This window comes from Toxotes jaculatrix, chromosome 8 (assembly GCF_017976425.1).
Source record: "Toxotes jaculatrix isolate fToxJac2 chromosome 8, fToxJac2.pri, whole genome shotgun sequence".
NCBI classification, from domain to species: Eukaryota; Metazoa; Chordata; class Actinopteri; family Toxotidae; genus Toxotes; species Toxotes jaculatrix.
The window spans coordinates 7,196,550-7,325,693 of NC_054401.1; the positions used below are offsets into that span (position 1 = coordinate 7,196,550).

General features: G+C 38.1%; 5 protein-coding genes across 11 annotated transcripts; 4 read left to right on the forward strand and 1 right to left on the reverse strand.

Moving 5' to 3' along the window:
• The first annotated feature begins 4,740 nt into the window (after positions 1-4,740).
• gnl2 (guanine nucleotide binding protein-like 2 (nucleolar)) lies at positions 4,741-14,342 on the forward strand. The gene is made up of 16 exons (XM_041045034.1): positions 4,741-4,955; positions 5,718-5,802; positions 5,919-6,013; positions 6,403-6,542; positions 7,995-8,179; positions 8,318-8,384; positions 8,506-8,664; positions 8,779-8,892; positions 9,838-9,966; positions 11,252-11,356; positions 11,768-11,926; positions 12,163-12,270; positions 12,384-12,871; positions 13,251-13,333; positions 13,588-13,667; positions 13,847-14,342. Exons 1-16 carry the CDS (start codon positions 4,892-4,894, stop codon positions 13,988-13,990), a joined length of 2,205 nt encoding a protein of 734 aa, XP_040900968.1. The 5' UTR covers positions 4,741-4,891; the 3' UTR covers positions 13,991-14,342.
• Positions 14,343-14,426: 84 nt separating this feature from the next.
• Positions 14,427-16,365, reverse strand: dnali1 (dynein, axonemal, light intermediate chain 1). Its single transcript, XM_041045035.1, has 6 exons — positions 16,285-16,365; positions 15,673-15,809; positions 15,428-15,597; positions 15,038-15,216; positions 14,576-14,740; positions 14,427-14,462 (listed from the first exon to the last, which is right to left on the reverse strand). Exons 1-6 carry the CDS (start codon positions 16,363-16,365, stop codon positions 14,427-14,429), a joined length of 768 nt encoding a protein of 255 aa, XP_040900969.1.
• A 339-nt stretch (positions 16,366-16,704) lies between these two features.
• On the forward strand, positions 16,705-19,813 carry snip1 (Smad nuclear interacting protein). The gene is made up of 4 exons (XM_041045349.1): positions 16,705-16,995; positions 17,217-17,346; positions 18,221-18,762; positions 18,943-19,813. The coding sequence occupies exons 1-4, from the start codon at positions 16,835-16,837 to the stop codon at positions 19,193-19,195; spliced, it is 1,086 nt and encodes a 361-aa protein (XP_040901283.1). The 5' UTR covers positions 16,705-16,834; the 3' UTR covers positions 19,196-19,813.
• A 474-nt stretch (positions 19,814-20,287) lies between these two features.
• On the forward strand, positions 20,288-37,661 carry si:ch211-1i11.3 (mitogen-activated protein kinase kinase kinase 5). The gene is made up of 28 exons (XM_041044459.1): positions 20,288-20,734; positions 20,837-20,979; positions 21,699-21,886; positions 22,042-22,210; positions 22,791-22,897; positions 23,107-23,277; positions 23,463-23,575; positions 23,869-24,028; positions 24,238-24,388; positions 24,638-24,742; positions 25,081-25,130; positions 25,757-25,852; positions 26,270-26,354; positions 26,694-26,827; positions 27,638-27,765; positions 28,666-28,802; positions 28,914-29,019; positions 29,148-29,305; positions 29,917-30,100; positions 30,397-30,565; positions 30,863-31,028; positions 31,543-31,728; positions 31,829-31,934; positions 32,193-32,439; positions 32,746-32,858; positions 33,870-33,967; positions 34,074-34,150; positions 34,340-37,661. Exons 1-28 carry the CDS (start codon positions 20,398-20,400, stop codon positions 34,434-34,436), a joined length of 3,981 nt encoding a protein of 1,326 aa, XP_040900393.1. The 5' UTR covers positions 20,288-20,397; the 3' UTR covers positions 34,437-37,661.
• A 7,106-nt stretch (positions 37,662-44,767) lies between these two features.
• Positions 44,768-105,986, forward strand: map7d1a (MAP7 domain containing 1a). 7 transcript variants are annotated; one of them, XM_041044643.1, is made up of 19 exons: positions 44,768-45,155; positions 58,116-58,316; positions 61,563-61,631; positions 62,378-62,398; positions 65,728-65,891; positions 66,127-66,238; positions 92,838-92,942; positions 94,285-94,407; positions 94,508-94,653; positions 95,125-95,255; positions 96,190-96,428; positions 97,449-97,713; positions 98,494-98,674; positions 99,489-99,593; positions 101,207-101,257; positions 101,342-101,402; positions 102,655-102,733; positions 103,123-103,361; positions 105,002-105,986. In XM_041044643.1, exons 1-19 carry the CDS (start codon positions 45,086-45,088, stop codon positions 105,010-105,012), a joined length of 2,373 nt encoding a protein of 790 aa, XP_040900577.1. In that variant the 5' UTR covers positions 44,768-45,085; the 3' UTR covers positions 105,013-105,986. The 7 variants fall into 7 exon arrangements, with proteins under 7 accessions (XP_040900577.1, XP_040900573.1, XP_040900574.1 ...); XM_041044639.1 differs by lacking the exon at positions 44,768-45,155 and having other exon boundaries at positions 58,019-58,316; XM_041044640.1 differs by lacking the exon at positions 44,768-45,155 and having other exon boundaries at positions 58,019-58,316; positions 103,126-103,361.
• Positions 105,987-129,144: the final 23,158 nt, after the last annotated feature.

The window sequence follows — 129,144 nt, forward strand, 5'->3', positions numbered from 1 at the left end:
CTCTATATATAAATGAGGTGTGGGAGCTATCTGAAGACAGGATCTTCTAACTGAAGTGCTTTGCTCTCTTCAGTGCTTTGAGATGGGAGAAAGTGGCGTAATGGAGTCCAAATTTTGTAACCAAGACCTTAATATTTCCAAATTTCTTCAGAACCTAAATTTAGAGCATTTAATGTCTGGGAAGTTACACTGGGAAGCTACAATATCAAACGTTTATGTCAGCTAAATAGTATCTCTTAGATAGTGTTTGCCATGATTTAATTTTTAATCTTTAAAAGCCTAATCTCTAGAGATGGCAGGGTTGGTCTGTCTGTTGGTTGGTCCACCACTGTGGTCCAACTATTCTAAACAACTATTAGATGGATTGCCTTGAAGTTTTGTACATTTTTGTTTTCAAGAGGATGATTCCTTGACTTTTCTTCTAGCTCAATAATCATACTTTTTTTTTTAATTTTAGCAACATGTACTGATGACCATTGGATGTATTTCCATGAAATTTGGTACAGACATTCATGTCCCTCTCAAGATAAACTGGGTTTGTCTAATACTGTGGTTGATGACTAAATACCTGCTAAACTAATTAGCCTCTGACTAAACTTAACAAAACTTAACATGCTAACACACTGAACTGAGATGGTAAACATGCTAAACATAATACCTGCTTTACATCAGCTGGTTAGCACTGACATTATGAGCATGTTAATGTGCTGATGTTAGCATTTATTGCTGTGGCCTACAGACTCACAGAGCCACTAGTGTGACTGTAAACTGTCTTGTTTCCACCTACAGTAAAATGGGACTCAGGCTGTGATGTGTTTCTGCATTATTGCAGTCTCATTGCAATTAGTGCCCCCTGTCTAAATACAAAACTTGATGAGATGGCTCATGGCACAACAGTGGCTAGCAGCCTTTTACACACCAGTACCCCTCCAGTTAAAGTATGAAGCACTCTCAACAGAAATGTAGGATTTCTAGGGCAAACCCTCTCAGCAGTGAGGCCATAAGTAGGACTGACTTTCAGGCCTTCGTCAATTTTTCTCTCTTTGTTTAGTCAGGCACACCGGAGGCTGCGCTTTGTCACCTAGCTGGTGTTCCAATTTTGACTCAAAGCAGAAGTGAGCCAGGCTGAAATATTATCCACAAACGCACACATTCACATGCACAGTTATGTGGCGCTTCGGTGCAAAACTGCTGCGTTGTAAAGCAGCATCCGTCACACTAACCTCATTTAACTTGTTCTCACCTTCCTATGGATTGTAGATTTTTTAAAAACCTCGGGTACCTTTACCCACTAAAATCCTCTGCATCTGGTATTTCTCACTAAACTAACGGGGGGTGGAAATGTTTATAATTCCTGCCACAGCATATTAAAGTTTCACTAAGCAACAGTGAGGAAGTAATAGCTTAACTGTATTGTTTCTGATGAAACTGTGTACCCTTGGGTGTTATGGTTTTATGACCCACTGTTAATTTGTTTTTGTTGTAGCCTAAGCTTTTTGGATTTTCAATGTTTTCCATTAAACAAAAAATACCCTTTTAAACAGAGTTTACTGATTTTTTTGTGTGTGTTTTATTCTCTTCTCCTGATTCTCATGGAACTTTTTGGAAGAATTGTTGTATTTCAACAGAACAGGATCAAAACAACAGATATTCAGGGGATTAACAGTTTGTCAAGAAAATCATTCAATAAATGTAATGCTTTTTTAATAACAACCTGCTCAAGCAGGTGTTATCCAGGTCTGTGGCCTTTTCCTTTACAAGTTAAAACATCTCTCTTTTTGATGCTTTTTACACTATTAATCATTTTTGAAAGAATGTGTATTTATTTTTCCTTTTGATTTTTTTCTTTTTTTTTCAAACACTGGACATCTCATCCTTTACTTCATTTTGGAATGAACCTCTTTGAGGCTCAATACATGAAATCTGTAAGACACATGCTGGGACCGAGTTACCAATCTGTGCGAGGTTCTGTCGTAACCTTATTAAACACAGGTGTTTTAATGCTAACTCTCTACTTTTACTCCTGAGCTGTCAGTCACAAACCACAGAGACTGAGCTGAATGGAGATCTGCCTGAAAGATGAATGCCGTCACCTCAGTGGCTGGCACTCCATATAGTTAGACAGACATAAACAAGCTCTACCTGCCATGCTCCCCAACTAGAAGGCCAAAAAGCAGAGGCAAATGGGGGAAATTTTCAGATCATCTGTCAAATGTTCCCACTCTAGCACCCTTAAGAGAGACCAGAGAACATCAAGCTCCTTTGTTTTCAACCTTTTTCCAGTTATGGATCTATAAAATATAGTGTATTACAAAATTGTATGTTGTAACATAATGTAACCCTGCTCCCTAAATCTGCTATTTGTTGTAGCTGTTTAATTTAGCTGCTCTTTATGTGATTTTATGTCTGCATGAAAAAAGAACAGGGTAATCAACGGCTGATGCCCAGTGTTTCAAACAGAAGTAACACTGTTCAAGCATACAACATAATGTTAAATTTATTGGATTTTCTACTTCCTGGCAAGCAAATTAGTTCATTTTTCTTTTTGTGCAGCATATGTACCCTGTCATAAGTTTTATTGGTTTAAAATTATTTATAAGCTTTGCACAAATCTGGTATTTCTCCTGTTGCTGAGGGCATCAATCATAAATTGTGGTCAGTCTGTCACAGATGGTGTATGGGTGGTCAGTCTCTGTCCTTTTGCATTCCTGAGAGCAAATTCTTATTAATGATTGCACAATCAATTAGCTTTCTCAGTTGTGTCAGCACCTTGCCTAAATACACGCTTTCATGCAAATCGAGGTCACATGAAGTTCAGCCAACCTGTTGGTTCAGCGGCTGTAAAATGCACAACCGCTGAATACAGATGTGAGGACAGACAAAATACACCCTACATTCATTCTGATGACAGAATGACTGAGACTACACACTGTAAACTATGTTTAGTGCCTCTTCTAATTGAAGAGGTTAACTGGTGGTGGCTTTTATGAGAGGAAACTAAATTCCCCCAGGATAATAAAAAAAAAAAAATCATCTTCATTGCAGTCTTATGCTACGGAGTGATTCAACCACTGCTGAGAACAAGGATTCTTGTAAATTCCCATAAAATTTTGTTGGACTTGAAGACCCAACATACAAGGATGATAATTTATTTATTGCTAAAGGCATTCAACAAGGTGCATCAAGTGCAAAAAGACAGAAAGGCAACTACTACATGCAAAAATGGCTGTATATTTTGCTCTTCAAGGCAGAGCAAGGGATCTTATCACTCAAATTCTGTAACTGGCTTGCCAAACCAGAAGGTACATGATTGATATTTAAAGGTAGAGATGGGAAAGAAACTGGAAGACAACACACTGTCTATCTGCAACTATAACCATAACAGTTTGAATTTAAATGAAGTTGGCTTGAAATAGAAGAGATTTTGTTTCTCTCCTGTTTGCATCATGAATATGGTTTGTATGAAGGACTTTCACATTGTAAATGTAGATTTTAAAACTGATAAAAATGCTTATATTGAACCCTGATAGACTTGATGCACTGACTGGAGAGCACTTTAAATTTCGTTGTACCTGTGACAATGACAATAAAGATCTATTCTATTCTATTCTATTCTTTCTCCTGCGTGGATTTCAGCCTAAAAATGGAAAAAAATGCTACTTTCTAATTGAAAAATCATTTATTGCAGTGGATTGCTGATGCAGTCAGTTCCAATTTCATCTGTATGAAAATGAACAGAGAACATTCTTTGGTCTCCCTGCTGTATAAACTGAATACTGGATGGCGCCTCTCCAGACCGGAGTCTCTACAAACTTGCCTACCTTGGCACTGAGCCACACTTAACATACCATACACACGGTGAAGGCAGCATCATCACAACCAAACTTTCCTCATCATACATTCTGGTGTCAAATAGGCCTATTGAAGGCCTGTATCAGTTCCATGTTAATGATAATTATTTATTTATAATTAATGTTAAGGTGAATTTGATTCAGTTATTTTTGCATTTCATAAGCAGTGTCGTAGCCACGACAGAGGACACTGAGGTCATGTCCGTCAAACTTTTTAACAGTGTTATTCCTTGTTGTGTTTAGCAGGCTTTGAATCAGCAAATAAAATATGAAAGGTCCTAGCAATTAAAAGTTTTCTGGAAACTTTTTTGGTGAACCAAAGAAACTCATGACCTAGTGTTTCAAACCTCCCTGTCTGTTCATTTAACCCAAACGCACCACGACTCTTTTATCATGCAAAACATATTTTACCCTTATTAATCACTTCAAATTGCAGACAGCAGCCACTCAGGTAATGAAGGGCTAAAGGAAGCATGGTAGATCATGAATGTTCAGCAGGGCACGTTGGCATTCGACAGTTTCCTAATAGAAACTGTGTTGCACCCTCTCCTGGGATGAAAAGAGCATAGCAATGCAACATTCACGCAGAGTTGTTCTTGAGCTCTAGATTTTACTGGAATATTTCTTTCAACTCGTCGGGATTTCAAAGTGACAGTTGCTTGATTTGCTGGGAGTTTTTTGTGATTATTTTAATATTTCTAATTTATGAATTCATACAGTTGTAGATACAGTTAATTTCAGAATCCTACGTTTTTCATGCTTTCATTTTATCATTTTACATGAATTACTGTTCATACACCTATAATGACTGAAACACACCGACGGTCTATGGTACGGTGGCACCCACAGGAGCTCTCTGATTGGTTCTTGTCGCTGTCGTTCCCTCGGTGACGTTCTTCCTGTTTCACCGTACAACACGTGTACGGTGTACAGTTTCGAGCTGAAGGGAATAACAGCAACTAAACTTCAGCTTTCAGACACCTTCGAGTGGTCTGTAGTGTTTTTTGTCTGTACAAGGCTTTGCCGACTAAGCGGTCAAAATGGTGAAACCTCGGTTTAAGGGGAAAAGCTCGATAAACCCCTCCTCGTCCAGCACCAACCCTGGTGAGCTAAAGCCTTACTAGCCACACCGTTTGTTTACAGCTAATGCTAATTTTTGCTAGCCGGGTCATATTATGCTCTGAAAACGGCTTTTGTGGCTTGTTTTCCTTTGTCAAATTAAACTAGTCACTAACATTGCATGGTCATTGGGCATTGGAATTGGTCAAAATGAATCACACAACATGGGGCGACTACACTGAGTTCACTTCATAGCTACTCCTACAACACGCGTTGGTAGCGTTAAGCCTTTAAAATTTGTGTTTAGGCTCATTATTGCTTAGAGTGGAAAACAGCTGCTACTATAAATTGGTAGTAAGATGTCTCCTAAAGTAGCTCTGATGTTCCATGAAATGTGAATGTACCCGCAATGTCCAGTTTCACCAAGCTGAAACTAGCGTAGTCCGTTGCCACAGTCCTTAAATAAACCCAACCCCAATAAGATTTATAATGTTTAGTGATTCTGGAAACAATTTTAGAGACAAAATGTTAGAAACACTGCTCAGTATGAATCAATACAATTCAATAGCACCACATAATACAGCCTCTAAAATGACCATAACATTCAATCAAAGTGTCTCTGAAACAGTTTCTAAACTAAAGAATCTTTATGATGGTTGCATTTATTGCAAGGCAGTTGTATTAGACTGGGTTGACATTAGCTAGGTGTACCTATTAAATAGACAACTGAGCATATAGTGAACATACTTTTTATTTTTGGTTTTTTAACAGATGAAACATTAAAATAACGGTATGTGTATTTCTCAGATCGACCCAAAGGTGCTGGTGGGAACAACATGAGGGACCGAGCCACTGTCAAACGTCTGAATATGTACAGACAAAAACAGAGATGGTAAGTGATGATAAAAATTCGCATTATTCTCATAAGCTGCTGACTGGCAGATTTTCTAAGTGGAAGCGAAATATAACAGTGTTATTTTCACACTGACTCTGATCTTGTGTTCCCAGTAATAACCGTGGAAAAGTCATCAAACCTTTACAATACCAGTCCACTGTGGCTCCAGGGACTGTAGCCAGAGTTGAGCCTAACATCAAATGGTTTGGTAAGTGTACTTCTTTACTGTTGTATATGCTTGTAAATACTGTTTTATTTTCTCTCTGTCTTTGTGGAGGCAATCCACATTGGCTACTACACTCACTTAATGAATTGTGCTTCTCTGTGATCGTGTTAAAATTTATACCGCCACTCTCACCAAAATATGATTATGTTGACAATGTTCAAATCCATTTGAAGAGCATTGTGCTAAATGCATGAGTGCTAATTACTGCTCTTAGGTTAATTTAGCAAGATGACATTTAACTGAATGTATTGCTTTAATGGCAAATGTTTAAAGAAGGAGCCGTATAACATGTAACACGTAAAATTCATATGTGGAAAGTTTCAGTACCCCTGTTATAATTGTTTATTTCATATACATGAACTGCATTTCAGCAAATACCCGTGTGATCAAACAGTCGTCTCTCCAGAAGTTCCAGGAAGAGATGGGAGCAATACAGAAGGATCCATATCGTGTGGTGATGAGACAAAGCAAACTTCCCATGTCCCTTTTGCACGATAGAGTCAAAGCCCATGTGAGTATAAAGGGTACAAACTTCATTTCACGGTACATTAAAGGAAGAGCAATTTCTATTTTTTTGTCCTGTGCAGTCTCTGTGGTGGTCCTATTAGCTCTAGGAAGGCTCCCCAGGGTATGAATTAACAGCTATAAATTTTATTATGAGTGTTCTGGCATATAAAGCTGTTGATGTTTTTACCTGGCTTATATCACGCAATGAGAATTATGCCTCTGTTTCCTCAGTAGCGTGTTTCAAGGGATTTTATGAGATGAAATAAACATGAAACCTCACTTTAATCCTCATTCAATTCTCACCCTGCCCCTCTGTGACCCTGAGTGTACTGGCACTGTGTTTGGAATGAGAGAGAGTTGCCTTCGGCCAGACTTTAACTTTTCCACCCCAAAACCAACACGATTCCAAATAACATCCAGTTCTTCTTGTTCTCTTCCAACATGTCATTGGGTCTGTTTCAGTCTTTTTTTTTTTTTTTTCTCTACACCACAGTGCCTCGTGGAAGAGAAGCATGTAGCTTGAAGCATCTCAAGATAATAATGTTTTCTCTTAATTTTGTGTCTAATTAATTATTGACAGAAGTTGCCAGAAACGCATTTCCTGTGTATATTTGATGTACTGTGAAATATATTTTCTTTTCTTTCATTTGCTGTTTCTAGTTGTGCTCGTAGCATTGAAATTGTGAGTAAATTGTGAGTATGAAATAATGAGTGTATGTGATCAGCCTGTCAGATCAGGGCATTCATGCATTAGCACAGCATTGTTTTTCCCATCATCATCTTCATCTACTTACGGTGTCACAACCAATTCATGACACTTTTGGTAAAACACTGTAATTGATCATTGTGATTGATTAGTGGAATGATCTTGTTCCAAAAAGGCAGATGAATTAAACCAGAGCTTGTGGTTTAGTTGAGGAAATGTTTTTTGTTTTTGTTTTTTTGTTGGCTTGTGGTTGGCCCTGTAGAAGATCTTGGCACATAGTCGAAGCAACCTGAAGCCCTAAACAGGATTGTTTGTGCCAAAGATGTCAACTGTTTGTCACCCGCCCCTCATGGCAGTGTTGCAGTAGATGTTTGCCTTGTTTTTTAAGATAATTGGAACACTTTATCAGCATCAGTGCAGACTGAGCTGTTTCTTTGCATTTGTTTTGTGTTCAGCTTACTGTGGTCATTTGTTCTGTGATTCTGTCCCTGTGAAGACTGTGTCAAAATTTGTTTGTAACATAGACAAAAACCTTTCCCCCTGTTGTCCCATGTGTTTCAATATAACATTACTGTACTACTGTACTTTGAGTCCCATGAGTTACCACTTTTGCAATCAAACTTTTATTCATCGTATTTTATTCATCTTTTGGAACAGGAGAGGCTGTCCAGTCCTTCATGGCACAATAGATCCACACTAATTTAGCAGAAGTCTAATCTGATAATTTTCTCTCTTATTCTACAACTACAGAACTCCAAAGTGCACATTCTAGACACGGAGGGTTTTGAGACCACATTTGGACCTAAGGCTCAGAGGAAAAGGCCCAGTCTCATGGTAGGAGATGTGAAAGACCTTGTAGAGCAGGCTGAGGCCTCTGCCCTGAGCTACAGTGCAGACAAGGACAGAGACCTGGTGACTGAGGACACGGGGGTCCGGTAAGTCTCCCCAAAATACTATAGCAATACACATGACATCTAACTGGTCAGGAGCAAAGTTGCTGAATTTTCATATTTAAAGGGAGGAATGTAATGTTGGTTTGTTTTCTTTTTTTTTTAATTCTCATTTTGCAACAGGGAGGAAGCACGTGAGGAAATCTTCAAGAAGGGTCAGTCCAAGAGGATCTGGGGCGAACTTTACAAGGTATCTTTTACATCCTCTATTTCTTCCCCTTAGTACTGTACTTAGCATCATGTTAATGTAGAGTTCATGCACTAAAGAGTTTTGGGGACATTCTGTATTCCTGACTGTGTTATTATAACAGGTGATTGACTCATCTGATGTCATCATCCAAGTGCTGGATGCCCGTGATCCCATGGGAACACGCTCCAAAAGCATAGAGTCATATCTGAAGAAGGAGAAACCCTGGAAGCATCTCATCTTTGTGCTAAACAAGTGTGATCTCATCCCCACCTGGGTCACGGTAATATATTTATATCATATTTATCTTTGTTACCCCCGTTTTGATAAGAGGGATTGTGTCTGTCTTTACGTAGTATTAATTCACATGCCTGTATTTTTGTCTTCCCTCGACCAGAAACGGTGGGTCGCTGTTTTGTCTAAAGAGTACCCCACTCTGGCTTTCCATGCTAGCCTCACCAACTCTTTTGGTAAAGGCTCCCTCATCCAGCTACTCAGGCAGTTTGGCAAGGTAAGTACATGCCTGAAATTCAAAATGCCAAAATATGTTTGATTTGTCATGAGCCTAAACAATTTGCTGATCCAATAACAAACCAGTGTGTGGAACCATTATATCTGCAGCAGAGCTATTTCTTTAGTTTACAGTTCATGGCCTTGATTTCTTAGTGTGCTACTTACACTTGTAAAACATGGACACATCTACTTATGATAAAGAAAAGTATTATAATTTGGTGCTTTATACAGTGTTATACTTCATTCTGATTTTAACAAATTCATTTGTTCAAATATACTTTATAAAATTTGCAGCATAAGAGTAATCACATCTCCTCAGTAAAGGACATGTTTGCATCAAAATGGTTCCAAAACATTTCCTACATTAAAACATACATCTCTAACCAGAACTAATATTACATTCACCAAGATAAAAGGTTTTGTCTGAACCAACCTGAACATGCAATGTGACATAGTGGGTATGGAATGAAGAATGTTTATGAAAGCGTGGAACTAAAAGGTCAAGAAATCAAAAGGGTTTGATCTTCAAATGGAATGTTCTTGTTAGATTTAATATTGTGATTTAAAGAGGCTTTTATGAGAAAGACACAGAAAAACTTGCATGTTCCTTTCCCTGTAAAAGTTTGTTGGACCACATTCACCAAAAAGTCAGGAGATAACAAGGCGAAAAACCTTTTCCAAAACAAAAGAGATAAACGATAGTTGTACCTCTTGTTTTTAAAAGGTCTTAGATCCTTGTGATTGTCTTGTTTCATAAAAAAATCCTTTTTAGGATATTCTTTGGTATGTGTTTTGAACAAACTACATTGTAGTTCTGGAGCGATGACAAGTCCGCTTGTTTTATTGCTAATGGCAACAGAGCCCCATCTAAAATTACCTCCATGAACTGAGACTGTTGTTTAGGAAACACAACACACTGACTTTATTTTTTTGTCTCCCACAGCTCCACACAGACAAGAAACAGATAAGCGTGGGTTTCATTGGCTACCCTAATGTGGGAAAGAGCTCGGTCATCAACACACTGCGGTCTAAGAAGGTCTGCAATGTGGCACCCCTGGCCGGAGAAACAAAGGTGACGTGTCATGATGACCTGCAAAACAGACCACAAGAAACCACAGTTTCTAAATTTCTTAAAATGATTATTAATATGAACTCTACAGGTTTGCATATATCATCGCTTATATTAACACTGGAGACATTTGGCACTAGATTGAGATGACAAAAACTGCACAATCAAACACAACATAATGGAAATTTGTCTGACGTGGTTCAAGAAGTCTAGACAGTAGAATACGGAAAGAAATGATCAGAGTAATAGTACATAAGCTCTTTGGTCTCTGGTGTTTGGATCGTTGTCTGGGTCGTCCACTAAGCGGAAGGCCAGTGGTTCAGTCCCCTCCTCCTCCAATCCTCCTTGGGCATACTGAACCCCAAATTAGCCCAATGTATCATTGGTATGTGAGTGTGAGTGTCAAATTGCTGTATGAATGTGTTTGGGAGAGTGGGGCTTGTTGTGTGAAGCGCTTTGAGTTGTCATTAAGACTAGAAAGGTGCTATATGAATTTATCATTTCATATATGGAGCAACAAGAAGGTTTCAGTGGGAGGGTGACGTGAGGTGAAAGGATGCATGTTTCTTTGCTAAACTCAGTCGTTGTTGATAGCTGCAATAACAGAAATACTCAGCTCTGTGTCCTAAACTATATGACTGAAAATCTAAGTAGCAACTGGGCCAAGAGAAAGAACAACAACCATTTTTATCCTTAATTTCCTCTCTCTTGGGCTGCTTATCCTGTTTGGAAACGAACAAGGGTCTGAAAACCCAAATGTTCAAAGAAGGGTCAAGGGAAAAGAAAGGAGAAAATCTTCACTTTTCCATGCTTGCGAAAGCTGTAAACTTGGACCATAACAGAGGGGAGATTTATTTGCGCACCTATCCAGTGAATCTGATGGGCCTGTGGCCAGTACTCCTTTATTTCCCACCTTGTCTTTGATTCTCACCACATACTTGATTCTCTTTACAGACAGCCAAACAAGCTCGTGATCTGCAGCACTGCTGTGACTCTTACTCCTCTAATTGTTTTTAGAATCAATGTGTTTATGCGTATAATTACTTTAAAATCCCTCTACCTGATGAACCAGTTGTTGAAGGGAGTTTTTCAATAAAAGAGAGAAAAATAAGAAGCAGTGATTATGATTCAATAGATTTTGCTTTGCTTTTCCCAAAGATAAATTTGTGTTACTTTTAGTTATCTTTTCATATCAATAAAGAGCAACAAGTTAAATACATATCATACCATGTGAAACTGAAATGATTTTACATTATACCCAACATTTGTCTTTTTTTTTTTTTTTTAGGTGTGGCAGTACATCACTTTGATGAGGCGCATCTTCCTCATTGACTGTCCCGGTGTTGTCTATCCTTCAGAAGACAGTGAATCTGATATTGTCTTGAAAGGAGTGGTAAGTCTTTTATTTTTATGCCTTCACATTGCCACAAGAGTTGTATGCTGCCTCCTCCAAAACTGTGGAAGTTTTTTGTTATCTGCCTCATTTATTTCTGCCACCACACCTATACAATAGTGTCTCAGTTACTCACACAATACATAATTCACCAACTGCTAATGTGGTATTTTGACAGCTCCTGAATAACTGGATAGTTATGAACAAAGGCTTTAAAGTGGATTGGTGGATTGGTCTTCATAATGCTAATACCCAGCTGTTAAAAAAAATGCCTTGATCAGCTCTGATTCTGATCCCCCGGATCCTTTTTCTGGATCATAGGCTTAACATGTAGGCCATGCAGTCTCTGTAACTGAAAGGATACAGGTTCACATCTTAAATTACCTTTTTTTTCCCCTCTACTTAACAAAGGTTCAAGTGGAGAAGATCAGGAACCCAGAGGAGCACATTGGGGCAGTACTGGAGCGGGCCAAGCCTGAATACATTCAAAAGACCTACCGCATCCCTACTTGGGACTCTGCTGAAGACTTTCTCGAGAAGCTGGCATTTCGCACTGGGAAACTTCTAAAGGTTTGAATGCTCCTCTTTCATTTTCTTGCTTGCAGGACCTTAACCAGCAATACTTAGCACTGCTTTGCCTCACAGCTTTATTATGTGTAGTTATTTATGTATTTTTTTCATAGAAATCCTCCCATTAAGGTTCTAACAAAAGTGACTCTTGACGGCTTTCTGTTAAATAGCAAAGTGCATGTGAACCACTAGTTTTTAATCTTAATCTTGAACAATGTACTCCTGGTATTGTCCAGGGTGGTGAGCCAGATCTTGCAACGGTCTCCAAAATGGTGTTGAATGACTGGCAGAGAGGCCGTATCCCCTTCTTTGTGAAACCCCCTGGACCAGAGGGAGACCAAGAGGTAAGAGTTTACTGAATTTTCCACCTGTGTCTGTTTGTATTTATTTTTCCTACACCAACCTGTGTCTCAATGCATCAACTTGTGTTTTGATACTGTTATTTTTCTAATAAAAGGAGCTATTGCCAGTTGAGGGACCCTCAGAGGTACCTGAAAATGTGCAAGAGGAACAACCAGACAATCCTGATGCCAAGTCAGAGGAACAAGAGGAACACCAGCAGCGGCAGCAGAGACAGAAGGAGCAGGTGCAGCAGATTGTGGCTAATGTGCGGCAGAACTTTGGCAAGATTAATGTGGCACCTGAGTTCAGCGAGGAGGACTTGGTTCCCGTGGAGATGCCTGACCTAGACATGTCCGAGTTCTCTGGCTCTGATGACGAGGAAGATGGTGAGGAAGAAGAGGAAGAAGAGGATGGAGAGGAAGACAGGACCAGTGTTGAGGCAGCCAATGGAGAAACTGAGGTCTCAGAGCCCACAGCCGCTCAAGCTGGAAAAGCAAACAGCAACAAGAGTTCACGCGAGGTAATCCGTGAGCTGGATGAGAAGATCGCTAAGTACAAGCAGTTCCTGGACCGGGCCAAATCCAAGCGTTTCTCTTCAATAAGGTCAGTCTGCTCTCGCCCAGACCTCACTTACATATTTTCTCATCCCTCAAGTCTTTTATCAAGTAATGTAACATGAAGTTGTCAGACAGAGAGATGCCATGCATTTTAGCTGGTTGTGCCTTTTATCCCCTGAGGACTAACAGTGATCGGTTTGACTGTCTGATCAGTGGCCTGTTTCCATAACTTTTGCACGCCATGGTGTACTTTAATCTACATCTCCTTGTGTTGAATTTCAGCCGACGCACTGAAGAACAAAGTCAAATAACAGTTGTGTAGTTAGCCTGAGCTTAATTTAATTACTGTTCATTTCAGCAGATCCCAACAGGAGTGATTTGTTTGCTTTTGTTGGGTAATCATTTACCCCCCCCCCCTTTGACAGGATACCCAAAGCACTGTCTGAGAAAGTGTTCACAGACATCAAGACTAAACAAGCGGCCACAGCAAAGGAAGCACAAACAAAAGGTAGTCAATCAACATCTTTGTCATGATTTTGTATGATCCTGAATGTAGAAATTATTTTAGAAGATATATTAGATTTGGTTAGGCACGCATGCATGTTACCTTACTGGTATGATGATGTATTGACGATGATGATACTGGTTTGTATAGTTTTTACCTGCATCTATGCATATTAAATTTGTATGGTTGGGGTCAGATTAACATTGAGATCCAGTTAGGCACCGACATCAGATTTATTTATCTTTGTTGGAATTCAGCCTCTAACCAGAGGAGCAAGAAGAGGAAAGCTGAGGAGGACGAGGAGTCCACCCAGCCGCACAGACTGACCTCTAAACAGGTACGCAGTGTTTGTTCTTTCTGATGTCCAACAGGCCAATCTCTCTGAGTAGATGTGTTAGATGAATGTCTGTTCTTATTAATGATGAAACAGGAATGAAGATTAAAGTTCAGGTATTTTGTAGCAGAGAATTTCATCAGTTGTTTTCTCCCCCTCTGTTCGTCTGTCTGTCTCTACAGAGAAGAGCGATGGACCGTGCTAAGAGGACGAAAAAAGTTGGAGTACGCTATTACGAAACACACAATGTGAAAAACAAGAATAAGAACAGAAAGGCCCCAACTCCAGCCACAGAAAGCCAGAAGGCCAAAAGATCAAAGCACTAGATTGGAAATATGACAACCACAATATGTAATAAATCTTTATTAAAATTAGCCAAAAAGGCCATGTTCTTACTGAAAATGCAGAGTTGAAAAAGGTGGAATGCTAACTGAGTGTTAAATGGTCTTTATTAAGTGGCCACTTAACTTATCCTGACCTTGACTGTCCCTTAGGAAAATAACTATCTTGCCTTTCCAACTTTCTTTTCCCTTCAACTGCTTTCAGTTTTTGAATGACTTTTCATTCATCCTTTACAAGTGTATTGTTCTCTTAACGTTCAAGAGAAATGTACAGTAATTGTTTGAACTGTACTTGTCATGTCATGCAGATAAAGAAGAATAAAATATTTGCTAATTACACTTAGTGAAGTTTATGGGAATTGAAATTAAAAAAAAAACATTCTGTGCCGGTAAATGGCAACTCAGTGTTTTCTTGCTGAAGTTATTTCTTTGGTGTAATGATTCCTTCCAGTTGGGTCTGAAAAGAAAGATAACGAAGCCAAGAGAAATCTTAAGACAGGTAACATAGCTACAGTTGATGCTTGATGTTAAGAAGACATCTTTCTTTTGTATGTAAATTTGAAAATTCACCTTGAGTTGCTGATTGGCTCTCTTGAGGAACTGTATCTCCTCTGTGTGATTCTTTTCCTCCAACTGTCGCCTTTCATTTTCTCTCTTTTCAATCGCATCACATTTAGCTTTCTGTTCGTTCAGTTGATTCTTCAGGTCTTGTTTCTCATTCTCCAGATCAGAAATCTAGATATGTAATAAGACACGCTGGTAAGTTAGTTCCAGACACAGGATCAGTTCTGTTAAGTGCATTGCCAGCATCCTTATTTTACAGTAACTCTTAAAGAGAAATGGTGCTCTCTGCTGGACACGTAACTGAAAAGCAGTTGATACTTATAATTCCATAGCTTTAAGGGAGCAGCAAATTAAACCTATCATATATAAATAGCAAAGTGTTGCAACATTTCAGATTTTAGGGTCATCGTACCCCTGTATGTGAAATTTTTAAAAATAATAAAAATAACTCAGTGCCAGTGCCCTTACTCTTTTCTTCACGTCAGCCTTGCCCTGCTCAGCCTGAAATGCTTTTCTAATGCCGAACGTCACGCTGCTTTCATACAGTGTCTGGTAGGCAGCAATAGTCATTTGAATCTCATCTCTAACCCGCAGAAGCAGCAGACCCCTCTCAGCACAGTTGATGGTCACCTGTCGGATTAGCTCATCTTGGAGAAATAGAAAGTTAAGAGGATAACAATAGTTGAGTTTATGTTGCTGTGGGTGAAAATGTGCCTCAAAAATAAATAAATAAATAAATAAAAATCTAGCTCTATGCATCTCAAAACTAGCTATAATCCTTTGTTAGTCCTTTAGCTATATAAGTATCTTCATCTACAGAGACCTCAGTGATCACCAGCATATCAGCCTCCTCTTTACCAAAGCACTGCGAATAGAGCTCCCTGCGAATAGGGCAGATGCCTGTATCTCTGGCCTGCCTTTGTTGCAGCTTCGTGTCCAGGAGTTCCTCTAGGTGCATAACATCTGTTCTTGTACAAGGTGCACTGGACACACTCTGCACCCACAGTTGGTTCCCCTCCGTCCATTCCCTGCAATAGCAGACGTTCAGATAAATGGTGGTTTAAACCTGTTGGACAATATGCTGCAGATGGGGAAAACTATACCTGGGTGGAAGGATGGCATTCAGGATCTCCTCATTTTCCTGCTTGGTGGCCTCAAGGGAGGCTGATTTGGGTTTAGGAGGTGGTGGAACAGGGCTGGAGTCAACAGGCTGCTGAGGGCTCACTCTCAAAGGGCGGCCCTGTAGTGAAAAGTATTTGACGTTACAAGTCTTACAGATGTTGTCATGTTGGTGTTGCCACACAGACAGAAAAGTAGCTGCTGCAATTTCAGTGCTTGAACCATTTGCAGACGGAAAGAGTTACACCATACAGTATATGCGGTGATACTAAGTGGTGCGAACTCTTCTACTGAAAATATACAGTACTGTGCAAAATGTTTTGGGCACTTTAGATGTTTCGATTCTTATCCATCACGCAATACCATGAGGGAGGTAAGTGATCAGGCCCAAATTCATACTGCATCAAGACAGCAACCCCAAACATGACAAGAAGAACAAGGAGAGCTGCTCCCACAGGGTCCTGTGAGGGCCAGACCATTATTTTGTAATAGTTTAATGTTTTTTCTTCTCCTCTGCCTGCCACCACTTCAATCCCCCATGAAACGTTACTTTATCCAGGTAACGTGAACTACAATCGGCTGGTTGGTAAACTCACCTTTGGTGATTTTCTGTCTGTGGTTTTGCTGACCAAAACCGGATTGTTGAATTTCAGGAGTGACTCGGCTGGTGGAATCATTGTGTTTTACTATGAAAAATTGAAAACAAAGCAGTTCACTGAGACCAGAAGCTTCTTGGTGTGGGCTTCAGTTACTGTAGTGTTTGCGTTGTCATGGCAACAGTTTCACACACGTAAATGAGTGTGTGTGTGTGTGTGCTGATGGCTTTGCCCACGGTGTGTGTGATTTTAATTATTTAGAAATATATATATGTCCTTCCTATCTTTTCTTCACCCCGGCTTTATGATTTATTCAAGATGAAAAAAAAGAAAGACGCGGTCATGTCGGAACCAAAGTGAAACGTGGACAGAGACCATGCCGAGATAAATTCTCGGCGTACCACTTAAACCGGAAGTGCGTGATCTGATTACAACAGTCGAAGTTTGAAATCGCTACATTTTTTGTTTTCAGTTGATTTTCATCAACTTTTGTGCGGGGGCGATGTGTGTTTGATTCTATAAAGGGTTCAATCGGTATAATTATTACACAATGGCCAAAGAAAAGCGACACAAGAGACGGGAATCTCCGGAGCGGGAGCCTAAAGTTAGGATAAAGCAGGAGAAAGTGAGCCCTGTTAGGCCACAGAGATCACGCCGCTCCAGGTCGAGATCCGGTGGCAACTCAAGTCCACAAAGGAGAAGAACAAGCAGGTATATACCATATTGTCATCGTGTCGCTTCGCTATTGCGACGTGTTGTATGTTATTTAACTTGACAAACGTTCGCCAGTGAGTCCTTATTAGCCAAAATAGTTGTTTTGTCCGTTAGCATTTAACCTACATAGCTACAGCCCATACTAGTTGTATCTTAACGGAAACAGTTTTTGTTTTTACGACAGGTATAATGTAAGAGTCTTCGTGTTTTCCACGCAGGTCCCCTGCCAGGACAAAGGACCGCTCACCGGGCAGAAACGAGACATCTCCCGCCAGACGAGGAAGCAGATCTCCCAGAAACAGGAGAAGTCGCAGTCCCCATCGTGGTACCGATGTCAAAATAAAGCGGGTGATTACGTTTTAAATTAGGTGTAAGAGAGCGTATAAAAATCAGCGACGGTCAAAAAGTGGAAAATGGTATTTAAGTGTTTTTGCTGACGTATGTCATCAAAAAAGTGGAGACCAGTATTACACATTTTTACAGGCACATTAGATTGTTGATATTTGGCACCTTTCTCTGCTGCTGCTGCTGCCTCAGCACTGGCGTATGGTACTTTATTATCTCAGTATACTTGTGTTCCACTGGCATAAACCCATCCATCCATTGTCTATACCACTTGATCTGTCGGGGGAGCGGGGTACACCCTGGACTGGTCTCCAGCCAATAGCAGGGCCGACACATTCACAGGCAACCACACAGGCATGCACTCACACCTAGAGACAATGTAGAGAATCCGGTTAACCTAATGTGCATGTTTTGGGGATTGTCGGAGTAAGTACCTGGAGAAAACCCACGCAGGCAAAGGGAGAACAAGCATACTCCGCAAAGAAGAGCTCAGACTGGGCTTCGAACCTGGAACCCTCTTGCTGTGAGACAGTGCTGCACCACCGTGCTGCCCTTTGGAATAAACCCATTTGAACACAAGTAATACAGTGGTTTTTGGTATCTAATGCTCAAACCAGTGACATGTTGGTGTATCATGACTTGCCAGTTAGCAACTGTGTAAAACTAAATAAATAAACAGAAAACAATTTAATGGTTTTATCATTCAGACATCGTCTGAGAAAGTTGTTACTGTCAATACAAGTACAGTAACTTTAGTCTTATCAGTTTGAATGTAATAGAATTTGGCCTAGTGATGCATAGAACTGTAAATGAACAAGTTTACCCTGGTCTTGTAATCTTTCTTTCTTTAACTGCCTTCTTTCCAAACATGTCACAGGATCGGGATGAGCACCGGGCTAGTGGTGATGAGCGGAGGAGAAGAAACGACCAGCCAGAGGAGAGGCGGAGCAGGTGGGAATCAGACAGACCACGGGAGAGAGACTATGGTGGAGACAGACACAGAGAACGAGACGCTCTTGCCTCCCAACAAGCTGAGCGTCAGCGACACAATGAGCGGCGCAGGGAAAACCACCGGCAGCGCGAAGAGAACCAAGAACGTGATTTTGGACAGTCTGAAGGAGGGAGCAGTGACAGAAACACTCCTCCCGTTGAGAAGGAGAAGCCCAACTTTGAACTGTCAGGGGCGCTCACAGAAGATACCAACACATTCCGTGGGGTGGTGATCAAATACAACGAGCCACCTGAGGCTCGCATTCCCAAACGCAGATGGCGACTCTATCCTTTCAAGAATGATGAACCTCTTCCTGTCATGTACATTCACAGACAGAGTGCCTATTTGTTGGGGCGGCAGAGGAAAATTGCTGATATCCCCATTGACCATCCATCCTGCTCCAAGCAACATGCGGTATTCCAGTATAGGTAAGCATGACAATCATCAGCTAAGGTGTTGTACTTTGGTATGTTTTAGAAATATTGATTATCAGTATAATTTAGACAGTCTATTCAACCTGTAGTGTTTTTTTAACAGTATGTTTCATAATATGTGGATGAGTTTCTGCATAAGTTAACATGTCTGCCATTATGTCTGTATTTCTTCAGACTGGTGGAGTTTACGCGTGCAGACGGAACTTCTGGCCGCAGGGTAAGGCCTTACATCATTGACTTGGGTTCTGGAAATGGCACCTACTTGAACAACCAGCGTATCGAACCCCAGCGCTATTATGAGCTCAAAGAAAAAGATGTTCTGAAGTTTGGCTTCAGCAGCCGTGAGTACGTTCTCCTGCACGAGTTCTCAGACACAAGTGAGGTGGACACCAAACAGGAAGAGGAAGATGAGGGCCTCGATGAGTAAATCGTTCCCATAAACTGTGTTGCCTAAGTTCATTCAGGTTAGATAACATCATTATCAATGTTCAACAAATAGTGGTTTTCTGCAGGGAACAGAACAATTAAACTGGTAAATGTGGGACAAGGCTGGTTTGTGTTTTCTGTAATTGCTAAACTTTTGCTTAAACCTGCCACAACTGTCTCAAAGAAGACTTCCTATTCTCAGGTTGTTTGTGCAATGTCTGTGTGATGCATGACTGATCTTTCATCTGACAGTGCTCACAAAAAAAAAGTGCTCAGTGCAAAGTAAGGATATCTTGCTAAATACAATAGTTAATTTTATATTTTTGGATCACAGCACTGAGTACAAAGTATACCTGAAGACTAATCTCTTGTCTAAGTCCAGGCTCTATCTGTCAATGTACATGATAATGTGGAATGTGAACTTTAGATTCATGTTTAATAAGCATTGCTTTTTGTCAGAGTAAACATACATACATATGACATTTTTGCTTTGTAGTGCAGGGAAAATAGGTGATGCTGGTGTATTTAAAGACTCCCTCTTTTATTTTTGTCTGTTCTGAGGCCCACAGCATTCATAGTAAATTTCCATTTTTGTACTGTAAATAAAGAAGAAAATTTCTATTGTCTCAAGAGCTTTATTGTAGTCACATCAAACCTGTGCATTTTTTGTGCCATTCATTCTATTAGTCTCCTTTTTTATACAGATGATCAGATATCAAGATTCAGAAGCATTATATGCAACATCATTGTTTGTTCTACACTTGCATTTGTGCATCTACTTTTTTGCATATCTGCTTTTTGTTTCCCTTTATTTAGAGTGACTATTAATTCTGTGCCACTGTCGAAAAGAAATAATTTGACGACCTTCGAGGTAGGAGACCAACCGTGTCTGACTTTGAGCAACAACAACATCAGTTTTCTTCGGAACTGTGATCTAACAGCAGAGGTCATGGCAGAGTTAGGTCTGTGTGGCATACAGTTTCAGTCTGAAAATGTCAGCGGGCGGAGCAGGAGAGCAGGGCGGGTCGTGTGGAGAGGAGTAGCAGGAATGTGAGTAAGTGCGTGGTGTCAGCGGAGGCGGTGTCGCACCTGGGGAATTACAAGATCAGGCAACCGAGCCGTTGCGGGCTTTTTTTTTTTTTTAATGAAAGTTGTCCCGACGGAAGACATGCATTGAGTTTCAGTTGCGGAATAAGGCTGAAAATGTTCTCTACAGAGCGCAGGCGAATGAGCCTGCACGAGCTGAAGAGGAAAGATCCGGTTTGGGTGTCTGCTGGAAGTTTGTGGCAGGACTCTCTGGCGATAGAGCTGAGCGCCAGCAGCTCATGTAAACAGGTCGTTTCTCCTCGGAGTCGGACCCGGGCAATATCCGTAGCATATATTGTGAACGAGGACGCGTCAATGCCGCAGACTGAGGAGAACTTGTCCCTGAAATGTCTGAAGGAAGCTTGCGCGGACGTACATGCCGTGTTCAAAACCATTTCATTTGAGAGAATATCACTCGGGACCACTGACATCTTGGATAGTTTCTACAATGCAGGCAAGTGCAGGCATGCTCACTGTAGGGTAGTTTGGGTAATACGTACAGGCAGTATGACTCCAATTACGCAACCTGACCCGATCTTTTAAATTTGCCCCACAGATGTAGCAGTGGTTGAGATGAGTGACACTTTCTGCCAGCCTTCCCTCTTTTATCACCTCGGAGTGAGAGAAAGTTTCAGCATGACCAATAACGTAATTCTGTACTGTTACAAGCAAGATACGAGTGATCTACAGGCAGTTAAGGTAACTACAAAGCAATGCATATCGGTCCATTGTTTAGTATTTGAAATCAATATGATATATAAACATCTGCAGCCCCAGTTGAATGACCAGAATGAACACCACCATTTTATGTGAAATGAAATGAAAAGGATCTTGAGTCCTGCATTAGTATTTAATCTGCAGAACCTATTTTCTAAAGGGCCCATAAGTATTGGCCCCTCTTTCAAGTGTCTTCTATTGTGTACACTGGACTTAAGTGGGAGGTGATGGGGCCAATATTGGCACACTACAGGTTTATTTTTGCCCCAGGGGTTCCTGGCATATTATTTCAGCCATGGCTGTAACTAACAGTTTTCATTATTGATTCATATATTTTCATTATTCATCAGTCTGTGTATTATTTAATCTGTTTATTATTTTCACCACTAATCAGCTAATGGTTTACATCTACAAAATATATAAATAAAGTTTTGAAAAATACCCATCACTGTTTCCCAGACCCAAAGGTGACATTTTCAGATGCCTTACAAAATCTAAAGATATTCAATTTAAAATAATATAGAGAACAAGCCAAAGAGGCCAAAGATCATTTGAAATCAGGATCCAATCAGTTGTATATATCCATGAATGTAACTGAAATGAAGCATTAAGTATTACCAGCAAAACAACTGGCAACTGATGCTTCAGCCTCATCGAGTATGAATTTGTCCGTGTATGATACTTGCATTATCTTCCTTCAGGAGCAGTGTGGAAGTTACACGTTCATCCCTTATGTAGTGTCACCTCAAGGTAAAGTGTTTGCCTGTGATGCTACAATGATGACTGGTATCAAAGAGTTGATGCAGCCTAGTTTCCAGCTGGAGCCCCTGCTTACCCCGCTGGTGGAAAGACTTGTGCATGTGCTGAACAGCGTACACATTCAGTCAAGGTCAGGCATAAACTGCAGGGCTCTGTTCACCATCATGTGCTCTGCCAAAAAATATTATCATCTCAGATTACGCCTACATTTTCTCATGTTTTATCTCACAGCTTCCATTATGTTTGAGCTCACTGTTATGACCCTGCTGCTCTTTATGCTGACAGTGAGTACTTCCGGGAGTCAATCAGGCATGAGATTCGCATGGCACGGGAGCGGTTCAGCGGCCAGGCCCTGAGTGAAGAGTTGAACCACATTCAGAAACGCCTGGACAGTGTAGATTTGCTCACCCCTGATATAGTTATGAACCTGCTGCTGTCCTACAGGGACATCCAGGTATGTATGTGGACATTTATATGTATGTGGACATTTATGTGTGCTCTCATCTGTGTGTCTGTAAATGAAATCTACAAGGAGTGTGTAATCAGTAAACATTGACTCTTTCTTTATTGATTAAACTTTAAATACTTTTTGGAATATTGTGGAGTTATGGTTATTTCTTTTATTTAAACAAACCATTTATAATGATACAAGACAGAGAAAAAAAACTTGCAAATCTTTTAATTCTTACTTGTTAAACTATGTAAATGAATTGTTGTTGATTACATGTTAGATCACTTAACTGATTCATCAACTAAACATTTTAGTACAAAATAGGGGCCTATCTTTGTTGAACGATGAGGATGTCTGTGTTTCCATATTAAAGAATCACTGAGGATTTAAAGCAGTCAAATTTAGAAACCAGCAAGAGACCTGGTTTGCAGTGTTCTATATGGATATAAATAGAGTACAGAGTTACCATTGAGGTTTCTAATGATTACTAGTAGTAAATTTTGCAATAATGTTAAGTATGACATGTTATTAAATGTGACCATTGTAAATAATACATTGTAATTTTACACCTTCTTTTCTCTAGAACTATGATGCCATAATCAAACTGGTGGAGACTCTGAACCATCTGCCCATGTGCTCAGTAACAAGACATCAGAATATCCAGTTTCACTACATATTTGCTCTAAACAGGTACCAGCATGACTCCTGTTGGATCCCAGTGTTTTTTTTTTCAAAGTAAACATAATTCAACCCTTGAAATCTCTTTTTCTTTGGTTTCAGCTCAGTGTTTTAGTGCAGTTGTCATCCTGTAGCCTAGATTTGTCTTGTTTGTATACAGGATGGAAAGGGCTTTGTCAAAGCTGCATCACTGCTGATATTATCAAATTTTTCCATGCCAGGAGGAATGACCCTGGAGATCGCGCCAAGGCTTTGGATGCAATTTTGCCCATTGTGGAATCAGGTGGCAAAGTGGCATCAGATGTCTACTGCCTGTGTGGACGGATCTACAAAGACATGTTCATGAGCTCTGGGTTCACTGATCAGCGCAGCAGAGACCAGGCATGCTACTGGTATGGCCAATTTGTCTTTTGTATGTTGTCTCTATAGACCCAATTTGATAGCTGACTACTTTTATGATTGGTGTTGCTCATATGTGTTGGCAGTTTTTTGCATCATTGTTCTGTTCTTATTTTTGTCCCCCGTCTGTTGGACCTGTGGTGTATGCCATCATTATTGTCTTCATATTATTTCTCAGGTATGGAAAAGCCTTTGAGACAGAGCCAACTCTTCACTCGGCCATCAATAATGTGGTCCTCCTGATGGCAGCTGGCCATGAATTTGAGACTTCAATTGAGCTGCGCAAAATAGGTGCTTTGTGTTTTCTGCTTTGTTTATCAGAGAGGATCAATGACGAATACATGACGTTGGTCATCTGGAGACAATATAACTTTATGGTTTGCAGATGCAAGTATATGATAATCTTTAGAATTGATTTTTTAATTAGAATCAATGTAATGTTACACCACCACTGGCTACTTAATGCATATAGTGTGTATGTAAAGAGTGATGATATCACTGCAATATTCATAATGAAATATTCATACTGTGACTCAGCATCCTGCAAGATGAATGGTTAATTTGATCAATGTGTTGCTGTTTAGGTGTGACTTTAAGCACCCTGCTTGGTAGGAAGGGTAGTTTGGAGAAGATGAAGGACTACTGGGATGTTGGTTTCTACCTTGGAGCAAACATTTTAGCTAACGAACCCAGGAAAGTCATCGAGGCCTCTGAGAAACTCTACAGGCTGAAGGCTCCTATCTGGTGAGGCTTAACCTCCAGTTCTTAATGATTAGTAGTAATCATGCAGATCAAGGTGTTCAATCATCATCAGGATTCAGTTGCTAGAGCATGTTATTTTAATTTGAGTTTTTAAAAAAAGCCCCTATGGATTAGAAAGCATTTAGAGGGAACCCTGCTTTATTTCCATATTCATTTTCTGTGGATTAATGAGATTAGTGTGTTTCTTTCAGGTATGTGGCATCCATTATGGAGACGTACATCCTGTATCGTCAGTTTGCCAAGCTGCCTGAGGTGAGATCTCCTAAACAGGACTCCATGGATTTCTGGATGGAGCTGCTATTGCAAACCTGTAAACCCACCGTCTCCACAGACCGTTGCCTAGTAAGACAACACAGTTACCTTAACAGTGACCATAACAATAAACAGAAAACCTAAATCTTCTCTCTAGGTTGGACCTATTTTGATCTTAAGGTTAACACACATTACTATAATACTGTCACAGTATGGAGTGATATGGTCAGAAAATAATGGAGAAAAGCAAGAGAGTTTTGATCTCTGATGAGAAATGTATGAAAGTCATGTTACAAAATATGGGTAATAGAATTTTAATTTTGAATTACTGCTTTTCAGGTGCTCATTCTGGAGCCCAGTAAAGTCTTTCAACCAGCTATTGTGTGTGTGAGTGAGGAGGATGAAAGTCGCACTGTCCAGCTGAAACACGTCACACCCTTAAAGGTATGTAGACCCTCTGTCCCTCAACCCCAGAGCCATTCTCTTATCTTATGATGTTTCAGAGTACCTGCCATACAGAATACAGACCATATTGCATAATAAAAGGAAGAACTGTTGTTTTTCTACACTGATGAATGATCCAGTGAATGTTTCATCAAGGTAGTGTGTAGGTGTGTCACAGTGTGTGAAAAAATTATTTACCTCATACCTCAGGATTGTTTTCTTTCTCTCTCTTACATGTGAACGGAAATGCCATACCTGCTCTGTCATGTGCAGAACATTATGTTTTTATAGTCAAACTGTTTTTAGCCTTTGCTTTAATGTCATCTTTGATTCTACAGAAAGGCTTAAACCAGTGGACTTTCCCAGCCTCTGCAATTCGTGGAGTGAGGTAAAGTGGAGAAGAAAATGTTCTGATGTCTTTAAAATATTTGCTCTCAGTTCTGGGTGTGTCCAAGCCGGCAGCAAAGCTGGACTACCCAAAACCTAGGGGTTGTCCGGCAAACCTTGGCTGTCAGTCAGATTTCTGCTCTGTCAATATGATTTCAGGCTGTTGTTTGTAGGCTTTTTGTTAATTCCACTTTGGCTACTGATAAGTGTCATTCTGTACTTTGGCCTTGTCTTCCGATTTGCCACTTGGGCACTTCTCAGCAAATGCCCAAAACAGTCAGCTGCTGGGCCATTTAAAAAAGCAAACAAACAACTGTATTAGATTGTTAAATCATTGGAGGAAAAGAGAAACACTTCATTCACTGAAGCAGGGCCTTTCTTTTCACCCCCTCCCCCCCCCATTTGTTTACCCAAAGCTGATACTGAAATTCAAACACTAGCCATTGCTCCCCGGGAGCAGAAAAGACAGAATAGATTGTGTTTTAATAAATGTCAGTTTCTTTTATGTTCAGCCGAATTTCATTTGAATACAGTTTTCATCGCAGGGCATGTATTTCCTAAACAAATAAAGTAGGAATCCTGACTGTTAAATATGAATAGCTAAATCTTGCTTCTTTCCCTTTAAAGTGCCTCAAAGATTGATGAGCGGAGCTGCTTCCTGTATGTCCACTACAATTCAGATGACTTCCAGCTTTGCTTCCCCTCTGAGCTTCACTGTAAAGGGTGAGAGACTGATAAATATGCGAAGATACAGCAAGGTGGATTGTGTGTAATTGTGTGTGTGTGTATTGTGAGGAACGATTTGCTTACTGACCAACTGATTTGCTAGATAAAGATGAGATCATTGGTGTGCAGGAAGATAATCAGAAGTCGACAGAATAATGGGAGAGATAGCTTTGCACACTTTATAGTCAATGGCCTGGTGAACTGAGTGTGATGTAATCACACTGTATGAGTCACATTTCCTTTATTGCCCTCTCGAAAAATCCCCCTAAAACAGATTTTTTTTTCAGTGTCACTTCAAGAGTTGACCCAAATCACAAAACATATAATAGTATAAAAAAATACATAATGGCACTTAACCATATCCTTCACTACAAGAATATTTTCATCTACATTAATGTCTTCACACTGTTCCAGTTTCTGCGAGCTGGTGAACTCTCTGATTCAGCTAGCTGAAGACTCTGCTCAGGACCTGGACCATCTAAGTGAAGGAATACTAGAGGTCAGTCAGAGTCCCACATTCCTGTGACACAGAGTCTGCTGTATTTTAGGTCTCACTTGCTTCAACAAGTAAAAGAACAACTGCAGTTACTGGAAAAAATCGAATTCTCAAGAGCAGAAACATTCTGTGAACACAATAACAGATTTTCAGCAGAATTTGGCATTGTGTATAGAGTTTGTGTAAAATTGTTCTATTTTCTTGTCGGAAGTCTCTGAATGAAACATCTGTTGTCTCACTCTTAACTTTTCGTTTTACTGCTTGTGGTTGCTTGTGAAATTCCTTCCCATTCTGCAAACACTTCTGCATCCTCATTCATGCTATCTTCATCTTGTTCTGCAGTACATCTATGAGACTAATGAGAATGGCGACAAGGTGGTTCTGGGTAAGGGCACATACGGTGTAGTCTACGCTGGAAGGGACCTTAGCAACCAAGTACGCATCGCCATCAAAGAGATCCCAGAGAAGGACAGCACGTATGAGAAACAAACCTTGTTTTTTGTTTTTTTTTTCATTTAGAGTCATCTCTCACTGGGAGTCACTAAGCTGCAGCGTTTCTCACATGAATGTTTTTTCCATAATACCCTTAATGGGAAAAGATTTGGCAGATGTCACAGTCACTGGCATGCTCTGGATCAGTGAGCCATTGCACTTTAGGAATCTTGTGGGAGATGGATGAGTGTTTAGTTTTCTCATTCTTTGTTTACTTCTCCACAATATGCACAAAGAACTTAGGCCCGTACTGCAGTCATGTATGGAAATAAAGGATTCAGTGGATGGAAATGTGATATTTAAATCGCTATAAAAGCATTTGACAAACCTCTCTGTGTCCAAGATCCTATTAACGGCAGTGAGACAGAGAAAGAGAGGAAAAAGGATTTTGATGTGGTGTTACAGCAGCTGTCATGTGACGTAATATATATAGCTTTTTCAGTTTCTTCAGGGTAGGAGTACTAAATTAGTTTTTAAATGGTCAAGTCCCGTTACCTTGTTTACATAAAACAGATAATTTTGCAACACTATGAAAATGCAAATGTTGAGAAGTACGATAAGTTATTACATCATTATCTGCATGTATCAGCAATTTACTTATTTAATGGTCACAGTATTTGACCAATAATAAACAAGTTTAGGTGGTCTTAGATAGACATGGTTTGACTTAAACTGTTTACACCCTGAAATTACAGTGTGTGTGTTTTTTTGTGTGTGTTTTTAAAAAAGATAAATTTTGTTGACCTTGAAAAATTAAAAAAAGCCTCAAATTCTTATCCTTGTGTGCCTTCCAGGTATTCCCAGCCTCTTCACGAGGAGATAGCTCTGCACAAGAGACTAAAACACAGGAATATTGTCCAGTACCTTGGCTCTGTCAGTCAGGATGGTTTCATCAAGATCTTCATGGAGGAAGTACCAGGAGGTACAGATCCCAAGATTTAAATTTTTAATACTTTAAGCTGCAAATAGCAAGAGAGAGCAAATATTATACCTCATAAAAACATTTCATAGAAAATTACACACCTTCCTGTGTGAAACTATAAAAAACATTGTTGTCAAAAACAGGAAACAGCATGAAAGTCTGTCTGTCTAGAAATGGCCAATGGAGTCAAAAAGTAGTTATTAGCTATGATATATAAGTAAGCCTGAGTAAAGAAATTTTATTGTAATGTAATAATTTCTCTCAGTTTAGTTTTATTCTTGAGTACTCACATCTGCTTATACAATTACTCATGCCTTTTCAGTTTTATTTGACACAGTAATCTAACTGGTAGACCACTCAGTTTCCATGTCATCTTCAAATGACTATGAATAATAACTAACTAATAATATTAGGTCAAGATTTGTGTCTATCTTCCATGGAAATTCCAACAAATAAGGAAGCCCTGCCCCTGCTAATTACCGTGGAACTTTTTACAGGACATCTATCTTGTGTGTTCAGATTTGTAAGTGCATGTGTAATTGCGTAACATCTACTGGAAGCCAGTTTTAGGGAAGTGGGTGGGTCCAAAGACATCCTGCTCATTGGAAAAAATCTCTTAAGACAGTGGCATGATTGTCAGAACAACTGATTTATGAACAAGATTTTGTGAGCAATTCAAGTCCATTGCTTTGTCTGATATTATCAGATGTAGTTAAGAAACCCGAGAAATAACCCCCATTTTCAACAAAAACAGAAAATTATTTATCTTCCAGTGTGACACTAAAAGTGGAAATTGTGATTGTTTTCACCTCTGCCTTCATGAACAAGTGAGAAAAATATTTTTGCTGCAAGTTTCTGTTGTTTAAAATGGCATAATACATTTTACATTCTTGCATTTAGGAAGCTTGTCATCTCTCCTTCGCTCCAAATGGGGACCTCTGAAAGACAATGAAGCCACCATCATCTTCTACACCAAACAGATCCTTGAGGGGCTCAAATACCTTCATGAAAATCAGATAGTGCACAGAGACATTAAGGTGAGCAAAGCATGTAAAATGGCAAATAATTATCTTATTTTGCAGAATAATTTGATAACAGTATCAGAAAACATAAACATGTTAATGTGGGTAAATGTGTCTTTGCTGCAGGGTGACAATGTATTGATCAACACATATAGTGGAGTACTGAAGATCTCTGACTTTGGAACCTCCAAACGGTTAGCAGGGATCAACCCTTGCACTGAGACATTTACTGGTAAGATGGTGTATATGGTGTAAATGGTGATCCCATATACAAAGTTAACTATATTATAAGCATATACTGTAGTTTTTATCTTTGTACTGATTGCAGTGGCTGCATTTTATCATGTTTTTTTTCCATAGGAACTCTCCAGTATATGGCCCCAGAGATTATAGACCAAGGGCCTCGGGGTTATGGGAAACCGGCTGATATCTGGTCCCTTGGGTGCACGATCATAGAAATGGCAACAGGCAAAACACCCTTCCATGAGCTGGGAAGTCCTCAGGCAGCCATGTTCAAGGTAAAGAAGGGAAAGTCCTAAATTAGGCAATTATTTTTTATTTTTTTTAATAACAATAGTGAACACAAGTGGGGCTTTGAGGAAAAATCATAAAAGTTACTCTTCAGATGATGAACCCCTGTGAGCTGATGATACCCTAGCTTTTCTTCAAGTGCCACTATCAGGTTGACATTTGTGGTCTGGAGTGAAATGTCTCAACAACTATTGGATGGATTGCTTTGTGATTCCCTGCATGGATTAATTGTACTGACTCTGGTCTTCCCCTGACTTTTAATCTACTGCCATCATGAGGTCAAAACATTATTCAATACTTTTTAAACCAAATAACCAAACACCTGCCAACATAAACGAATTGTGAAGTGAATATAGTCAACATTACACCTGCCTGATAAGCATCAGAATGTTACAATTGTCCATGTGACCATGGTGATTGACATTCAACAACACTACATGACTGTAGTCTTGTTTAATAAATTTTAGCAACTTCCACTGTTTCTCTTTTAAAACACGCAATCTACAAGTTGTTTGAATGAATGAAAATAATTTCCTTTTAATGATAAATGATGTAATCTTCTCCAAACTGTCAGTGACCTTTAAACAATCCTGTCAAGGTGGGCATGTTTAAGATCCACCCCAAGGTTCCTGAGTGCATGTCAGACGAGGCAAAGGGCTTCATCATGAACTGTTTCGTGCCAAACCCAGACGACAGATCTACAGCTGCAGAGCTGCTGATGGATGCCTTCCTCAGGTCGTCCCCCAAGAAGAAGACCAAGGCTCCGCAGGAATCAGAACCTAGTGAGACCTCAGTGCACTTCAAATTCACATTATGCTCTTTGTCATATATGATATCAGTCTACATCAGCTAGTTTATCAAAATTGAATTTTATTTCCATTACAAAAACTTATCAAATGCAGTTACCTTTCTCCTTTGCATCTCTCACATTTTTGTTACTGTTTGTTATTTCCTATAAATCATTGTTATTGCACCTGCACTGTTTGGTAAGTGTTTTTATGAAACCTGGTAAATGCCAGTGAGATGTTGAACAGTGATATACAGTATCTAACCACAATCTTGCTGTTTTTTTTTTCAGCTGACTATCAGCGCAGCCTGTCTGTACCTATCTCCATCCTTGTGGAGGACACTGATTTATATGCGGGTTCAATTGACCTTTCCTGTTCCCTGGACCTCAGGAGGCCCCAGTCCACCATCAGAGCAGATGAAGTCTCAGAGAGTCCACCCAGCACCAACAGCTTCCTGCTGTGAGTTAGATTTTTGCTCAACAGAAGATAGAAGCCTTACAGTATCTGCATAGGCCATAGCTGTTCAGGATCTCACAACAGTGGTAAACCACAATGAGGCTTCAGTCATGAAAACTGCAAATGCTGCATCTTCTGTTGGCACAAAAAGGGTATAATGCACTTGTATCAAATGTCACAGTTAACCATGCACTACTTTTGAAATTACCTGTAACATACTCCACTTTTTTGTTTTTTTGTTTTGTTTATCTATATCTGTTGAGCTAGTGATTGATCTCTTTACTGCCCCCTGCTGTCCAGAATACCAGAAGACTCTCTATCAGACATGAGCAGTCCAGCATCAACAGAGGAGAATATGGGTCTGTTTATGCTGAGAAAGGACAGTGAGAGAAGAGCCACACTGCACAGAATTCTCACTGACTATATCAGCCATGTCATCTCTAATATACAGGAATCTGTGCCTCAGGTGGGTGAAGAAAATTTACAACAACATAGGTTAAAATGTTGTGTTGACATCTGTTAACTGCATGACGTCCTGCATAACACCTATAGGGTCTTCTCCAGAGTTCTTAAGAGTCAGACTGATTATTGGTTCACCAATAATTATTGGCTACTAAACAGCATCTATGAACGAGATTCTGTTTATCAGTATTGACAAGGCGTAAGCTAACAGGCAAAGACGCGTTGCTTCAAATGAGCTCTGAATGTGTCTCAGGTTGATATTACTGAGATTGTCCAAGACATCCAAGACATGTTGTTGCACTGTTGATTGAGTGGAAAGTTAATATTAACATTGGCTTGCAAGTTAATATTAAGTTAATAACCTAGAGCCTAAAGGCACTGTCTGCTGTTATGTCTTACGCATGGCAGTATTTTTCCACAGAACAGATACTACAGCTGTATTTGTTATGTTGTCTTTAATTATTTCCAGACACTTGCCTCATTTTCCAGTCTTTCTATTTTTTTTTTTCTCTTAAAAGTGTGGCAAGGGACCAACACTCACTCCAGACCACATTACCCAGCTCATTGGTTGCTTGCGAGACAACATCCGCTCCCCGGATAGGAAGCAACTGACTAGTGGTCTGCTGGACCTCCGAGCCACCCTGCTTGCTGCCAGAGTACCTCTGAGCAACCTGCAGGCAGTGCTGTTCAGCTTCCAAGATGCAGTAAGTTTTTTACTGAGTCAATACAGAGATTTTCCTGGTGATTAAACAGCTGTCATTTTTTTTTCTCACAATCATATTAATCTACCTGCTCTGTATGAAGGTGAAGAAGGTGTTAAAGCAACAACAAGTGAAACCTCACTGGATGTTTGCACTGGACAATCTGCTGAGACAGGCTGTACAGGATGCCATCACTGTGCTCCTACCAGGTAGAGCTTCATCTTTTTCTATGTAAGTTCTATAATTTGGTTAAATTCTCAGAGAGACAAGCAGACACTAGAGGATGAGTGTGGTTTCGGGAGTAACATTGTCAACCGGCTCTCTTTTTATATGTTTCTCTCCTTGTGTATTCATTCATTTAATTGTTTAATTACTTTTGGGGAGTCCTGTTGGTTATTTATTCCTTGTCACTGTTTCTTGCATTCATCTCCCCCCGCCTCACCCCACCCCACCCCTTTGCTTGTCAGAGCTGAAGCTCCAGCTGCAGTGCTCATTTGAGATTGACGACAGCATTCCTGAGGAGCAGTCTGCTGATCCAGACACTCCTGTAGTTTTTGAGGCTGACCAGCTGGGGGCACCCATAGACCTGCAAAATACAGCACCCATCAATGAGAACATGCCTCTAGCTGACCCCCAACCTCCTACAGACCTTGTCTTCTGTACCAGCTGTCCCCTCAGCGAGAAACTGAGAGATCTACGACTAGAGACCAGAAGGTAGTATTCAGCTGTCTTTTTTTTTTTTTTAAATCATGATGCTTTTTGTTGTGCTACATTTATTTTTTGATGCATTTATTGAACAAACTACCAATAATTATCAGTTCTGAGGTCATGTTATGCTTGTAAAATATTTCATTTTGAAGGTTCATGATTTGACATTTATAATTTAAATGTGACTTCTTTGCTGGAAAACAATGTGAACAAGCATAACACTGGCATCTCCATTAGGCTCTGCACAGTAATAAGTAAGAATCGTGAGTTGTACTGGTTTCTGCTGAGTGATGATGGTTTCTTGTGTTCCAGACTGCTGAGTCAGCTGAATGAGAAGGAGAGAGAGTACCATGAGCTTCTGAGGACCTTTGTCCAGAGGAAAGAGGAACAGTTGGATGTACTTAGGAAAGCAGCCATCACTGAAGGTCATTTTTTCCCTTTTAACCACACAATTTGTTACAGCTATCTAGATTGCACTATAACTATGGTGTTACACAGGTGAGTCTGGTAATATGAGTAAGTATGTATTTACAGGTTATTTTGAGCACAATTTGTGCTGAATCAAGAAAATTCAGCTGCAGCACTTTTAGATAAATTGTTAAAGTCTGTTTCAGTACAACATCCGCATACCACATACTGAGAAGATACTGAAAAGACAGTAAGATTGGAATATATATTTATATTAAAATACACTTGAAAAAATCCACACCTATCCTTTAAATTGTTGGCATATGGTCTTTTCAAATAATCTGTCTTCCAGTAGCTTTAACTTTGGTCTGCCAGAACCTACCTATCCAGTACATGGAGAAGGTTAAAACAAACATTCAGGAATATTTGCATATTTCATTTGATCTGGGTCAGGTGTCACCATCAAGCATCAGGTAAAGTAGCTCTCTATGTTAAATGATTCCCCCTTTTTGTAATTCTTGACAAAAAATATACCAAATTAAAATGGAGTATATCCACAACAAGTTGATAAGTTATATTGCTAATTTGTTTCTACATTGTTTGCTTACGAGTGAGTCATTTCCTAAGAGTTAGTAAGAACTCTGCCTATAATCTGATGCTTAGCCAAACAAGCTGCAGCATGATCAGTATTACATCAAGGGACCAAGCCCTCTTGAATTTATCAATGCACTCTGTCATGTGCATTACTGTTTCTTAAGACTTGCACCAGTCAGTCCCTGCCACACCTCAGCTTCAGGCTCTGGATTTCTGCCTGACTAGTTTCTGTCAGAGGCGTACACCACTGGATCATCAAATAATGTGCTCAAACTTGACATGTCAGTTTGGATAATGATTATGCAGTCTGGCTGCGGAAACACAATAACTTTTTGCTGCGTGTAACATTAATACCATAAAATATTTTATGCCTGTAATTTGCATACAGTGTCAGTACAGACACACTGACTGGTTCTAATCTCTTTACATTCTAGATGGTGAGTTAGCCTCACATAACAGCTTTGATCCAGAGGTGAAGGCTCTGGTGAGCTGGCTCAAGTCTGTTCCTGTGGATCAAGACACCATTGATAAGGTAAACTCAAATGAAGCTCTGCCTTGTTTTCTTGGTAAGTCTGAGGCACTTTGGAATTACTCATCCACCCACGGTTAATCCACACATGTGTGATCCTGTTTTGTAGTTGCTCTCTCATAAGTTCACCTTGGACTGTCTCCTCTACATGGCCTCCAGGGATGATTTGACATATTGTGGAATAAGGTGAGCTATCTCCACATATGGCCCTCACACAATCTCTCCTTGCAGAAACATAGGAAGGGATTACCTCAGAGATGGTGATGGAGAAAAGATGCAGTCTACCTCCTTTAGTTTAAGTTGGTCTCTGAGATACTTTATTTGTAACTTGGAATCTGTAAATCTCTTTTAATCGGTCCAGTATTGTTGTTTCAGAGGTGGCATGCTGTGTCGAATCTGGGCAGCCATCACAGTTCGCAGGAAGACCCAGCTCAGCACGCACAATGAGGACAGTGAAGACACTCTTCTTTAATGGCTGATGTTGTACATCTAGGGACAGATTTATTGACAGGCAGGTCCTGTGTTACCTGGGGGAAGTTGGGCAGTGGTGAACATAACTGACTTGCAGGGAACCGATGTAAAGCAGAATATATTTTGAACCTTGTTGAACTGTGAATGTGTTTTTTTTTTATAAAGATACTGACAATTTCTGCCAGTTTATGTACATATATGGTAGAATGCAAAACTCTTCTCTTCAAAGTTAGGTCTTGCCAGCATTTTTTGTTTCTTTGTTTGTTTACATTTTCTCAGGGCTTTGACAAGTGGGACTGTAGTTATGCCTTCATAAAAAAGCTGCCTTGTGGGGTATAGATTTCTCTGCAGACAAAGTAGTTTAATGTTATTTGAATGATTCCTTCTGATGATGCTGTTTAACTGTGTTTTACAGAAAACTTGGCAGGACTTAAGTTATAGGGTGCACTGTATTAAACCTGAATGTCTCTGCATTCTTGGGAGAATTATTTGTACTAAACATCCTGTTAAAAGCCACTCAAGTAATAAAGAGGAACCCTGAATCTTTCAGAATGGCTTGTTACCTGCATGTAGCCATTGTTTGTAATAGGGAGAGAGGGATTTGTGAGGGAGTGACGTAGGCTGGAAGAAGTGATGAAATGGTGAACAGTCTTTAAATTCCACATGTGTTTCCTCATGTGTTTTCACAATGTTGACATCTCCTTAGAAACAGTGGCATGGACTCTGTGTGTATGTCAGAGTCCATGTCTGCTGTATGTGTGTGTTTTGTTGTTTAGCTACTCTTCTGAGTAGGTCTGCTGTTTTAGACATTCTAAGTGAGGACTCTTTTTGTGATAAACTATTTTGTCTGGTCCTCATTTCTTGGGTGGGTTGAGGATTTAGGCTTTAAAAATTGGGTTTGGGTAATAAGAGGAATGGAAATAAGAGGAAGGCAAAGGTTAGGATCATAATATTAGGGAATTAATGTCGTAAGTGAGAACTCTTTACAAGGTAAGAAGATATTTGAGCACACATCTGATTTGTTTTTTCCAGTGTGTCATTGTTGCCTTGTTGCCATTCTCAGGAACCATGTCTAATCAGAGGATGTTCATTATTTTTATAAGCTGCATAGAGATTTGTTAAATGCCATATGCATGCTCCAGTGTTCTGTCAACAGGGATACGATTTCATTGAGAAACTGGGCTTGGCTCCTAATAACTATGGCACTCACTGATATGAGTAATACGTTATTCAGTATTTGATTTTGAACAATTGGCTGTAATTGTAATGGCAAAGGATGTGTTCACATTGCTTTTATGGCCTTGTGTGACCTGGCATACTTATTGGAGTGCAATGATGTCCTAATCAAATAGGAGAAAACAAGTGCCTGAATTATTAGAAAGAGCCCACCATAACAGCATAGACATTGTCAAGCAAGTAATTAAATTAAGCTTCAATGTGTTGCAGCCCATATACAATGGCACCCCCTACTATAATGTAAACAGGCATTTCCCTTTCCCATGTTCACAGATTTATGACATCCATTCTTCATTCAGGATCATAAAATCCAAAAAAAACTTAACCCTAAACCCTTTAGCCAAACTACTGATGAGGCCTCATACAGTGAAGATACCTCTGAAATAAAGATTACTGAATAAAGGGTAGAATGCCCATAAATAAAGCTCTACATCTTCCTTGTCTGTCCTTGGAAGGTGTCAGAAAGAAACTTAATACTCAGATTTATCAACCAAATTCAATTTGGCATCATCCTTTTGTCTCATTCCAGTGCCCTGCTTCTTTATTATTTGTGTAATAATGTGATAAATCCACAAAGAAACATCCTCTTGATACAAAAATGTGATGACATGATATAAAAAAAATCAGATTTGTTCCAATGTGAGATTTCTATGTGCTAATGATTAGTATGTTTTAAAAAATTATACAATTTAGTGTGCTAATATTCATACTGGATTTAAACCTTTCAGGGGTGAACTGGAGGATTTTCTTTCCAAAATAAATAGAAAGCTGTTTTGTCTACCCATGTGCCACCAAGTGCTACAGTCTTGCAGGTTTTCTGTCAAACCTACAGCAGGTAATGTCATTGAATACTTCCTCCCCTGCTTAAAACGGCTAATAAATGAGATTGCAATACTGTTTGGCTGGATTGAAAACCCATATCCACCTGGCTCTCTGCTGCACATGGTTGGACCAAACACTAATTTCATTCATGTGAACTGATGTAACGTGGCTGTTGTTATGTTTGACAAACTAATGCTAATGTGCTACGTTTACTGTGAGTCACAGTACCTAATAGCTACAACGCAGGCAGCAGCTGTCACCTCAAACAAACTCATTTCTTATTACAGATAATTGAATGTAATGTGAGTGCAACCCCCTGAGTCTCCCTTATTCTAATAAGCTTTGAAACACAATAGCATTAGGATTGTCCGGCTAATTGGATGCAAACTGTTAACTTTGATCGGACATAATGGTGCACAGAGTCATTGTCAACTGGCTTATGGAAGAATTTATCTATTTACAATGTAGAGGGGCTACCAGTCAAGGTTACAGGGTTTTCTTATCATGCACACTGACAATGTAGCTTTTGTCTTAAAGCTTGAATCAACTGTATCCTCTTGTCATCATCATGCTAGATTTTTCATTTCTAGTCACATTCTCTTGTTTTCCACATATTTTTAATGGCACCATGATATATAGGAAATCAATCATCTCTGCTGTGTGTGGAGGTGGAGCTAAGTCACTGATAGGCAAAAAATAAGGACTGCTGTCAGGGGGATTTTGGCAAGATCTTGGGGGGATTGAGGATGCCACGCTGGGAGGCCCAGAACCTCTGGGATTACTGAGCTCACCCTCCTCCTTGCCGGTTCCCATGGGACAGCCCCTCCGCTGTCCTGGATTAAACTCCTGCCCACATGCACAAGGAAAGCAAAATGTGTCCATTTCTTGCAGGTTTTGATTAAAAATACAGCAGTAGTGCTGCAGCATGACTCAGACTTTTGCTTCTCCTTTGACAAGCAAATTGTGTCTCTGGTCTTGAGTACACCATCACTTCAAGTGCTTGTTAATTACCAGTTCATCGTTTGTTTTGTAACATGTCACTAAGTGCAGATCTCACTAACAACCTGGCTGCTGCTTATACAGTATTACACTCACATGCCTGCAGGTGCTCACACATGTACTGCATGCATGCACAGATCAGATCAGGGCCATCCTCCTCATGATTTCTTTGCTAATTTGGTACATCCATCTCCACACCAGAGCGTTTTTGCAGTCGATCAGGAATGGGCAGCATGATCACATGACACATTATGAGAACATGTTCTGCATTGCTGTCACTCCCCTGGGTGCTGATGACACTTTGCTGTGTAGGAATTTTGGCCTGTACATCATTTAGTCCCGGGTTACCTCACAGAAATGTAAGACATGTCAGTATTTGTTTAAATACCATTATTGTCATTCACAGATTTGATTTTTTAAATACTTTGCCTTGCATGCGCCTGTAATACTACTGTTGTATTTGTCCTCTATGGAAGCTTTTGGTAGGAATTCTGTTATCTTTATGACTGTTGGGAGGACAAAAGAATAATCTTACAAGCAATTAACTGGAAGATGTTGTTACATTATCTCCTCTGTTCCACCCTGCCACATTTTGGAATACAATAGCTTGTAAGTTGCAGCTAGCATTAGATTAGGCCAGACTTCACTCTGTCAAACAAAGGATGGGTGACTATGGTGGTCACAGCTGGGCAGAAATATTCCCTCACCAGTTCTGGGGGGTATGATTAGAGTTAATCCTGGCTGTAATCCAGGGATCTGAATTAAAACATTAATCTCGAGTGCGTGCATGTGTGCAAATGTACACATGTGTAAGAGCATGGGTGTTTGTGTGTGTATAACAGATCTTCACTGGGGGTTGACCTCTAGACTGTCTCTCACCATTTGTTTATCTCTGTTGTGTGTGTGTCACTCTAAAGGCAATTGTACTTTCCTTAGTGCAAATATTAACATCATGAATGTGCTAAGCATTATACATGCTAAACATTAGCATGCTAGCATTGTCATTGTGAACATTTTAACACGCTGACAAATCTCATGTGTTTTTTTCTCTGCCTCTTTTTCATTTCTTTTTCCTGCAATCTGTAGCTTCTGTTTTGATGTTTGCTACTCAAGGGGCACCCAGTGTGATGACTGAGCTATTTTGCTGCTGGTGCTCTCTTGATTGGTCAGTTTAACCTCACTGAAACTCAGACTGTTGTAGTGAAGGTTTCCCTCCTTACAAACCGAACCAGGGGTCAAGGGAAAGCACTCCCACCCTCTCATTCACGTTTTTTTCCTGCCTCTGCTATTTCCCCCCTCTCCTCATTGTAGGTTGTCATGGAAATGAAAGCACAGGGAGGGGGGGTGGGGTTCTATTATTGAAGCGGTTGCAGGATTGGTAGTGGGCTGGGAGCTGGGTATAGTGAAATGGAGCGATTCAGGCACTCATAAACAGAGAGTGCGGTGGAGCAGAAGGGAGGTGGAAGGGCTGAGGGTGAGAGAGAGAGAGACAAGGGAAAGAAGAATAGAAAGGGGCCCTGGGGGCGAGGGGAGAGAGGAGCCAACTCCACGTGTTTTGGCCCTGCTTCTTACTGATAGCACGTTTTAGGCCATTACGTCATAGTCTGCCAGGCTCTCTGGTGTTTGAGACATACTGCTGTAGAATCACATTCCTCATGGAAGACTGTGAACTGAGCCCATGGCAATGCCACCTGTTGTAAGGTCAGGAAAGCTGTGCAAGGAAGAGCAGTGCAAGAGGTGTTTATAAGCAGTGGTGGGGTGTGTTAAGTGCCATCTTTTATTGTATGCCATATGGAGAACAGTTTAAAGAAACTGAGCTTAAAATTGACTTGACAAATCCATGAACAAAGAATGATTCTGTTATTTATTAGTGGACCTTGGGCACAGCAAGTGCTGGCTGTTGTGTTGGCATAATGTACACGTTGAAACGTGTACATTATGCCAGAATTTTATTCGGGTTAACAGGGAAAATCTAAAAATCTTAAATAGGTGATGTAGAAAGCCCTTCTTTGTAATCTCACTTGATTTTGAATGATGAGCCTGGAGGGGTTTTTTAAAGGGGGATTAAACAGATTTTACTTTTTCACATAAAGGCCAGTTTAATAGTCACTAGAAGTATTATTCAGTTTTCTGTGGCTCAGGAGGAAGCTTTCCAGTGTTTGAAAAATGCAGAAACCAGTATTTTTGGAGCAAGATACACACTACAAGCTAAAGGACATCTTAACCTATGCTGCTATGGTTTTGACCATTATTTTTTAAATGGGTCTCTTTTTGTTGTATTCTTGGATCGTGTGTATTGTACCGGTTTTCAGTACACTGATGTTTTGTCCAGCTCAGTTGCAATACAATGAAGTTGCAGGTCCAAACAAACTGTATCCAAAACATGCAAATTACAAGACTCTTGGATTTGAAACTTACAATAGAGCAAGACCTCACAACTCCAGTCAAAACTCTATTCCACAGTGATAGGCAGACTAAAATTCAGATGATTCAGACCAAGCAGTGTTCTTTTTCATTGCACCCTAGAGAGAAACACAAAGAAACAGGCAACTCTCCCACACTCTATCTCTCCTTACCTCTCTGCCTGCGTTTACACACACGTTTTTCCAGTGTGACATGTGATGTAGTGCCTGATTAAATCACACTACAGGAAACAAAAGACACCAAAGTCATAAGTTATTTGAAACTACAGGCCCCCTACAGGTGATGGTGACCTTTGACCCTGCTGAGTTTTGCCCCTGATGTGGTAACAAAAATAGTGATACTTTCTGAAACCAGACGGCAGATTGAATCAGCGAATGTTCAAAAACCTCAGCTCTGGTGATGACATTGCTAAAATGTTGAAACTGTCTTGGCTAAACGTCTTTGTGCAAACACATTTCAGTACTAAATTAATCACAGTTAATGAGCCTTATATCCACCCCTCCCTTAAGCTACCCCACCCCTGCTGCTTAAAATGCTACCATTTGCTAAAGACAGAGATAGTACATTCAGTAGTCTATAACATAGACTAGGCCTATGTTCTCTGGGGACATTCTGAACATTCCTGCTATTGTTATTTCATTACTAGGCTGAGGGTTACCCTTGCCATTCACCATAGCTGACCTCTAGACTCACTGGCAGTGGTGATGGTGATGACCATGTTCCTTAGAATAGAAAAAAATATGTGAGATAGTAAATCTTTCATTTGTAAAAGTAATGGTGCAAAAATTCTGGTAGCTGATAAACTATTTAGGTCTTACGGGACGTAATTTATTTCAACTACTGCTGTAACTGTTGGTTGTTGGTTGTTGAAATTTAGTTTCTTTTGTAATGTTCTTTTTGAGTAAATTCTAAAATGACCAATTCTGCTCTCTCTCATTTCAGGTCAGATTTTGAATTGGTCCAGTACTTTGGTTAATGATCAAACACCTTCTAAACAATGACATGTCTAATGACATTCCTATCACAGCTGTACTTGTTATTTGGTGCTAACTAGAAAATAGAAAACTAGAAAAGGGCAAGCTAACACACTACACTAAGATGGCTGAAATGATAAACATTACCAGTTAAACACTGACATATTAGCAATCTCATTAACGACATTTTAGCATATTAATGATTCAAAGCACTTTTGTGTCCAAGATCCACAAGCATGGTTGTAGACCCTTGATTAATGCAGCATGCTGTTATGATATTAGATATTAAGTATAAAGCTGCTTTGAGCCTTCCCCCATAATGTAAAATTGATAAATTGAAAGAATGCTCACCACATTTGACAGCATCTCTGAGACGAGGGAAATTGGCTGACTCCCCATATTAATATTGAATTGGTTGCTGTCTAGATGCCTAATTGGCACTTCCAAAGTGTCCATTTGTGGCAACCACTTTGCAGAGAAGTCCGAAATAGCTACCTGAACATTTGAAAATTTACTGAGCAGTTTTCAAAAGAGGTTACTTTTGTGAGATGTATGTCAAGGAACTTCTACTTGAGCTGGACGTTACAGTACTCTGTCCATCCCAGAACACTTTCAGTTCACATGGGTTTTTTATCCTTCTTATTTGACTGTACCTTCTCCCTTTCAGGAGCAGGAGTCCTGTTGGTTCCTGCTTAAACAACACAATACTCAAAGAGGTGCGAAGAAAGACACACAACAGGCTTCAGAATGTTATCTTTCCACAGATAAGCCATCAGCAGCTCTTCAGCTTTTCTTCTGCAGTATCAGTTGTCTATTGCTGACTCCCTCTTCCTTTTCCTTTGAGTTTCTTCCTCTGCTGTATTGTCTCTACAGTAGTTAGTCTTGTTTTAATGTTGTGTAGTTACTGATGTACTGATGTAATCATGTCCTCTTAGTAGTAATGATTTACTGTCTTATTCCAAGTGTTCTCTGTCAATTGCCCTGTTTCAACGCACAAACTGCTTATGGAGATCAGTGGAAGTGTAATGAGATCCATGTGTGTGTGTGTGTGTGTGTGTGTGTGTGTGTGTGTGTGTGTGTATTAAGTGAGGAGTGCAGCTGCAGGTCCAAAATCAAGTCCTTTCTTGAGCACTCAGGGATGGCGAGAGGAGGAGGGGTTCCTCCACTTCCTGTGTGCAGTGAGGTCACACAAGTGGTTCACTTATGGAGATGGCACGGGTTCACAGGTTGCTTAAAGAACTTATCATGAAACCAAAACCAAAAATGTAGCGAGGGATATGAGAGTGGAAAAGTAAATAAAGGCTTTGGACTGCACTTATGTGTATCTCTATCAGTCACTGCTTCAGTCTGCAGACCTCTTACAAGACACGCAAAATTTCAATACGTCTGAAACACATCTAAGGGAGGCCAACTGTTCTAATTTCTCCTGTTTGCATCCACCTTATTTTGAATGGCTCATTAGCACAGCATGGTACAGTGATGTGTGATAAATGCACACATGCCTCCTGACTTTGAGGTATGCTTTTATCCCCAGCCTTTTATTTCTGCGATCAGACTGCTGGCTCGAGCACCTGGTATTCTGTCTAATGTGCAAGGCTGAATAGTAATGGTTTATCTGAAACACAGGAAAAAATTCAAAGTTACCTTCTTTTTGGTAAGATATAAAGTGGAAGGAAACTCAGAAATCAATTTAAATTCTTTTTAGAAAATGTATTCTGCTAGATCAAAAAAAAAAATTAAATCCATTCAAATTTCATATTACATTTATGGCAAGCAGGTATCTTGTGTTTGACTTCTTGGAAAAGAAATAAATGTTGACATTTTTTTCTTAAAATTAATGCTGCTTTTAATTTCAGTCTGCTAAAGTAAACATATTAATTTAATGTCTCATCCATTGAGGTCAGTATTCTCATATTCTTATTCCTCATCAAACCTAAATCTAAACACTAAATATTTGGTATGTTGTGCAAAAATAGATAACAAACTAATTAATATTAGTATAGCATGCGCTGCTGATTCAAAATCCTTTTTTTCTCCCCAGAAAAGTTTCTATTTTCTCAAAATAAACATTTAGTGTATTCTTGAGTTTTGGAAGTATGAAGCCCTTGATCTTTCATCACCACTTAAAAACATTTTCTACTCTCCTTCAATCTTTCCTTGACTTTGAATGGAGTGGAAATGTATCTCCTAATAGCTCCCTTTTCCCAGTAAAAGGAAATAGAGTACTTATCTGCGATTCAATTACAGATTGTTTTTGAATCAACAGACTTTAATGACTTTAGCTGGAGTCTTGTGAATTAATCAAGGACAGCTAAGAAGAATGTGATTACAAGTACAAGTAGACTTTGAGTTATACACATTAAACAGTCACTCTTTTGGTTTTAATTCTGCAAAACCAACTAACCATGCACACTACAGCAAACCCAACCCCCACCTCCTTCAGCATCCCCCACTTTCCAGTTGCAGTGACAGGTGGCTCTTGGGGGTTTGGGTGAACACAACTCAACAGCTGCACAAAAGAGCCCTACTGGGGTCCTTTTGACGGGGTGTCCCCTCTCAAGCGTGCCTATGAGCCCCTGGCCCAGCCCCCACCTTGGCAGATGCTCTGAGAAATCCACAGGTGTGAGACGAGAAGACAGTCTGGAGTTCCTAATACTGTTATGTAACAAAGATCAATTTTTAGTCACATGCTTAAAACTGGTTTATGTTGTTTCTGATTAAAAAAAAACAGGCTGACAGGAAAATCTGGTGTTCTTTTTTACACTGAAATTACACACATGTATAACCTATTAATTCCAACAAATTAACCATACAAATTCTAGCTAAGTCAAAGTTGTAGCAATAAGGCTGATCTAACATGATTTAAAAACAGAAGAGCACAGGTAGTGTGCACACATAATACTGTAAACTCCAAACAGTTTTGATACAAAACCTAAAAACTTAAAAACATACAAAACCTAAAAACATCGAGTCAAAGAATTGTGGGAGGTCACAATATGGAGTGTGTAAACTACCTTTTTCCTTTTGTCCTGTCCTGCTATCCAACTGGGGCTCAATTTGCAAACTATCCTCATTCTGTTATCGCTACATTTAGGTCACTGAGCAGGGATTCACATCTTAAGAAACTTAGATTGATGTTTATGAGTTCTGCAGAGAAAACTCGAAAAAATGTTATATATTTGACAACACATTTGACAATATATATATATTATTATATTATACATTATATTAAACATTATTATTATTATATTAAACATTAGTTCTAATGTTTATATTTCTCTAATGTTTATGGCTTAAAACTGGGACCTGAGTACCAATTTCGTACCATAACATGCAAATTTCCTGGTATGACAATAAAGTTCCTTGATCCTTGATCCTATATACATACATACATATATATACATATACATACATACATATACACATAGACACACACACACACACACACACACACACACACACATATATAACATATGTAACTATTTTTTGTCATTATTTTACGAGTTACCCGTAAAATAAAACACATGCCTGTCAAAGGAGTGTTTTCCAAGTCAAGGGTTTATATTGAATGTGAACTGTGAACTGTCTATGAGAGCGCTGTGGGAGGGTGCACCGATAAGGTTGTAGGTTACAGAGGATTTTTTTTCACATATACATTTGTTTTTCTTTATGAATGCCGCCACAAAATCATGATAAAAATGTTGAAACGTAACACTACCCATGTGGGTCTTCGACAACATTAAAACGAACCATAATGTTACGAAGTCTAGTAAAGATAACAGCTACACACACCCCTCTTGACAATGGTACAGTCCAATCCGGAGGCCAGTGAGGGACCATCCGCACGAGCAGAGCATCAGCTGTAGTGTGTCGGAGAGGGAGAAACTTCCCTCAGTCCTCCTCTCCTGTTTTCTTTCTCCCAAATTTTTTCCGACACCTTAATATTTCACTTATCTGAGGAGCAGCCGCAGCGACTGGTACCCCCGTTAACAGGCTGGTACTGACCGGACTCTGTTTTTTTTGTCCTTATTTCTGGTCTCTCAGGAGGGTTTCCTGCCGGGTTCGTTCAGGACATCGGGTGCAACTGGAGTGACTCGACCAAGTTACCCCCCCCCTCCCCCCTCTACACACTCACCTCTTCTCTCATTCTGCCTGAGGAATGAGAGGACCGCTAGAGAGGAAGAGCTGAAACTGAATGAACAAAAGAGACGAAAGCGAGGGTATTGCCCCCGGAATGGAGGAAAATACGGTGCCAGGAGCAACATGTAAGTCTGTATTGACTCTTATTTCTAGTCTACCTCAGAGCTGAATCTGTTTTGCCATTCTTATCCTTTGTCACGCTGTAATAAAATGATTTAAAACGTTGTGTCGTTAGTGCAAACTTTATAGCCCATTTAGGGGTTGAGACACAGTGTTGTAATTAAGGTAAAGCAGTGGAGAGCGTGGTCGGGAATAAATTTGTCTGATGAATTATGCATAATCCATTAGGAAGTGCGGATAGAGACAGTCCACAAATCATAAAGCTAGTGCAACTTTGTTACTGTCCACAGGCTTAATACCTAAACCTCAAGACAGATCGTAATCTCTGTGATGATGAAAAGGTGATTCATCCATGTGTAGACCTTTTGATGATAAAAACAAAACACAGGTTTGATCATCGGCTGACTGCTGATGGTTGTATTTACCGGCAAGTTGTATTGTAATGTCATTCGCATAGAGCTAAGCCACCAGCATTATAATATCACAATTTGCGCTAGATGAGGTAATGTGACTAGTCCCATCCCATCCCCCTCCTTATGTTATGTTTAGCTCACTACTAACATGATGCAGTCATAGGCGGTCTGGCATTCCGTCCTATCACCTCTTTGCTGATGTTCTACCAGTGTATCTTTTCCAGTTGCAGTGACTAGTTGTTTGTGCACAGGTGCAGACTTATTTTTCAAATGGTGCAGAGATGCATCAGCAAACTCCTGAAATCAAGAAAATTTTAATGAGATCAGCTCAGGGCCAAAGTGCAGGATAAAGAGTCCACCTTACACTCCGGTCAGATCCGGCTTAGTTACAGATTTATTTGTGCAATTACAAACTATGTGATCCCGTGATCATACAATTCAAGGCCAATGTCATGTCTGCCCACACAGCCATAACAAATGTCTCAGTTTGAGACAAGATGAAGCACTCATGTTGGACACCTGCCAGTGTGAAGTTGGTCTTGCGAGACACCCAGCTTTGGTCTAATGTTTGAAGCTTCATGCCAAAGCATTGTGCATTGACATGTTGCCTGTTTCTGGAAATAGAAGGGGACTCACAATGTGACCTTCTCCTTCTGACAACAGAAAACTTCCTTCCTGCTGACAGGGGGCTTCGTGCAGGGAAGTCAGCTAGTTTTGGCTCTGCATCAAGCATGAGGAGAGTCGTGCTCCACCCTGATCATGGGAATCAGACTGGAGTGTCTTTAAACAGCCATGTTCTATAACATATATGTATATATAACCATGATGTTGGGAGAAGCTGTCATTGTATGTATGTTGACATCAGGCCTCTTGTTTCATGTGATGCAATGCATGTCAGCCAGACTGATATGTTTCTCATGCTTATTGAGAATCATCAAAGACTGTTTTTCCAGTTTGTTCTAATAAATTATGGTCGTCAGAGCTCCGACACTGCATGTGTAGCAAATAGTGTGACATCCGTCTCATGATGTTACTCTGTGAACATGTGTTTTTTTCAAATCTGCACTGCTATATCACATAAGGATTCCTTAAACTTATAATGTTGCTCTTGAGGAAGATTTTTACCCTTCTGATACCAGGATGCGACACACTCTTATGGAGGGGAAGAGGGAGCTCATCTATCACTAAAAACCTCAGATAAAAGCCATGTTGCAAACATAAAGCATCCTCTAGCAAACCCAAAAACAGCAAATCAGTTGGAAGCTTTTTCTTCTTTTTTTGAAAGATGTCCACTAAGGAAAGCTCATTTGATTTCTCTTGGTTGTGAACCAGATGCTCTTGCCCTGGATCTGCTGAGGGCCTGGCCTACCATTGAGAAAATCTGCTGTTAGGACTTTTGGAGAAGATCTTCTAATCCCTCTTTTCTTCATGCAGGCTTTCTTCACTCTGTGCTCTGTGTTTTGCCCCCCTTTGACTGTCAGCTCTGTTTGGCCGCCCTCTTTAATCTCCTTACCTGAACATCTAAGCTGTAAATGAATAGAAACTTTTATTTTCATTTATGATTTCAGAGCATATTCACCGGCACTTTAGATGAGTGGCACTGCTGATATCTCTGAAATACTTACTGGAGATGCACAATGTTTAAGATACTGAGGTGATGCTTTAAATTGTTAATGAGCCTTTATGCAAACTTTAAGCAAAAACGACAAGCTGCTTCACTAAAGCCATGTTGAGGATAAAGAGCCAGGGAGACTGATCATAGTGTAATTCTTGTTAGTTGTGTGTTAAGGTTGAATCCACCAGCTTTGGTTGTCAAGCTTGTAGTGATTAAATCAGCACAGGAATTGTTATGTAATCAGAGGAATATGTGCGACCATGTCCCGGTTTTGGAGAGAGATGCTTTAGTATCTTGGTAAATTAGCAGTAAGAAGGACCCATGGGCCCTCCTAGATTCAATACCCAATTATGGCACTTGATAATAACAGAGGGGAGACGTTTTTGCGCAGGATTAATTATGAGCAGTGTGGTGTGGTGAAGTGTCTGGAGTGGTGTTGAAGTGTGTGTCATAATGAGATGTTTTCACATTCTGCAGGAGATATGTATGACTCTGACAGGTTAACCACGTGAAATCATTCAAGTTGGAAATGCATCATCAAGCAATGCTACATCTACATCTTCTGTCATGTAGAAAAACAAAAAAATATATGATTGAATACTTAAATATGAGCAGAGTATTTTACATCTATGGTTGTATTTGTGGGAGTGCAATAATGTTGCATGCAATTGTAACACTGTGTGAGTATGAGTTTTACTGTATAGGTAAAGCAACAGGATTGGTTATACCAGTATTCTCTTTCATTGTACTGTCCTCTAGGCTGGAATTTGAAGCTTCAAATCATTTATGCAGTGAAATTTAAAATCTGTGTATTTCTGCATCAGGGGGAGAAAATTATGGTGGAGCATTATATTTATCCTGCTGTTACTTCTGTTTTTTTAATCTCATTTTTACATTAACGGTTGGTGCACACTAAGGGGACCAACCTGTGTGTGGGCTTCTGTATAATCCATTTAATTCAGCATATATGGCTGCAATCACAGATTAGTTTGTCAATCAAATGGCTTTTCTGAGGTATCTTAATCTTCGTTACCTTTTAGAACGAATGACAAACTGCAATTGTGGCTAAAAGGATTTAGGTAGCAAACTGAGAATTATTACACTTTACCAGGCTCTTGCAAAAGATAGAACTTTCCTTTTGGTGTGTAGATTAATTGATTATTCTTCTAAAGCTACTTGGTGGTGAAAGAGACTGGGGTCTTTCTGTTCCCACATGTTCAGATATGTTCAAAGCCCACACTCAGCATACTTTATAGAAGGGACTCAGCCCTGTCCTTGTGAAATTTAGAGAGAAACGAGAAATGAACAGAAACATCTGAGTCACAAAGAACCGACTGAAGTCATGCCAACACTGTGGCGCTGAGGTCTGCTTTTGAAACTACAGTGCAGTTTTTAGACAGTGACACATTTTCAGCTGTTTTGGCTCCTCTGTACTCCATCACACTGGATTTAAAATGAAACACTAACTGAGATTGAAGAGCTGAGCTACAGCTTTCAGAGTATTTGAGGATGTTCACATCAAATTGGTTGGAATAGTGTCGGATTGTTGAATTTTTTTTTTTTCTTTAGAGTCACTGTCTAAATTTGGAACAGCACATGTGTATGTAACAATCCTCAAATTAAAGCTGAAAGTTGGCACTTAAGCTGCAGAGTCACTGTTTCATTTCAAATCCAATATTATGGACTACAAGGCCAAAATTGTGTCACTGTCACACTATTTGCAAAATTCTGTGTGTGCATGTTTGTGTCTGTATATACAAGAGTCAGGCCCTCCTGTTAGTGCCAGATCGTCCAATTCTAAGTTAAGGCCAAAAGAGACATAAGGAAAGCAAGACAAGCAGTAATGTGAAAAATGTGGAAAAAAAACGGACTGTTTTCTCCGGAGCTCTCCACATACAGGAGGTGTCACGTCACTGCCGGTACACTCTGTAGCACCCAGATGGTGTAAATCACACTGCCCAGACACTGACCTCTCATAAGGGAATAGAGGTGGTCTCTAACTCAGCACTCTGGAAAGGCAAATACTGTAGAAAGTCTTCCCATTTACCAGCACTCAAAGTGTGCAAACTCTCTGTCTCTGCAGTATTCTAGCAGGGAAATGGCTATGGAAAGTGATCAATATGTGCGTGCAGCCACAGTTCATGTTTGTTTTTGGAAGCGTTGGGGAATCCTTTATGACAGACACAACTAAATTGAGATTCTGAGCTTGTGTTTGTGAAGTCTTTTAATTCTGGACCTCCCATTTTCACTTTATCAGAAAAAACTTGAGGAAACTTGACAAATACAGTGTTTACTGTGAAAACATGGATTAAGTTAGGATTAGAGTTGCCTTTGAACCAGCTCTAACCCATTTAACCCACATGGAAGTACAAGCTCATGTTTTATGGGTCCATTGTGATGATGACTGTAATAACTCAGCCCCATTATGTTATTGGTCACACTTATGAAAATGTCTGTGGGTGGGCTACAGGTTTAGTAAATAAAAACGGGCTGCATTATCTTTCAGATAATGTGTTTCTAACCTTTCTTTACCTCTTCAGCTCCTTTGGACTTTTTCTTGTAAAAAGACCCTTTGAAATTTAATACAGTTGATCATTCAGAGAGCTATGCCTTCTTAAGGACCACCTGTAATTTACTTTAAACTGCAGGACTAAAGGCTGTTAGTGGAGCTCTGTGTTATTTGGTGAGTAGTGGGTGTATTAAGGGTTAGTTTTTTCCATAAAGGACAGTTATTTGGTGAACGTCAATCACTTTAATTAAAATTTAGTTAATCAAAATTGTATGGGGGTGAGACTGCAAGACTTAGATGAGAAGATTGATACCAACTGATGTAGCTACAGTCAGCAGGAATAAACTTAACTCACCAAGAATGCATAATTATTCTTGCACTGGTAAACACTGGGAGACTGGTTTCAAGACAAAACACATTTATATTAAATACATTTACTGCACCAAAGCATGATGAAACCAGAATGGCAAAGGTGCAAAGTTTGTTCAGATAATTAGACCAAGAAAAGGTGAGACAAATTTATTTATCATGTTTAATACTCAAATACATGTCAAATACTCAAAGGCAGTTCAGGATGTTCTGCTCTAAAACCATTGCATAAAAAAATGCAGTAGAAGACATAAAAACAACGGGATAGAATCATGGGATCTAAATTTATTATCAGTCAGCTGTGCCAGCCTTCTGCCTGGGACACTAGAAGAAGGACAAGGGGAGGGAAGTCTCGATTTGGACTGTGTTTTTTGTTCCTTCCACCTCCCATCAAGTCTGAAAATATCCCAGACGTGTCTGCTCTGTGCTCTCTGGGCGTCTGAAAGTTCCAGTCACCAGACCTATCCGCTGATATTAGACCAGTCCCTGTTCAGCTAAAGGGACATGCTTCTTGTAGTGTAAACACATTTTGATCTCCCAAACAGTCCTAGCCTGGTGTACCATGTGTCATCCGGTGCCATTGTTTGACCCATTTTAGCAGTTCATTTAGTTCTTGTACCTGGTTTCTAAGAAATTTCATTTGTTAAAAGCATTGTGAATCCTGATTGGAACCTCATTACTAAGGGAGTTGGTGGGATTGGATGTTTACCTTGTAGTTACCTATGCTTATGAAACCCATGACTGAACCCTGTTGCCAGCAGAGAAGTTCTGTTTTTTTGTGAGGGAGACAAAAATCCAGATAATGAGAACTGTTGAGTGTAATTGTATGTTGAACGGTCACAAGATTACTGCTTGAGGCAAAATCTTTGCTTTAGGTAATGTTCACGAAAATAACCATTTTGGGACAAGGTGACAAATGATGGCTGTGTGAGTTAGCTCAGACAAAAACGCATGCACACGCAAACACAGGCTGCCACACAAATGCAAAATTCACAGAGGGGATTACAGATGATTGAGATCTTGGCAGTGGCATTAAGGACCAGTCAGACAAAGCTTTGTGAGTGCTTACCTGGCTGACCACAGGCCATTAAAACCCATTTTATGCACTTCTAACCCATTATGAATATTTTGGTGTAAGCTTCCTCTTAGTCATAGCTTCATTTCCTTCTAACTAAACAGTGTAGCTAGTCATTAGTTAAAAATCTTGACCGTTTTGCCCTTGAAGGCTCAGTGAAGCATTGTTCTTCTAGTGAAAAGGATTTTGGCATAATCGTATTAGTTTCAGATTGAATGTGTGTCATTACAAACTAAATTACAAAAGATCAAACTCCAAAAATTCCAAAACCTGTACAAATAGGTTAAATCCCATTCTGAGTAAAACTGGCCCAGAAATCCCACCTCGATCCTATTGAGACCAGTTAGAATGAAATCATGCTGCCACTTCCTAACCTCCAAAGGGGACATGAAGCAGGTTGCCTGGAGCAACTGGTTGGCATGCCTATATACTGCTTCCAGTTATGAATGGCAGCTTGTGCAGCCCAGAAATCCAACCACGTCCGCTAATGTCATCGAGAAAGGCTTGAGCTTGGCAATGCTTGACGCTCTCTCCCACCACTGGTTAGGCTGTCTAGGTTACTTATTCATTTATGTTGGAGCATATTGGTGGTGCACCAGATTCAGGGTCCCCAGGGAGCGGCTGCTAGTTCAAATATGCAGAGCTTTTTATCAGCGCAGTGGCTTTAGCACACACGCCAGTGCAGGAGAGAGCAGCAACTAAATGCATGGCATTGTCCTCAGCCAGGGCCAGGTGATGGGATGAAAGCTGTTGCAGTCCCTGACAGAGACATTAGTATTCACTGGCCGATTAACATGCCATAAAGGAACTCTGTCTTTTGAAGTGTCTTCAGTCCTGTTTGTTGGTATGCAGAACCACTTTTGTCTTTATAAGATAGGCATCAATTGTAGCCTGATTAGGGAGTTCATCATCCTGCATCAGATGTCTTTGACCCATTCTTTTTTGTGTCATTCAGCCTAGAGCTGAAACAATTAGCCAATTGTATGATTAGTTCATCAAAAGAAAACAAATCAAAACTTTTTTTTGAACATCAATTAAATGTTTGTCATTTTTCAAACAAAAGTGCCACATGATCCCTATTTACAGCACCTCACTTGTGAGAATTTGCGGTTTATATGTTAATAAATTGACATTGTTTAGGTTTTTCCAGTATTTAAGTTCAGTTCAGTTCAGAGAACTTTAGATTTTAGATTTTCTAATGAAAATTCTTTTCACTTACGACCCTTATCTGAGACAGAAAATTGCATAATTTAATGGTATTGTTCTCAGTTCCTATTTAAAATTGTAGTCCTCAGTTGTAAGCACATGCAATGAAAACTTTGGTCTCTAAACACACACACGTAGGGCCTAGTCTGGTGTGGAGACCGTGCTTGTTGTTTACACTGTGCTTCCTGTGTGTCTGGGCCTCATTGCCCTCTTACATCACCCTATTCGGTGCACGAAGGACAAAACAGGGTGAAGGGGCGATGGGTTAGGGGGTAAGCGATGAGGTAGTTTATTAGTTCCCCGGCCCATCCCAAATGAGATGCAGATCTATTCTCTGTCTGCTTCCAGAGTTCCTCTTTTCTTTTCTTTTTCTTTTTTTTTTGTTGCCGCCCTTTTCCCTTTCCAGTCTTTTGATTTCACACTCAATACTGTTTCCTCGGCTCTTGTATGCCTCATTTCCATTTATTTCAGGAGGATGTCGTGCATTTACACCCTGTTTGCCATGTTTTTTTTTTTTGTTTGTTTTGTTTTAAGATTAGGTATATTTAAATTGTGCAACAATTATGCATTGTGTATTTCAGTTAATTTTGTTGGTGGTCCGACAGTGTAATAACTCCTTTTTTCATCTGTTTTGCAGGAGACAGACATGTGTTTAAGAGTACAGCTCTTGAATTCATAAATATTCCATGTCTTGCCCTATATTTTTACTCTGCACAGTATCTTGGCAAGACATTGGGAATGCACTGGGTGTTGCATTTGGAATGAGCAGCAGTTGTACGTCATGTTCATTATGGCTGATCACTATCATGGAAGATCATTTTAATGGTTACCATTACCTGTGTGTTTTCTCCACATTGGAAATTTCAGCTTGTTTTTGTATCAGGCAGTTTTACATTTCTGTTGCTTTTTACAGCTCTTCTCAACTGAAAGTATCCCTCCCTGAGCTGTTAATGTGCAAACACTGTCATATGAATGTGCTGTCATAGTTTGCTGATTCTGTCATGCAGTGAGTCATGTGTGTTTTGTTTTGCTGCCGAGGACACAAGCTTTTCTTACCATAATTCATAGGTCCCGTGTGAGGTTGATGAACAGGTAGAAAAATAGCTGTGTGGTATACTGTCTGAAGGCTGTGCTTAGAACAGTTTTCTGTTCTCTGTCACATCCTGTAGCATGTATGGCAGTGTTGATATAAAAGAACGTGGGTACATGCGGTTGCAAGGACATATCCTCTCTCGCCTCTGCTTCCTTATGTATTTTTTTAAAAATACTTTTACTATGGAATTCATATTATTTTGACGTAATATTCATACTCTGTTATTAATATAATTAAAGTAATTAAACTGGAAGTTTGAAGGAGACAAAGTCAGTTAAGTGGCACTAGGGCAGCGCTACATGAAGAAGCAGGCTCTGCAGTGTGTATTTAGAACCTCCTCTAACAAAATAATATGCTGTGAAATTGGATTTCTGTTAAATCACATTTTCTGTGACAGCATCCCAGTTTTAACTTGGCTCTCACAGTGTCATCAGCCAAACTGTAAAGAAGTAAATTCCTTTGTAATTGTATTTTGGGATTGAATTTACAATGGTGCTTTTCAGAGGCGGTAATACATTTTTGCAAACCAACATTTGGAGTTGCAAATGCATTTTGTCCAACCTGACATGTCTGTAACTGGGAAATGGCAGCTACTTACCTGCTGATTCTCAACCTGCCATTCTGCTCCCACACTGTGCTTGTGCATGTGTGCAAACGCCCACTTCTGCAGGGGTTCCTTTACCATTTCTGCTGACTTCTACAGATATCTTATCCTATTGTATCACCTTTGCATGTAAATGGGTTCAGCTGAGTGCCTCAGGCTTTGTTTGACACCTGCAGCTAGAGAGGCCCCATAGGGAGACATGATGGGGCCAACTGAGCCATGGTATAGGGTGACAGTGTGATGTTCTATCAATGATCACACACGACATGCCACAGATTCCTGAACCTCCTCTGACCCACTTTGTAGGGGTCTCATAGCTGTCGAATACCCTTTTGATACTCATTAGGAAAGTAAAACAAAAGCAACCACAGCAGGACAGCACCTTCAGATGCCCTCAAGAAGGATTTACTTTCTACCACCAAATTAGTAAGAGAATGATGCTATTAATGTTAATAGTATGCTAATGTAGTCATAGTAATACTTACAGTGTTACAAAGGATTTTGGATTATCACGTTCTCTCTTGAAAACTTAAAGCTCTTAGAAACTTGGTTTCAAATCTCAAGCATTTCTCTATAACATTTTATTTTTGTGACTTAACGCAATGATCAAAGTTCAACTTAGATAGCGGCATTTTCCTGGCATCACGCATATACAACCTGATTCCGATTCTGTTTTGTAAAGTTCTGTTTCGTACATGCAAACAGGTTCATGCCAACTTCAAACCAGGGAACAGAAATGGTACAGAAATGGTAAATAATCATGTAAGACCAAGCTATTCAGGGTCTGAGATGTTATCAAGCATGTGAAATTCCGACCAAATGTTTGTCTTCTGTATTTTTCTCCGTGGTCTTCCTACAATGAGATACATCGAAGTGATTTTCCATGTTTAGGCTTGATGGAGACTCCAGCATCTCAGCAGAGGAAGTTGGAGTGCATTGATTTATGATTATGAATAATGCAAGTGATATCTCAAGAAGGTGGTCTAATGGCTTTTGGCTGTAGTTGTGCACTGGGTGCAGATCCTCTGGGACGCTGGAGTGTATAGCCTGTGGTTAAAGGGGCAGTTGTAAATATCAAAATAGAATTAGGCTGATTTTCCTGTTTGTTCAGTGATTTCACACATAAATACACCCAACAGAAAAACTGGATAATTTGATTATCTTAGCTCAAGTCATATTTGGTTTTTTGCTTGTGACAACAGCCAGAACACAGAGTTCATGGATTGCTGAACAGATTTTGTCACTGCATTTAGTACATCTGTGCAAATATTACTTAAGAATTCTCTTCAAAGCACCGCGTGAGATGTCCCAATCTTGTTTGCCAGGTTCACTGTGTGGACAGTTTTCTAAATATACTTGAAGTCAACCTAGGACAGGCAGAAGTTCCTGAAGTGGAGTGATTCAGCTTAGCAGACGTCCATGTTCTTTTTTTTTTGTGCACTGTGGAGAGTTGTGTATGATACAAACACACTGGGGACACGTGTAAAAGGTTGCTCCATAGAGCTGTTAGTGGTCAGAAACTTCTTGCCTTTAACTATGAATTTGCAATGAACTGCAATTCTATTTCTCAAACAAGTAGCTGATTACTTTATTTAAGTAAAATTACGACTATTTTGATGATCAGTTTCAGTCATATATAAAATATTCCACACATTTGCAAGTTCAGCATCTAGGTGAAGATTTGCTGCTTTTTTCAGTTTTATGTCATAGTAGATATAAAACTGCTTTATCATCTAATCAAAACAATCGTATCGTACATTCCCAGTTGTCTGGTAGCCCAGACAATTGGGCACTGCATCAGTCAGCCCTTGTTTCAGTCCCTTGCTACACAGCAGCAGTCCTCTCCCTCAGCTCCCATCCCATTTCCCTCCTGAGAGCTTCAGGTTTCAGTGGTATTCATTGTCAGGGCCACCTACGTACCAGAGTATTTTTCATTCTCTTCATCATTGACAGTATAGATGACAGTGATAGTCTGAGCAGTCCCCCACAGCTCTGTCAGCCAGCCAGTTCTTAGTCACTGCAGTTCCCAGGTGTATGGGAGTATGAAGCAACACAATACCCATCTCTCAGAGCTGCACCTGCTCCTATCACCTTCGATACCCTCGCTGTCATATGTGGCCTAAGGGATCAGTGAGAAAATGGAATGTGGAAGTTGATAAATTCAGAGACAAGGGTTGTATAATTCATCACCTAAGTAGTCGGAATGGTGTAACGCCTGGGGTTGAGTGTTGCATCATTTGTTTACAAACTGTTGAAGGGATTTGTTGATGAGATTTAAATGAAGTTAGTTGCAAACCCTAGGTGCTGTGTTGTTTTTTTCTCTAGAAAACAAAAAATTTATTTCATCACTGAATACATAATTTTTTCCACATAGATGCATTTCATCTTAAAACTGCGCTGAAATTACCCAATAAGTAGATACTAGGGGAGTATCCCTCTTCTTTCAGTTTATCTCACTACCATCCTCCTTCTTCCCTTCCCCTCTCACTGTCATTGCAGTGTTTTGGCTGCTGTCCCGTTGCCATGCAGAGACCACAACAATGGCCCCTCTCTGTCAGAGCACATCTCTGGCCGAGGAACGCTTATTTAATAGTGGCATGCTTTGACAAGGGATACACAATGTCTTGTCTCACAGCTGAACTCTTTCATAGACTCATACTGCTTTTCTGTCTCTCTCCCCATCTCAAGGTCATCAGCAACTGCCTCCATTTCCCAGACTGATGCCATATCCCTTCCATGTGCCTAGATGCACTCAGACAGTCTTTGCCGTAAGGCCTGATATCTCACTGAATGCTACTAAGCGTCTGTAGTTGCAGCAGTGAGAAGCTGATGCCTATTCACGCAGACCTTTGTCCCCCTTTATGCCTCTTAGGTTTAATAATAATCTTGAGTTTTACCCACAAGGGAGCAGTTTGTTTGGGAAAAAAAACTATATAGCCTGTTTTTGTGGAGATGTTTCTGGCTTAAAAAGCACACTGTACAGTTGCATAGTCTATACAAAGCTATAATCAATTCCCTTTGAAGTTGCATAGCATTGGTTTTGTGTCACATTGGTGCTCTTCTTTGCAAACTGTTGAATAGCACAGCATTTGTATAGTAAATCTTCAGTGCTCTTACTGTCTCAGTGTGACAGCCCCCTGCTGTCTGTGTTGTTTTTAGCCAAAGTCTGAATAATTTACAGCATGTTGCCCCAGTGTTTACCTTCAGAGACTATGCAGAGGAAACTGTGCTCCAACATGGTTCCACAGGGAGCACGGGGGTACAGTGCTGAGTGGACAAAGCCAAGTGTCCCTCCCATGAGGGTCTTTGTTCGGCTGTCAAAGCCTGGGCAAACTAATGTTTGAGTAGGAGATTCAAGTTCAGCTGCCTGCCAAATGTGAGTCATGGTGCTGTGAGTGAAGCTGCTGTCCTAAAAACCAGCCCAGCTCTCCTTTATCAAAAAACTTTTGAAATCTCATAAGAGTAACGAACTGGCTACTACTGAGTCATTTTCATCAAAAAAAAGTCTGAGTACTTTCTGGGAAGGTGATCAGTCTGATTCTGTTTTCCTAAGCAATTCGTTCACCCCAATACAATCATCAGGATGCCAACAACCCATTACAGTGTTTTGTTGTGCCAGGGAGTCAGGATTCATTTGCTCAGGCCAATCTGTCAATAAATCAGTTTCGCAGAGCAGAAATGGTATTAGGCGTAGAGTTAGGAGAGTAGGTTTAAGACCTATTATCTTGTGCTTCTGAGCAAATAGTGTAATCTCTGTAGCAGATAATGTTGCTCAACAACTGAAATAAGCATTGTACATAAACAGAAGAGCTTAGGTTGTTTCTTTGGTCGTGCTCTGTTTCATTATGTTACAGCATTGAAAAGTGAACATTTTCTCATAGAAAACAGTCTTCTTCTCCACCCTTCACACGTGATACATGCAGGTCTGGAGGAAGTTTTACGTCATCCACACTGAACTACTTCATAGGCCTGGCAGCGAAAAGAATGAAGACCAACTGGTTGAGTTTCGTCTCTGTGCTTGTCTTACCTTTTACCTTGTCATTTTCTGACTTGTTTTTACTCTGTCTTCCTCTTCAACCAGCTCCCCACTCAGATCTGAACCCAAACCCCACTAGGCCTGACCCAGAGGGGGAGAGCAGCCCCCCGAAGACAGACAACACCCAGAGAATGGAGTCTCCGGCTAAGAAGGCTACAGACCGAAGGTTGACTACCCCCAGAAAATCTGACATCATCCCTCAATCACCCGGATCACCTACATCACCTGTCCCCAGGTCAAAACAAGGTAAAGAGAAACTAAAGTTTTACCTTTGAAGCATCCATGTCGCTTGTGTAGAGTTCAGTTGCTTAAAGGTGAAACTTACAGTGGAGGCTGAATTTGGCCAGACACGAAGCAGTGCTCTAATAGTGATGCAATTACATCTGCACTCTGCTGGACTTAGGTCAACTCTCTCGAGGCAAAGTAATGCTTCGGTATCGGAGCAATGGTGACCACATGCTTTCAGACTTGAGGCTAAATCCAATAGAGCTGCTGCAGGTTATCTTTAGGTGCTGGAACGTTCACGGAACTGAAGCTGTTATGAGAGAACTTTGCCGCTTTGGGTTTGAAGACTTCAGACAGAATGAAATTACTAAAGAAAATATCTCTGTAAAATATGGACAAATGAGCTTTGTTGGTAACTGGATAGCTAATTCTGATCACTGCCATGCACAGGTCCCTAATGAGGGGTGGGCAGATGGAACGTGAATAAAAATCCCATTTCAGTGAGTGATGCCAAGAAGGAATTTAGTTTGATCTGGCAGTTACACCATAGCTGTATCCACAATGCCACCACTTGAACTCCTTGCAGCCACTGGCTAACAGCATATGCAGACTCTAAGGAACATGTTTGAGGGTTTTTGGAGTGTAATCCTCTTTATTCTTTATCCATTAATCCATTCTCTGTGTTCATGGTCTTTATTTCCTTAGCATGAGGTGACGAGGATAAACCCTCCAAAGTCCCAAACTGCTCCCAAAAATATAATGACAGTCAGTTTGGATACCTTGTTATGTTACCTTTGCCACATCATTTATATCAAGACATTTACGGTATTCTCTTTTAATTTGACAAAGGTCTGGTCTAATTTAGAGAAATATGTTGTTGAGTCCTAAGTCCCCTGATACCAAAATTGACCTATACTTCCCTTTTGTCCTTCAAGTTCCTTTTCCGCTTGTTCTGTAAAGCTCATTACTTGTGAGGTTTTGCACTACCCAGAGGGGTGGCGATGAAGATGAAAAGCACTCTGTGGCTCCTTAATTAGTAAAATGAAATTGTGAAGCTTGCAGTTCAGTTGCGAGCTGCCAGTTATGGTCTGCTCAGTTGTATTTTGACACATCTCAAGCATGTGATTTGCTTGTGTCCACGAGAACCTCTTTATATAGGTGGTGTCAAGGATCATCCCACTGTTACGACAGTGAACATTGAGAGAAACATACTTGTAAACACATGCACTTTCTTGTTTTTTATGTGTGTCCATTGAATGAGGGTTTCAAGTCGCACTATGCAATATACCCTGCACATCTCCTATTGTACCCCAATTTAAAGGCGAACAAAATAAGACAGACATTTTGAGACGACTGTGTGCACAGTCTGGAGCCCAAACACTGCACCTAGCAGTATTTTCTGGGCCAGTCTGTTTTTGTCGCAGAAGCTTGGTGCACATGACGTTATGATTAACATGGTAGTGAGTTGCAAACAGCAGCACATCACACCGACCAAGAACATGCACGCGGGCTTTCCATAGTCCTATAAATATCAAAGTGGGTCAGAGGTTGTTCTTAGGGGACGCTGCATGGCAGATTGTTTTCGTGTTTATGATTCACGCCTCCCCCTATTAGATGTGGCTGAGGGAAGAGTTCCTTTGTGTTTGATGTTGAACATCTGGTCAGTGAAGATTGAGGGGGATGATGTAGCATGAAGGCTCAAGAAAGATCAAGACTGCAGTGTTTCTCAGTGGCTGACACAGGCAGCAGAAACAAGTTATGCATAGGGAAACATCCCATGATGATTATTGCTATTGAGGAGTTATTTATGCAGTAAGTATAATTGTAAATAATGATTGTCTTCATTATTGATTAATTTACTGATTATCTTAATCAATTGATTGGTTTGGTCTCTAAAAAGCAAAATCAATTTGTTTTTTCAACACAGTCTCAAGGCCAAAGATAATTGGTTTATAGCAAATATTCACATTTGAAAAGCTGTAACCGGTGAGATCTCTACTCATCTACTAAATGATGAATTGAATCATCATTTTATCTCTAGTTGTAAATAATTTCCATTGGGATATTCTGTGCGAAGGTAAAATTTTCCCAGGAAGTATCACTGGTTATCATGACAGGATGCAGTTTCAGTTCTTGAAATGGCTCCGTTCAGTGTTTACATGCACTGATCTTTCGGCTTTTTTCACTGAGTGCTTCCCCTGAGGTATTTGGAAGGAATGTCACATGTGAACAGACACAGCGAACAGCAATGTCACAGAGAGAATAAATATATGTAGGTGCTCCCCTGTAGTCATAACACATCACAGTCAAACATAGACCCACATCCAGATGGTATAGGAGATTTAGAGGGCCTGCCACATGCTGCAGCTTTTATTTGGAGGAGGTTAGCTTGCTAGTAGAAATTTCTTCAAACATTCTTTTTTTCTCTTAATCTAAAAAAATATAGCACACATGGGTTTCAGCCATGTGTTGAGCATCAGTGTTGACGTTGCCAGTTTCCTGTCATTGTCTTGTGGCATGCATTTCCTTGTGGTGACATTTAAAAAGTTAAAGGGTTTTGCACAGATTTTTGCACTGCTGCACAGATGTGGAAGGAGTGAAGAAAACATTTACTCATATTTATGTTTTTCAGAGGGCAGGTGCAGATACTACTCAGGAAAAAATATAATATCTATATCACAAAACATATTTTTCTAAATAAAACATACGTTTACAGGAGTCTTAACTAAACGTATTAAGGGTAACTTCAGTGCTTTTTTGATAATATATTATTTCATATAAATTGAATGTTTATAAGACTTACACTCTGTTCTTTTCCCTCCATAACTGATATGTTGTGCTGTGGAAACTGACTTAATTGTGTAAATTATTCTCTGCATAACACAAGCTGTCCTTGACAAATGATTCCAGCTTAAGTCAACTTGACTAACCAGCTTTAACTGAGGTCTTTGTAAGAACTTTTCTTAATTATTCATTTATTTAGAAGTATGTAATGAATTTCACTCTGTGAGGTGCAAAGTAAAAAATTCTTTAGATATTGAAATATGTTCAGGCTGTGTTGATCTAGGGAATAAAATGATATTTACAAGTGTTTGTTTTGACCTGCAAGGAAACTGAAAGAAATGTCAGGATTCATTACATTTTAAAATAACTGCTTTGTCTAAGGGCTGAGTGGATTGGACTTTATATAAGTGCGTAAAATGAGACTTCTCATTCACACATCCTATCCCTTTTATCTCCTTTCTCGCTCTTCCATTCTCATCACAGACATTATGAAGTCAGAGGAGAGGCAGAAGCTTGCCAAGGAGCGGAGAGAGGAAAAGGCCAAATATCTGGGTAAGTGTAAACACACACTGGGAGGACATTTCCTTTACACAGGAAGACAGTGCCCTCTAGTGTCGGGGTGAAAGAGGTTGTTTTGCATCTGTCGTGTTGCTACCGGTTTGGCTGTTGGCTGCAGATGGCATGCACATGTAGCACAGAAACTTGGAGAGGATGAAAGAGTAGTTAGGGCTTCTGCACAGAAATCAGCTAAAGTCAAGCCACCATTTTACCAAAGACAAGTCAGCACTAATTTTCTGCATGCGTGCTGAAAAAACTCATGAGCAATGTTAAAACATTTGCTTATTGTATGTTATTTGACTTATCATTGCTTTTACTCACCTCTGCACTAAAATGTATGCTAATACAATTTGAATTTAACAGAGATCTTCCTCACACTGACAAAAATGTGTGAGCTATTTGCCGTGTGACGAATATCTCATATGACTTTATTAGAATTTTTTTCCACGCAGCAGCACTGAGTTATTAAAGCACAGAACCTTCTTCTGCAATTCATCCCCACCGAAATTGATGCAATTTGATCAGTTGGTGCACAATTTCCTCAGTGCCTTTCACTTGGGCCTCACATCAAATGACACAGCTGTACTTTTTGTGTCAGTTGATGTTATGTCTCTTTGCCCAAGTCTTTATTTTTTTGTTTAACACATGGCTGTCACATTGTCACTCAGCTACACGCTGGTGCACTGCTTTGCATGATTGACAGTTGCCTCTGTCTTCTTTCTCACCTCTTCCTCCTGCAGAAGAGCTCAGCAAGTTACAAGGTAAGCCACTCACCTATGTGTATGTGGTGGTGATGGTGGTGGTGATGGTGGTGGTGAAGCCTGTCATTAACCATTCGTTTCATGTGGACGTCTCAGCTTAATAAAGTTGATGAAGTAGTTTTAACTTGAGCTGGACAATACACCGAAAACATATCAATACTGAATTTAGGAATAATAGGCCCAGTGTTGCATAAGTTGGTAAGTTTTTTCAATATGGCTTTGAAAAACCATCCTCTAAATAAAGACACCTGGTCACATGCTTTGACCTTATCTCTCATTCACACTACGTCCTTTGAAGAAAAGCAGCAGGCAAAATCATGAGCACTAATCCCGATTCTTCAGCAATTGAGCAAATTCAAAATATGAGCTTTAAGAAGACATATAGCAGACTTGTCATAATCAGGGAGATCTGACTGGAGGCAAAAATTTATATTATTATGCTTTATTGACAGTTTATTTATACAGTTAATACTAAAGAGTTTTGGTCATATTGCCCAGCCCTAGTTTTCATTCATTTACTCCTCATGGTGTTCCTTGTTTTGAAATTGTGGTTGTTTTATTTGTTCTTTATCATAGAGATTTCAACTAGTTTTATGCTTTTTTCTCTAATCATTCTTTCACAGAAATCCATGTAGCAGTAGACTGATCATGTAACCAATCATTTATGTGTAAATAAATGTTGACCATTGGTTCTTGGAGAAGAAGATGTAGCGTGCCCTGAGTTTGAACTTTGTGCATCCACATGTTCCAGCTGAATGCCACAGAACTCAGATTTTGTGTTTAAAGATAACACGTTTGAACCACATGCCACAAAAACCACTATGATTACCATCTTACTGAAGAAATTGTAGGTTTAAGACACGCTTGCAGCCAGATTTATCTTGGCTGTCAATTTACATCTAAACAACCTTATATTGCCAGAGAAAATCACACAGTTCAAAATTTTATGAAATAGGAAACTATGTAAATTAGCGTTCACTTGTTTAGATTCGGAGCTGAATGAAAATGTTTTTCGTGGCTTTCACAGATACAGTATGCATTTTTTTTTACTGTAGTAGTCTCACAGGGTTTTATCCACGTGGTAGACTTGGACAAAAATACTTGTTCAAAACTCAATCATACAGACGTTTTTTTTATTACATTGAAGTTCAAGAAAAATTGGTGAAAAAAACTCTAAAAATTCTATTTTTTTCTCTCAATTTCATTAGAGCTTAATGATTTAGAAAACACAAATGTTTATTATATTTGGACATTTCTCTATAAAATACATAATGAATTCATAATCTTAATGTAGATCCTCACATGATGCAGGTTTATTTTAAACTAGTTGTCATCATACTTTAAGCAATACCATGTTACCTAATCCAACTGTGTGTTCGACAGCAGTAAGATGAGTTTGACACACTTCATAGTGTGGATAAGTCTAATTGGGCGATCACTGGGGCATGCCAGATGGCACTGGTCTGATCTAATACTCTCATTCAGACTGGGATAAAAGATGAGATCCTGCCAAAGCCTGTGTTTACAATATCAGCTTAAAAGAGATCTTGGTCAGGAAGACTTATCTGACCAACCATCGCCTCTAGTATTTTTAGGTTAATAGTAAGTAGGAGTCACGATCAGAAAACCCCTACACATTCTTGTTTGTTTCTTACTGGATCCTTGTTATTTTTAAGTGAAGCTTTGAGTGCGTTGCATCAGAGAATTGCCTGCAACTGCACAGAAGCTACTCTCCTGCCTTGTCTGTTGTTGGGGGATGGTATGAATACTTCATGCACCAGGGTTACAGCAGCCCTCTGCTTATGCTTATTTAATGATCTTACTATAGTAGTTCCCGATGGTACTTGTCAACACACAGATCATTGTCAGGAGGGAGTCAAGGAATACATTTTAAAGAAAGGCCAGCTTAAGATATTTAAAATTGTAAAATCTGTTTATCATTTCAGGTCTTGAAATAGATTCGTAAATGATTGATGATTTATAGCACTCCAACAAAAACTGTGTAAATTATGAGCTGAAAGCACCCAGACTAACTCTCCATGGCATAGTGTAACCATGAATCCCCCAGCCAATTTCCAGCTCATTTTCCTTCCTGCAACCTGCACCTGTAGTCTGGAAAACCATTACAAAACACTGTTGTTGAATGAGTCCAATTCAATCAGCAAATCTCATACTGTCACACCCTTGATTTGCTTGGAAAGAGTGGGTACAGTTTTGTCATAATAAATGTCTCACTTGTGAGGAGGGAGGAGGTGGAAAACTGTACTCTTAGTAAGCCTTAAACATTGCATTTGTGGGCAGTTGAGGCAGTTTTTGTCTTCCCTCGGTTGTCATCACATCACAATGGGTGAATAAGCTGTTTCCACTGCACTTACCAGTACCACAGTAGCATCCCATAAAACTTTGTATCACAGGAAGGTAAAGATGTGGCTTCTCTCAAATCGAGGCCATCAAGCTAAGATGAGCTGAGATACGCAATGCAGCAGATATTTTCTTTGCCGCAAGATGCTGGCAAGCAGTGCCTTGGTATAACTCAGCTTTTTGTTTCCTTCTCAGATGAAAGCTGAACTGTGTGTCTCCCAATAAATTTGAACCCCACTAGCCTCCAGCATCTCTGCAATGATCCGTCACAATAATTCGAAATCCACAACCAGTTGCTTTTGTTGCATCAAGTGCTTCAGAGAATTAAGCCTCTCCTTCTTACAGAGGGTGATTCTTCATGGAGGTTTTACTTTGTAGTTTAAAGAAATATGGTGAGTTGTGTACACTCGGTAAGGCAGCTGCAAGAGGCTTTTTTACTCCCACTTTGAATGGCTTGGGGACAAGGAGGCAATTTCCATATCAAAGTGTGTGGTTTATTGAAGCTGACATGCAGGCTTGATGCGATTAGTATGGGATAAAAGTGTCACTTCAGAAGTACTGTATCAGTCTAACTTTGCATTATGCACTATGTTGTGGAAAAGTCAATTGAATTTATTTTCCAAACACAAAAGGGGATTTAGGTAAAGGGCAACCTTTTCCCCAAGACAGCTTCATAAGTGAAGTAAACTTCAGAGGGGCTTGACTATGGATATTTTCTTCATGCTTCAAACAGGATTTTTCTTGGAAAGGTATCACAGAGTGTTTCTGTGTCAGATAGTGGCTTTTAACAGATATCACACTACTTTTCTGAGACAAAACTGATACAGACTTTTCAAAGAATGTATTTTTGAAAGGGGATGTATACTATACATATTTGGACAGGACAAGGAAGAGGTAGAGGGCTCCTTTGTCTTGTGTTTATTTAGTAAAATCTGACTCTCCTGACCATGTCTTCTCTCCCATCTTAGCTGCCAAAAAGACCCAGTGGCTGGAGAAGGAGGAGAAAGCACGGCAGCTGAGGGATCAGCAGCTGGAGGAGCGCCGCAGGAAGCTTGAAGAGCAGCGGTTAAAGGCAGAAAAACGGCGAGCAGCCCTGGAGGAGAGACAGAAGCAGAAACTTGAGAAGAACAAAGTATGTTTGGACAAGACCATGGGCTGTGTTGAAAATAATTTAATCAATGTTAAATGTTAAGGGTCATTTGCATATGAAAGTATTTAGGTTTTTACTCAAGGACACTTGAGACATGCAGGGTGCTTGAATCCAGGCTTCTCTGCTGAAGGATATAAGGTGCCACACTGTCCTGCATGTTGCCTTTGACGCATTTGACAGTTTTAAAGACTGCAACGTGTTCTTGTATCCTTTCCAGGAACGCTATGAGGCAGCCATCCACAGGTCAACCAAGAAGACGTGGGCTGAAATCCGCCAGCAACGATGGTCATGGGCTGGTGCCCTCAGCCAGAACTCCAGCCAGAAAGAAAGTGAGTGTACTTTCCGATCTGGATAAACATCCTCATAAATTCACACCCAACGAGAAGGACTCGTTTCTTATGAACACTAAATAATATCTGCTTCATGTAGCTAATATGAAGCAGTTTATGCAGATTGTCTTGCTGGAATATAGTATCAGTGCAGTGCATGGCCTGTTATTGTATATAGGTTCTGTCTTTTGAGGTTTTTGTTCACCATTGCTGACTGAGTTTCAGTGCCATTAACCCAATGAGTCCATTTGAAATTATTTCAGAATTAGTCTGCTGTCATGCAGCTCAATATTTTCACAGTTGCAGGGTTCGATATAACCCATGGCCCGCTGGCCCGGGGCCAGTAAAAGTACATGCATGTTGATTGGCCAGTCACTGGCCAATCACTGTAATCAGTGTAGCGATTGGCCAGTCACTGCTCGTACGATGTACACACGCGGGAAAAACGAAAGTGACTCGGAAAAATGTAAGCGTCTACGAGACTGAGAGGAGAAAGAGGGGCTGTATTGTCAGGTATTGCCGACAGTTTCCAGCAAAGGAACAGCAGTGGATCATTTTTGACAGCTATCGGAGGCATAAATTGGACGCACATGACAAAAGCAAGCATCACTTGAACTTTTTGTTAGCTAAGCGTGCGGCAGACAACCCCGCAGCAGGCCCGATTGACATCTGGGCAAAACGCGGAGACGAAGAACGAAAACAGCGGATCGAGAAACTGATCAATGCCGCGTATTGATCAGTAAGCAGAAGAAGTAGGAAAAAAATGTTATGTTGGACCCGGTGATGATCCAGCCTTATTTTCATGGAAACACCAGTTATATCAGAAGCAAACCTGACATTACTAATTTCTCTTTCATGGATTGACCTGCTGCCGCCGTTAAATGTCTTTGCAGATGTTTCTTTTTGCATTTGAAGGGAGATTTACTCAGAGAAGATCCTACTGAAACCAGCAAATGTTTGGCATTTTTGATTAATATCTTAAACACTTAATTTTCTGATCTTACAACTGTACCGTTTAGATAGATCTGAAACACTGCAGCCTGAGATTACTGCATTATCGCCTCACTCAGGTGAATTACACTAAAGTTAATTTGTTGTCTGCTTCTTAATCCAGTGTATTAGCCAGCTTAGTTTGATGTACAGTATTTTATGCTCACTGCTGGGGTGATGTTTCCCTGAACACAGACAGGAATCCAACGGAACCCAAACAGATTTGGACTGTGCTGGAGGTTTTGTTTTGTTGTATTTTAGTCTGGTGTGCCTTTGCTGCATCAGTCACACTCCTCCACTTAAACATACAGTTTGCGCTGATGTGTTAGCTACTACAGCCCTATCCTTGCAGACCGTTTGCCTCTTAAACATTACTTCAGGGTCATTAGCCCCTTATCATGACCAGACTGTATTGATGTGAAAATGTATTCAGCCGCTTTATTGCAGCAGCTGCAGCAAACAGAGTTTTATCGACTGGCAGCAGAATTGAATATGTTGTCTAATAGTTCTTAATTTGAATTGATAAAATGTCCTCACAGTCCAGCATCTGATAAGAACAGAGTCAGCAATGGCTGCAGAGGCAAGGTAATACTGTTGAAATGATGTGTTAACAGTGCTGCTGGATTGATGCTTCTTTCCGTTTGTTCCATCGTCCCAACATGAGGCTCTAAATCTGAAGAGTCCCTAGTTCAATCTTGTGTTGTATAATCGCTTCTGCCATATGCCCAGGGAATTATTGACACTCAAATCAACTTCTCCTTTCATTCCTTCCTCCCTCACCAGTCTGCTGCCTGTCAGATGATGGAAATAAACAAGCATAAACACGCTGCAGCGGAATTGCTGACAGTTCAAGATATTATTTAGGGAGTGCTACCGAATGCTCAGCCTCTATCAAAAGCGTGTGGTGTCTCATGTCTACCAGACTTGTGTATTTAAATGAAGACATTCATGATCTGCTTCCTTTAATACCTCTATTGCTGTAATGTTGTCTGAATCTTGTCTGACAATGTTTGGGAAAAGAGTGTGTTCATTTGATTGCAGTGTTTTAAGGGGTTATAGAATTGGAAATTATTTCAGATTATTTCAGGTTTCACGGGTTTAAGATTTTGCTCTTTTCTGAGGTGCCAGCTCACGTCATCAACCTTACATGTTTCCCAGCAATTGCTTTCCATTACTTATTTGGTTGTTATGGTTGTGTTGTTTTTCACCAGGCTTGTGCTGCGACTTGAAAAGGTGGTTTGTGAAGGTTCTTCCTCAGTATATTTAACTTGTTTTTTGGAATTGATGTTGTTGTGAAGTAGGCATGAACCTTAAAGGATCATTTCACCCATATATAAATGAAAAAAACCTTATTTTCCCACTTACCTCAGAGTTGAATGGAGTTGCTGTGTGCTCACTGCATTGAAATATTACATGTAAAATATTCATTAGCAACTTGTTTTCCGAAATAAGATGTCCCAGTTACTATGAATAATTCACAGACCTCACTGCCAGCAGTTTTCACTGGAACTACTTCTGTATCAAAGAAATGGTGACAATGGAAACTGTTCACAGTTCTCTGCGGGACACAGTTTCTGGAAAGAAATGTTGGTGGTGAACATTTTAAAGGACGTTTTTCAGTGTTTTAAGCACCAGAAACAAAATTTCTTTCATTGCCATTGTATTGCTTGGCAGAAATCCTATAGACATATATCATGTTTTGACTGACTTGTGAATGACTTTGTAAGATATGTTTTTAAATGTGTATTATTCATTATATATGTCAAAACCTAGGGCAAAAAAATCCAAAACTATCTGCAATTCCAAATACCACAAGAGGTTAGATAGAAATATAAAACTGTTATTGTAATTTGGGTGCACTGACACTTCAAGAGCGATAATAATATATCATTTTTGAAACATATGTTCTGTGACATAAATGCCTGCCTACACACCTAAAGGCTGAAGTGAACAGATGTTGTTCTGTGTGTGTGTATGCACTATGGAGCAGTGGATGGTATTATGCACATGATCAGTGCACTGGAATTTCCTTTAATGGGGGTTGGTCCCATTACATAAACGTTTGTAGAGGCTTCATCAGAGCGTAACCAAGGGGGCAGTTGTAGGTTGGATTTTAGAATGACCTCAAAATGTCATAAAACACATCATAATATACTAAGGCGACAAAATATGCCAAAAAAAAGTTGGATTTTAGAATGACCTCAAAATGTCATAAAACACATTATACGGCCGTAAGGTGTCAAAAAATGACAAAAAAAGTTGGATTTTAGAATGAACTCAAAATGAAAAAAAAAAGTTTTTTTTTTTGGCCTCAAAATGTCATAAAAATGGTCATAGTATAGTAAGGCGTCAAAATCGGTCAAAAAAAGTCAAAATTTTTTTTGACCTCAAAATGTCATAAAAAACGTCATATTATAGTAAGGCGTCAAAATTGGCCAAAAAAAGTCAAAAAATTTGTTGACCTCAAAATGTCATAAAAAACGTCATATTATAGTAATGCGTCAAAATCGTTCAAAAAACTCAAAAAAAAATTTTCACTTCAAAATGTTATAAAAAACGTCATACTATAGTAAGGTGTCAAAATCGGTCAAAAAAAGTCAAAACATTTTTTGACCTCAAAATGTCATAAAAATCGTCATAGTATAGTATGGCGTTTTTTCGGGTAAAAAAAGTCAAAATTTGACCTCAAAATGTCATAAAAAATGTCATACTATAGTAAGACGTCAAAATCGGTCAAAAAAAGTCAAAAAAATTTTTGACCTAAAAATGTCATTAAAAAACGTCATACTATAGTAAGGCGTCAAAATCGGCCAATAAAAGTCACAATTTTTTTGGACCTCAAAATGTCATAAAAATCGTCATAGTATAGTAAGGCGTCAAAATCGGTCCAAAAAAGTCAAAAAAAATTTTGACCTCAAAATGACATAAAAAACGTCATACTATAGTATGACGTTTTTTTTTTTGGGCAAAAAAAGTCAAAAATTTTTTTTACCTCAAAATGTCATAAAAAACATCATAGTATAGTATGGCGTTTTTTTTCGGGCAAAAAAAGTCAACATTTTTTTTGACCTCAAAATGTCATAAAAAAAGGTCATACTATAGTAAGGCGTCAAAATCGGCCAAAAAAAGTGAAAAAATTTTTTGACCTCAAAATGTCATAAAAAACGTCATACTATAGTAAGGCGTCAAATTCGGTCAAAAAAAGTCAAAAAAATTTTGTTTTTTTCAGGCAAAAAAAGTCAAAAATTTTTTTTTACCTCAAAATGTCATAAAAAACGTCATAGTATAGTATGGCGTTTTTTTTCGGGCAAAAAAAGTCAACTTTTTTTTTACCTCAAAATGTCATAAAAAACGTCATACTATAGTATGACGTTTTTTTCAGGAAAAAAAAGTCAAAAAATTTTTTGACCTCAAAATGTCATAAAAAACGTCATACTATAGTAAGGCGTCAAGACCTCAAAATGTCATAAAAAACGTCATATTATAGTAAGGCGTCAAAATTGGTCAAAAAAAGTCAAAAAATTTTTTGACCTCAAAATGTCATAAAAAACGTCATACTATAGTAAGGCGTCAAAATCGGTCAAAAAAATTTTTGACCTCAAAATGTCATTAAAAACGTCATACTATAGTAAGGCGTCAAAATCGGCCAAAAAAAGTCAAAAAATTTTTTGACCTCAAAATGTCATAAAAAACGTCATACTATAGTATGACGTTTTTTTCAGGCAAAAAAAGTCAAATTTTTTTTTTTACCTCAAAATGTCATAAAAAACGTCATAGTATAGTATGGCGTTTTTTTTCGGGCAAAAAAAGTGAAAAATTTTTTCGACCTGAAAATGTCATAAAAAACGTCATACTATAGTAAGGCGTCAAAATCGTTCAAAAAACTCAAAAAAAATTTTTCACTTCAAAATGTTATAAAAAACGTCATACTATAATAAGGCGTCAAAATCAGTCAAAAAAAGTCAAAAAAATTTTTGACCTCAAAATGTCATAAAAAACGTCATACTATAGTATGACGTTTTTTTCAGGCATAAAAAGTCAAAAAAAATTTTGACCTCAAAATGTCATAAAAAACGTCATACTATAGTAAGGCGTCAAGACCTCAAAGTGTCATAAAAAACGTCATATTATAGTAAGGCGTCAAAATTGGTCAAAAAAAGTCAAAAAAATTTTTGATCTCAAAATTTCATTAAAAACGTCATACTATAGTAAGGCGTCAAAATCGGCCAAAAAAAGTCAAAATTTTTTTTGACCTCAAAATGTCATAAAAAACGTCATACTATAGTAAGGCGTCAAATTCGGTCAAAAAATATCAAAAAAAATTTTTCGACCTGAAAATGTCATAAAAATCGTCATAGTATAGTATGGCGTTTTTTTCGGGTAAAAAAAGTCAAAATTTTTTTTGACCTCAAAATGTCATAAAAAATGTCATACTATAGTAAGACGTCAAAATCGGTCAAAAAAAGTCAAAAAAATTTTTGACCTCAAAATGTCATAAAAACGTCATACTATAGTAAGGCGTCAAAATCGGCCAATAAAAGTCACAATTTTTTTGGACCTCAAAATGTCATAAAAATCGTCATAGTATAGTAAGGCGTCAAAATCGGTCCAAAAAAGTCAAAAAAAATTTTGACCTCAAAATGACATAAAAAACGTCATACTATAGTATGACGTTTTTTTTTTTGGGCAAAAAAAGTCAAAAATTTTTTTTACCTCAAAATGTCATAAAAAACATCATAGTATAGTATGGCGTTTTTTTTCGGGCAAAAAAAGTCAACATTTTTTTTGACCTCAAAATGTCATAAAAAAACGTCATACTATAGTAAGGCGTCAAAATCGGCCAAAAAAAGTGAAAAAATTTTTTGACCTCAAAATGTCATAAAAAAACGTCATATTATAGTAAGGCGTCAAAATTGGTCAAAAAAAGTCAAAAAATTTTTTGACCTCAAAATGTCATAAAAAACGTCATACTATAGTAAGGCGTCAAATTCGGTCAAAAAATATCAAAAAAAATTTTTCGACCTGAAAATGTCATAAAAATCGTCATAGTATAGTATGGCGTTTTTTTCGGGTAAAAAAAGTCAAAATTTTTTTTGACCTCAAAATGTCATAAAAAATGTCATACTATAGTAAGACGTCAAAATCGGTCAAAAAAAGTCAAAAAAATTTTTGACCTCAAAATGTCATAAAAACGTCATACTATAGTAAGGCGTCAAAATCGGCCAATAAAAGTCACAATTTTTTTGGACCTCAAAATGTCATAAAAATCGTCATAGTATAGTAAGGCGTCAAAATCGGTCCAAAAAAGTCAAAAAAAATTTTGACCTCAAAATGACATAAAAAACGTCATACTATAGTATGACGTTTTTTTTTTTTGGGCAAAAAAAGTCAAAAATTTTTTTTACCTCAAAATGTCATAAAAAACATCATAGTATAGTATGGCGTTTTTTTTTGGGCAAAAAAAGTCAACATTTTTTTTGACCTCAAAATGTCATAAAAAAACGTCATACTATAGTAAGGCGTCAAAATCGGCCAAAAAAAGTGAAAAAATTTTTTGACCTCAAAATGTCATAAAAAAACGTCATACTATAGTAAGGCGTCAAATTCGGTCAAAAAAAGTCAAAAAAATTTTGTTTTTTTCAGGCAAAAAAAGTCAAAAAAATTTTTTTACCTCAAAATGTCATAAAAAACGTCATAGTATAGTATGGCGTTTTTTTTCGGGCAAAAAAAGTCAACTTTTTTTTAACCTCAAAATGTCATAAAAAACGTCATACTATAGTAAGGCGTCAAGACCTCAAAATGTCATAAAAAACGTCATATTATAGTAAGGCGTCAAAATTGGTCAAAAAAAGTCAAAAAATTTTTTGACCTCAAAATGTCATAAAAAACGTCATAGTATAGTATGGCGTTTTTTTTTCGGACAAAATAAGTCAACATTTTTTTTGACCTCAAAATGTCATAAAAAACGTCATACTATAGTAAGGCGTCAAAATCGGCCAAAAAAAGTGAAAATTTTTTTCGACCTGAAAATGTCATAAAAAACGTCATACTATAGTAAGGCGTCAAAATCGTTCAAAAAACTCAAAAAAAATTTTTCACTTCAAAATGTTATAAAAAACGTCATACTATAATAAGGCGTCAAAATCAGTCAAAAAAAGTCAAAAAAATTTTTGACCTCAAAATGTCATAAAAAACGTCATACTATAGTATGACGTTTTTTTCAGGCATAAAAAGTCAAAAAAATTTTTGACCTCAAAATGTCATAAAAAACGTCATACTATAGTAAGGCGTCAAGACCTCAAAGTGTCATAAAAAACGTCATATTATAGTAAGGCGTCAAAATCGGCCAAAAAAAGTCAAAATTTTTTTTGACCTCAAAATGTCATAAAAAACGTCATACTATAGTAAGGCGTCAAATTCGGTCAAAAAATATCAAAAAAAATTTTTCGACCTGAAAATGTCATAAAAATCGTCATAGTATAGTATGGCGTTTTTTTTCGGGTAAAAAAAGTCAAAATTTTTTTTGACCTCAAAATGTCATAAAAAATGTCATACTATAGTAAGACGTCAAAATCGGTCAAAAAAAGTCAAAAAAATTTTTGACCTCAAAATGTCATAAAAAACGTCATACTATAGTAAGGCGTCAAGACCTCAAAGTGTCATAAAAAACGTCATATTATAGTAAGGCGTCAAAATTGGTCAAAAAAAGTCAAAAAAATTTTTGATCTCAAAATTTCATTAAAAACGTCATACTATAGTAAGGCGTCAAAATCGGCCAAAAAAAGTCAAAATTTTTTTTGACCTCAAAATGTCATGAAAAACGTCATACTATAGTAAGGCGTCAAATTCGGTCAAAAAATATCAAAAAAATTTTTTCGACCTGAAAATGTCATAAAAAACGTCATAGTATAGTAAGGCGATTTTTTCGGACAAAAAAAGTCAAAAAATTTCTCGACCTCAAAATGTCATAAAAAACGTCATAGTATAGTAAGGCGTCAAAATCGGACAAAAAAAGTCAAAAATTTTTTCGACCTCAAAATGTCATAAAGAAACGTCATAGTATAGTCAGGCATCTTTTTCGGGCAAAAAAAGTCAAAATTTTTTTCGACCTCAAAATGTCATAAAAAACGTCATAGTATAGTAAGGCATCAAAATCGGACAAAAAAAGTCAAAATTTTTTTCGACCTCAAAATGTCATAAAAAACGTCATAGTATAGTAAGGCGTTTTTTTCGGACAAAAAAAGTCAAAATTTTTTTCGACCTTAAAATGTCATAAAAAATGTCATAGTATAGTAAGGCGTTTTTTTCGGCCAAAAAAAGTCAAAAAATTTTTCGACCTCAAAATGTCATAAAAAACGTCATAGTATAGTAAGGCGGTTTTTTTGGGGACAAAAAAAGTCAAAATTTTTTTCGACCTTAAAATGTCATAAAAAACGACATAGTATAGTAAGGTGTCAAAATCGGACAAAAAAAGTCAAAAAATTTTTCGACCTTAAAATGTCATAAAAAACGTCATAGTATAGTAAGGCGTCAAAATCGGACAAAAAAAGTCAAAAATTTTTTCGACCTCAAAATGTCATAAAAAACGTCATAGTATAGTAAGGCGTTTTTTTCGGACAAAAAAAGTCAAAATTTTTTTCGACCTTAAAATGTCATTAAAAACGACATAGTATAGTAAGGTGTCAAAATCGGACAAAAAAAGTCAAAAAAATTTTCGACCTTAAAATGTCATAAAAAACGTCATAGTATAGTAAGGCGTTTTTTTTGGGGGACAAAAAAAGTCAAAATTTTTTTCGACCTCAAAATGTCATAAAAAACGCCATAGTATAGTAAGGCGTTTTTTTCGGACAAAAAATGTCAACATTTTTTTCGACCTCAAAATGTCATAAAAAACGTCATAGTATAGTAAGGCGTCAAAATCGGACAAAAAAAGTCAAAATTTTTTTCGACCTCAAAATGACATAAAAAACGTCATAGTATAGTAAGGCGTCAAAATCGGACAAAAAAAGTCAAAATTTTTTTCGACCTCAAAATGTCATAAAAAACGTCATAGTATAGTAAGGCGTTTTTTTGGGGACAAAAAAAGTCAAAATTTTTTTCGACCTCAAAATGTCATAAAAAACGTCATAGTATAGTAAGGCGTCAAAATCGGACAAAAAAAGTCAAAATTTTTTTCGACCTCAAAATGTCATAAAAAACGTCATAGTATAGTAAGGCGTTTTATTCGGGCAAAAAAAGTCAAAATTTTTTTCGACCTCAAAATGTCATAAAAAACGTCATAGTATAGTAAGGCGTTTTTTTCGGGCAAAAAAAGTCAAAAATTTTTTCGACCTCAAAATGTCATAAAAAACATAGTATAGTAAGGCGTCAAAATCGGACAAAAACAGTCAAAAAATTTTTCGACCTCAAAATGTCATAAAAAACATCATAGTATAGTAAGGCGTTTTTTTCGGACAAAAAAAGTCAAAAAATTTTTCGACCTCAAAATGTCATAAAAAACGTCATAGTATAGTAAGGCGTTTTTTTTGGGGACAACAAAAGTCAAACATTTTTTCGACCTCAAAATGTCATAAAAAAGGCCATAGTATAGTAAGGCGTTTTTTTCGGACAAAAAAAGTCAAAATTTTTTTCGACCTCAAAATGTCATAAAAAACGTCATAGTATAGTAATGCGTTTTTTTTTGGGACAAAAAAAGTCAAAATTTTTTTGACCTCAAAATGCCATAAAAAACGTCATAGTATAGTAAGGCGTTTTTTTCTGGCAAAAAAAGTCAAAATTTTTTTCGACCTCAAAATGTCATAAAAAACGTCATAGTATAGTAAGGCGTCAAAATCGGACAAAAAAAGTCAAAAATTTTTTCGACCTCAAAATGTCATAAAAAACGTCATAGTATAGTAAGGCGTTTTTTTTCGGACAAAAAAAGTCAAAAAATTTTTCGACCTCAAAATGTCATAAAAAACGTCATAGTATAGTAAGGCGTTTTTTTTGGGGACAACAAAAGTCAAAAATTTTTTCGACCTCAAAATGTCATAAAAAAGGCCATAGTATAGTAAGGCGTTTTTTTCGGACAAAAAAAGTCAAAATTTTTTTCGACCTCAAAATGTCATAAAAAACGTCATAGTATAGTAAGGCGTTTTTTTCGGGCAAAAAAAGTCAAAATTTTTTTCGACCTCAAAATGTCATAAAAAACGTCATAGTATAGTAAGGCGTCAAAATCGGACAAAAAAAGTCAAAATTTTTTTCGACCTCAAAATGTCATAAAAAACGTCATAGTATAGTAATGCGTTTTTTTTTGGGGACAAAAAAAGTCAAAATTTTTTTTGACCTCAAAATGTCATAAAAAACGTCATACTATAGTAAGGCGTCAAAATCGGCCAAAAAAAGTGAAAAATTTTTTCGACCTGAAAATGTCATAAAAAACGTCATACTATAGTAAGGCGTCAAAATCGTTCAAAAAACTCAAAAAAAATTTTTCACTTCAAAATGTTATAAAAAACGTCATACTATAATAAGGCGTCAAAATCAGTCAAAAAAAGTCAAAAAAAATTTTGACCTCAAAATGTCATAAAAAAACGTCATACTATAGTAAGGCGTCAAGACCTCAAAGTGTCATAAAAAACGTCATATTATAGTAAGGCGTCAAAATCGGCCAAAAAAAGTCAAAATTTTTTTTGACCTCAAAATGTCATAAAAAACGTCATACTATAGTAAGGCGTCAAATTCGGTCAAAAAATATCAAAAAAAATTTTTCGACCTGAAAATGTCATAAAAATCGTCATAGTATAGTATGGCGTTTTTTTTTCGGGTAAAAAAAGTCAAAATTTTTTTTGACCTCAAAATGTCATAAAAAATGTCATACTATAGTAAGACGTCAAAATCGGTCAAAAAAAGTCAAAAAAATTTTTGACCTCAAAATGTCATAAAAAACGTCATACTATAGTAAGGCGTCAAGACCTCAAAGTGTCATAAAAAACGTCATATTATAGTAAGGCGTCAAAATTGGTCAAAAAAAGTCAAAAAAATTTTTGATCTCAAAATTTCATTAAAAACGTCATACTATAGTAAGGCGTCAAAATCGGCCAAAAAAAGTCAAAATTTTTTTTGACCTCAAAATGTCATGAAAAACGTCATACTATAGTAAGGCGTCAAATTCGGTCAAAAAATATCAAAAAAATTTTTTCGACCTGAAAATGTCATAAAAAACGTCATAGTATAGTAAGGCGATTTTTTCGGACAAAAAAAGTCAAAAAATTTCTCGACCTCAAAATGTCATAAAAAACGTCATAGTGTAGTAAGGCGTCAAAATCGGACAAAAAAAGTCAAAATTTTTTTCGACCTCAAAATGTCATAAAAAACGTCATAGTATAGTAAGGCGTTTTTTTCGGGCAAAAAAAGTCAAAATTTTTTTCGACCTCAAAATGTCATAAAAAACGTCATAGTATAGTAAGGCGTCAAAATCGGACAAAAAAAGTCAAAATTTTTTTCGACCTCAAAATGTCATAAAAAACGTCATAGTATAGTAAGGCGTTTTTTTCGGGCAAAAAAAGTCAAAATTTTTTTCGACCTTAAAATGTCATAAAAAACGACATAGTATAGTAAGGTATCAAAATCGGACAAAAAATGTCAAAATTTTTTTCGACCTCAAAATGTCATAAAAAACGCCATAGTATAGTAAGGCGTCAAAATCGGACAAAAAAAGTCAAAATTTTTTTCGACCTCAAAATGACAAAAAACGTCATAGTATAGTAAGGCGTCAAAATCGGACAAAAAAAGTCAAAATTTTTTTCGACCTCAAAATGTCATAAAAAACGTCATAGTATAGTAAGGCGTTTTTTAGGGGACAAAAAAAGTCAAAATTTTTTTCGACCTCAAAATGTCATAAAAAACGTCATAGTATAGTAAGGCGTCAAAATCGGACAAAAAAAGTCAAAATTTTTTCGACCTCAAAATGTCATAAAAAACATAGTATAGTAAGGCGTTTTTTTCGGACAAAAAAAGTCAAAAAATTTTTCGACCTCAAAATGTCATAAAAAACGTCATAGTATAGTAAGGCGTTTTTTTTGGGGACAAAAAAAGTCAAAATTTTTTTCGACCTTAAAATGTCATAAAAAACGACATAGTATAGTAAGGCGTCAAAATCGGACAAAAAAAGTCAAAATTTTTTTCGACCTCAAAATGTCATAAAAAACGTCATAGTATAGTAAGGCGTTTTTTTCGGACAAAAAAAGTCAAAATTTTTTTCGACCTCAAAATGACATAAAAAACGTCATAGTATAGTAAGGCGTCAAAATCGGACAAAAAAAGTCAAAATTTTTTTCGACCTCAAAATGTCATAAAAAACGTCATAGTATAGTAAGGCGTCAAAATCGGACAAAAAAAGTCAAAAATTTTTTCGACCTTAAAATGTCATAAAAAACGACATAGTATAGTAAGATATCAAAATCGGACAAAAAAAGTCAAAAAATTTTTCGACCTCAAAATGTCATAAAAAACGTCATAGTATAGTAAGGCGTTTTTTTTGGGGACAAAAAAAGTCAAAATTTTTTTCGACCTTAAAATGTCATAAAAAACGACATAGTATAGTAAGGTGTCAAAATCGGACAAAAAAAGTCAAAAAATTTTTTGACCTTAAAATGTCATAAAAAACGTCATAGTATAGTAAGGCGTTTTTTTTTGGGGACAAAAAAAGTCAAAATTTTTTTCGACCTCAAAATGTCATAAAAAACGCCATAGTATAGTAAGGCGTTTTTTTCGGGCAAAAAAAGTCAAAATTTTTTTCGACCTCAAAATGTCATAAAAAACGTCATAGTATAGTAAGGCGTTTTTTTCGGGCAAAAAAAGTCAAAATTTTTTTCGACCTTAAAATGTCATAAAAAACGACATAGTATAGTAAGGTATCAAAATCGGACAAAAAATGTCAAAATTTTTTTCGACCTCAAAATGTCATAAAAAACGCCATAGTATAGTAAGGCGTCAAAATCGGACAAAAAAAGTCAAAATTTTTTTCGACCTCAAAATGACATAAAAAACGTCATAGTATAGTAAGGCGTCAAAATCGGACAAAAAAAGTCAAAATTTTTTTCGACCTCAAAATGTCATAAAAAACGTCATAGTATAGTAAGGCGTTTTTTAGGGGACAAAAAAAGTCAAAATTTTTTTCGACCTCAAAATGTCATAAAAAACGTCATAGTATAGTAAGGCGTCAAAATCGGACAAAAAAAGTCAAAATTTTTTTCGACCTCAAAATGTCATAAAAAACGTCATAGTATAGTAAGGCGTTTTTTTCGGGCAAAAAAAGTCAAAATTTTTTTCGACCTCAAAATGTCATAAAAAACGTCATAGTATAGTAAGGCGTTTTTTTCGGACAAAAAAAGTCAAAATTTTTTTCGACCTTAAAATGTCATAAAAAACGTCATAGTATAGTAAGTCGTTTTTTTTCGGACAAAAAAAGTCAAAATTTTTTTCGACCTCAAAATGTCATAAAAAACGTCATAGTATAGTAAGGCGTTTTTTTCGGGCAAAAAAAGTCAAAATTTTTTTCGACCTCAAAATGTCATAAAAAACGTCATAGTATAGTAAGGCGTCAAAATCGGACAAAAAAAGTCAAAAATTTTTTCGACCTCAAAATGTCATAAAAAACGTCATAGTATAGTAAGGCGTTTTTTTCGGACAAAAAAAGTCAAAAAATTTTTCGACCTCAAAATGTCATAAAAAACGTCATAGTATAGTAAGGCGTTTTTTTTTGGGGACAACAAAAGTCAAAAATTTTTTGACCTCAAAATGTCATAAAAAAGGCCATAGTATAGTAAGGCGTTTTTTTCGGACAAAAAAAGTCAAAATTTTTTTCGACCTCAAAATGTCATAAAAAACGTCATAGTATAGTAAGGCGTTTTTTTCGGGCAAAAAAAGTCAAAATTTTTTTCGACCTTAAAATGTCATAAAAAACGACATAGTATAGTAAGGTATCAAAATCGGACAAAAAATGTCAAAAATTTTTTCGACCTCAAAATGTCATAAAAAACGCCATAGTATAGTAAGGCGTCAAAATCGGACAAAAAAAGTCAAAATTTTTTTCGACCTCAAAATGACATAAAAAACGTCATAGTATAGTAAGGCGTCAAAATCGGACAAAAAAAGTCAAAATTTTTTTCGACCTCAAAATGTCATAAAAAACGTCATAGTATAGTAAGGCGTTTTTTAGGGGACAAAAAAAGTCAAAATTTTTTTCGACCTCAAAATGTCATAAAAAACGTCATAGTATAGTAAGGCGTCAAAATCGGACAAAAAAAGTCAAAATTTTTTTCGACCTCAAAATGTCATAAAAAACGTCATAGTATAGTAAGGCATTTTTTTCGGGCAAAAAAAGTCAAAATTTTTTTCGACCTCAAAATGTCATAAAAAACGTCATAGTATAGTAAGGCGTTTTTTTCGGGCAAAAAAAGTCAAAATTTTTTTCGACCTCAAAATGTCATAAAAAACGTCATAGTATAGTAAGGCGTTTTTTTCGGACAAAAAAAGTCAAAATTTTTTTCGACCTCAAAATGTCATAAAAAACGTCATAGTATAGTAAGGCGTTTTATTCGGGCAAAAAAAGTCAAAATTTTTTTCGACCTCAAAATGTCATAAAAAACGTCATAGTATAGTAAGGCGTTTTTTTCGGACAAAAAAAGTCAAAATTTTTTTCGACCTCAAAATGACATAAAAAACGTCATAGTATAGTAAGGCGTCAAAATCGGACAAAAAAAGTCAAAATTTTTTTCGACCTCAAAATGTCATAAAAAACGTCATAGTATAGTAAGGCGTCAAAATCGGACAAAAAAAGTCAAAAATTTTTTCGACCTTAAAATGTCATAAAAAACGACATAGTATAGTAAGATATCAAAATCGGACAAAAAAAGTCAAAAAATTTTTTGACCTTAAAATGTCATAAAAAACGTCATAGTATAGTAAGGCGTTTTTTTTTGGGGACAAAAAAAGTCAAAATTTTTTTCGACCTCAAAATGTCATAAAAAACGCCATAGTATAGTAAGGCGTTTTTTTCGGGCAAAAAAAGTCAAAATTTTTTTCGACCTCAAAATGTCATAAAAAACGTCATAGTATAGTAAGGCGTTTTTTTCGGGCAAAAAAAGTCAAAATTTTTTTCGACCTTAAAATGTCATAAAAAACGACATAGTATAGTAAGGTATCAAAATCGGACAAAAAATGTCAAAATTTTTTTCGACCTCAAAATGTCATAAAAAACGCCATAGTATAGTAAGGCGTCAAAATCGGACAAAAAAAGTCAAAATTTTTTTCGACCTCAAAATGACATAAAAAACGTCATAGTATAGTAAGGCGTCAAAATCGGACAAAAAAAGTCAAAATTTTTTTCGACCTCAAAATGTCATAAAAAACGTCATAGTATAGTAAGGCGTTTTTTAGGGGACAAAAAAAGTCAAAATTTTTTTCGACCTCAAAATGTCATAAAAAACGTCATAGTATAGTAAGGCGTCAAAATCGGACAAAAAAAGTCAAAATTTTTTTCGACCTCAAAATGTCATAAAAAACGTCATAGTATAGTAAGGCATTTTTTTCGGGCAAAAAAAGTCAAAATTTTTTTCGACCTCAAAATGTCATAAAAAACGTCATAGTATAGTAAGGCGTTTTTTTCGGGCAAAAAAAGTCAAAATTTTTTTCGACCTCAAAATGTCATAAAAAACGTCATAGTATAGTAAGGCGTTTTTTTCGGACAAAAAAAGTCAAAATTTTTTTCGACCTCAAAATGTCATAAAAAACGTCATAGTATAGTAAGGCGTTTTATTCGGGCAAAAAAAGTCAAAATTTTTTTCGACCTCAAAATGTCATAAAAAACGTCATAGTATAGTAAGGCGTCAAAATCGGACAAAAAAAGTCAAAAATTTTTTCGACCTCAAAATGTCATAAAAAACGTCATAGTATAGTAAGGCGTTTTTTTCGGACAAAAAAAGTCAAAAAAATTTTCGACCTCAAAATGTCATAAAAAACGTCATAGTATAGTAAGGCGTTTTTTTTGGGGACAACAAAAGTCAAACATTTTTTCGACCTCAAAATGTCATAAAAAAGGCCATAGTATAGTAAGGCGTTTTTTTCGGACAAAAAAAGTCAAAATTTTTTTCGACCTCAAAATGTCATAAAAAACGTCATAGTATAGTAATGCGTTTTTTTTTGGGGACAAAAAAAGTCAAAATTTTTTTGACCTCAAAATGCCATAAAAAACATCATAGTATAGTAAGGCGTCAAAATCGGACAAAAAAAGTCAAAATTTTTTTTGACCTCAAAATGTCATAAAAAACGTCATAGTATAGTAAGGCGTTTTTTTCGGACAAAAAAAGTCAAAAATTTTTTCGACCTTAAAATGTCATAAAAAAACGTCATAGTATAGTAAGTCGTTTTTTTTCGGACAAAAAAAGTCAAAATTTTTTTCGACCTCAAAATGTCATAAAAAACGTCATAGTATAGTAAGGCGTTTTTTTCGGGCAAAAAAAGTCAAAATTTTTTTCGACCTCAAAATGTCATAAAAAACGTCATAGTATAGTAAGGCGTCAAAATCGGACAAAAAAAGTCAAAAAATTTTTCGACCTCAAAATGTCATAAAAAACGTCATAGTATAGTAAGGCGTTTTTTTCGGACAAAAAAAGTCAAAAAATTTTTCGACCTCAAAATGTCATAAAAAACGTCATAGTATAGTAAGGCGTTTTTTTTGGGGACAACAAAAGTCAAAAATTTTTTGACCTCAAAATGTCATAAAAAAGGCCATAGTATAGTAAGGCGTTTTTTTCGGACAAAAAAAGTCAAAATTTTTTTCGACCTCAAAATGTCATAAAAAACGTCATAGTATAGTAAGGCGTTTTTTTCGGGCAAAAAAAGTCAAAATTTTTTTCGACCTCAAAATGTCATAAAAAACGTCATAGTATAGTAAGGCGTCAAAATCGGACAAAAAAAGTCAAAAATTTTTTCGACCTCAAAATGTCATAAAAAACGTCATAGTATAGTAAGGCGTTTTTTTCGGACAAAAAAAGTCAAAAAATTTTTCGACCTCAAAATGTCATAAAAAACATCATAGTATAGTAAGGCGTTTTTTTCGGGCAAAAAAAGTCAAAATTTTTTTCGACCTCAAAATGTCATAAAAAACGTCATAGTATAGTAAGGCGTCAAAATCGGACAAAAAAAGTCAAAATTTTTTTCGACCTCAAAATGTCATAAAAAACGTCATAGTATAGTAAGGCGTTTTTTTCGGGCAAAAAAAGTCAAAATTTTTTTCGACCTCAAAATGTCATAAAAAACGTCATAGTATAGTAAGGCGTCAAAATCGGACAAAAAATGTCAAAAATTTTTTCGACCTCAAAATGTCATAAAAAACATAGTATAGTAAGGCGTTTTTTTCGGACAAAAAAAGTCAAAAAATTTTTCGACCTCAAAATGTCATAAAAAACGTCATAGTATAGTAAGGCGTTTTTTTTGGGGACAAAAAAAGTCAAAATTTTTTTCGACCTTAAAATGTCATAAAAAACGACATAGTATAGTAAGGCGTCAAAATCGGACAAAAAAAGTCAAAATTTTTTTCGACCTCAAAATGTCATAAAAAACGTCATAGTATAGTAAGGCGTTTTTTTCGGACAAAAAAAGTCAAAATTTTTTTCGACCTCAAAATGACATAAAAAACGTCATAGTATAGTAAGGCGTCAAAATCGGACAAAAAAAGTCAAAATTTTTTTCGACCTCAAAATGTCATAAAAAACGTCATAGTATAGTAAGGCGTCAAAATCGGACAAAAAAAGTCAAAAATTTTTTCGACCTTAAAATGTCATAAAAAACGACATAGTATAGTAAGATATCAAAATCGGACAAAAAAAGTCAAAAAATTTTTCGACCTCAAAATGTCATAAAAAACGTCATAGTATAGTAAGGCGTTTTTTTTGGGGACAAAAAAAGTCAAAATTTTTTTCGAACTTAAAATGTCATAAAAAACGACATAGTATAGTAAGGTGTCAAAATCGGACAAAAAAAGTCAAAAAATTTTTTGACCTTAAAATGTTATAAAAAACGTCATAGTATAGTAAGGCGTTTTTTTTTGGGGACAAAAAAAGTCAAAATTTTTTTCGACCTCAAAATGTCATAAAAAAGGCCATAGTATAGTAAGGCGTTTTTTTCGGACAAAAAAAGTCAAAATTTTTTTCGACCTCAAAATGTCATAAAAAACGCCATAGTATAGTAAGGCGTTTTTTTCGGACAAAAAATGTCAAAATTTTTTTCGACCTCAAAATGTCATAAAAAACGCCATAGTATAGTAAGGCGTCAAAATCGGACAAAAAAAGTCAAAATTTTTTTCGACCTCAAAATGACATAAAAAACGTCATAGTATAGTAAGGCGTCAAAATCGGACAAAAAAAGTCAAAATTTTTTTCGACCTCAAAATGTCATAAAAAACGTCATAGTATAGTAAGGCGTTTTTTAGGGGACAAAAAAAGTCAAAATTTTTTTCGACCTCAAAATGTCATAAAAAACGTCATAGTATAGTAAGGCGTCAAAATCGGACAAAAAAAGTCAAAATTTTTTTCGACCTCAAAATGTCATAAAAAACGTCATAGTATAGTAAGGCGTTTTTTTCGGGCAAAAAAAGTCAAAATTTTTTTCGACCTCAAAATGTCATAAAAAACGTCATAGTATAGTAAGGCGTTTTTTTCGGACAAAAAAAGTCAAAATTTTTTTCGACCTCAAAATGTCATAAAAAACGTCATAGTATAGTAAGGCGTTTTATTCGGGCAAAAAAAGTCAAAATTTTTTTCGACCTCAAAATGTCATAAAAAACGTCATAGTATAGTAAGGCGTTTTTTTCGGACAAAAAAAGTCAAAATTTTTTTCGACCTCAAAATGTCATAAAAAACGTCATAGTATAGTAAGGCGTTTTATTCGGGCAAAAAAAGTCAAAATTTTTTTCGACCTCAAAATGTCATAAAAAACGTCATAGTATAGTAAGGCGTCAAAATCGGTCAAAAAAAGTCAAAAATTTTTTCGACCTCAAAATGTCATAAAAAACGTCATAGTATAGTAAGGCGTTTTTTTCGGACAAAAAAAGTCAAAAAAATTTTCGACCTCAAAATGTCATAAAAAACGTCATAGTATAGTAAGGCGTTTTTTTTTGGGGACAACAAAAGTCAAACATTTTTTCGACCTCAAAATGTCATAAAAAAGGCCATAGTATAGTAAGGCGTTTTTTTCGGACAAAAAAAGTCAAAATTTTTTTCGACCTCAAAATGTCATAAAAAACGTCATAGTATAGTAATGCGTTTTTTTTTGGGGACAAAAAAAGTCAAAATTTTTTTGACCTCAAAATGCCATAAAAAACATCATAGTATAGTAAGGCGTCAAAATCGGACAAAAAAAGTCAAAATTTTTTTTGACCTCAAAATGTCATAAAAAACGTCATAGTATAGTAAGGCGTTTTTTTCGGACAAAAAAAGTCAAAATTTTTTCGACCTTAAAATGTCATAAAAAACGTCATAGTATAGTAAGTCGTTTTTTTTCGGACAAAAAAAGTCAAAATTTTTTTCGACCTCAAAATGTCATAAAAAACGTCATAGTATAGTAAGGCGTTTTTTTCGGGCAAAAAAAGTCAAAATTTTTTTCGACCTCAAAATGTCATAAAAAACGTCATAGTATAGTAAGGCGTCAAAATCGGACAAAAAAAGTCAAAATTTTTTTCGACCTCAAAATGTCATAAAAAACGTCATAGTATAGTAAGGCGTTTTTTTGGGGACAAAAAAAGTCAAAAAATTTTTCGACCTCAAAATGTCATAAAAAACGTCATAGTATAGTAAGGCGTTTTTTTTGGGGACAACAAAAGTCAAAAATTTTTTCGACCTCAAAATGTCATAAAAAAGGCCATAGTATAGTAAGGCGTTTTTTTCGGACAAAAAAAGTCAAAATTTTTTTCGACCTCAAAATGTCATAAAAAACGTCATAGTATAGTAAGGCGTTTTATTCGGGCAAAAAAAGTCAAAATTTTTTTCGACCTCAAAATGTCATAAAAAACGTCATAGTATAGTAAGGCGTCAAAATCGGACAAAAAAAGTCAAAATTTTTTTCGACCTCAAAATGTCATAAAAAACATCATAGTATAGTAAGGCGTTTTTTTGTGGACAAAAAAAGTCAAAATTTTTTTCGACCTCAAAATGTCATAAAAAACGTCATAGTATAGTAAGGCGTCAAAATCGGCCAAAAAAAGTCAAAATTTTTTTCGACCTTAAAATGTCATAAAAAACGACATAGTATAGTAAGGTATCAAAATCGGACAAAAAAAGTCAAAAAATTTTTCGACCTCAAAATGTCATAAAAAACGTCATAGTATAGTAAGGCGTCAAAATCGGACAAAAAAAGTCAAAAATTTTTTCGACCTCAAAATGTCATAAAAAACGTCATATTATAGTAAGCCGTCAAAATTGGTCAAGAAATGTCAAAATTTTTTTTGACCTCAAAATGTCATTAAAAACGTCATACTATAGTAAGGCGTCAAAATCGTTCAAAAAAGTCAAAAAATTTTTTGACCTCAAAAAAAAGTCAAAAAAATTTTCGACATCAGAATGTCATAAAAAACGTCATAGTATAGTGAGGCGATTTTTTCTGACAAAAAAAGTCAAAAAATTTTTCGACCTCAAAATGTCATAAAAAACGTCATAGTATAGTAAGGCGTTTTTTTCGGACAAAAAAAGTCAACATTTTTTTCGACCTCAAAATGTCATAAAAACGTCATAGTATAGTAAGGCGTTTTTTTCGGGCAAAAAAAGTCAAAATTTTTTTCGACCTCAAAATGTCATAAAAAACGTCATAGTATAGTAAGGCGTTTTTTTCGGACAAAAAAAGTCAAAATTTTTTTCGACCTCAAAATGTCATAAAAAACGTCATACTATAGTAAGCCGTCAAAATTGGTCAAGAAAAGTCAAAAAAAATTTTGACCTCAAAACGTCATACTATAGTATGACGTTTTTTTCGGGCAAAAAAAGTCAAAATTTTTTTGACCTCAAAATGTCATAAAAAACGTCATACTATAGTAAGGCGTCAAAATCGGTCAAAAAAATTCAAAATTTTTTTTGACCTCAAAATGTCACAAAAAACATCTTACTATAGTATGACGTTTTTTTCAGGCAAAAAAAGTCAAAATTTTTTTCGACCTCAAAATGTTATAAAAAACGTCATAGTATAGTAAGGCGTCAAAATCGTTCAAAAAAGTCAAAAAATTTTTTGACCTCAAAAAAAAGTCAAAAATTTTTTTGACCTCAAAATGTCATAAAAAACGTCATAGTATAGTAAGGCGTCAAAATCGGACAAAAATAGTCAAAAATTTTTTCGACCTCAAAATGTCATAAAAAACATCATAGTATAGTAAGGCGTTTTTTTCGGACAAAAAAAGTCAAAATTTTTTTTGACCTCAAAATGTCATAAAAAACGTCATAGTATAGTAAGGCGTCAAAATCGGACAAAAAAAGTCAAAATTTTTTTCGACCTCAAAATGTCATAAAAAACGTCATAGTATAGTAAGGCGTCAAAATCGGACAAAAAAAGTCAAAAATTTTTTCGACCTCAAAATGTCATAAAAAACATCATAGTATAGTAAGGCGTTTTTTTCGGACAAAAAAAGTCAAAAATTTTTTCGACCTTAAAATGTCATAAAAAACGTCATAGTATAGTAAGGCGTTTTTTTTGGGGACAACAAAAGTCAAAAATTTTTTCGACCTCAAAATGTCATAAAAAAGGCCATAGTATAGTAAGGCGTTTTTTTCGGACAAAAAAAGTCAAAATTTTTTTCGACCTCAAAATGTCATAAAAAACGTCATAGTATAGTAAGGCGTCAAAATCGGACAAAAAAAGTCAAAAATTTTTTCGACCTCAAAATGTCATAAAAAACGTCATAGTATAGTAAGGCGTTTTTTTCGGACAAAAAAAGTCAAAAAAATTTTCGACCTCAAAATGTCATAAAAAACGTCATAGTATAGTAAGGCGTTTTTTTTGGGGACAACAAAAGTCAAAAATTTTTTCGACCTCAAAATGTCATAAAAAAGGCCATAGTATAGTAAGGCGTTTTTTTCGGACAAAAAAAGTCAAAATTTTTTTCGACCTCAAAATGTCATAAAAAACGTCATAGTATAGTAATGCGTTTTTTTTGGGGGACAAAAAAAGTCAAAATTTTTTTCGACCTCAAAATGTCATAAAAAACGCCATAGTATAGTAAGGCGTTTTTTTCGGACAAAAAAAGTCAAAATTTTTTTCGACCTCAAAATGTCATAAAAAACGCCATAGTATAGTAAGGCGTTTTTTTCGGGCAAAAAAAGTCAAAATTTTTTTCGACCTCAAAATGTCATAAAAAACGTCATAGTATAGTAAGGCGTTTTTTTCGGACAAAAAAAGTCAAAATTTTTTTCGACCTCAAAATGACATAAAAAACGTCATAGTATAGTAAGGCGTCAAAATCGGACAAAAAAAGTCAAAATTTTTTTCGACCTCAAAATGTCATAAAAAACGTCATAGTATAGTAAGGCGTTTTTTTGGGGACAAAAAAAGTCAAAAAATTTTTCGACCTCAAAATGTCATAAAAAACGTCATAGTATAGTAAGGCGTTTTTTTTGGGGACAACAAAAGTCAAAAATTTTTTCGACCTCAAAATGTCATAAAAAAGGCCATAGTATAGTAAGGCGTTTTTTTCGGACAAAAAAAGTCAAAATTTTTTTCGACCTCAAAATGTCATAAAAAACGTCATAGTATAGTAAGGCGTTTTATTCGGGCAAAAAAAGTCAAAATTTTTTTCGACCTCAAAATGTCATAAAAAACGTCATAGTATAGTAAGGCGTCAAAATCGGACAAAAAAAGTCAAAATTTTTTTCGACCTCAAAATGTCATAAAAAACATCATAGTATAGTAAGGCGTTTTTTTGTGGACAAAAAAAGTCAAAATTTTTTTCGACCTCAAAATGTCATAAAAAACGTCATAGTATAGTAAGGCGTCAAAATCGGCCAAAAAAAGTCAAAATTTTTTTCGACCTTAAAATGTCATAAAAAACGACATAGTATAGTAAGGTATCAAAATCGGACAAAAAAAGTCAAAAAATTTTTCGACCTCAAAATGTCATAAAAAACGTCATAGTATAGTAAGGCGTCAAAATCGGACAAAAAAAGTCAAAAATTTTTTCGACCTCAAAATGTCATAAAAAACGTCATATTATAGTAAGCCGTCAAAATTGGTCAAGAAATGTCAAAAATTTTTTTGACCTCAAAATGTCATTAAAAACGTCATACTATAGTAAGGCGTCAAAATCGTTCAAAAAAGTCAAAAAATTTTTTGACCTCAAAAAAAAGTCAAAAAAATTTTCGACATCAGAATGTCATAAAAAACGTCATAGTATAGTAAGGCGATTTTTTCTGACAAAAAAAGTCAAAAAATTTTTCGACCTCAAAATGTCATAAAAAACGTCATAGTATAGTAAGGCGTTTTTTTCGGACAAAAAAAGTCAACATTTTTTTCGACCTCAAAATGTCATAAAAACGTCATAGTATAGTAAGGCGTCAAAATCGGACAAAAAAGTCAAAAATTTTTTCGACCTCAAAATGTCATAAAAAACGTCATAGTATAGTAAGGCGTTTTTTTCGGACAAAAAAAGTCAAAATTTTTTTCGACCTCAAAATGTCATAAAAAACGTCATACTATAGTAAGCCGTCAAAATTGGTCAAGAAAAGTCAAAAAAAATTTTGACCTCAAAACGTCATACTATAGTATGACGTTTTTTTCGGGCAAAAAAAGTCAAAATTTTTTTGACCTCAAAATGTCATAAAAAACGTCATACTATAGTAAGGCGTCAAAATCGGTCAAAAAAATTCAAAATTTTTTTTGACCTCAAAATGTCACAAAAAACATCATACTATAGTATGACGTTTTTTTCAGGCAAAAAAAGTCAAAATTTTTTTCGACCTCAAAATGTTATAAAAAACGTCATAGTATAGTAAGGCGTCAAAATCGTTCAAAAAAGTCAAAAAATTTTTTGACCTCAAAAAAAAGTCAAAAATTTTTTTGACCTCAAAATGTCATAAAAAACGTCATAGTATAGTAAGGCGTCAAAATCGGACAAAAAAAGTCAAAAATTTTTTCGACCTCAAAATGTCATAAAAAATGTCATAGTATAGTATGGCGTTTTTTTTTTCGGGCAAAAAAAGTCAACATTTTTTTTACCTCAAAATGTCATAAAAAACGTCATACTATAGTAAGGCGTCAAAATCGGTCAAAAAAACTCAAAATTTTTTTTGACCTCAAAATGTCACAAAAAACATCATACTATAGTATGACGTTTTTTTCAGGCAAAAAAAGTCAAAATTTTTTTCGACCTCAAAATGTTATAAAAAACGTCATAGTATAGTAAGGCGTCAAAATCGGACAAAAAAAGTCAAAAATTTTTTGGCCTCAAAATGTCATAAAAAACGTCATATTATAGTAAGGCATCAACATCGTTCAAAAAAGTAAAAAAAAAATTTCACTTCAAAATGTTATAAAAAACGTCATACTATAGTAAGGCGTCAAAATCGGTCAAAAAAACTCAAAATTTTTTTTGACCTCAAAATGTCATAAAAAACGTCATACTAGTAAGGCGTCAAAATCGGCCAAAAAAAGTCTAAGGTTTTTTTCACTTCAAAATGTCATAAAAAAGGTCATACTATAGTAAGGTGTCAAAATCGGCCCAAAAAAGTCAAAATTTTTTTCGACCTCAAAATGTCATAAAAAACGTCATATTATAGTAAGGCGTCAAAATCGGTCAAAAAAAGTCAAAATTTTTTTTCACTTCAAAATGTCATAAAAAACGTCATACTATAGTAAGGCGTCAAAATCAGCCAAAAAAAAGTCAAAATTTTCTTTGACCTGAAAATGTCATAAAAAACGTCATAGTATAGTAAGGCGTTTTTTTCGGACAAAAAAAGTCAAAATTTTTTTCAACCTCAAAATGTCATAAAAAACGTCATAGTATAGTAAGGCGTCAAAATCGGACAAAAAAAGTCAAAAAAATTTTCGACCTCAAAATGTCATAAAAAACGTCATAGTATAGTAAGGCGTTTTTTTGGGGACAAAAAAAGTCAAAATTTTTTTCGACCTCAAAATGTCATAAAAAACGTCATAGTATAGTAAGGCGTCAAAATCGGCCAAAAAAAGTCAAAATTTTTTTCGACCTCAAAATGTCATAAAAAATGTCATAGTATAGTAAGGCATTTTTTTTGGACAAAAAAAGTCAAAAAATTTTTCAACCTCAAAATGTCATAAAAAACATCATAGTATAGTAAGGCATATTTTTTGGGGACAAAAAAAGTCAAAATTTTTTTCGACCTCAAAATGTCATAAAAAACGTCATAGTGTAGTAAGGCGTCAAAATCGGATAAAAAAAGTCAAAATTTTTTTCAACCTCAAAATGTCATAAAAAACATCACAGTATAGTAAGGCGTTTTTTTGGGGGCAAAAAAAGTCAAAAATTTTTTTGACCTCAAAATGCCATAAAAAACGTCATAGTATAGTAAGGCGTTTTTTTTTGGGGACAAAAAAAGTCAAAATTTTTTTCAACCTCAAAATGTCATAAAAAACGTCATAGTATAGTAAGGCGTCAAAATCGGCCAAAAAAAGTCAAAATTTTTTTCGACCTTAAAATGTCATAAAAAACGACATAGTATAGTAAGGTATCAAAATCGGACAAAAAAAGTCAAAACATTTTTCGACCTCAAAATGTCATAAAAAACGTCATAGTATAGTAAGGCGTTTTTTTCGGACAAAAAAAGTCAAAATTTTTTTCAACCTCAAAATGTCATAAAAAACGTCATAGTATAGTAAGGCGTCAAAATCGGCCAAAAAAAGTCAAAAAAATTTTTCACTTCAAAATGTCATAAAAAACGTCATATTATAGTAAGGCGTCAAAAAAAGTCAAAATTTTTTGACTTTTATTATCCACCTGCAGCGAACCAAAAATGCCATCTGCTTGTGTGTTCCGTCCTCACTTTATGTACTGGTGCATGCAGTCAGCTGTCAGCCTGAAAATGTTGCCATCGGGTGTTGCACAGCGGCCTTTGTGACACATATTTGGAGCAACAAAAAATTAAAAATGTTTTATTTTAATGTTACAAGATCACCGTAATGCTCAAATTTCGAATTACATTGCAGTTTTTACGATAAGTAAATTTCTCACTATTTTACCTGGATGTTTGCACTAATTAGGATGTATTGGCATATTTTGCCGCTGGCTTATGACTTAATTGCCGATTTATGGTCGCTGCTGATACAGATAGAGGACCGGAGCAGCTAATGTTAGGAACGCTGTTGCGGTGTGTTCCGTGCTCTCGAGTAACCGCCTCTTCGCCAAATATGGAAAGTACACTCCCACTAAAATCCAAGATGGCGCAGCTCAAATGTCCATGGTTTGGTCACAAAACCGACTTCCCAAAACCAATGGGTGACGTCATGGGTGCTACGTCCATGTTTCATACAATCTATGAGCGTAACGCATGACCCCACAAAAGTTTCCCCTCTTCCTCTCAACCTGTGTGAACATCTATGTGGCCCTCTTTTGGCTTCTTAGGCAGATGCTCTGTGTCAACGGTCAACCTGCCCAAACACGTGGACTCTGTTATAAACAAGCGACTCTCCAAGTCCTCCGCCACGCTCTGGAACTCCCCCAGCAGAAGTAAGGCAACATCTGGAATGCCCCCTTCTCCTTAAATGTGTCCATCACTCCGCCACAACCAACACCTCCAAACCCGTCCATCATTGTCCTGTATTTTTTCAGTTACTTCCTCCCCTTTCTGATTTCAGTTCCTCTCATATGCTTGATGGTTGATAGCTGAATCATTTCCATCTTCCAAAAAACTGAGTTCTTTATTTGCTTTTACTCTCCAGAATTTGGTTCAGGGCTTTGTTTGCCATGCTCTGCATGCTCATATGTTAATGTGGGTTATGTACAGTGTTTGTATTTTGTTCTACTATCTTTTACTGTCCTTTGGTTGGTTCATTGTGTGGTAATAGCCATTTCATTCCTGGTGTGGTTCAGATGGATCCTTTTATGCTCATTTTCATGACAACATGCAGCATAAGGGATGTCTTTTGTGTGGGTGTAATATATATATATATATGTCAGATATGTCTATGAATCAACTTCGTCTTTGAATCAACCTTTCTCTATGCTGAAGATGAAGGCAGCTCTTTTTTGTGGGTCTAAAGTTAACCGGGTCCTGTAAAGAGAGAGAAACTTTTGAGTTAGTGAGTCAGTGAGTCAGCATTTTTCAGGAGATAATGTATTCTGAAAACTCCCCAGAGCAGGTACTGTTCCTCCATGCTGCTGGAAAAAATAGATGGGTAACTACTTTATCCCTCCTGTCACTCTTTTCTCTTTCCCTGACACACACTTACACACACACACGGTCTCTGCTACACAGCCATGTGGAAGATTCAGTGTAAAATCTTTCTTGTGTTACACTTTTCAGCCAAAGAAGAAAGTTTCTCTCCCAAATAAATACTCATGAGTCTCCACTTGTTGTGGTCTCTGCTCGTATGCTCAAGGCTGTGGTTATAAATAACTGACTCACTGTCTAGACCAGCACTTCAAATAACTCTCTCTCTCTCTCTCTCTTTCTCGGGTGGTACCCGCACAGCCCAAGGTTGTAGTAGACACATTTACTGGGCTCATTTTCCACCTCCCCTAACCTCTCATAATCTCTTTGGGTGGCACTGAGGTGTCTTATTGGGATTTTGTGTATTTGATCTAGTCTTTGTGGCTTTTAGACAAATGCTACATCTGAGTCATAATGTGAGAAACTGCTGCTTTTCATTTCTTCATTTTTAGACTTTTAGTGCTATATCTTGGTAATGAGGGTGAAATTTCAGAGGTGTCCAAGGTCTGACCACGGTTTGGGGCTGATATACTAACAACAGAGCTCTGGTTAAACTGAGAACATCCATTTAAGACATATCTTTCAAATTAATTTAATTCATTAAAAGACACATTAATTCCTGTTTGTTCATACTTGCAGCCCGTAGCCTTGCACTGAGTCCATGGGAGAGCAGTATAGTTGATCGGCTGATGACACCGACCCTGTCTTTCCTTGCCAGAAGTCGCAGTGCTGCCAGTGTCCTCAGCAATGGCAAAGATGGTCGTAAGTTGAGGAAAAAAAAAAGGATTAGTGCTATTTTAATAACTGTCTCACAGTAAATACATTAACATATGATTTGCTTTTACATCATTTTCCTCTTCAGACTCTCCTCTCTGCCCCCGTTCGGCCTCAGCCAGCCCTCTCACCCTGTGCGCCCACCAGCCCCACCACCGCTGCTCTGACCGCTGGAGGGTGACGTCCAGCACCCCAGACATCACCCAGCGCCAACACAGACGCAGCTCTACACCCGTATGTCTGCCTAATCAGCTCTTGCCCGGTTGTTAAATATATCTAACTTATTCTCCACTTACAGCCAAATCTAGTCACGATCTTCAGTTACAAGTGTCAGTGTTAGAACCTGACTGTATCAAGAGACTCATAATAAGTAGGCCCTTTTCCAGAATATGAGCATAGCTAAAAGCCCATGAAATCTATAACAGCTGAATCTGTTTCTGCAAGTGGTTTTCCCATTCATCTGACCCTGACTGAAAATTCAATGGTGAGATCGCTGGATTGTTGCTGAGAAACTATTGCCAAGAGAACATAACATGATCCCTGTCCAGACTTCCTGTTTTCCTTTATTTTCCTGTACTTAATGTGTAACCATTTATAGGCTATCTTGTCTTATTTTCTGTTTTTATTATAATTGAATGCTATTGTTTAAATATATAGAAAATGGTTGAATTTGTATTCACCCCTTTTCATCCTTGTGTCATTCAGATGGATAAAAACAAGAAAGAAAAGAGAGACAAAGAACGGGAGAATGAGAAGGAGAAAAGTGCCCTCACTAAAGAGAAGGTGCTCAAGAAGAGACAATCTCTACCCAGTATGAGACACAGACCTGATCCAAGGTAAAACACACATTTTATTTATGTTTGTATTTACAGGTTTACTTTTTACAATTGACGCTTACTTACAAACACATTCAGTTTAGTTCATTTAAAAGTCTGGTGATTTATTTTGATCTTATTCATAATTTGAAACCTTTGAAACCGCTGTAACGATATTTTCTTTCCTAACTTTTTGTATTTAACACCAAAAAAGTATTATTTTTTTACAATGATATACACAGAGAAAAGCAAGCTCCTCACATTTCAGGTATTATTTATCAATTTTCCTTCAGTCAGCTAATCAGTAAATCCATTTGAATAATCTCTTAATATTTATACAGACGTGGCCACTAAAACTACATTGTAAACATGATTAACCTTAGATCCCCTTGACCTACAGCTTGTTTCTGCTCAGCAACTGGGATAGCCAGAGCGACCACGTTTAGGTCTGTGCCACACAGACTGCATATTTCATGCACTGTTTGAGCCTAGGCATTGAGTGAAAGATCTCAGGACAAGAGGTCATTTCATCTTTTATCCCCAGGCCACAGAAATAAATGACATCCATGACAGAAAGGATGAACAGGAAAAAAACACAGTTCTTTTGACTCAACAAAAATGCACCAAAGAGCTGGGCAGAGCTGTCAGTTACAGAGGCCTTAAGGAAAAACTTCTTCTTCGGCATAATGGATGTTTCCCCTTCAAGTGTTGCATTGCTTGTGTGTTGCTGGGATGCTGACCAATAATGCATTTTAAGGATGATGCAATGTTTGAGTGCTTTGTCTAGTGTGAACCTGTTTGTTGAAGTTAAGTTTCAGATTTCTACATGTATCATTTTAAACAAATATTTCAGCCCAACCCATAATATGTCCAACTTGGTGTAAATTCAGTATCATTATTGTAATAATTTCCCACCAGTTTTACATTTTTCCACCTGTATTTTCCTTTCTTCCAGTCCTAGTCCTTTATCCAGACAACGGCCATCATCCCCAGCCACACCCAAGGGCAGGACTGCTTCCCCAAGCCCTGCTGCGTCCCCCAAGCCTCCATCGACACGTGGAAGCACGTCGACTCCTAAGGGCCGGCCCAAACGAGCTAGGACGCCTGCCAGGATAGACCACCGAACCTCTTCCCCTGTTTGCCTTGAGAGAGTGAAGGAGCCTCGCAGGCCTGCCACCCCTGAGGAGAGAAAGAGTGAGTACAAAAGAAGGTCATGATGGTGGTCAGTGCTCAGCCATCAGTTGAGACTTGCTGTTCATATTTATAGTGAAATGAAACAGTTAAGATTAAATTAATTCCTTTTCTCCAGGAAGACAAACTTGTCATACAACAGTGATTACTTTAATCTTAAAAATGAGCATAGAGGTTCATTTTTGAATAGGAGTTTCACAAAATACTCTTAAGTCAAGATACACTTACTGCCTGAGTTTACTAAGTTGTCATGGAGTTGACTCAGTTGTCATCATGAGAACATTGGTCCACCACCGGAAAGAAGTTTCATATTTAAGTCACATCATAACAACTGAGCAGTTAATGGCTTTGAAAAGCTACAAAGTGGAGCTTATTTTGAAAGCTTTCTTTAGCAGTATACTACTCAGTAACAGACAGTCTGTATTTGGTGACCACTTTGGCCAACTATCCTATTTGCACAATCAGAAGATACAGAACATCTGGAGTTTTGGTCGCTTCCCTATTTGGCTGAGTTATACTGTATTTTCATAATTTTGTTGCCTACCCAAAGAATTCTTCACTGTCTGGCTAAGCCTTTTCCTGTCACTGGCCAGAAGAATGGATCTAATGGAAAATGTGAATAAGCCTCTGGAAAATCCATATTTCTTTCAGGGACCAGTAGGTAAAGATTACTATCAGGCTTAATTAGGCATGAAAACAAAGGGAGCGTACTGAGTGTGCCACACACAGCTCCATCGTCTGTGTCTTCTCTCACACACAGCAGTAAGAGGCTGCACTAATCAGCCATAATTATGCAATTACCAAGTTCCTAGGTTGAAGCTGAGGTGTTTACAGTTTCCAGTTGGAGGGGACAGAATGTTTCATAGTGCATGTGAAGGGAAAAGTCTGCATTAATTTGATTGTTAATAATTAATTAATAATGATTGAATGTCACATTAACATATACACATTTATAAATAAATAGTCACATTAAATGTAGGCTAATGTATGTTTTCTTTTGTACATTACTTTTTCATGTTTCAGGTTCTCCTGTGGTTCCTTCCATAGTAGTGTCCTCAGCTGCTGCCTCACCCCATGCATCGAGCCCACCAGTTGCAACCACAGCCACTTCCTCCTCACCCGAGCCGACCCACTCAGTCTCACTGGCACCCTCTCCGTCAACTAAGCCCATGGCAGGCACAAACGACCCAGAGGAGGCAGCGCGCATCCTGACAGAGAAACGCCGGCAGGCCCGAGAGCAGAGGGAGAGGGAGGAGCAGGAGCGGCGCGAACAGGAGGAGAAGGAGAGGTAAGAGGATTTTAATGCACCTAAAAACACAGTGGATCAGGAGAAGCTAGAGTTGGCCTTGTTGGTTGACTCTGAAAGAGATGATAGACATAAGACCACACAGACTGTGAATTACTTTCATTGAGCTGTGAAACCGTCATGTTTAAAATTCCTGTCAGCCATCACAAAGTTACGCAGACTGAAGACTGTACTGGGGGACTATGTTAACTTATATAAAAATGTGTCTTTGTAATGTTCCCTTGAGAGAAATGCAGTATTTGACATTTGAGCTGATGCTGAAATGCAGATTTTTCATAAGTTATTTATTTATTTATGTGAATCCACTGTGAGATGATTGGTGGCACATACATTTATAATTATTTTTTTATGCTTATTTTTTTTTTAACTTAACAGAAGACATTTAGATTGATCCTGTTATTAAAACATTTCACATGCATGTTTAAGTGAGGCTTCACTCAGCACTGACTGTGATGTGTGTAACCACTGAGAATATGATAGCCTCTTGGCTGATTCTAACCCCAGCAAGTCTATATTTACAGCTTGGGTATTGATGTGATCTCCTGTTGGCACCCATACTTCCAATTGTTTCCCTTTCCTTAAATAGTTTGGTTTTCTGTTGCTTCTGCTTCAATGTCAACTGAGCAGAAATAATGTAAGCTAAAGAGGAAATGACCGGTCAATGGAATCATTTACATTTTATATTGTTTACCACATTCTAAGCGTTTGGCACATGATTTTGTGGAAAGTGCTTATACTCAGCCTTACACTCGATGTTTGTAGGATCCTGAGAGAGGAGCGAATAGCGAGGGAGGCTGAGGAGAGGCGGCGCAGGGAGGAGGAGGCTCGTGCCATGGCGGAGGAGCAGCAGAGAAGAGACGAAGCCCAGCGGGTGCAGGAGGAGAAGGAGGCCCAGGAGAAAGCCAAGGCCGAGCAGGAGGAGAACCTACGCCTGCAAAAACAGGTATGGTGAAGTAGATGAAACCCATTGCAGTGACAAGGACACTGTCATCACACATGCACATGCTAACTCACTGCATCTTCACATCATTCCCGGGCACTTTGCCCATCATACCACAAACCAACACACTCCCCTATCATCAGTAAACAACCTGTGGTGTTTTTCAGTGTCTCTTGTTTTCTCTCAGCTCAGCTGTTCACCTCACACTGACCTCATTTCATAACAGGCTCGTCCTAAAACAATGTCACATATTTTTCTTTTTCTTTTTTTTTGGTCAGTTGGATGATCTTGTGCTTTAAAGCAAACATTAATCAAAACTGGTGAGCTGGCGGCTACAGTGAATGTGCCATTTTATCATTTCAGTTTGACAAATAACCTGCTTCAGTACAATTGACTCTTCCTGTGTTTGTGGATGTTGCCGGGCAGAAGCAGAGCACTGTAGACTCTTTATCCTGATGAGCCCCTAGCACTGCCTGATCTCTGTAAATGGTCTGTTATCCAGCCCTTATTCTTTGCCACCCCCTTGTGGTCTTCCACAGAAATGGCATTTGAAGTTAAACAAGATCAAAAATAATTATGCAAACGTTTAAGTATTGTATTTCGCTTTGAATGGTCCTCACAAGGCTGTAAATGTTGAAAATAGATCTTTTTGGCTCAAAGGTACAGGAAAATATCCCTTTTGTGGCTGTAAACAATAATTGCAGGGAGCAACCACACCCTTGTTACGTAAAAAGCATGCTATTTTGGCTGAAGTTTTTTTTCCCCCATTTTGCCAGCATTAAAATTGTGGTTGGATTCTCGCCTGTGTGTGTTTCAGAAAGAAGAGGCTGAGGCTAAAGCCCGGGAGGAGGCGGAGAAGCAGCGTCTGGAGAGGGAGAAACATTTCCAGAAGGAGGAGCAGGAGAGGCTGGAGAGGAAACGGGTAGGGCAATACATCTGTCCTCCCATCATTGTTCTTTCAGCCAGGTTTTAAAGTCATTATATCAAAATGGAAATGAACTGGGTTTTTTTTAAAGTTGGAAATTCCTTCTCAGTCCTTTCTTAATAGACTAGAAGGAAGATTCTTTTAAGTTTTATCAAAATCAAAATTTAGATTTTTTTGCAGAAGAAAACATCCTTATCAGACTTCTAAATTGTTTGATTTGAGAGTCACAGCACTTCTCAGACCTTCGCACATCTCCAAGTAACACAAACTTGATTCTGTAGTGAGCTTACAATAAGCCCTCCTTCCACAGTGGAGGTATTATATTCTGAGGTACATTAACTCCGTGGTTTGCCTTTTGACATGACAAAAGCAGGGTTGAAAACTGAGTCCCTGAAACCAAGATGAATGATGTTTTTGGCTTATCCTGGATCAGCTGTCTGCATGCCATGATTTAATGGGGCTTAGTGTGTGTGTGTCAGCGTGACGCTATATATAAACACTAATAATGGAGAGCTTTCTGTGCCAGTCATCTGTGTGTGTGGATTTGTGTAGATCTTTGCACATGTGTGCTGATGTGTGTGTGCCACTCATGCACATTCTGTGGCCATGGCCATACACTCCAGTATGCCACCCACATCTACAGAAAGCTCACGCCTCTGTGTGCTTGCTTCCTTTCTTTCCCTATCCTCAACTTCTCTTTATGTGTAAAAGGCTCTTATCAAGCATGCCAGGCCTGGCTCAGGGAGCTGAATCCTGGCTCTGTCCTGAAATTAGCCTGCAAGAACAGCATGTTCTCTGACAGAGTCACTGCTTAGGCACACTGTACAATTTTCTGTTACTGTATTCTTCCAAAACTGACCGGTCCACTTGTGTTATCACCTCAACAAAGAGAAGTCTGTAGTCACAAAGCGCAGGTGGTTAAAAGTATCTTGAGGGGCAACAAAGCAATGCATTAGACAACAAGAATCTTAACTCCAGATGTTTTGGAGCCAAACTAGATGCCAAAGCCATGAGTGTGTGAGCTGTCCATGGATAATCTTGGAACTTAAAATGCTTCACTTTTATGAGTGGCAGCTGCAGTTATGGTCTAGCTGTCTCAAGCTAGCTGTGTCCTTAGATGAAGGCTGTGTTTTGTATCAATCCTCTGCCTTCTGTGCATTCAAATTAGTCTTATCCTCTATCCGGTTGTTCACGTTTCAGCCATCCTACGCTGCTGTTACAGCTGAATACACAAGTGCTTTTTCATTATTGACACAGCCCTCAGCCTGAAGACATAAGAGCCTCTGTTTGACTTAGTGCATTCACCTTAAGCATAATGACCCTAGATACAAGAGACAGAAAAAACTTTTACACTGTCGAAAAGATGTAATGAGCGAAATATGGAATCTCAGTTTTCAGAAAAGCATTCTGACAAGGTGTCAGAATGCTCGTCTAATCCACAAACCACAGCCTTTTTTGTGCATGCTTAATTAATAACTTCCACATTTCATTGGCATTATGAAAACTAAAAAACTTTATTTCTTAATGCACAAAGAATAAATAAATAGGTTACGTTATTGATATTTGGTTCTATGTGGCATTTGGTCTCATTCATTTCTTTCTTTTCTCAGCGTCTGGAAGAGATCATGAAGAGAACACGCAAGACAGATGGGGGCGACAAGGTACATTTGTTGTTCAGTTTAAAAAAAAAAAACAAACAAAAAAAAATTTAACTTTCCAATAAAAATTACCTCCTGTCTTCACAGAAAGAGACAAAGTCCTCCCCACTTGCACTCGTCAATGACAAAGAGGCAGAGAGCAGCAAAGGTAAGAAGGGCACCAGTCTAGACTAATCTGCCTTTTACAAAACATCCTGAAGTGATGGAGGAAAATCATTACCCACCACAAGCCTTTCATCTGCAGCAATCTTTTAGGATAATTGGTTTAATTCATCCCCCATTAATGTGTTATCTGGGAAGGGATTTAAAACAAAGTAGATGCTTTGTGACTAGCTGGTTTCCAGAATCCACTTAGAAGTGGATTTCTAACTATTAGTGCTTCAATTAGCAAGTCAACAGGAACTACATAGTAATCTTTAGACAGTGTCTGACTCTTTTCATCTGTTATTGCAGATTAACTCATTTTACTTATCCCGCCTTTAGAGTGATACCTGATCAGACTGCACTCTCTCCTGTGCTTCCTTTACCTCTTCCATATGTTAAAATAAACAAAGATACAGGTATTTGTTGCACATTTGTTCTCATTTCCCATGTGAGTCAGATGCACATTGAGGCATTTTGTATAAAAGGGTCATTAGATTATATCCCTGCCTCATATCCTGTACAGCTGCGGTCTGAGTTCTTCTTCTCTGCACAATAGGACCCATGTGTGCTTGTCTGTTGTCCAAGTCCTGGGACTGAGGGAGTCGAGAGGAAGAGTGGGCTCATGGCAACAGCCTGCACCAGTTATCAAACATTTACTTTTGACACAAATAATAAAATAAGGATACATGTGATGTTGCACAGCCCTTAGATAGTAGGTATCTACGCTCCCTTCAACTTGTAGGATAATTCTGTTCTTAACTATACTGAGACATATATAACTTGCACACCCTCCTTGTCTAGGCTTCCACGTCATATACAGCAGATGAGCTAGATGAAGGGGATCAATGTGGTCTGGGAGATAAACTTTTTGTGGCAAAGTTCCCCAATGCAGGAAGACATTAGCCAGCCTCTGATGTGGTGAGAGGCCTGGCAGGCGTGCCTCCATTCTACTCAAGGGTGTGGAGGTCTCAACCACAGCCATGTCCCCCAGTAGAGCTGAGTAAGGGGGAATCTGGACTACACAGAAAGGATGCCCTAGGAAAATTTGGCATCCCTTTATTGAGTGTTAAAGTTAGCTTGACAAAGCTTAAGGACAATCCATAATGGTTGATCATGCAAAGTAGGGTGGGATGTTGAATAGATAGAGATACTTTATTAATCCCCGTGGGAAAATTCGTTCGAATTCGAATGTGTGTGATGATGTTGGTCTGCATGGTTAGCACTAAGTAAATATCTGTTTTACTTGTTTCCTCTAGCATCTGCTGACTATCAGCCAAAGCCCGAAGTCAATGTGCCCAATAACAACACAGAAAATGGACAGACTGTCAAAGAAAGGTAAAACTGCTGCTCCTTGTTTTAATCAATGTGAAAGTTTCTTTGTGCTCATGTAAACGCACGACCACCGTGAACAGTATAAAACTTGTTTGCCAGAAAACCAAGACCAGGGCTGACTGCTAATCAAGTCTGTAGGAGGTTTGCATTGTTGTAAACCTCAACGGAAAACAGAAGGAACCACACGATTCAGGCCCACAGTAAACACTATAATACTGGGAGGATGAATTGGTTTCTTGAAATGTTTACTCTTTGAATTCGAACGTGCTTCTTGGAGTAGATTTTAAAAGACTCCTATAATTGGATGGCAGTGGAGTGACTCATTTGTTGTATGAGTCATTCTGACCCATCATAACTATATCCATGCTCTGTTCTGTATGTCCTCTCTCCAGCAGCCCCTCAGTCCAAGTGGTCAATGGGGTTCAGCCTACTAGACATGAAAATGGTCTGTCCACTAAAGGAGACACTGCCCACTTTGAAGATATCATCCATCTCACCAATCATGGCAACACCACTAACGCAGCACGGGATAAGTCTGAGACCAGCATGACCACCGAGCCGATACTCACATTTGACAGTGAGGAGTCATTCATGAAAAAGGCAGGCCCCATGAAGCCTCAGCATGTTGCAGGTAAGGAGTTAAAAGCTGCTTTAGAGCATAAGAGAGGCCAATTTATAAAACTTGTAAAGCAAAGCAAGCAGTGACTCATAGTAACAATTTCTAACTTTTCTCAAAATATTGCTGTAATAATGTAATCAGTGTGGCTGCCAGTAGCCAATCAACATTCAGCTGCATGTAAATCCCACTGTGAACATCTAATCAACATGAAAGTTGGTACCTCCAAGGATATTCTTCCTGTAGTCCAAGGTTTTATCTCCAAGGGGGGACAATTCACAAAAACAAGTTCACTTCCCTATAAAAGAAAGATTAAAATCAAAGATAACACAAAGTTTCAGACAGAATCCTTAATATTAACGAAACAGTCACATTTTGAGTGAAAGGGAACTGATAATGCACTTATTGGCTTTGTTTTGTCATCTGTGCCTAATAAAAAGTAGCTGTGGACAATGCCTCAGTTCATTTGCAGCAAGCTTGTGTGCTTATTTGCACTGAGCTGGTTTTACACTTTGCGAAGTTCACATTACCCAATAAAGACTGCAGTACAAGGTACCATAGTTAGCAGTGTTGTCCTTGGCATGAAGCGACCACAAACCTTAACTTGTACTTCATCTAACGTGCAGGTCGTCACCCTGGTAATATTGAGTACCCCCTGTGGGGAGGATGGTGTGGCACGGAGACTCCACTTACACTCACAAAGGGGTGGAGATGGGATATGGAAGAAATAGTGTAGGGAAGGGTGAAGAGAAGCAGGGTATCTTTTATACCGATGACAGCTTTTATTCAGCAGCCCCACAGACTTGGGCCTGCACCCAGTGAGGAATTCCTGGAATGGCTTAGGCAATGAGGAGACCCTATCCACAAGTGTTTCACTGCCAAGGGTTAGAAACAGGACTCCAAGGCAATTAAGCACCATATCACCCCACACTCAGCCCCCTCCCAGCGGCACCGTCAGCAGCACCCTACTCTTCCTCTTCCTTCTAGATCTTAACCTTCACCTGTTAGCCTGAAGACAAGTCAGCCGTCATAAATATCACATAAAGCAAACAGAGGGCAATTACCTTTGCAAGTACTCTTAATGCCTTACTTAAAGTTATACTTCTTGTTTCGGTTTCTCATTAACCCAGTCATATAAAAAGTGAACATTCTCTCTTCTCATTTTCACCCTTGTAAATCTGGATATGTGAGACGACTTTGACCTGAAAAGACATTTATGATCAGCAATATGACTATGCTAGACTATTTAATGTTACCGAAGGAGGACAATTTATTTTGAGACACATTTCCATGGTTTTATTTGAATGTTTATACTTGTTTAGAGTGCGGCCTCATGTGTTGTTGTCAGTCAAATAATTCTTACATCAATTATGAACTCGTTTCATATGTTGGCTGTTCCACTTGGCCTTTTCTTTCCCTCCCATATAAACAAGATGGTAAAGGTTTAGGGGCTTAAATCTCCTGCAACATGTTCAACATCCTTTTGCATTTAGTATTGTCACCAGGTCAGAAGTTTACAGACCATGTCATTACTGAGGTCAACAACCTTGATTTAGCTTTGGACTCTGTTTTGTCTGTCAGCAAGTTTGATTAATCCTCAGTGGCTTCTACCCTCCTTCTGACCCTTAACCCTCTGCTCTCTGCCTCCCTCACAGAGGTTCTGTGACATGTTCCAGTGTTGAAGTTCTTGTCGCCTTTGGCCACTGACCTTACACAGCCCTATCAACACTCGCATGGGGAGCCCTATGACCTGTGCCAATCAACAACCTTCTTCTAAGCTCCTAAAAGCAAACACATCTCTGAAGATAAAGTGGGCCACAGAAGATGACAACTAACCATCAGGACAGAAGAGAGAAAGACGTAACAGCATGAAAGGTGTTGCTACATGCAACTCAGGTGCATCAGTGTTTTGTAAAGATCTTTGTGGCATCAATTCCAGGCACCTTATTACTTGACAGTATCATCCTTTGTACACTGCAGTACAGCTGAGTAATTATTATGATAAGGTGAAAAAGAAGTGTTTGTTTTCTTTGTTCTTTAGTTATTTAACTGAAAGAGAACTATAAAAGACTGGGTACATTTTTTTGTGAATAATGTAAATGAACTTTGTGTGTCAGACAAAGTAGGAAAGGGTTTGTGGATTAAATTTGTATGAAAGGGAGTCATTTTATGCTACTCTGCTATGAGTAGGCCTAAGTAAAACCCAGGTATTATACAACCTGGTCTGTAAAAAGCGACCTGTAACAGTTTTTTTGTAAAGCTGAACTGAGAAATCTGGAGAGACTTTTGAAATGTAAGCTCACTTGCAATGGCTTCTTCCTCTGTGTAAACATACTTTCTGTTCATACCTAAACCCCAGCTATGATTGATTGTATGCAGAATTGGATGTAATGAGAGTTCAACCTTGACAATTAAGAAACCAGAAGTCATCTAAGGTCAAATCACTAAAAACGGATTTAGTCCACTATTTAACAGTTTTCACATGTGCAAGCATGACTCAGTTTTCTCTCATTGCATTGAGATTTCAGACATGTATGTATTGGAAATGCTGGTCCGTGTAAATGCTCTAAATATATTTTGATGTCCATAACAAGATCAGTGGGAGTATCTTAAGTCTTATTAAAGACATGCTGTCCAGTCTGTGGTCTCAATTCATTTGTCCTGAATAAATATGGATTTGATGCATTCAGGGATTATTTTTGAGAGAAAACAATACAGATGTTCTGAATTCAATTTGTAATTTCAAAGTTAGTTTGTTAATCTGTAACAGGCACAGAAATCTATCATCATTTGTTACTAATTTGACATTTTGGGAATGCTTTGTACTTTAGTTTTACTTGTTTACTCATAAGGCTCAACAGTATTTTGATTTCAGGGGGAAATACCCATTCCCACTGAAAGTCGCGAAAGACAGACTGCATGCTAACCACAGGAAAACAAATTTAGAGATGGTACCAGAAGGCAGGCATTTAAGTTGATGTTCAAGGCATGAGAGTTGGCTCAGCTGTCCATTTCACTTTGGGTCTCCTTTTACAAAATCCCTACAAGGGGTACATGCCATCTGCTGCCCCCCTTTGACTATATTCTGGTGGCCAGTGACAGGCCTGGCACACTGTGTTTCCAGCCTTCTAAGCAGCTGAAGTGCACAACAAACACGATTTATGTCCCTTTCAACCAAACACGAAGACATGCCACACAGATCATCATGTAGAACTTATGTGATTTAAATGACTTATAGCCACTTGTGAAACGTAACCGTAGTGGAGCCCAGTGGAACAAGTTTATTAACTTGAACCTGTGATGCACAGACAGCCTTTTAACTCCAAGTGGGCTACATTAGATTACCATGCAGTGGAAAGCCCTGCACAGAGTGAGGGAAATGTTTTCATAAAAATGAACCAGAAACCCAAAGACAGAAAAGAAGGAAAAGTCTAAGATTCATCATTAAGGAGACCAAACATGCATGTGACCAAGATTTAAAGTAAATGAGAACTGAATTTTCAAAGCTATTAACACGATGAAACATGGCAGTCTTCAGTGGAAACGCTGTTATTCTTATAATGCTATTATTCCAACACATTATCCCTCAATTAGCCACAGTCTGACAAGCACCAACATTATGTTCCAGTTACAACTGCACCACTGCTTTAGTGCTTTTTTTTCCTTGACATGTGAAATAATGAGGCACCAATATGACCAGAAATTTACAAAGACATCACCTCATAAAGCTCTCAGTTTGAATCTGCAACAGCCACTGGCTTCTGAAACTTCTTTGAGCGAGACATAAACCCCTGCCGACACATAAGCGTAACACACATGGTCTCAGTGGTTCAATATGTTGCTACTGCAGCTGTCCACATGACAGCCTGCTGTTAAAAGCTGTGTTCATCAACCCCACCAGAGGGTGCAGCACTGCAGCGTGGAAGTGATCAAAAACATGTAACATTTCTCTGGATCCATGCCTGCTCTTAAGTTTGTTAGAACAGTGTGTCAGCATAGAAAATGCTCACATATAAATGTAAATATCTACATAATACAGCTGTCCATATTTAAAGTCACAGCCTCCTTTTAGTTTTGCACGCACTTCATGGGCTGGTCAATCCCTGGTAATGTGTAGTACTTCTCAGAGGGGACTTGAGGATTAGTGGGCACTATTTTTAGGGAGGTGTCAGCAAGGCCATGCACAGTTACAAGCTGAGTAGGGCCAAGTTTCTGAATGCATTCATGCAGAATGAGGACTGAAAAAAAAATAAATGAGTTGAATTTGGGAAGAGTGATCCAAATGCCACTAATGTTCAAGAATAAATGTGCTTTGCCAGTTAAGGTTTGCGGCAGGCAGTTGGATAGTTAAACCCCACCCCCACACTTTGATTGATAAGTGTATTATCTCCTCAGCCTTCAAGTGTTCTGATGGGTGAGGTGGATGTGTCACCACCCACAACTCTATTCTTATTCTCCTTCTTACTAGGTGAGGACTAATGTCTTGTTAAGGTTCATTAAAAAATAAATAAATAACTACATCCTGTCATATGTGAGGATTTTACAGGCATGTTGTCAAACCTTTGTGTTAAAGCTGCTCTTGACCTATGCAGAGCATGCAGCCAGCCCACATTTGGACACACGCTCACTGTTGTTTCAGTCATAAATCTCTGCACTTGTGGACTGTGAGGAATCTTGCAAATATCTCAGAATGGCAAGTGTGCCCGCTCGGGCCTCCATTTTAAACAAGATGGTAGAGGGTCAGCACTAGGTCACACCATAGAGTCCCACTCCAGATAAGACCACCTCTGCTCCAGTTATGCATACATAACAACCATCAAAGCCTATGAGCCCAACCTCTGTTCAGTGTTTTTGCTCACACTCCCTCCCCCTCTCACATTGAACTGTCTTTATCTGCTCAGCAACAGGCTCTCTTCACACAGCTGCTCTCAGATGGCAGTACATTAATGAAAGGGCACAGAACGGCCGGCACTCACAGCAAGCCTGTTTCTTGATCCCTGTCGGAGCTGTCAGACGTGGGCAACCTCTCAGCTATTCCGATGGGAGATGGCAAGATTTGGAGCGACCCTCACTAGATCCGTACAGGGCCTCGATATCAGAGTTGCCCCCTGAGAACCCTAGGCCTCACGTCCTATCAGGGGTGGTCACCAGGGACAGGGAGCAGCTGAATCTAAATAGGCAGCTGCTGGATCATTGTCACAACCTGTCGGATATGGACACTCTTTGATGAGGTCTCTCACAAGTGTTTGATGTTCCACCAGACCTCAAGTATTTAAGGTGTCTGACCTCAATGATGCACTCTGCATTCACATTATTGTGAGCTGAGGCCATGTAATGTTTCCTTTGAGTACATGTGAATAAAAGCATGCTTAGAGAAAGTGGGAACAGATTTATCTGACAAGTAGGCATTTACTTTATTGGTGCATCTGCTTGGCAGTCAACTAATACTGAGATTCTTCAGGTAACTGCTAATAACAAAATGTAGGCCTGAATAACTGTGTTGATAACAGATGCTGCTTTTATTGCACAGGATCTGCAACATAACAAATACTTTGTCATCACATAAACTAAAAAGATTTATAGACTGCTCTCTGCTAATTGTTATGACTATAGACGGAAAAAGAAAGCAAGCCACAGCCTCTGAAAAAAATGTACAATACAATAAGACAAAAAAAAGAATATTCACATAGAAGCTCCTGCTCATCGTCAAGCTTTAGCTGTCACAACAGTTAACTTGAAGCCATGAATGCCCGCAAACTTCATGATAGCTCAAGATTTAAAGTCAGGGTATCACCAAACTCATCTGGATACATCATCTGGGAACCATGAATCTCATTCCAAATTTTGTACCAATCCATGTTGTAGATGTTGAGATATTTCATGGGATAAGTAAAAACTTTGACCTGCTACTGGCCATAGTGGGGAACAAAATATCTGGATCACCGAACTCATCATGTTTCATCCTCTAGGAACGATGAAAGGCTATACCAAATTTCTTGTCAATCCAGCCAATATTGTTATATTCTGGTGGCCAGTGACAGGCCTGGCACACTGTGTTTCCAGCCTTCTAAGCAGCTGAAGTGCACAACAAACACGATTTATGTCCCTTTCAACCAAACACGAAGACCTGCCACACAGATCATCATGTAGAACTTATGTGATTTAAATGACTTATAGCCACTTGTGAAACGTAACCATAGTGGAGCCCAGTGGAACAAGTTTATTAACTTGTTTAAAAAAAAAAAAGACAACAACCCACAAGCCCACCTCATGATGGTGCCAAACAAAAAGTCAGGAAATCACCAAAGTCAGATTGCTTTATCCTCTGGTAACCATGAATAGGTGTACAAAATGTCAGGGCAATCTATCCAGTTGTCATGGAATTTCAGTCTGGACCAAAGTAGTGAACAGAGTGACTAACAGAGTTTGACGTACTCAGAGTCATACCGCTACTTTGGCTAGTGGTTAAAAAGCGGCATAACAAACTACACCCCAGAGGTTTCACATTTAGACAGCGACACAGGTTTAATTTCAAAGATCTGTTGTGTCTTGATCTTTGAGTTGACAGTTTTACAACATCATCTTCCAATCAGCACAGAGAGGACAAGCAGCTTCAATTTTGCTTGCTTGCAGGCTCGGTTATTTTCAGTTCACGGGATAACTGAGAATTAATCCCTGTTGCACACTCTCTGCCAGTTACAGTAAGGGCCTCTGGACCACTCAGTTTTCTTTTTGTTCCATTTGGAAGGAAAACTCTAAAACAGAGGCTCATGAGGAGCAACAGCATGAGCCAAATACGCAGTAGAAAGGCGATTCTCCCTGGTGTCGGCACCACCTGTAGTGTCTTGTGTCTCTGTAAAGAAAAGCCTCACCTCACCAATATGTTGTGTAACATGTTGTGTTTTGGTTGCTGTGACACATTGGAACATCAGAGTCACATCAGATCAAGAATTTTTTTCCACTGAGAATTTGGGGGAGATTTTCACAAATGTGAAGTAGTTTTTGACTTTTTTCACATTTCCTGTTCCACAGAAGTTACGACCTCCATAACAAGGACATAAGATATTATTTGAACATAATGACTTGATCCTTAGTACATTTTGGTCAATTTAGTTAATGTTGCTAAGGCACTGAAGCGTGTTGTTCTTTATTTAGCTTCCAAGGAAGAAATTACATGGAAGGATTTACATTTTAAGATTGCATTTATTGTCAGTGGGTTAATAAAGTGTGTGTGTGTGTGTAGATGTGAAAGCATTTGTCAGAAAGACAAACATACTGAGAGAGACTGTGTGAATTTGTGTTTGCATTCCCACACTTCTGTTTGTATCTTGATTTATGTGTATGTGTGTATACTGTTCTTTCAAGTGTGCAGGCATGTGTGTGTGTGTGTTGTGTGTGAGAGAGGTAGCAAGCGAGTGTGTTTGCATGACACATGAGAACAGCCGTCTGGGACCCTGGAGAGCAGAGAGCGAGTAGGGAAGGTGGGGGGGCTCTGAAACTACTGTCTCACCCGGTGACAGTGGCCCTGAGTTGTCAACGCTGTCAGGGTGAAAGCATTCGAGTAGTGGAAGGCAAGTTTAAAAAAAACACTGTGACACGTTTCTGTTTCACATCACACTGGAACAAAGATCAGCCCTGCCTAGAAAAAGTGATGGAAGCGTTACTGAAAAAGAGACTGAAAAATAAAAGAAATTTACATAAACTGCCATAAAACACCAGGTGAGCATTCACTGGTGCTGAGGAAAAAATTCTAACACCTGCATTTGACTTTTGAATGCTCTTGAACAAAGCACATAATGAGCTGATTTAAGCAAATTCTTTCCGAGCATTATTCTTTCTCAGTGATGTTCTGGTAACATGGTGTGACTCTTGGCTTTGCATCCATTTTTTTGCAGGCATACAAAAATAGTGATGGCCTCCTGCAGGAGCAGTAAATGTGGTAGAAAGTGAGTGTGCCTGATAGTTGTGACATTTTCTGACAAAAAACAAAACAAATGCAATATTTTTTAAAAAGTGCTAATTGTTAAAATATTACCAGGCTCCAGATGTTTCTCTCCAAAACTGACCAATTACATGTCTTGGAATGTTCTCCGCAAAAACTATTGCTTGGTCAGTATTTGTCTACAACTTTAAAACTTTAAAACAGACACACATTCACACAAGTAAAGGAGATAGGATGTAAATATGAGCATGAAACGAACAGAAATCAAAGTTCATACAGTACTGAGAAACGTTCGGTTGTAAGTAATATTTATTCTTTTGCTATAGAAGTGGCACTTCTCAGATTTGCTTTATGAACTCTACAGGGGAAAAGAAGACTAAGGACCTCAGAGGTATGATGGAGACTATTGATATTTTCCTTCATTCCTCAGAGTAAGATCTCTGCAAAACACAGGAAACAGTTACAAGCTGTTTTGCTGTGAGGCTAGGATGAAAAATAGTTTGTTGATTGGTCTACCTGCATGTATGATTCTCCTGCAACCACCGATTTCTAACAAACACTATGCTAGCATGACAGCATGAGATTAACTTACAATTAATGTTGCAATGAAAAAATATTTGAGTCCTTCAAAGTAATCATTGTCCTCATTTACTGAACATTTTCTCTCCATTTCCCCAGTGGGGATATCAGACAGCTGGTTCTCACTCTGAGAAGTGGAAAGTCCCCGTTTTGCGCATCGTTGTGCTCATCCTTTTTTTTTTTCAGTTTCTTACTCTTTCCCTCTTACATGAGAGCAAGCCAACTCGCCAGCAGTGTCAGCTGTGTGAGTCTTTGGTTTGGTGCTGATGGTTGTGACGTGGCTGGGTCGTTTTCTCCAAGTGTGTCTCTGTGGAGACAAGTGAAAATGACTGATGGTTTTTGGAGGTGTCTTCCACTGACCCGAGGTCTTTTAACAGTCAAGGGTTTCTCTCAAAGAAAATCCAGAGAGAGTTTGTTTAACATTGTCTTTATGAATCTGAGATGTAAACCTATCTAATAATTTTAAGTGGGACTGCAGATGAAATTTAATTTAAAACAAAGGCAATAGGCCTTCCCTATGCCCTGTGCACCATCATTTTGCAAATCTCCTCACAGCAGTCTTTGGGTTTAGGAATGAAAAGGAGGAAATTCATATTAGATGTGCAGTTTAAAACCTGAACTAAGAACACCTTTAGACCATACAGGGCAGATGGTCACAATATAAAAAGTTACTATAACCACATGGTGCTGATCAAAATGACATGCCTGAAACATATAGGCTGCAGTGTTGTCTCCACTGTATTTTCCACTTTCCCAGCTGCATGTGCTGTTCACTTAGACCTCTGGTGTAGACACTAAAAGCCTCTGATTAAAATTTAGTGACTGCACACTGAAGAGTTGGGACTCCTCAGCTCAGACACAAAGCTCAATGAAACTTGAGGTACTTTTTCTCCTCCATCCTCTCAGACCAGTACTAATTAAAGACAAACAGCAGCTGCCTGCAGGACACCCACCAAGCTCATGGTTCCTGGGGCCACAAGATCAGTTTCTACCATCATGAGGAAAAAAAAATGCCTGCACTCTCATTTTGCATTTCAAAGTTAACTGGTAGAGGCCTGTATTTTCATACAAACATCACAAGTAATCCCACAGCAGGGTTCTGCCGGGGAGTCATCTATTTGTGCTCTGCCTCTGTCAGCACCATGCCCCCGTGCCCTGTGTTCTCAGATTCTCATTTTGGAGGTGTTTGTTCAGCAACATGGCAGCTGATCCAAAGTCTACAGATGTCTAACTCTCCTGATCCATCACATTTAATCCATCAGACTCCATTCTGCATAGTAAAGTTGCGTCAGGTTGCATCTTGCCTAATCATTTCAAGTGGCTCCAGTCTGCATGGGCTTAAAGAGTCCTACATAAATTTTTGTCCTCCGTCTGATATTGCCAAACAAGGAAATATTTGCCGATGGTTGGCATCAAGAAAGGCATGGGGTTGGCAGTGAGTAGAGTAAGCTGGTCCTGGTTACTTTAAAATGGCTTTGGACTTGATAGAATTCATGAACTTGCATAACTCAGATCCAAAAACAACTGGTGCAGCCAAGCCAGGCTGCAGTGAGCCAGGAACTGGAAGACATTCCAACAAATATATACACACTACATACATGCATACATGCTTTCATGCAGCTTTTGGAATAAGGCATCATTCAAGACGTAGATTCTGCAAGACAAGCTTGTCAGAATATCACTTGTATTTGGGTTTAAGATTGTGTTTCCCTTTGTTAAGAAAAACTGAAGGGAGCAGCAGCTTTTTTTGGGTTGATAATACACACTGCAGTGGATCACAAGGAAGTACACAGTTCCCATGTGTATATGATTCTCTTTAAAAAAAAAAAAACATCACCAAATGACTTACAGTAGAAGAAGAGGCTGATTACAAATTATGCAAGCTTGTAGCATTCTCTTAGTTTGGGTTCAGCAAAGAGATAAAAATGTGCAGCTATGAAGAAAATTATTTAATTTAATCTAAGCTAAGCATTACTAAGTGACACACTCACATGCCATCATAAATCAAAAGTGCTTTGTCAAGTAAATAAAGCAGACTTTTTATTTGGCACCCTGTTGTGTTTCTTAGGAAGCAGTCCAAATAACTTTACTGATGTTTATTTTCCATTAAAAGGGATGATGAAGTTATTGCACCCTTTTGCACAAAAGAGAACTGTCCTCTGATTTTCCTTTTCTATTACAAAAAAAAAGACATGGAAAGAGGAACACCAGGACCAAAAGTCTTCTACATGTGTTCTTCATCTGGTGTGAAAAAGGCACTAAATCAACGTTCTATGAAAAAAAAAGACAGTCTGAATAGACTGTGCTGTGGGAGGATGAAAAAAAAATGCTTTGCCCTGCAAAGCCAAGCATCTTTGCACACAACGATAATAAAAAGCCATTTCCCCAAGACTAGTCATGCATATTGCTTGTATGGGCGCAGAGATGTCCAACTTGTGCAACATCTTGGGTTTCATAGGGACCCAGGGAAATACGTACAAGTTTCAGAACTGGAGGAAGACCAGAATCACATCGATCCGCATCTTTTAGAACACCAGATCTCTCGAGATGTGATTTCACAGTGAGCTTTCATGACTTTTGTTATAGCGCTATTGCACAAACGCTTTACTTATGGTGCCTATGAAAATCTGAGCAACAGCTAGCCGCACTTTTGTGGTGCTTTGAGGTCCTAGAGAAAAAGTATTTAATAGATGCAGGAGTGAGACAGTTTAAGAGGAGGTAAAGTTTGTGCCCTTCCAATGAACCTGTTATGATTTCATCATTCAAAGCTTTAGGCTGTTTATGAGAGGAACAATTTCAGAGAGCCTTGCGAGTTTACGAAGGTGTAGTGTGTCGCCATTGCTATTCCTGAAAGCCAAAAGCTTTCTGAGCTCTACAGCCTTGGACGTAATGCTGACAGACAGCTTGCTCTCTCTCCCCCTCTGCTCCTCAACAGTCACTCCTCTCAGCTGAGGCAGAGAGGAAACTGTGGAGAAAAAAAAGTGTTTGTAAGCTCAAAGATGTTGTGTGTGTCAACATGAGAGAGAGAGTGATGGAACATGTGTGACAACGTGGCTGCTCTTTGCATTATGTGTAAAAGTGAGTGTATGTACAGACTGTGCATGTGTCTGCAGCACAGATCAGACAGAAGGGGGAAAAGGGGAAATACCGCTTAACCGAACCTTGGAACGGAACCAAAAGCCACAAAAGTAGCTCTGGATCCAGAATCCCTGAGCCCTGTAGAGACGTCTAGGAGGACAGAACAGAGCAGAACAGAGCAGAACAGTGGTTCTATTCAAACCAAACCATTTTTCCCTGGCACCAGTTTGAATGGGTATAAAATGAGATCACTTTTTTCTGCAATCACAGAAAGTCAGAATAGCATTAAATTAAAACAGAAAAGAAATTTCCTCCACCTCCCACAACAACAGCTAAACTAAAGGCATCTTGTAGCTGCATGCAATAAAGTTTCAGCATATAGAAGGTGAAGGTGAGAAGCAAAAATGCGTCTGGGTTGAAACTGATGGGGCCTCATTTTTTCTTGGTGGAGTTGTTTCTTTTCGGAAGTGGAAGGGACTGGAAAAGTTTCCTTCAACGGAGTAAGAGCAGACAAATAAAAAAATTTTAAAAATCACAGTGTGATTCCACTTTGACCCTCTGGCCTCCAAATTTCTTCTGTCACTCCTGTTTTTTTGAAAACTTAAACCACATACAACACATGTAATTACACCTATAAACACATCTACACTGCATACTGTACATTCAGTCACACTGTATTGCAGATACTCGAGAAGGCACATTTTGGCACCTTATGTCTATGTGGTTACAACCTAAATAAAGTTCTTGACAAAATCCATGGCAAAGGGCCAAGTATTCAGTGTCTCTATTCTAACACTATTTCCAGAGTTGAACTTTTTAATCAACAGGTGTCATAAAAAGCATTGCTAATGCTTTTAATGCCAGTGTTGGAATCATGCCGCCTATTAAGAATATCTTTTAGGCTGTTTATGCTGCGAGAACTACACACACATTAACATGGTTCTTATGGAATGGTGGTCAAGTTAACTTTGAAGCCAAATAAGGTTGCAAAGCAAAAAAAAATACGGCCCATGATGTGAGAAATGGGTGTTTCACAATTAAATAGATACAACAAAACATCATCAGCATAATGAGACGTGTTTTGTAGTAGTTCCCTCTGTAGGAATTGTTCACAAATAGACACAACCCACAAGGCCAAAAACCTTCGCTTCACTCAGAACGGACCACACAGAGATGCAAACGGGAAAGCAAATCTGTCACACAATCTGCAGATTGAATCTGATGCTTAATAGCTCTTAATCAAGACAGCACAATGAGCAAAATCTGTCTTAACAGGCCACAGGCTTGGCAAAAAATAAGAGCACTAAAAGCCATTTCCAATGTACTGTTGTAATTTTTTTAATCTTGCAAGACTGTACAAAACTATCAACCATCCGAGTACTATAACAATACGCAACAAAAGCTTAGAAAACAAACATTAAAGCAGCTACTTGTGTGATTCCCTAACTCAAAGTGCTTTCAGCACTAAAATTAGCTAAATTAAATCAGAGATTCAAAAATTACCCTTTGAAGAATCCACGTTCTCTTGTTTTGTGTGTGTGGGTTTTTTTTTTAACATGTTAAATTGTTTTCTTCCAAGTTAGGGAAAAGAAAAGAAATTAACAGTCAACGTGAGGAACACAAGTAAACCAGATGTCATCTAATAATGTCATTATCTGAACAGGTGGCATCAGGTAATGTTTACTTGCAGTTTGAGGTCAGTCATTATGTGACTAATAGTGAAGATACAATAAGTTTTTAGTGTTTATTTTGATCAGTATCTAATGAATAAAAATTATATATAATAATCCACAATGACATGGGTTTGTAGTCTAGCTCCAAGTTCAGTTGACTTATTTAAAGGTTGAACCTTTTAGCAGCGTAGCCTTCTCTTCTTAAATCCTTATGGACTCTCCTTAACATGTCTCCATCAAGATGAAAAGTTACTTTTCAACATAATGGCTGAAAAAAAGTTGGTTTGACTACTTTAGGAATTCAGGAAGTATGTTGTTATTTCAGTTAGCCAACTCGTGCAGAACAAACTGACCTTCTGCTTGGAAACAAACATCTTCAGGTCATGTTAAGAATGTCTCTGTCCAATCTGAAATGCTAAAACCATGGGAAACAGCTAAATGTCTTCTTTCTATTCCTCTTTCAGTTCACAAAATAGTGTGTAATACTGCCAACAGAGATATATCTATAAAAGCTTCTAATGTGTGACTTTTTCCAGTGTAGCTCTTTTCCACATGCTGAAAATTCAGAACTTTCTAAAACCAAGCAAACCACTAAGTAAACTGCATTTAAACATCCAAATCTGCCTAAAAATTTGATAAATAGATCAAAAAGGAAGCATACTAAACTACCTGAGTGCACACTGGTCATCCACTGTTCCATCATTAGCTACTGAATTGGGTGTTGATTAGTCTCAAAACCAATTATCACACCACAGGAATAATAAAGGTAATTTTCAAGAGATTATCTATGCCTCATCTGATGCGAATTAAAACCTTTTCTGTCATTTGTATGTACTTTTGAGTGAAGTCTGTAGATCTCTGGGAAACAATTATTTTCAGTTAAGTAACAGAGTGTGAGAAGGAATCAAACCCAGATGGGATTCTGGCACTTCACAGTGGATGGGAGAACCTCCAGGAAAAGAGCCGATCACCAAAGTGAATGGGTTCTTTCTGTGTATCTCTCAGATGTCCTGCCTGCTTTCATTTACAAAGAGCTTCCACCAGTGCAGTTTATTAGGTTAACGGACTTGTTTACTTGTCATGGCCATTTTGGGTGTGAACATGTAAAGAGTGGAGACCATGTGAGCTGCTGTTACTCTACCAACATGCTCATCTACTCTGCTTTTAGCCATTTTCTACTTATTTCAAGCATTTAACCATATTTGAAGAACAGATCTTGTTCTTGTTATTTTGGCTAATGTTTCCATTTCATAATGTCAAAAGAATTTGGACAGAAAGTCAGCTATAAAGCACGTAGTCATCTTTTAAAAATGCACTTCTGAAAACATTATATCCTTGGAAACACAAGAGAAATAGCAAAGTATTATGTGATGTGATGATCAAATCAGCCTAGCATATGCAGGGATCCCTCTCCTGTGTATTTATTAGCAAGCCAACAACAGCAGTAATGCACTGTAGGCTATGGGTATGTCCTGATGAAGGCCACTACAGAACCAATATCTCAGTAAAGTCATGAATAAATTCCTCTAGAACAAAAAGACTCCAATTTCTCTATCAAAGCACACTCAATCCGGTTACTTTATGTTAAAATATTGATGAAAAGAACATTTTCCTCCAAAAACTGAGGGTTAGAGTCAATAAATGGTCTAAAAATATTTCTTGATCATTTTGGGAAACACTGGACAACAAAACAATGCAAAAACATTCAAAAGGATATATCTCAGTCCTGCTGCATTTGGCTGCAGTTGTTGTGTGTATGCACATGAGTGATGTGACACATTTGCAGATATGATGATTTCCCCACAGACTTGACTCATTAAAATGTTAGTCCTAAGTACTGTGGTACTCCTCAGGGTTTTAACACAGTGAAAAACAATTACAAGTCTGAACATCTTATTTTTGTAACACGTCTGATACTTAGAAACTTCCCTCAGCTGGTGTTTGTGAACATCGATAGTTAACATAGTTGCTGAATCTGAATTTTGCCTGTTCTGTAGGTCAGAATTATGTACAGCATAACCAGCATTACCATACTGGTTTAAACCTCTGAAGCTTTCTAACTAACATGTGAGTCCTGACTCATCAGAATCTTAAATCGTGGAGAAATTTCCCGACATACTCATTCAGCCGTAGATGTGCACTGCCTTCCTCCATCGCTTTAAGCCATGTGAAATTAATTAAAGTCACCGTTTTCCTTCTGTCCTAACAAACCACACTTAGTGCCTAGTTAGTGATTTTTGTCATCAGCAGCCAACAAAAGGTCGTATGAGGCAGAAAGTCAGTCACTCTAGGAAACACAGCCAAAAAAAAAAAAAAAAAAAATCAACTTGAATATCAGCAAGGCGACAAAAAACTCAACTTAATCAATACAGGAGTGTTCCCTTTGTTATTCAGCTATTTTTTAAGAGTTTTATTGGAGTACCCCTTCCAAGGAGATTATTCAGACCAGATTTTGCTTTCCTTGCTGACTAAATGGTTTCTTTGTAGATAATTGTTTTTTGTTTACTTGTGTCAGTCTCCATTTACAGTTAGTTGCTATGTTGTAAGTCATGGAGGGACATGTCTTGTGCAATAAACCTTTTACAGAACAATACTTGGTATTACAATTCACTGAAACTACAGAGGTATATAGTCTTTACTTAAGATGACTTAATTACAGTTACATAATTATTCAGCAGACACAAGAAAATCACAAGTCATTGAGGATCATTTGCACAACATTATGTAGCTTTATATGGAAAGAGATGGAGAACTGTTGGTTCTAATGTGACGCATGCAGAACATTGTGTAAATGTAGCCTAAGGGCAACACAGTCAACAAATCCAGTCAGCTGAAACTAACGTCTCTGTGGTTGCAGTTGCAAGCTGTGCCATGGCATATCCTTGCAAATCACTCAGCATCCCATTAGAGCCTCAGTAAGAGAAGTGGGCTTGTGACCAGCTGGTCACTGGGTTTTATCTCTTAACTGGCTGAGCAGAAATATTTTTTTCAGAAATAAGTAAAATTTTCCTCCACTGTTGACATGTCTTGACATGTCTTTAAGGAAGGAGCTTTACCTCTCTGTTAGGGCTGGCCAGCAGGAAACAGTCAAAGGCTGTGGCTGTTGGACAGTATGACTATGACTGTGTGTTGTTATATGTGTGTGTAAAGGTATAAGGCATAACTTAAAAGGAGCATATGTGTGGAGCAAATCTGTCCTAAAATTAACTTATTTAACAAATAGATACAAAAATATATAAAATCTGTGAAGCACAGACATTTGTAATATGTCAGTTTCAGGCTAAGTTGGCATGTTCATTCCTATTCATGCTGACTTTATTTTGGTTGTGAAACAGCTGCTGAGGTGCACTGCTGAAACTAACCTCAGTTATATCTTCAGAACACAGTCTGTCTTTACTGAGCAGCCACATGCAACATTCAAGTAGCCAAAGTAAATGGAACACCAACACTAAAGACTATTAATGAAAGTGGAAAAACACTAAATGAGTTTGAGCTAAAATGTAGTGCAAATGCAAATGCTGGTTGCAAATGCTGTGCAGAAAGAGCCATTTTTAAGAGAGCCTCTCATTTGTGAATTTCTTAAAGTATAATGTTAAAGTTGTATGTCTAAAGACAACCAGAAGGAAGTACAGAAAAAAATATACTTTCTCAGTAAACATATAGATAATTTCGGATTTATCTACCCAGATTCTGAGATATCTGCTGCCACACCAATATAGTCCTGATCTGATAACTCATTCAGTGTTGCTCACTATCACATACCGTGCCTGACCTGACAAACATGTTGAATGCATTTGCAAAGCAGATTTTTGAATATTTAGATTGTGCATTTTTATATCACACTCATATGAGTGTGATATACCTATGTGCCCTCATACATGTGCACAATACAAACAAAATGGCAATTAACGTAAAATCATTATGCTTTAGTGCTACTCGTGGCCAAAAACTCCACAGGGTGGCTTTAACTTGAGCCAGTGGACAGTGGGGACACGAGTCCAGACCCACTGTCAGAGGGCTATTTATCCTTGTTCTGCTTGGATGAAACTAGACTACTACATGTCATAAAATCCAAAACCAACAGATGTTTATGTTTTTAATCATGTCATTAGTTTAATTAAGTCCTCTGTAGGTCTCTAGGTTTTGTGCACATCAGTGCCACCTATGTGGACTACTAAGCATCTTTTTATTAGAACATATGTTCTAATTTGATTGCTAACTGGGTCCACGGGGCCAGTGGACTTAGATTGTTGGCTGCTTCCAGACATAAACAGGACAGTGATCCACCATTGTTGTTACAGTACATCGACATGCAGTCGTCAGATTTGACAGCACTTGTTGTTCTGGCTTTCATAGTGAAACGTTTTTAAATGACATGCAAATATTTATTGCTCTAAATATCACACTCTGATTCTGGAATTCATATGACTGTTTCCAGTGCTGTCAGCGACACATACAAAAATCTGTTTGCTTCCATTGTGTTAGTGTGGCAGCAGGTATTTCACAGACTGACATCTCGAAATGTGAGAACATAAAACCAAAACTATCTGATGGCTGGACACCATTTGAGGTATGTAAGAAATTTTTTTTTTTTTATAATTTAGTTTTGAGCTTTGATATACAAGTGCACATTCTCATATGTAGCTGTTGAGGGATTAAAAGCTCTGTCTTATCTATAATAAAGTACCTGCTGGCTGAGTAATTTAAAGACTTCTTGAAGCGAGACCTGGCTTCGCTGAAGCTGGCACAATAACGAATGAGTGAATGCTGAGGCTTTGACTCTGACCTCCTTTCATCCACCCATTTCATTTCGAGTGGGAAAAATTTAGGCACTGTCAGCAGGCTGTAAAGGCCTACAGCTCACCCCTCCTACAGCTGCGGGGCCAATGAGAGGCATCTTCTGTCCAGACAGTGGAAAAAAAACAAAAAAAAAAACACACACTGTGCCTTGTCAGGCAGAGCTTTCAAAAAGTCATCGTTTTCAGGCCACAAGTATTATGACCATTGCTGCCACAAGCTGAATGAATCCACACAGCTGAACAATAGCAGCTAAGGACAACAGCCAGCAAGTCAAGTCACTCCAGCTGACACAATAAATATCCAGTCTTTAAGTGAACATGTTAAAATGTTTTTAACATGTATAAAAAAGTTTTAAGCCATATGACAGAAGAGGAAATCTGTGCCATACTGATGTTTTTCTGCCTCTACAAAAGTGGTGCTAGCAGGGTGTTTTTCGTTTTACCAAAAGTGACTCATTGTGGTCTTCCAAAAGCATTCCTCTGTTTCCCTCCGTTTCCTGAATGCCTTTTTAGGAGACAGTTAAATGCAGCTGAATCCTATTTTTTAAAATACATGGAATTTATTGTTTTTGTTTGTTTGCAAGAGTTTTTACTTTCAACACGCTGTCCCTGTTTTCTCTCCACTGGTAGTAATATGCATCTGACTTATGAACCAAAGATTCTGTCTAATTTGCTCCAAGAGGGCTGCTACTCTCAAACAGTGTATTGTGTAATATTCAAAACAGAAGAGGTAAAGGTACTCCTGCTTTGAATTATATGATCAGTCCTTTACAGACACAGAAGAGCTAACAAGAACAGAAGATGACTTACTTCATATACTGAACAAAACTGAAGGAACTGGAGACTGTAATGATGTGCACCTCTCTAAAATCACAGCTTTTTCTCATATATGATCAAATTACACCAAACAGCCTTTGATTATGTAACAATGTTCACATTTTGTACTTTATTTGCAGCTCTTTCTGTAAAAAAGTTAATTTCATGTGGGCTGTTGGTTGTGTTTATCTGGACATGTGGTGGGCGGGAGTCTAAGCTGTGATTCAGCTCTATGAATTTGACCTGTGGTGTCCAACCTCACTATGTTACTCAGTTGCAAAAGTGACCTCAAGGGTCTGGCTGTAAACCCTGCGCCTCCACCTCCAGGACATGAAATATCCCATCTATTCATTGCTATGATTAAATTACAGCTAAGGAGATGACCTTTAAAAAAATGCAGCCCCATAAATGCCAGCAGGAAAAGATCAACAAATAAATATAATTTATATGATGTCAACTACCCCATATGTATTTCACAGTTGTAAAAACAATATTCCTAGAGTTAGAAATGCCCTACAGTTCAAATAAACTACTATGTTGAAGTGATATAATAAGTCCTGGATATGATTATTTGAAATCTATTTGACCTCTGTGGTTGCATAAGCCCCTGCTTAAGCTTTCACTGCCTCCCATGCTTTTACATGCATGTGTTTTGTAGCAGAAGTAAATTAAACATGCTGTTTAACTCTCAGGCCACCACAAGGTGAAAATAAGGTAAAGGGAGAAAGCTGGTCAGCCTCTCAGGTGTCAGGACGCCATATGCACGTTTTATGAGGGAATCCGTAGCCTCTTTCTACGCTGTCTGTCTCCTGGTTATGTTCTCAGGTTACCAGCGATTCATTGGAACACTAACTGTAAGTGAAACCGTTGACAGCCCGTAATATTGAGTGACAGTTCAGGAAGATGAGGCACCAAAGGTTGGGCGGATTTGCATGGGCACTAATTTTATCCATGAAAGACCGCAGATAGAAGGTATGCAGCATGAGAGTGCACCTTTGTAGCATCTTTGTAAAAAAAAAAAAAAAAAAATGTGTAAATGAGTGTGAAAGCAGGTCACCTCTTCACTTCATCACTTCATCCTTTCACCTCACGCACAAACAGCCCTGCTGACTGTAGCTGCAGGGGAGAGGTGAACTTGTAATGTTTTTTATTGATGTAACAGATCACAAACTGCCCTCCGTGGGACTGAGCCATGCCTCAGAAGGCTCAGTGGAGAGTGGCAGCCTCAGCTGCTCTCCATCATAAAGGCTATCCTCTGGGCATCTTGCTGCCCTGAGGGACGCCTCCCTTGGGTGTGTGAAAGTGCAGCTGTGATGGAAGCTAAAGTGTTTTTCCTCATGCACCATGAATTCCCATGTGCATTCCGCATACACAAACAAATGCATGTGATGTAGAAGGCTGCATGCGCGTACGCCCCATCTTAAGAATTCTACAGTTAGAGCTCAGGTCTGCCTTGTGACTTGCCGGGTAAAGGAAGCAAGAATACCCTAAAGAAGCCATTTACAACTGAGAGGAGGACACTTCCTCTTTTAATCTGATCACTTGTATCTGTGTCTAATTAACATCTGTCTGAAAGTAAAAACAGTGATGCACTGCTGAATGTCTTATCTCAGCACAGCAAGGATAAAAATGCAATGTGTCAGCTGCTGAAAGGGCTGAATCACACCACAACATCTGCTTTATAGCATCTCTGTGGCAAAATGTTCTCAGACTTGCCAATGTGTTGCTATAGCCACCTACTACACCTAGAGCATAATAAGCCCCACAGTCCCAGAGAGCCAAGCTCACACCGCTAGGCTGATAGAATATCAAACTTGAGAAGCTGTACAGCAACAGAGGGCAATCGACAAACAGGATCCAGTTCCTTAGTCCGCAATGTATTTGGGGAGATGCCACAAGAGGTGTCATGTGGCCTTAGACCCCTACTTAGTCCCCTTTCTGGTCATTTATCAGCCATAATTGGCTGTTTTTGTGGCCACCTGCTGTCCCTTCTTGCTGAGTTTAGTTCAAAATGAAACCATTACAGATCTAATTTGATTAGAGAGAGAGAGATTGTGCCATTGCGTCAACTCACTGCTTAGCAGTTCATACCAGTCATGTAATTTGGCTTACACTTTAAGCACAATGTTTTCCAAGTCCCCCAGGTACTGATTCATCAAAACCTCATACATGGAAACCTTGGAGACCCCCACCAACAATCCCCCACTTGACGCAGACTGCCCTTAGCTGTAACTCCAACTGACCCAGCTGCTGGGCTGCCTATGCACAGACAGAGTTCCTTTTTTATGAGACTGCTGTGCTGCATCATATGGGTAGTCTATTTAGGTCTGGGCTGCTGGCATGAACTCTAAGTAGGGGCTTAAGAACCAAACTTAGTTGAAAGAAGAAGCCCTGTCGGGGAAAGTGAGCACTAGAGAAAGGAGTGTGGGCAGTCCACTTGCCTATTGGTGTTTTTTTATTCCAAACTGAAGCAGTGGGAATCTAGGGAGGATACAGTGGAAACATGGGAGAGAATGTTCTGGTGGGATCTGATCCGAAGCCAGAAGGGGTTTGCTTCCAGAAATCAAAGTAACTATCTCTCGAAACAAAGAGTCAAAAAGTTATAGAGCTACATGCTGTACTTTAAATGACAGAAACTGAACTGGTAACTGGGAAAAAAACCTATGAGTGACTCACAATAGGAAAGTTGAACAAATCTCAACTCATCTGTGGTTGATATGGTTATTGCATATATCTAATAATTCCTATTGATGCCAGTCATGATGCTTAAGTTACATACAGTATGTACTTTAGTCTGGGGAAAAAAAATGTACAAAACAAATCCCCGTGAGAGTTGCTGAAGTTCTGAAAAAAAAATTATTTTTTTCCTTTGGATTCTGTGCCTGACATGTGCTTTCAATGCAAAAGTATCTTTGAAACACACTGGCCTCTTTGTTCCAAAACATATTTTTTCATGTTCTGGTGTTTATTTGAGAGCTAGTAGCCTGATCATGGTTCCATAAGCAGAAGCCTAATTGCTGACTTGACCTGATTTTCCAGCCACACTGATATCATTAAGTATTTCTGTATCCCAGCAGCATAAATGACCACAGATCTTTTTATTCTCCTTCTGTTTTTTTTTAAATTGTACATTATTAGAATAATTGTTGTGAATCAAACTGTCAACGAGAGATGATGTGGTGTAGATAAGACCTAAATTTTACTATCTATAGTAATTAGTGTCATAAGAGTACAGTCATATTTTAAGACTGTTTTCAAATCAAATCCAAAAGATAAATAAATAACACTAAATTCTAAAATACAAAAGGTCTCCATTCTAATTTGACAACGTTAAACAAGAATTTAGAGGCTTGTACAGAGAACATATCTCATGAACCCAAGTGTTATGATTCATATAAGAGAGAAATATGAAGTAGCTGCACTTGTGTTTTTGGCTAATGAGTATTAGAGTCACACCACACTTCCAATTTTTCCACTATAGTTCTTATTTATTCAATATGAGTGTCCGATTAAAAATCAACAAAAAAGCAAGCAGTATAAAAAATAGAGAAAAAGTTTTCATTGCCTCTCAACTTTCAACTGGTGATTTGAAAGTTTCAACTAGATATTCAGTCCTCATAATTAGCCCTTACTTTCACTGGCAAGTGTACTGAAGCTAGATGACAGAGTAATCAAACTGATAAGACACATAAAAATAAATAAAAACATCTATAAATCTAATGCAACATTCTTCAAATAAACAGCACCTTTATGAAGGTCATAATGTTTTATTACTGAGACCAGGAAAGGTGCTAATTCAACTTTATGGGATTGTATTGTATCCTTAATATTTTCCGCTCAACTACAGGGGAAGACTAAAATTAGTTTTTTATTGAGTTTTTTTTAAACAGTTGTTAAAGCTAATAGTTTTACCAAATCAGTCTTACTCTTGACACCTCAAATTTCATGTCAATCTGTCCATTTTTTTTCTTGATTATGTTTGTCTCAGACAATTACAACTCTTCTCTGCAGTAAATGTAATTCACAATGCCATCGTGGACACCTACATTGTGTAGAGATATGCCAGAGATGTGCTATTTGGTTTCAAACAACTGCACATTTGAAAAGCTGTGCACCGGTTTTATGACTTTTTGGCTGCCTTCATTTGTCTACTAATCACATCAGCCTCTTGCTTACGATCAGAGCTCCTATTAAACCCCCTGAGCAAGCAGCTCCATCTTGGGTTCCCACCTTTCTCGCTTGACACGGCGTCTGATGGGTAAGGTTGGGATTCAAGCCCCTGCAGAAACATCTAGAAGGTGATAATAGACTCTGGACAGGGGTCATGGATCCTGCTGGAGGCATGGGCAGCTGTCTTGCTTATGTGTTCCTCTTCACAGACCCAGCTGGGTCGGCTATGTTGACAACAAAGGGGACAAGAGAGACATCCATCTTGTGTTGAGGTGTCATATAACCTGACGGCGGTGACGGTAAAGGACAGTGCAGATGGTGGTGGCATAGCGAGTGTCTTTTCACTTTCTGGCCAAATATGATCATTTATAGGGTGGGAAAGCTGGATCTGAATGGATGCACCAAAATGAACTGCACATTAAATCCCAAAATATAATGATCGTAAACACTAGCTGGATTTGACAGCAAGATGAGTGTTGAAGGATTTACAACTGCTGTGTTGGAAAACAACCTTATACTCCGTGAACTCATTTTCCTGTGCATCACACTGTAACATTCAACAGGTTGCCAATAGAAATCTACTCTGTCCAAAAACACTGGTGGAAATTAAATTGTTGTATGAGTACAGTACAATTTTGAGATACTTAAGTATTTCCATCTTATGCTACTTTGTACTTCTACTCCACTAAATTCCAGAGGCAAATGCTTTGAACTTTATACTCCACCATGTTGGAACAGCTTTGTTCATTTATCTCAGATTAAGATTTTACATAAAAAAACATATATTGAGTATGACTGGAGTACACTGAGTTCATTGATATAAATACAATGCCCTAATTACCTAACACTAACAGTACATAGTAGCAGCTGTGATTAGCTACACCTTGAAAAGCTACAAACTAAAAATGGGGCATTGATTCATCAGTAGCAACAATCTAGTCATGGAATATATAACAATAAATCCAAGGCCATTTTTTGCAGAACAAGCACATTTCACGGTGTATTAAGTACATTTTACTGATAATAATTCTGTACTTTAGTACAGGACAGATTATTTTTACATTATTACATCGGTACTTTTACTTAAGCAAAGAATCTAAAAACCTTTTGACTGCCATAAATTTTGGTACAGTATAATTTTCTTGACTCATCAAATTCAAAGCAGTCATTTCTCTTTTTCTTTTAGAACTGAACTTCTTTTAGAGCTGAATCTCAGTGGACAGTGGAAAAGATGTAAAAACGACCAGTGATTAAATATCAGCACTCTGAGTAACACAAGCCAGGGTTGTAGATCGTACAAAGTGAGTTGACACTGAACCTGGAACTAATGTGGGATTTCACACAGACTCATTCTGAGTCATACTGAGTCTAGCCATCTGCTTTCATGAGCAGTGATGTTTTATCAGCACGCACTGGAAAGGATTTGGTGATTTGAATATGGCTATTGTGTAAGACAAAAAAGGTTTTCATCTTCCGAACAATCGATGCTTTATTTTGAAACATTTAATCCCTGAAATTACTACCATAGTGCCCTAAAGATAAATTACACAATGATTCGGCCAGCAACAGTATTATTAAGAAGAGTTTGGCTCCTTACGAGAGGTAAATGCAACCAGATGGACTATATCAAACTAATGTTATGTAAAAGGACTGGCAAGGAATGGCCTAACAACCAGTTGTTTGTTTCTGGCATGCCATCGTTCACCTAAAGCTACCACTGAGATTCAACAATAATTTCACATACAATAGGATGGGTTAAAATATTTGAAAAGTTGTTTTATTTAAAAAAGCTCATTCAGCATAACAACTTGTGATATAAAAAACAAAATAAGTCTCTTTCCTGATAATTCAGAGTGATTTTGATATCAGAGGAACAACTCCATATTTTGGAAAAGCTCAATTCCAGTAAAACATCCTTTGACATCTACTGATTTCTTGCTGTGCAATGTCTATAAAGGCAGCAGTGACATAGGGCTCAGGAACCTCCGCAGTCCATCACCCATAGGGGATTTTAAATGCAGTTATTAGCAGTAACACTGAAGCTGTGTGTGTTCAGGCATGTCAGCAAGGAGACGGACAGCTCCAACAGGTGGGAAGGATATAAAGTAGGGGGGACCATGAACTCTTTTATCCCGGCACAGAGGGAGAAAGTGGTGTCAGAGGAATTGCCCAAAATAACCTGCCTGGTGTCCGGACAGCGGTGATATGATGCAGAGCTAGAGAGCTGGCGAATGATGGATGGGAAGGGGCCACAGGGCAAACTATAGGTGCTAAAGCTGGGCCATGCCAGGGCAAAGACAGTATCATATTAATTGTCAGTGAACACTATTTGAAAATGCTATATTATAAAATTTCTACTTATGGCAACTTCATTTACATGTAGTTAGAAAGAATGTGTGAACTGGAGAATGTAGTAACTTTTCATGTTAGGGGAATATCCTACATCCAATCTGGAAATGATATTATAAACGATATTATAAACACTACAATTGGGCAACTGTAGAACACAACTATGTTGTCAGACTGATTTTAGGAGGCAAGTGTATACTCATACAACACTGTCTCCCAGAAATTATGTTGGTAAGGCTGACGTCAATGACTTTTTCTAAATTGAACCAGACCATAAGCTAAGCATGGAGCTGCTTTCATAGCTTGTCAGCTTAGTGAAAGCCAATGTGTTAGCATCTTAGCCCATTCTGTCAATAAATCTATTAATAAAGGAGTCTAACTAATGGTATTCA

Excerpts from the sequence above, each read along its gene's own strand:
- gnl2 (XM_041045034.1), top strand. The coding sequence starts at position 4,892 with ATGGTGAAACCTCGGTTTAAGGGGAAAAGCTCGATAAACCCCTCCTCG. Across the intron at positions 8,665-8,778 it reads TCATCCCCACCTGGGTCACG|AAACGGTGGGTCGCTGTTTT; the intron begins GTAATATATTTA and ends TCCCTCGACCAG. Across the intron at positions 8,893-9,837 it reads TACTCAGGCAGTTTGGCAAG|CTCCACACAGACAAGAAACA; the intron begins GTAAGTACATGC and ends TGTCTCCCACAG.
- dnali1 (XM_041045035.1), bottom strand. The coding sequence starts at position 16,365 with ATGATTCCACCAGCCGAGTCACTCCTGAAATTCAACAATCCGGTTTTG. Across the intron at positions 15,810-16,284 it reads CAGACAGAAAATCACCAAAG|GGCCGCCCTTTGAGAGTGAG; the intron begins GTGAGTTTACCA and ends TTTTCACTACAG. Across the intron at positions 15,598-15,672 it reads AATGCCATCCTTCCACCCAG|GGAATGGACGGAGGGGAACC; the intron begins GTATAGTTTTCC and ends CTGCTATTGCAG.
- snip1 (XM_041045349.1), top strand. The coding sequence starts at position 16,835 with ATGGCCAAAGAAAAGCGACACAAGAGACGGGAATCTCCGGAGCGGGAG. Across the intron at positions 17,347-18,220 it reads CCGATGTCAAAATAAAGCGG|GATCGGGATGAGCACCGGGC; the intron begins GTGATTACGTTT and ends AACATGTCACAG. Across the intron at positions 18,763-18,942 it reads CATGCGGTATTCCAGTATAG|ACTGGTGGAGTTTACGCGTG; the intron begins GTAAGCATGACA and ends GTATTTCTTCAG.
- si:ch211-1i11.3 (XM_041044459.1), top strand. The coding sequence starts at position 20,398 with ATGTTCTCTACAGAGCGCAGGCGAATGAGCCTGCACGAGCTGAAGAGG. Across the intron at positions 21,887-22,041 it reads AGCGTACACATTCAGTCAAG|TGAGTACTTCCGGGAGTCAA; the intron begins GTCAGGCATAAA and ends TTATGCTGACAG. Across the intron at positions 31,029-31,542 it reads TACAGGAATCTGTGCCTCAG|TGTGGCAAGGGACCAACACT; the intron begins GTGGGTGAAGAA and ends TTCTCTTAAAAG.
- map7d1a (XM_041044639.1), top strand. The coding sequence starts at position 58,019 with ATGAAGACCAACTGGTTGAGTTTCGTCTCTGTGCTTGTCTTACCTTTT. Across the intron at positions 96,429-97,448 it reads CACCCCTGAGGAGAGAAAGA|GTTCTCCTGTGGTTCCTTCC; the intron begins GTGAGTACAAAA and ends TTCATGTTTCAG. Across the intron at positions 101,403-102,654 it reads AGAGGCAGAGAGCAGCAAAG|CATCTGCTGACTATCAGCCA; the intron begins GTAAGAAGGGCA and ends TGTTTCCTCTAG.